Raw genomic sequence first — 144,179 nt, forward strand, 5'->3', positions numbered from 1 at the left:
GTCATGGGGGAGTAGGGGGGAGCAAACCTCAGAGAGGATCCTGATACTGTTTCTGTAACTGCTGCCTTGTTATCTTGTATAACCAGGACATTGGGGTCTTAGGACAGAAACTGGGAAGTGAGGGAAAGAGACAACTAACATTGCGTGGAAAGAAAAAGTAAATATACCAGTGTAGTTGGAGGGGGGTATTGGGAGGGTTACTCCCAGCTCTGCCACACTTGGGTGCGTGGCCTCTCACTTTATCCCTGTCTGGAGTTTCTTTTCTCACCTGTGAAGGAAAGGCTCTGACAAGATGGTCACACTGGCTGGCCCTCCCAAGACTGACTTTCTGGCTCTATAAGGCCATCTTACTCAGTAGTTACATCCAACGCCTTCTCTTGGTTTCTTGCGCAGTTACAGAGTAAGCTCTATGTAAGTAGCATAATACCCTGTGGATGTGACTGACACCCAGGAACTAAAAGCTATTTCAGAAAAGTGATTATGCATGAAGTACCTGAAAAAAGGAGGAATTCCTCATAGTCATTCACATTCTTGTACCTTTACTCAATACCCAGCAGTAGGTAATACTGTGAGGACTTAAAGGTGAACAAAGCTACCCTAGTTGGGGTGACAGGGGTCCCCAAGTTCAAGGGCAAGCTGTGGTGACCATAGGAAAAGCACCTGTTATCTCTAAGCTGAGAACAGGTGTGTGGGTGCGCTGGACAGAAAGTAAATTCCAGGCGGAGGTAGCAGCTCACATGGAAGCACAGTGAAGGGCAGGGTCAGTGTATCTGGGGGCCTGGACTGCTCAGAACAGCAGAGCACAGAGTGGACGGCCTGGCATCTCAGTTCCCTCCATGTGGCACCGAAACTGTGCCCGCAGAGTGCTCAACAGTGACCTCTAGGACATGGCCTTTCTGTCTTCAGGGTTGGTCTTTTGGCCATAGGTCTGTCCTGAATCAATGATGTTCCTTTGTCACACACACTCCTTTTGATCTTACACTGTGCCTCCAAACCATGGGGCTTCATTGACCCATCCCATTAGAAGTCACTATTTGCCAGAAGGGATTCTGAAATTCCTCCAGAAATGGAAGCGTTAAGCAAACATGTGAAAACTCAGGGTGGGAAATCACCAAAATATTTTAATGGCATCAGATTAACCTTAAGTAAATAGTTTTCTACTCCACTGTCAGGCTATCCCGTCTCAGAAAGGCTTTCTGGCCTGAACCTAGGGGGACTGACCCTCCAGGGTTGCTGGGACTGCCCTGTGATTGAACATCCCGTGTCCCAGGAGACCCCTCAGTCCCTAGAGCCCTCAGTTTGGTCACCGTACCTGTTCCATTTCACATTCTACCTTAGGCACATTCACCTTAGAGGGTGTTTTATGGATTAAGATGTTGAGCTCTGCAGAGAGGAAGCATCATAGCAACCAAAACCCTCCTACCACCGGGTATAACAAAGGATGTGAGGTCCCCTTTATAAAGCCTTCACAAATTGTCCTTGTGTCCTTGATCTAGCTTTTTTTTAAAAATATATTTTATTTATTTTTTACAGAAAGGAAGGGCGAGGGATAGAGAGTTAGAAACATCGATCAGCTGCCTCCTGCACACCCCCTACTGGGGATGTACCCGCAACTAAGGTACATGCCCTTGACTGGAATCAAACCTGGGACCCTTCAGTCCACAGGCCGACGCTCTAGCCACTGAGCCAAACCAGCTAAGGCCGATCTAGCTTTTAAAGCCCAGAATAGAATTTCTTTTCAGATGCTTTTTTGTAACAAACTGTTTATGAACATGCCCAGCTTGGATTTGGAACCCCTACCATTCCTACACAATAAACACACAGCCCAAGTAACTGCTTTGTTTTAGACAAAGATCCCAGTGGCGACTGCCACAGTCTCAGCGGCATACAGAACACCACCTTTGGCTTGGACATCCCTGTCACCATAAAGGTAATGGCATCCTCAGGGTGGCATGTGGCATCACCAAAAGGTCAAATCAACGGGGGAGGAAGGTTATTTTCAAGCTAAGAAGCTGTTATTTAGAATAAAAGGCAATTTTCCTGACAAAACTGTTGAAAAGCATTCCTCTTTCCCCATTTTCTAAAAAAAAGATTTAAAACATTTATCATTCTCAGAGTTTGAAAAGTTCAGCTCTGAAGTAGAACTCTGAAAAGCTGAGCTCTAACCATGTAATGAAAAGACAGTAACACCACATATTTTGCTCTTATGAGTCACTAAAGCTAAAGCCCCCTGAGCCCATTTTAAACTCCGTCCCTTCCTCACCCACACAGGCCCATCGAGGTTATGGGGACAGTGGTGTTGGATCCTGCTGCCTTGTTGGAGGTCACATTACAGCAGCTTCATTTGGGCTCAAGAACCCTGGTTCCAGGTATATATCCTCAGACAGCAAAATCACATAAACCACCATTTACCCTTTTCCATATGGTTCATAGGTCAACATCCAACCACTGAGCCACACCAGCTGGGCAAAAAGGTGCCTTTTGATTTATCTTGGACCTTCCTCTTGCTTTAAGGGAATGGCAGAAAAAGCCCTGCCCTTGATAAACCAAATGTCAGAACTGGCTTTGGATTACAGCCCTCTACCTGAGTTAGATTCAGCTTTGCTAGCAGAGGGCCCGTGTGGGATACTAACTGCAGGTGTATATGGAGGGAATGTGCAGGGTGAGGCCAGCAGTTTCAGGTTCCTCATTTATAACAGGTTCCTGGCACCTCCCTCATGGGGTTGCTGGGGTTGTTGGCACACAGAGACTTCCATAAATGTCAGTCTAATGGAGAAGAAGGGTTGAAAATATGTTGCTAAAAATCATAGTAACTATGATGATGAGATTCCCTATATCTCTCTCCCTTCCTCAAAAGATAAAGAACACATTAAAGGAAAAAAAAAAAAAAAGAAGAAGAAAAAAACAGAATCCAACAAAAGAATCCAAGCACATTTATTTCCACAGGTTGTTGATAAAAGACCGCAATCCAGGATAGAAGTACACTGCACTTAAAGGCAAAATTACACAGCAAGCAAGAGCTACCCCAACCCCTTTCACAGAGAAACTTCAGGAATGTTGGCCTCCTGAGGGTTTGATAACTACCCATTCTCCCATGCACTGGAAGCCCATGCTGTCCCAGATTTTCTGCAACTTCTCTGAGATGTGTGTTCACAAGCTGTATGTGTGTGTGCGTGTGTGTGGGTGTATGTGTGCGTGCACAAAAGGCTCATCTGACCTACTTAATGAAGGAGCTGAGACAATGGGTTGGAAAAAGGTACCTCAACATGATGGAGAAGCTCCCAGCCAAGGAGACTAGCTTTCTCCTCAAGAGTCTGTACATTCTAAAATGCCACCGAGGTTCCTGCAATTTGAAAGCCATTGACTGACCTTCTCCCAGTTCAGGTCTGGGTGAGACACAGGGAAGGAGAATGTGGAGACGGCCCCAGAGAGGAGAAGGGACCGAAGTCCCAGGACGTGCGGTTTGCCTCGGGTGGGGGGAAGAGAGACCATTCGAAAGCCTGTGCTTGAGACTGGAACCTGAACCCTGGCACCCCGTCAGGAGTGCCGAGGTAGCTGGTGGCTGCAGTCTGACTGCTTTCCTAGTTCCGCAGCCCCTGGAACTAAGAGTGGGCAGCCTGCACGGGCAGACACAAGGCCTCTGTCTGTAGAACATCTCGGCGTTCCTCGCACAGGTGGACGGCTTACAGGAGGAGAAGGCGGATGGAGGAGGCTGAGGCTGCCATCACGGTCACAGTGAACCCATGATGGGGCTGGTGAAGTCCCTGTGGTGGGGCTGGGCCGTGGGGCCCTGTTAGGCAGCTGCCTTTGCTGCTTGTCGAGCCAGGTACTCTTGCTTCGCCTTCTCCCTGAACTCCTGTTCCCTCTGAATCAAGTACAACAAATCCCGATGCCACTGCTGCAGCTTCTGCTCGTAGGTGGCGATGTCCTCTGCTTCACAGGCGGGCAGCTGGTCTTTGATGAGCTGGGTGGTTAGCGTCAAAAGGCTCTCTGACTCAACTTTGCCCAGAGCCTGAAGCTGGGAATGTAAGGCCTGTTGGAAAGAAAGGAAAAACGAGGAGAAGGGCGTGCATGTGGAGGATACAAGGAGGAGAAGAGGTAAGTCCCTTGCAAAGTCTCCACACATCCAGCTCGCAGGAAAAGGAATGCTGTCGGGAACCTGGCAGAGGCCTTCCCTCCAGGCACTGATAGCGTTTGCTCTGTTTCCCCGCAGCCCAGCCATTTGGCTAAGATGTACTACATGTCATTTCTTCCCCTTCACTTACAAACAGTAAATGAAACTCCATAAGCTGTGATTCCCTCTAGTTTCTGGTTTTAAGCCACAATGACAGCACGGGCATAACAAATCAACATTTCCACCCCGCCCTGCACTGAACCAAGCAGCCAACCCCAAGAACAAAGAACTCAAAGATGCAAAGGAAATGGCAGAAGTGGCTGATAAACTGGAGGAAGCCCCTCCACATCTTCTCGTTCAGAATCACCGAGAAAAATGTTGGCCTGATGCGCGTTCCTTTTAACAGATGGAAGCCATTCAAGGACTTCTTGCTAATGGCGCGCTAGCAGCTCCCGCGGGTGCTGCGCTCCATGGGCTCCACCTGCCACGCTCACAGGTCAGCCTGTAGTGCTGACTGCTCAGTCCATCGGAAATGGCAGCTGGGTTTGTTCGCACTGTGTTCCCGGGGAAGTAAAGTACGAAAAACACTAATCTACTTGAGTGCTTCACGATGTAGATCACTGGAGAGAGCCACTTATGGCCCAACTACAGCTTATACCACACGTCTCCATGTTCCATACAACTGCAGTTCACTGGCACAGGCGAGGGGTCTGCTCCCAGGGGGAGGGAATGTGAGCAGGTCTACAGGCTTCCGGTAGTGGCCAGAGGCGCAGTGTGATGGGTCTGTCATATAAAATTGGGCCCCAAACAAATTACCTGAGACTAATAAACATGAAGCAACAGAAAGACAAGGAAATATAAGATGAAAATCATTACTCATGGGGTTTGAGGCCAAGGAGACAGCTTGGGACATCAGAATAAGGACTCAACTCTGAGTCAGAAAACTTTTGTTCAAGTCTAAAGCCTATGGGCTGGTTTCTCCCAGCTGCGGTGTCCTGTAACATGGATGAGCCGCATCTGTCACCCAGGGCCACAGCGAAGACAGACGAAATGCAGTGGTGTCTGATGCACAGACAGTAGCCAATAAGTATTTGTCTCTTGTCTTTTTCTGATTTTTTTTTTAATGTTTTTGGAAGTGTGGGGACTAAGAATTTAATTTAGGCACTGATTTCTATTCTTTGAGGTTAAGTATATAAGAAACAATAGAAAGAGGTGGTAATTTTCAGTAACGGTGTGACAGCCTTGGTCAATATGAATATGATAAATGATAATCTATGGGGCTCAGAAGATTTTATTTTGTTTTGTTAGCCTTTCTAAATCTGCAAAATTAGGCAAAGTTAATTGGAAAAGAATTAAGCCAGCTCTACTGTTAATTCTGTGAACATGGATTAACCTTTCTTTCTCAGTTTTCAAATTATAAAAGGGGAAGTGGAGCAACGACCTCACAGAATACTGGAAGAAACAGTTGGTAAAAGTACAACAGAATCCCCCTTATAACACGGGGAAACAGGTATCTCACAGCTGGTTCATGATAATTACGGAAAAGGTGTAAAGGTGATAATCTGGCGAAATGTCCATCTCTCATCCCAAAGTGACATAATGGGTCAGCTGGCATGGATGGGAATGGTTTCTGCTTCATACAAAGAGTTCTCCTTTGGGTAGCACTTTTTTCTCTTTGCACAAAATAGATGAGAAAAAGCAAATAAGAGGCCAAGGGTTTAACCAGTGGTTCTCAACCATAAAATTATTTATTGCTACTTCATAACTGTAATGTTGCTACTGTTATGAATCGTAATGAAATATCTGACATGCAGGATGGTCTTAGGCGACCCCTGTGAAAGGGTCGTTCGACCGCCAAAGGGGTCGTGACCCACTGGTTGAGAACCGCTGGTTTAAACTCTGAACATGGCTCTTTTTTTCTGACGACCACAGAGGCTTTGGGGGTGTTAGCTGAGAGCTACCAAAGGCAGCTACAGTGCTCAGGGCTGCTGAAAGGGAGAGTGGCCTTGTTTCCATCTTCCACGCGGGACAAGAGAGCATTTCTAATGGCCTCACACACAACACAAAGCCGCCAAGAGGAACAGAGGAAGATGCCTGCATCTAACCTTCATCCTGCTCAAGTGTGGCTTGGTAATTCCTACCTGCATCTCTGGGTTGTCAAGCACGCTTAGCACAACATGGAGAAAGGACCAGATCCTTTCCTCTCAGGGTTGGAGTCAGGTGATGGCTAGAAGGAGGCAAGTTATTACGGACCCACCAGGCACATGTCAGGGATGAGGGGTAATGACATGCTGCCTTAGCAACCCATTAGCTCAAGTACAAAAAGGAGCCTAGATATTTACATTTGTTCCTTTTAAGACCACTTCCTGTGTGAAGCAATAAAAATGCAATTTTTGATGTCAGTTTTTAACGCCTTTGTGTGTGACATTAATGCATGAAAGGACTGCCTGTCTATCACTGAGGCAGAGAGCATGCTTAATGCACAGCTGAGTGCTGTGACTAACCTTAAATCGCTCCAGGTAGCGGGGAAGCTTGGACTGTTCGGTTTCTTCCACATCCAACTGCTCCACCAGCTCTTCTGGGCCCGGGCTGTCCTCCCCTCCTTGGGGCTGTTCCTCTGAGGACTCCTGGGCCGGAGCCGTCAGAGCCTGCAGCGCTCTGTCCAGCACGTCGAGCTGTGGGGCAGAAAGGGGCAGGGACTCATCAGCTCATGGCCCTGAGAGCACACTGAGAAGAGAGGCTGGAGAAGGGAAAAGAAGGAAATCCGGGATCTAAAAAGTGGTGAGAAGAGTTCTCTTATCAAATTATAGGAAACAGAAATGGTTATATGATTTCCATTAGAAACATCCTGTCGGACGGCATGGAAAACTTCGTACAAAACAATGGTACAAATAAGCAAGCACAGAGTTATTTGTATATGAATCAGCACAAGGGCATTTGATTTTACATTTAATCAACCAGGTAGGAATCCAAGAATTATGCTCAATGGGCACAAAAGAATGCCCTTCCCACCTCCAGGTCTTTCTTCTGTAGTCAGTTTGGAATTGGGAGAAAGGCAAAGAAAACCAGCACAGACCACGACCAACAAAGGCCTCCGCGAATGCCCGGCGAAGCTTCTGAGCCTCGGCGAGGGCCTCCTTCAGACGTTAGCTCGCAGAGTGTCTGTGAACTAGGGATCCCCGCAACCCACATTGCTGCTGGCAAAGACCAGGGGCACACACGAAATCCACTTTCACGAGGGTGTCTGTGACTTAGCAAGGAAGTAAATTACACAACAGAGGCTTTGTCCTGTCCCCTGTCCCTCACCACGTTCACCTTGGGGCACACCTCCTCGACCCAGAGGGACTACTCATCAGAGATGGCACAGAAACAACCTCACAGCCAGCCCTAGCACCTGTTTCAACACACATTAATTCTGTCCATGCCACGTTAGAGCAAAAATCCAGAAATACTCCAAGGCCTTTTAATGGCACTAATACATTGCACTCAAACCTGACACATGCCCCGTTCTTGCTGACATCTGAATCACATTCTTATTAAGTCAGAACACAAAGAATGCAAATCTGGCTCAGAGTAGAAGGACTATTTCCTCGGCAAAGTACTAATGTACAATTTTGTTTTCAATCACTAGCACTGACGATAGCAGGGCTAAGTAGGAATATATATTTAGAAGTGTGTATGCTGTTATAAACCTGGCAAAGAACATAATGGTTCGCTAGACATTAGCATGCCGAGCCACTACAGGAACCAGACTTGTACATCTCCCGACTGAAATGAAAGCCAAAAGGCGAGTCCTAGTGATCAGGGTCAAGGTAAAACAAATAAACAGCTCACAGTTAACTTTCACAGCCTAGAAGGAAACCACCACTCTGACACAAAAGCTGCTTGGATTGGAGTGGACACTGTGGCTTCCACTGTGGGGTGTAGGGTCATGTGGCTCTAAGATCCCTCATTTCCTGTAGCCTGAGCTAAGTCTCATTCGTAACTGGTGTCAAGAGTCCTCGGTGACTAAGAGAGATGAGCTTGGGACTGAAGGACAGCCTCCTGGTCCAGGCAGCACGAACGCCTTGACCTCTAAGGGACATCTGATCCGGGTCTCAGCACTGGGCATTCACCATGGAACTCATAAATGGAAGGGAAAGAAGGCTATGCCATCTCTAGTCCCCAGATTCATTTCTGTGGGCTCAGGAAAAGTTGCCATTTAGTCTCCCAGGGATCTAGGGTACAGAAAGGCCAACATTTTTAAGTGGAATCTTAACCTCTCCTGAGCTGCCACAGAGATTTTATTGGGGAGTGGGCAGTATTTTATTGAACTCAGGGGAGGGGAAGAGGTTCCCTCCTAGACAGTGGGCTATAAAGTCAACAGTAATCTTATTTTCTAGTACATTTGGTCAGTAACATTGAGAATGTTTGTGGCTTTTCATTCCTTTTCATCTGAATAAGTACATGATTCTACAGAAATAAAAAAAGAAGTAGGGGACCGGGGAAGACAAAAAAACAAATACAAAACACAACTTGAGAGGTAGCTAACTCCCACTGAATTAAGACGGAGGAACATACCGCTTCTCTACATAGCTTTCCATCTTCCGGGGAGGAGGCCACCTTCTCCATCACCTGAAGGGCTCTGTCCAGGTAGCCTGGTCGCCACAGCAGAGGCATGTCGTGGTACACAGCCCGCAGCCCTCGCTGCAGCTCCACCTTCCCTGCGGCCAAAGGAGCAAGGAGAAAGCTCAGCCACGCCTCCCCACTAGGCCTGAGACAGAGGCACCCGCGCACACCCACCGGGCAGCTCTAGAAACAGAGAAGGATCATTCCATATCTGTGCCGAGGGCCCAACCCCACCCAGCTACCTGTGACATTTAGATGGATGGTGCAGAATGTGGTAAGATTCACTGAATATGTTTTTTAATACACAATTTTATGAACTTGTTTCTCCTCTTTTTCACCTGGACTGGTGGGGATTATCATGAGGACGTCTGCAGCGTAGGCTGAGGGCAATTTAGAGAGGCCGATAAATCTGCCTCTAAGTGGAGCTGCCCTTATAAAATGAGTCAAACAACTGAAACACTACTTTTGTTTTAAGAACAAAATCTTCCTCAGAAAAAAATTCTACAACTTCCCTACACTGAAAATCTTGTCAACATTGGACAACTTGCCCGGCCAGGAAATGTGGGACAGTTTTTGAAATGCTCCCGAACGTCCCATTGACTGTCCTCATGAAAAAAAAAAAAATCCCATTTTGCTCTTTTGTCCTTTATTTGAGCGTTATCAGTGCTAAAGGCATAAAGTCCGCATCATCCTCTGGCTCTCAGGACATGAGTGTTCCTCCTGGTACCTCAAACCATCATCCCCCCCTGGAACTCAGGATGCCAGACAGCAGGGTCCTCTGGTGGGGGCACTGTCTGTACTCCTGGGGCCCAGAGCCCCCTCTGCACTAATGACCAAAGTCACCTTGAGCTGTCAGGTCTCAAATCCACCTTCACTTATCTTTCCTGGGAAGGAGGATTTGGAAAAGCTCTAGCAGGACATAAATAGACAAAGCTTATCAGGTGACAGCTAACTTTAGAGCTTTAAGATGCTTGGGGCCGGACTGTGGCCACATTCTGGGAAGCGGCTGCCATAGAGGTGAGAGGGGCTGTCCAGCACAGGACACACAAGAACAAATAGCGTCTAATGGGACAGCTGCCAGTCCCAATGCCCCAGGGCCTCTGCTCAGAAACAACAACAAAGTACATTTTCCTAGCCCTGACAACTTCCTGAATAATTCCTACAGTATAATAGACTTGAATGCACATCTGAAGGCAAAAACATGTAAATCAGAATTGAAAAGAGGTGGCAAATAAGGAGAATATGACTCCTTAAAAGTGTTCAACTCTTTTGTGAGTCTGACAGCCCGTCTGGTAAGCTCTGAAATTCCTCCCTGAGTCAATTTATATCAGGATCATCCTCCAAGGATGCCACATCACATTCTATTGAAGTGAACGTCAAAGGCAGCCAAACTGCTACAACAAAATAAGCAGCTCAAAGTTAACTTTTACACCCTACTAATGAAATAGCCAATGTTTTCAAACACAAAGGTCAGCAGAAGCAACGAATAATCACGAGAAGGTGCTTCCTCAAATGCCTATCAAGTAAGGCAAAGCCTGGAAGAATAATGACATAATATGCACTTAGTAAACCTCTGCAAACAGGGCACATTTAAGGCTGAATCTTACTTGCCCCGATTGCACAGAGCCCAGGTTCTGAGGCCACACTGCAGAGGCTTCTCTTCCTGACCCGGCTGGTCCAGGGCAGTCAGGGCCCTTCCCCGGCACAGCCACACTGTGCCAATGAGCCACTCACTGCTTTCCTGAAGTGCTACCAGTGGCGCTGAGTTTCTCTTCCCTCACCTGAAAACAATACCAAGGAGAGGACTTCAACCCTAACTCTCAATGTCTTACTCCCTGGACTTCAAATCTAAAGAGAGAGAAAGATGTTGTTAATACTGGAGAAGATTCTACTGGCTGGTTCTCCCAAAAGGGGGCCAGAACTTTCCTTTTGCGCTCTAGCCCTTCCTCACACTGATTACCACTAAATATAATCTGTGGCCACCAGCACTAGTTCTCAGCTTGCAAGTTGGCAAGGGTAAGGCCATCAAAGGTTATTTCTTTGTGCCTAAAAGTGAAAGTTGTATAGAAATTTACTAGCAAATCTAAATCAAACTATAATTTTATTGTGAAGGAGAAGAGTGCATTAGTTAACCTGATGAAACACAATATCTGTAAGGATCACTTAGCTTACCCAGAAGTGCAAAGCCATACAGCTGGGAACTCAAACCCACTGAGTTCTTTTGCTTGAGGCCTGGGAGTAATAGGGATGCACCGAAGTTCCTCTCCTCTTCCCACTGCAACAGAATATCCCAGGTCACTGTCCAGATAAGCAATGAATACTTTACGCAAAAATGTGATTTTTAATAACATGGAGGAAAAAGAACATGTCATAGCATTAAGTTAAAAAAGCAAAATAATAAAGCTATAGATACACTATAATCACAATTTTGTAAATAAAAGGTATTTATGTTTAATGAAAAACACAGAATGTTAACAGATTTCTGGGTAGTGAAATTATGAGTAATTTTGGTTTTCTTCTTTGTACTTTTCTTTATTTTCTAAAATTTTGGCAATGAATAAGAGCTCCTTTTACAATCAGAAAAGCAAAACCAAACTAAAATAAAGAGTATACTCTGGATCAACATTGCCTGGGGCAATCAACAAAAACTGACATGCTGCCAGCCCCATGTTCACTCCCATGGCTATGACATGATAGAGCAAGCTTTTGAATTTTAAACAATTCAGCAACGACAGGATTCCCATTTGACAGTGTTAAAATAAATACAACTATTAGGCTGCTTTTAGGTAGATCTGTGCCTATCAAAAATAAATTAGGCAATCAGAAACACTTAGTGATCATTTCTTTCAGCCCAGGGCGCAAAATTACACTTCAATAAAATTGGAGCCTTTGAGACATGAGCAAATGGGGCAACGCCACAGCAGTGCTAAGCTTGCAGCAGAACAGCAACAGCAGACAGGGATTCCCTGGAAAAGCGGGCCCGGAGGAGAGCCTCGGCAATGCCCCAGACACGAGAGCTGGGGCCATTCAGCGCCACTGAGTACACACTGGCCTGAGCCCGGCTCTCGCTTGGAAACAGTACACAAAGCTCAGGCTGCCCGGCGCTGGTGTCTGCACACAGAGGTCAGGGGGGAAGCAGGGAATGAATGCGGACTGCCCAACAACTGCAACTCCCTGTGAGTGAGGCACCCCAGGTGTTAATGGGCACGCAAAGCTTTTCCTGGGGATGGGCTTTGTGTGACAAAAGTGTAATTTCTTCAGGCCTGAAAAAAGAAAAGGCCTTGGGAGAGAAACAAAGCCTCCCCAGGCACTTCTGAGCACAGAGAAGTGAAATTGCTGGTGATTAAGGACCAGGTCTTTTCAGTTTCAAAAGCAAATCACTCACTATAGGTTTGATTTCCCCACATAAACTGCAAGAAAAGGGGCCAGTGAATAATAAATGAGCCTTAAACATTTTTTTTCTTTCTTTAAGGAAACCATGGTCTAAGTATCAGAATGCAATAGGGCGAAAAGCCAAGTGAGCGGTATCCTTGCTGTGCTGGGAGCCAAGCAACATGGTGATAGCGACAGGAATGGCCATATTCCCAAAGGACTTTTAAAAAGGTGAAAACAAACAGAAACAAAACGAGTGTCTTAGAAGTGTTTTTTAAAAAATGGTCTGAGAATAATGCAACCAAGGCTGAAATATTACTATAGTAGGTTATGGACTAAGTCAGGTGCTATTTCACCAATGCCCTCTAGGTTTTTCCATTTTATGCTTCTGCCTCTCCCATTAATACAAAGCAAACCCACATTCTCTCCCCTCCCCCTCACTTCAGTTAGACATCTCAGAACACCTGCCTACACTTGCTGTCTCCCTTCTGCACCTCTAACTCACTCCACAATCCACTCCAATTTGGTTTCCTGCTCCATTATTCTATGGAAACAAAGGTTATTATTTTGTGCCTTCATGCCACGGCATTTAATGAAGTTTAAAAAGGTCCTCATCTTACTCAGAAGCATGCTATACTGCAGACCACTCTCTTCCCGTGGGTTTTGTGGTCTGCACATTTCTATTTCCTTTTTGCTCTGTGGCTCATTTTCAGACATTTACACATGGATGTATAAATTTTATATCCAGATTTTTCCATTAAGCTCCTGATTTCCCTTGTGCAATCTCGACTGTCTCAAAATGCAAAATCTTCAGAGCCATACTTCAGAGCTAAATTAATGATTTTCTTCATAAAACCCAGTCTTTTTCCAGAGTTCCCTTTGCAAACACATGGCAACCCCTCTGTCCAGATACACAAGCCAGAAACTGAGATAAGATTTGACCCCAATTTTCCTGCCTCCACATCTAGTTCATCATCATGTTATCTGCCTCCCAAATATGTCCACTGGCTACGCTCTAACTCCACCACATCCTGGTCCCAAACTACCATTATCTCTTGCTCAGACAACCATAATCATCTCCTAAGTGCTCTGACCACAGCCATCCCGGTCCCACTCTGATCTTTTATGCACATTACAGCCAGAGGCACCTTTTTTAATACAAATCTGATCATGTCACACCTCTGCTAAAAACTTTTCAATGGTTTCTCACTATTTTAGGATGAAGACAAATAGCTTAGCATGATCTATATTTTCCTACCTTGTCTCATCCTACAGCTGCCTTCCATTCTCTCTGTTGCAGCTACACTGATTATCTTCCTATCTTCCTCCAGTCCCTTTCTGCTCATCATATTCTTTCTGCTTCTGCACATGTTTTGGATTTTCTTCCCCCTTTTCAGCCAGTTAATTTCTAGTCATCCTTCAAATATTAACCCAAGAACTATTTCCATAAGAAAGCCTTTCCTAACCTATCTAAGTTTAAAATACAAACAAAAATTCCTATAGCCTTTCATAGACCACATTTTTGTAGTACTCATTATAGTCATAATTTTATATTTGTTTGTGTTTCATTTTTAAGTTCCTGTAATCTTCTTAGATTGTTTGCTTACCTTTGTGCACAGGTATGAAATGTTATAATGAGATAATGAATATGGTGTTTGCCATAAGCTATTAACACTCATCTTAGAAAAGCAAACACACCATAACTTCTTTAAAATGTGGGCTGGACCAGATGACATTTTCAGTTCTTACCCAAATAAGAATTAAAAAAAAAATTTTCTTATTGGTTTCAGATAAGAAGGGACAAGGGAGAGAGAGATAGAAACATCAATGATTAGAGAGAATCATTGATCAGCAGCTGCCTCCTGCATGCCCCCTACTGGGGATTGAGCCCACAACCTGGACATGTGCTCTTGACCGGAATCAAACCCGGGACCCTTCAGTCCACAGGTCGACGTTCTAGCCACTGAGCAGAACTTGCTAGGGCCCAAATCAGAATTTTTTAATGTTATATTTAAGGTTAAGGGCAGATAATAGGATCAGACTTCCTGGCTTCATAAGGCAGTTTCATGCTATTAACTGACATCCCTGTGCCCCAGCCTTCTCATCTGTACAAAGTTGTGAGAACTGACTGCATTAATAAATTTCCTGGTATAAAGTGCTATTTAAATATTAGTTATTGTGTTATCGCTGTTGTTATTCTTAGGACAGCAATAAATAATGACTAAATACCTAACCTAATGGATAAAACCAAAACCTGACATTCTGGATTGACCCACTGTAACCTTAGGAAAGTACTGATAAAAATTAAATAATTGGTATTTAATACCTAGGGTTGTGGTCAAAGTCAGCAGCCTCATTTCTTCTTTGATATGCCAGGTCCAGCTCTCACTGACTATCTGTTACCCATTTCTGAAGAGCACTGGAACTAGATCGTTTCAAAACGTGCCTAAGCACTTTCACTTGCGATTCTCGTGAGTGGAGGACACCCAGTTCCACTTTGTTAGAAAGCACTAACTACAATGGAGCGCAAACACTCATTCCTCGTTGAACACAGCCACAGAGCTGCCCACAGACAGCTCTTTCCAGATCCGAGAGCCGGGGTTTCCTCTGGCTACCTCAGCCTGCCCAGTAGCCACTACCTGCTTTTTCTGAGATTCTGGGGAACTGCTTGAAGGTAGATCACTTACAGTGAAGTCTGTCTTCTTTGCTAGGCAGTGGTATAAAACATAGAGGGAGAGAAGCTGGGTGGAAGGTACTTCAAAGGCTTCTTGCAGCATGACCTCAAAAACCACGGATAAAGCATCTGGCAGGAAGATCAAAGTGAAAACGAGAGCAAATTAGCTGCAGGTAACATCACCAAATCTGTATTTAACTATCAATACTCTTATAAAAACATGGGGCACGATAGAAAAATAAACAGAAGTAAGAAGTAAAAAATGTGGCTCTGTTCCTAGTTCTTCCCAAACCTATAGCTTCTATTGTACATACTTGTATGCACTAAACCAGGTGCTACTGTACCACTCTCCTCAAGGACATTGAATAAACCACTTACTTTCTCCCAGCATCAAGTTCCTAATGATAAAATATCATTTGTCCCATCTACTTCAAAGGATTGTTGGACAGTCCAAGAGAATAATATATATGAAAATGCCTCATACATGTCTATCAGCTGGAAGAGCTCAGGCACACAGAAAGGAGGCAAATATATTTTCCAGATCACCCTGACAAGCAGAGTGGGGCCGGGATGACCGCTCCATTCTGTGTTCTGGCACCTTCTCCTTGTTAGGGCAAAAGAAGACAAATGCTAGAGGCAATCCTCAATCCCAGGTATTATTTCAAAGACAAAAAACTGATTAATATAAAGAGGACTACTGAACTCAGTTTAAAAGACTTGAACAGGGGAAAGGAAAATGCTCATTCATAAATTATAAGCACCTGAGTGTAATATACAACGTATTTGTTTCCACATGAACACTGGTCACAGGAGATCGGACATTGAGCAATTTTTATTTCCCCTCAATATTCCACAACATAGACAGAAGCCAAGAAAATCAAGTTCATACAATTTCCTCTTCTTAGTATTGTTAAATTAGAGAATGTTAATATTGATTTAAATTGTGGAACCTGCATTTAGCAGACACAAATATTTCTAACTGACTGAGTTGTTAAGTTAACCAATTTTTGCATACAGTCATAATTATAAGAGTTAGCACTGATTTGCAGCTGTTTCTAGCCAGCTGGTTTTGTACATGTTGTCATGGTTTGGAATGAGGCCACAAGCAAGAATTTCTATATTCTTTTTATAAATGGGGAAACTGAGATAGACAAGCAGACCAGGAAGTCATCTAGTCAGTAGCAAAGTAATGACCTGGAAGAGATTAAAAAAAAAAAAAGAAAGAAAGAAAAAATGAAAAAAACAACAACAACTGCAAATAAAACAATATTTTAAAAGCAAAATTAAAGCTAAAAGTCCAGTTTTTTAAAAAATGTAGTTTTGCCAGTATCTGTTCACAGAATCTAAAATTACACATGAAAAAGAAATCAAATTTACTTTATCTGTCATTATTTATATTCTATATTTCCATCAGCTTGAGAAGTAAAATTATATTGGCTATATAATTAATTTTAATTTTCCTCCATAATCACTTATGTTCTTTGATATTTCTTATCCTAACAACAAAAATACATATTTTTTTCTAATTTTTGCCATAAGTGATAATAATCTTAATCACAAATTTACTTTAAACATTTTCAATATTATTTACTCTGCATTTAGAAAAAGAACTCCATTGGAGACTGTCAGGGTCCCATCTGACCACTCTGTAGAGTCTGCTGCAATCACCATCTTTCCTTGGCTCCCCTATTGCGGCTGAGGTGAAAGAGCCACTTTAATGTCACGGGATCAGATAATTTGGGTTAAAGAGATCTCAGAGATCATTAATCCACTTATTTACAGATCTATATATATAAAAGGCTAATATACTAAGTGTCTGACTGTCCAACCGGTCGCTATGACGTGCACTGACCAACAGGGTGGCAGACGCTCAATGCAGGAGCTGCTGTAATGCACGCTGGCCATTTACAGAGAGACGGCACCGTGGACCTGGTGCCCACAAAGCAACACTCGGCTTCCTCCAAGTGGGACACAGGCCACACCACCACCTGGAGCGACACCCCACCAAATCGCAGCCGACGCTGCTGAGACCCCATGGCACAAAATGTGGCCCCCAGCCCAGCCCGGAAACTGTGGCTGTGGGTGCCAGGTAATGACATCACATAGCAACGCCCAGCTTCCTCTCCCTAGCGACTAGCATCCTTGGAGTTTCTTCAGCCCAGGAACACGACTTGCTTTATAGCTAGGTGGAAACATTTTACACTTTAACCAAATGTCTGTGAAGCATTTTCCCATGCCTCATCTCATTTGATCCTCACAAAAGTCCTGGAGTAGGTAGATAGGAGACTTGGTGGAATCCTATTTTCTTTTCATTAGCCAGAAAATGGAGATTTAGAAAGCTTAGAAACTTGACCCGACTGAAAAGAAGTAAGAAATGGTGGACATTGAAAATGGCTTCAGGTTTTCTCACTGTGCAGAATATAGTCAAACACTGCTACAGTTAAATATTTTACCCTTTGTTCTCCCTGTGTGATCTACAATAATAACCTGCTTCATGTTGATATTTACTGCTGTGTTGCTGACAATTACCTGAAAGAGAAGTTGGAGTGCTTCACTGGGCTGGGAAAAGTTTAGCTAAATCAGAAAGCAGGCCTAATTAAGCAAGTTTATTCTATATCTATAAAAGGCTAAGTTGACTCAGGCATGTGCAATACATATAAAGCTCTTGCTAGTGCCAATTGCACAGGTGTTTCGATATGTCATTTTCAATTGTGAATTTGGTCGACACTTCTAGTATAGAGAAAGGGCGAAGAGCGATATTAAAATATTTCTTCTAATTAATTTCCTTTCAATGTGCACAAATAGGTGCACCAGGCCATTAGTTCAGTAATTAAGTCCCAGGGAGAGGAAATGGCTTTCCTTCATAGTGACTGTACTGCTCTTTCCAGGATGAGTCAACTGGTTTTATAGTTTTATATTTTAAATAATACAATTGTACTTTAAATGAAACAAAATTAGCAAATGGTGCCCAGGAAAAGGGGCAAGCTATTAACAGCATCACTATAACCTTGACTAGCCATGGAAGCTCAGGCAGGGTTTTTTGCTTAATTAAAGTCACTGTCCTTTGCCTAAAGAGACATGAAGAAGAGAAATGTAAGAAACTCAGAGGGGAAAAAACCTGGACATGATTTCCTCTCTGGGCAAGTGGCATGTCAAATCAACTACAAATCTATCTCTGACTAAAAGAGTGATGTAAAGAGATATCATTAAGAAGAAAAGGGAAAGTGACTATATCTGCTTCTTTTTGGGAGCTGAAGCCCCATTATAAATGGGCTTGGTTTCTTACCTTGGTAATTTTCTTTCTTTATGAAATAATCTATCAGTAAATTGAATGTAAAGTTATCTGGGAAAATTCCATATTGGACCTGTAATGAAAATGAAAAGAAAAATAAGAGGAAAATATCCACTTTAATTGGATTTATAATATATGCCTATTATTATTCAGGATGAAACTTGCCACCATCAGCTTTAAAATATGTGACTATCATTTTACAGCCTCTGTGACAGGGAAAGAGAAGCTGTGACTCATGAGCTTTGGTAACTGGGACTGCTACTCGGGGTGAGAAAGTGGGAGGTGTTTGATGTAAGACAATTGATATGTGAAAAATAAAACTCAATTCTAATACCTCATCATAGGTAAACAAACCAAAAAACTGAAAACAAAACAAACAAACAAAAAAAAAACTTAAACCAACTCCCGCCACTCCCACATACTCCACTGATTCAGAGATTCTTTTTATAAAGTATGAATATCACACATTATCACCTTATGCAACATTTTCTGGCCCTTAGACTGTTTCCCCCCACCTTTATTGAAGTGTAATTGGCATATTATACTTGCTTAAGTTTAAGGTGTACAATATGATTAATACACATGATATTGAGAAATGATCACCACAATAAGATTAGTTAACACATCTTTCACCACACATTATACAATATGGCATTGTTAACCATAGTCACCATGTTGTACATCAGATCCTCAGAAGTTATCCATTTTATAGCTGGAAATGTGTACCCTTTGACCAATATCTTCCCATTTCCCACAACCCTCAGCCCCTGGCATCCACCATTCTACACTCCTTTTCTATGAGTTTGTTTTTTTTAGATTGCACATATAAGTGACATTATAGGGTATTTGTCTTTCTCTGATTGACTTATTTCACTTAGCATTATGCCCTTAACTTCCATCCATGTTCTCACAAATGGCAGGATCTCTTTTTTTTATAGTTTAACTAGAGGCCCAGTGTATAAATTCGTGCATGGGTGGGGTCCGGTTAGCCTGCCCTGATTGGGGCTGATTGGGCCAGGCAGGTCTGGAGGAGGGGCTGGGGGCAGTTGGCTGGCTGTCCCCACCCCTGATCAGGGTGGAGGGGGGCGATCGGGGTGGGGGTGGCCAGGGGGAGGGGCTGCGGGTGGTTGGCTGGCCACCCCCACCCCCTGGTCGAACTCCCAGTCAGGGGGACAATTTGCATATTAGCCTTTTATATAGGATAATATTCCATTGTGTATACAGACCATACTTTAAAAAAAATATTTTATTGATTTCAGAGAGGAAGGGAGAGGGAGAGAGAGTCAATGATGAGAGAGAATCATTGACTGGCTGCCTCCTGCACATCCCCCACCAGGGACCAAACCTGCAACCCGAGCATGTGCCCTTGACCAGAATCAACCAGGGACCCTTTGGTCCACAGGTAAATGCTCTATCCACTGCGCTAAACCAGCTAGGGCCAGACCATACTTTTTTATCCATTCATTTGTCAATAGACATGCTGTTTCCATGTTTTGGCTATTGTGAATAATGCTGCAATGAACATGAGAGTGCACATTACCCTTTGAGATAGTGATTTCATTTCCTTTGGATATATACCTAGAAGTGGGATTGCTGTATCATATCGTGGTTTTACTTTTAATTTCTGGAGGAATCATCATACTATTTCCCATAGTGATTGCACTAATTTACATTCCCACCATCAGTGCACAAGGGTTCCCTTTTTAAAGTCCATTAAAAAAATTTAGAAAGCCCATTAGAAAATTACCAATACCTGGGCTCCAGAAAGATCCTTGCCAGTACCTGTTATCTCTTTGTTGTCTTTGTCTGGTTTTTAAATCCCCAAGAAATATGTTAATGAAATAGTACTAATCAAGCTTCTCAGATATTCTGTTCATAAGCAGTTGAACATTTGAGAATCCACATTTCTCCAAATATGGACTGTTCAGGAATGCTTTTAATAGTGCACATTCATAAGCCTCAGACTTACAGAATCAGAATCTCCAGGAATGGGGCACAGAACCCTGAAGTTTTGTGTTGTTGTTTTTTCTTTTTAATATTTTTTGTTTTTATTGATTTCAGAGAGGAAGGGAGAGAGAGAGAGAGAGAGTGAGAGAGAGAGAGAAAGAGAGAGAAGAACATCAATGATGAGAGAGAATCATTGATCAGCTACCTCTTGCATGTCTCCCACTGGGGATTGAGCCTGCAACCCAGGCATGTGCCCTGCCCGGGAATCAGACTGTGACCTCCTGGTTCATAGGTCAATGCTCAACCACTGAGACATGCTGGGCTGGCCAGCACCCTGAAGTTTTAGTGGATAAATTATTTGCCTGAAGTTATAGGTAACTCGTGGAATTTTTGGGGTAATAGCCTGAGTGTTCTTTCCATAAAAGAGCAGGAACAGCAGAAAACCAGATAGACTTTTCAGCCTTTGAGATCCTTCTTGCTTAGTTTGCCTAGGAATTTCCTTCTTTTAGTATAATCTGTGTTACAAAACTATGAACTGAAGAGAGCAGGATTTAATCTACTCTTTCCCCTGGGGCCCAATATTAGATTTACCAGTGAATCTGCTTATCTGCCTTATCTATAATAATAAAAGAGTAATATGCTAATTAGACTGGATGTCCTTCTGGACGACCTTCTGGACAAAGCGGGGGTTGCGAGAGAAGCCCAGGTCCTGGGTGCCAGAGGGAAGCCAGTGCTGGCAGCCAGGGGAAGGAAGGCCTACTCTTGCACAAATTTTGTGCATTGGGCCTCTAGTTAAATTATAAGTTTCCTAAGTCAAGGGCAGGATATTAATCATTTTTATAGACAATGCCATACTCAATGCAATGTCTCACATACAAACTCTCTGCAATATATATTAAGTTTAATTGGGCCCAAGTCATGGAAGACAAAACTCCCAAAAACAAAATCAGTATTTCCTTTTGAGTTTTAACATACAATGTCCAATGATATTATAGAAATAATAATTTTCATAGAATTATTGTTAAAATATTTTTATAGTGTTGTAGCTTGAAACTCACATAACAACATTCTAAATTTTTGCTTATTTTGTACTTTATTCTTGAGTGACTTATTTCACTTAGCATTATGCCTTTGAGGGTAGGGGTCAGGGAACTGAGAAGACATGCTTATTTTGTTTGTTTGTTATTCCTCCCCAAGGATATTCCTCCTCCACCCCCCATTGATTTTTAGAAAGAGTGGAAGGGAAGGGGAGAGACAGAGAGAGACTGGGGAAGGGATCAAGACTGCAACTGAGGTACAGTGCCCTTGACCAGAATTAAACCTGCAATCCCTCAGTCTGCGGGCCGACGCTCTAACTAGCGAGCCAAACTGGCTAGGGCAGACATGCTTTGAGTAAACCTGGAATACATCTCTTTAAAATGTGTAAGATAGTATGAATACTATAGGGCCTTGACTTTCCCCCTCAACTTCACCAAAGGAAACCAGGTAAGAAATCCAAGGCTCAGGGATCAAGAATGAAAGGAGCACCAGTGCAGCATTCTTGTGAGTGGACTACCTTTGCTTCTACCTGCCCATTTCTGAGTCACTGTGCTGAGAAAGCAGCAGGTATAGGAATTTTATTTTCAATGTGTTGATTTATATCCAGGTCCCTTATAAAAAGGACATCTGAGAGGAAATAATTTTAAAAAGTTTTTTCTTGTATTATTTTTGCTGGTTCAAACACCACATCCTCTAAACTCAGAAGAACAAGTTGCCAACGCCAGGAGCGCCCTCACCTTATTTACAAGGGTGTATAAGGCCTTGTCTTGTGCACCATATTTTAGGCACTGCCTAATCCAGGTGTGGATAGTCCAGTCTCTCAGGTACCAGCAATTGGGGCTGTGCCGGAATCTAAACAGAGCATAAGGAGAGAGAAAACAGGTGTTAACTCTTAAATGTCAATGCCAAAATACATCTTCCACCAGCAGGTGCTTCTCTTAGGTATTTACAGATGTGTAGGCAATAGGACCAAAATCATAAAAGTCAACAGTCTACAAAAAGTCAGGCTAAAACTCACTAACCATAAAGTCTAAAATGGAAAAGAGAAGGCAAAAAAAAATAAAAAAAAATAAATAAATAAATAACAAAAAGATTGTAAAAATTGTATTCCTTATTTAATAACCCCTAAATCAATATCTTGTTTTAATATGAGACTTATGAAAGATGACTTGGTAGAAATACTAACCATGGTGTTATGTGAATACATAGTTCCTTAGAAGAGAGATGTGGAATTGAAGCTGACCCTAATAAATTCACAATAAAACAGATGAAGCAAAAAAAGAAAAATAGAAGAGCAGAGCAACTCTAGAGGGAATTAGCTTTGTATCATATTGATATTTCTTGTGGCACTTAGGAGAGATTGGCATACTCATCAATGAATCAAAAGAAAAAAAAGAAGAAAAAATAATGAAAAAATTAAGCAAAACTTAACATTCAGGTCCCCCAGGTCTTCGGAACCCACAGTACCGCTGCCTTCTTCACAGCTCTGCTCTAGCTCTTCAGTCTGCCTCCTCTTGCTTCCTACTGCTCCCCACTTAGCTTTAAAAGGCAATCCACGCTAAGGCGTATGTAGTGACAGTGTTGCCACAAAGAAAGGCATTCCGAACACTACCCTTGCGTTGTGTTTGTACACACTGGTAACACTTTGGGTCAGAGCGCTTCTTGCTCTTGGCGGGTCCAGGCCACAAGCCTCAGGGCAGAGACAATATAAGGGGCTTTTCAGTCCTCTTTTTGTGTATCTATTTTGATTGGGATGGATCTTCAAATATCATATCATGTCAGCTAAAGTCCCACCCTTTTTCTTTAACCTGATAGAAGCAGGTCAATCTCTGGGCTCTACAAAAATCAAAGTGTTTTCTTAAAAACAAAAAGGCAAGTCAAAAACTTGGAGTGCAAGGATTTTGTGCCAGATTGAGAGTTGGGCTACAGGCGTATCCCAGTGTTTTTCAGAGGCTGTTTATTCAATCTGCCACCTGCTCCTTCCTGCCATCTGCTACTGGGACAGTTTCATGCTAAACAAGTTCTCTGCCAAAGTAAAAGCCGAGAAAAGGGGAAAGTGAGAAGTAGTAGGCTATTTATTAGTGCTCCGATTAGAGAGATTAGGCAAAAATAAGATCTGAAGATGTTTTATGGATTTAGAGTCATCGAGCCCTCTCCAGTCTTTTGAATATCTTAGATTTGCCTAGAAAATGTCTCTATCTTTCTCTATAGAATTAAGCCCTTTAAAAGCATAAAGATAGAAACTGGTTAAATTGTGTTCAGGTTGAGAGTGATCTGGCCAAAGAAAGGCATCATATAGGTGCCAGAGATACTAGATCTAATGAGATCCTCTGCAGGTAAGTGAAACAAAATATGTCTTTTATTATTTCACTAGAGGCCCAGTGCACGACATTCATGTATTGGGTGTCCTCTCAGCCTGGCCTGTGCCCTCTTGCAGTCTGGGGTCTCTAGGGGGATGTCCGACTGCTGGCTTAGGCCCGTGGCAGAGGCAAGAGAGGCTCCCGCCACCCCCGCTACACTTGCCAGCCGTCAGCCCGGCTTCTGGCCGAGCGGCGCTCCCCCTATGGGAGTGCACTGACCACCAGAGGGCAGCTCCTGTGTTGAGCATCTGTCCCCTGGTAATCAATGTGCATCATAGAGACCAGTCATTCCACCATTTGGCCAATTGTTGAGCCACTTGAGCTCCTCTCCTGCTTCCTCTGAAAAATCTGAAATCTAAAGTATAATGGCCAATTAAAAGCTAATTTTACTTTTTAAACAAAAAAGTCATGACATAACAGGTGTATTCCCTAAATGATGGAGATGTTTCCTTGTTAGCCTGTAACCTCCCTGGGCAAGTAGGGGCAGCGACTGACTTGCTCAACCCTGGCTCCTCAGTGCCTGACACCGTTCGTGGCCCATGGCAGGTTTTCACCAATAAAACAAGAGCTTTATTCAACACGTATTAAAGGCTATCATGTGTTGATAATTTTGTTAACATCTGTGGTGTATATGAAGAACTGTAAACTACCTGTTTGGGGAATTTATAATCTCGTTCCAAAGCAAAGTATACAAAGCTGAACAATTACACCAGGTGGAACAGTAAGTGCTAAAAGGGCACTGCTAGTTGTCAGGAGGTGCTTTTGGTAGTAATGATGTTAGGATCAGTACATTTTTCCTTTTAAAAGCAAACAAAACAAAATAAAAAATGTCAATTACTTCCTTTACCCAGGATTATTTTAAACCTAATCCATATTTACAATCTAATCTTCCACTTTAGGATATCTCCAACAACCACTAAAGAGTTAGGACTTTTTAAAAAAATTAAATTATTTTTTTTCCCATCACCATTTATCCCCTCTATGTCTTCTTCCACCTCCAAAGAACTTTTCTTTCTTTTTTTTTTTTTTTGATGGACTTTAAAATAAGAGCACCACAACCATATCCAGCAAAACACCCTTTTCTCTGATTAGCTGATCATTGTTAGGCTTTAAGCGAGAATGACAACGATGATAAGACCTGGCTATACTAGTAAAAGCTTCAAAGCTCACATCAAAATTGGTTTTAAGCCACTTGCTAACCTTGTGAGGCTAACTTCACACAGAGAACAGAAAAGTCTTTTCTCTCACACTTTATTTCTTAGAAGCCTAAAGGGAAAGTTACAAGACTTCCCACCTCCAATATAATCAACTGTGCACTGCAGCCCTTAGATTGATTTGTCAGCAGACTCAAAGGGGTCTTTAATAAGTTTACTCTCTCCCTCCTGGGACAGGGCTGGTCAGTACGATCTCTCCTCTCTAAACCTAATACTCCAGATACACAACCATGGCGAGAACATTCTCAACTAAATGACATCAAATAAATTCAGGAATAAGAGGAAAACACTTCCTCATATACCATGACATATGCTGCCCAAAGTGCAATTCCTGCTTTTCCCAGCCAAGCAGGAAATAAACTCCCTTCCAAGCCCCCATCAATGATAAAAAAGAAATTAGCACACAACTTATTGGAGTAGCTATCTAGAAAATATACAACTCAAAATATTGACATAGTAAGGGCCCAGGTTTGGAGTGAGTTTGGAAAGAATTGCTCTGTCAATGATTTTTGAAGCAGTTCAGACAGATAAACTTGGGCCTTTTCAGAATTGCCAGGGGTAATATGATAGGCAGGTAAGTCTCCAGAGTGGGTACTTGCCTGGAATGAGTCTGCAGGCTGCTGGACCAGCATTCTCCCTGTCAGCCAGGAGAAAGGCAAAGAGACAAGAACACAACTAACACATTGATTTTCCAATTTGCTTGCAAACAGACTGGCCTTTGTTCTCGCCTGCTCTGACCACTGGCCTGGCAGATTACAGGCAGCCACTGTAGGAGTCCCCTCCGTGCCCCACACCATCAGCTGTTTGCTCACCTCAACAGAAGCGTTATTATTGTCCAGGCCAGCAGGCTGCCAAGCTAGGCAAACTGTGAGTGTGCAAAGGATAAACAAATGCAACCCAAGTAACCCCAACAATGTTTGTGCTCATGATGGCAGAGACATTCTGAGCTTCCAATTTATAAAATTTAAGTAAACTTACAACAATTTTAAAGACATGAGTATTTCTTGGAGGAAGGAGTGCTACGGAAAGGAGAGAATGAAGAAGCATGTTCTCAGGTTCTAGCTCTAGTTCTGAAAGCTGGTTTCCAGGGCTGCAGGATCTCTGTCCACGGTGCTAAGTGGGGTGGCCAGGTGAAGACAGAACTTGCCTAGGAAGCCAAATCATGACTAGTGAAATAGCAGGAATTGAGAGGCTATCTCTCCTCAAAAGTCAGGATATGTTCAGGATTCCGCAGGGCATTTGCCTGCACTGCTGCTCATTCAAGACCAATGTCACCAGGAAGGAAGGAGAGCAGAATTACAGGCTGCAAAACTGACAAGGGGGCAAAAGTCTGATGCCTCGGAGATATCTCGGAAGGGAAGAGTGGTTACACAAAAGTCAAGAGGGAAAAGAAAAGCACCAGAGACTCACTATGATTACACAGATCGTAAAAGTCACATGGGATTTCCTATTTGTGACCAATTTCATTAAAAAAAAAAAAAAGCAAAAACAGCGGCTCAGTTGGTTGAGTGTTATCCTGTGCATTGAAGAGTTGCTGGTTCGATTCCTGGTCAGGGCACATGTTTGAGTTGAGGTTTGATCTCCGGTTGGGGCATGTGCTGAGGGCAACCGATGGATGTTTCTCTTTCACATTGATGCTTCTCTCTTTCTGTTTCTCTTCCTCTCTCTAAGCATGTCCTTGGGTGAGGATTAAAAAAAAAAGGCGAGGGGGGAGAGACACAGCTTTTCTTCCATGGGATTCAAGTAAAGGCTACTGTTGAAGGTGAGTGGCAATGCCCATCAGCTCTCTCAGAGTCACAGATGACAGCGCTCCCGGCTGAGCAGGGCAGAGGCACAGACGCCAGAGCCTGGAGCTCATCTGCTCCACCATTTAGCGGCAGCACTGGCTCTTCCATATGACTGAGCAAGCTTTCCACAGCGTTTATCTGATCATGAGAGCCACCACCCTGAACTTGAATTCTGTATCCGGTGGCAACAGGCTTTCCAGATGGAGACCACAGTCCCTGAGCTGGGCGGACATGGAGATGGGTGACTGGGTAAAGGGAGGAAAGAAAGAATGCCAAAAAGAACACGTAGCTGGCTCCAGAGCCTGCAATGTGGACTGGGAATCTCATTAATGAAGCAAAGTGTGTATAATAATTAGTAAAAGGGTTGAGTGCATTCGTGAACTAGAACCAAGGAGCGTGTTCTGTGATTATTTGACCAGAATTGGATCCAATCACTGCCACCCATTCTCTCATTATAAAAGGATAATTAACTTTCTTTTGCATCCTGCTTGAAATTCTGCTTTCATCAATTCTTAGTTGCCCCCACCTACCTAAAATAAAATCATATTTTGGTGAGATAATTTTCTAATGCCTATTCTATTTTTGTCAAGTGTTTAAAAAGGGGGTCAGAGTCTAATATAGGAACCGGTAATGAAGACATTAGTAGGTTAAAATAGTTTTCCTGCTTGAGACCCTAGATTCTTACTCTTATAGGAAAACAGTTAATTTTAACTTTTAGCAAACATGTCCTGAGTGAGCACTAAGTGAAGTGGCAAGAGCAAGAATCCCTTCCCAAACATTCCCCAGATGGTCAGCCAGTCTGGGCTTAGCATTTCCAACAAATTCATTACTACCTCATGAAGCAGATAACAATGTCTTTTTTTTTCTTTCTTCTTCTTCTTTTGGTTAATCCTCATTGGAGGATATTTTTCCCATTGATTTTAGAGAAAGTGGAAGGGAGAGGGAGGAGAATGGGGGAGAAAGGAGAGAGGAGAGAGGAGAGAGAGAAACATGGATGTGAGAGAGTCACATCATTGGTTGCTTCCCACATGCTCCCCAACCAGGGCTGGAAACCTGCAACCCAGGTATGTGCCCTTGATCGGAATTGAACCAGTGACCCTTCTGTGGAGGGCTATGACACTCTAACCACTGAGCCATGCTGGGCTGGGCCTTTACAAAATTTTTAAGTTCTAATACATTTTTCTTTTCTTTTTTCTTTTTTTTAAAAGACAGGTTTACAGAGATATAAGATAAAAACAGTAACATTTATACTTTCAAAGTACAGGTCTATGAGTGTTGACAAATGTGAACAGTTGGCCAACCACAACAACAGTCAAGTTACAAGAACAGTTCTGTCATCCCTAACAATTCCTTACTGTCTCCTTTGTAGTCGACCCGTTCAGGACTCACTGGTCAATTTAAGCAAATTTTATTTAGATAACCTCCTGGGGTCTCTTTCTAACCCCACAGGTATTAATTTTGTAAGAGAAAAAGCAAATAAAGTAATAAAACTATAAGTTTTATGTTAGTTTATAATTTATATTCTTCCAATTTCCAGAAAGAAATTGAAAAAATTAAAACCCAGTTTGCAGATAGTTTTCGACATCCTATATACAGTCATTAGACCTGAATTCCCTGTTTGCCACTCTAAAAAAGGGTGGTAACTAAGTGGATTTGGGGTAGAGAATAACACAGGCACAGAATTTTGCAAATGTGAAGTGTTAATAAATGCAGCACAACGGCACAGTTTTTGAAGTGAAGATAGATAAGAGGGGCTTGTTAGATATCAAAGTGAAAGTCTAAATTGTCAGACCCAGGCTTAAAAATGAGGTCATTAGTGTCTCACCTGGAAATACTAATATGAAATATGAGAAACTACTCTAGGAGAGATACTCTATTTTTTTTCTTAAAAAAAAAATGTTTTATTGACTTTAGAAAGAGAGGAAGTGACGGGGGGTGGGGAGGGGGGGAGAGAAAGACAGAGATCCATTAGCTGCCTCCTACCTGGGATGGAGCCCGAAACCCGGGCAGGAATCGAACCAGTGACCTTTCGGTGCATGGGATGACGCTAAAACCAACAGAGCCACACCAGCCAGGGCATACTCTATTTTCTATGTCTTCTCATGGAACAGAAAGCAACCAATGACAAGGAGGATATTATGTCCCCCAAATTATCTCTTTCTCTTCTCTTTGATCTCGCTGTTGTTTTGTCAGACCTTTCTTCATCTAGGAGATGTATTTCTTTTTAAAAAAATATTTATTTATTAATTTGATTGGGATGACATCAGACAACATGAACATACAGGTTTCAGGTGTGGGTTTCTATGTTATAAGATCTGTATATTGCACCATGTGCCCACCACCCAAAGTCAAATCTTCTCTTGTCACCTTGGAGACATATTTCTTATTCACAAAGTAAGTATGTGTCAGGCACCATGATACCTATTCTATCCCTGTTGGTCTACCCAATTTCCTCTAACTCCAAACAGCCTTAAAGATGGCATCCCCCCTTTCTGATACAGAAAGAAAATGCCTATAGCTTGACCATTCTTGGTTGTTCTTTCACAGAACAGAAAAGTAAGGAGTCAGTCAGAATGAAGCCAACTGTTCTCTGTCTGAAGCCCAGGACGCGATTTTATCAGCTTTGATCAGGTGAACTATGTGGACAATAGGGGAGAATTACTTGCGGGGAGAATGGGGAAGAAGTGTTTACATGATTGCTGAGGTGCCCTCTTTGTGATGATGTAAAAGCGGAAATGGTTATCTTTGTGGCCATTCACTGACCTCAGTGAAACTGCTCCCAGAAGCACCTGGTGGGCCCCTCGCGCCACTTCAAAGCTGGACACACAGATTACATCATGCCTGAGGGACACTCTCTCCAGGGCAAGGTAAGGCGAAAGGGAGAGGGGCCGTTAGCTAGGAATAGCAGGAAGTTGAGAAAACTGGATCTTGGAACCAGTCCTATTTATAAAAGAACATAATATTGTGGGAACTGCGTGGTTTGGGCAGAGATAAGGGAAATATTTCTGGTTTTGAGTAGGAAATCTATGTGCAGTAAGCAAACCACTTTTAACAAGACACAAACATTTCCTGATGTCTTCTGAAATGTTGGCTAGGAACTTCAGAGAACATGTCTGCAAAATCAAGAGTAACATAGTGACTAAGACGGGAAAATCACATATATTAATTAATCACGGGTAGGCTGTGCATCTGAATAGTTCCGAGGAAAAGAAAGGTCAGCAAGAAAAAAGGAGGAAAACAAAGGAATAGAAATCAAAATTTCTGGAGTATTAGAGTTGCCAGGAGTAAGTCTGCCAGGAAAGAAATGAGCAGACGCCTGGCTGGGTGAAGTGCAGCAGTATAGAAGCAGGGAGAATTAAGCGGTGTTGAGCAGATTTATGTGCTTGTGTGTGAGATTATGGATTTCTTTAGAGGCATTTTTTCGGGTAGAGAAAGCTAAGCACTAATCTGGATTTCTTAAGAATCAGATTTTTTTTTTCTTTAATAAAGGAGAAAAGCATCTCAGTGTTTTAAACATTCTGATTCTCTAATTCATGGAAAAGCTGAGTTCCTAAGGATTCTTTGTTTACAGCAAAAGGTAAGACTGGACTTTCTTCTAGTTATACAGCCCAAGTTTATAGCTGTCTTCTATTTCTGTAACTCCATTAACCCTTCCATTAAGCCTTTAAGTCTTACAAGGCAGGGGACACGTTTTCTATCTTTTTGTGTTCTACAATAGTGGGTGCCTGGTGAATGGCAACAATGACTAGGCCTGCTGAGAATGTATGAATACCAGTAATGCACAGGGGTTGGCAAAAGTAGGTACACAGCTGTGAGTCCACGAGACACAGAATTTATTATTATACTAGTGGCCTGGTGCACAGATTCGTGCACATTTAAAGGAAATTAATTAGAAGGTGGCCAGTGGTGTGGGACTGGGTGAGACAGGCCGGAAACGCCCTGGAGCCAACCTCCTGTGGTCCTTCCCCAGGGTGGCTCAAAGGGCATCTTCGGAGTGAGCAGAGTCCCTCTGGCAGGGGGGTCCCTCAGCCTGGCCTGCAGGGATTGGGCTGAAATCGGCTCTCCAACATCCCCCGAGGGGTCCCGGAGTGCGAGGGCACTTTGTAAAGTTGCTGTTGTACAGGGTGTGGAATGCAAACTCAAGTGTGTAGTAAACCAGATTCGGGCCGACAGTGCCCCAGCAACAATATAACCCACGCCAGGAGGTGGAATCATGCACAGCCCTGCGAGGAATTGGGCTCCCTCTCTGGTTCCAGGGTGCATTACCCGAGAACCGCCGCTGCCAAGTCACCACAGCATGGCAGCTCCTGCATTGAGTGTCTGCCCCCTGGTGGTCAGTGTGCATCATACCTACCAGCCGGTAAGATGGTCGGACTGTCACTTAGCCTTTTATATATATAGATTACTATTTCTTTATTAATTATTGTATTATTTATTTGTATTATTTGTCTTATTATTATCACTTTGTATCATTACATATGACTTACATTTTAGGTAATGATAGCTGGTAATCTAACCTACTTTTGCCTACCTCTGCATGTCAAAATTCATGAGTATTATTTGTATTTGAAACAATAATCCATTTGGTTTTGAAGTATCATCCTGCCTAAATGGATGAAGCTAGTAGGAAATGCTGCCTTTGTACCAGGCAGGAGGAGGTCAGAGATGGCCGAGGATGTGACATAGTATGTGTTCATCCTGGAGGGCCACCTACTATCTCCTCCCCACTGCTATCTCCTTCCCACATGTACAAGGAGGCATGGATTCCGCAGGACAATAATAAGTTCAGGAAACAGACAAGCTGATAGGAGAGTGAAAACAAAGAGGACAGAGTACACAGGTTCAAAGAGCTCCCCCAACAAGTTCTATAAATCCAAACACTTAGACTTCTCTCAAGTTGGAAGAGACCTTGAGAGCCACCTATGTCAAGTAAATTGGGGACAGAGGAGGAAGAAAAGTTTACATAGAATTAGAGAATCTTTAATTTAGTGCTGGTAGGGACCTCCAATATCCACTGTTTATTGAGTGGATATTGAATAATATCCATGCAGTACCTAAGATAAACACAGCCACAGGACTTAAATTAGACCCTTTACTCTTACTACTCCACCACTGTCTCTCAATGCTTTTATTATATTTGTAAGGTATCTTTAAAAATCATTTCTGCAGTTTGACAAAGGTCTCTAACACACTGAAAAATAAATAACATCTTTTCTAAATGAAGAAGCAGAATTCAGAGAAAAATACTTAGGCTGTAAAATAATTCTCAACTGTCTTGAACTAGTTAACTTTGGAAATTCGCTCAGTCCTCCAGAAGTTCAGTTCCTGTAACTGTAAAATTACGAGGTAGGATTATCTGCATCACGAACTCAAATGTCTACAATGCTCAGTCAATTAATATAAATGCATGAAGAATCAGGTAAGACAATAGGTGCAAAGCTGCTTGTATTATGACCAAGCAAACTGGCTGTCTACTTATACTGGTTTGAAAAACATACTATATGGGCCAAACAAAATACACTGGAACTCTAGGCTAGACCAGACCACCCGAACTCCTTCCAGCTCCCAAGTTTAATGACCCTAAAGAATACTAAGCCTCATCCACACATTAAAACATCAGTTATTTACACATTTCTACTGAGACAGAAAAAAGGCAGTGATACAAATAAGTGAACAGAGACTCACAGATAAACAAGCTACCAGTCAGCCAACAGCTTACTCTCCTTTATTGCACTACCTCCATTCCCCGACCAGGTGAGTATCATTTTACCCAGTTTGGGCAGTGAACACAGATTATTGTAGGGTGAGCAGACCCTGCCAACTGGCATCTAAATTTCAAAATGAAATGATACAATCATTAAAGTTAAATTCAGGTCCCTAAAGTAAATTTAAATTGGAGATCAAGTTTTGTAGGAAATAAAATTTTCAGTAATTGATTCCTTCATCCATATTTTCTACTCAAATGAATAATACTTCATTGCATTAAACTTATATCTGAAAGTCATCCATCCAAATTAACTTTCTTATGCAACAGAAATTGTTTTATATGTTGCTACTTTCTTTTACTCCTTAAAAAATTATTGTAAGCAGTCATAATAACCCAAACAGTTCACCACCATACCTTACTATTTTTGGTATAAAACCCTCTGGTAACTCCTAAAGCAGAAATGGTTGAACTCTTTAAAAAAAAGAGGGAGTGAGATGGGGGTGATCATAGGGATATTAGGAAATTACTTGCCAGTTTCTGGAACCATAAAAGGACACAATCACTTTCTGTAGCTAAAAAGGAAAGAAGTTTAAAAGTTGAGATTTATATTTGTCAGTCCAATTGGTCTGCAGGAAGCTTTAATTTAGCATTTGCCAAAAAACCCTTATTTATATATGAAGGTAGAAAAATTAAAGTGACCTTTCTTTCTTGTGCTGTCAAATGGCAAAAATCAGAATAACAACATTTAATTAGCAGTTCCTCTATTCAGCTCAAGTCAGTGCCCCCCATACCAAAACCAAACTTATAAAAAACTGAACATCTAAAATTGTATAAACATAATATACTAAAAAATAGTCTTAAGAATGAACAAATGCAAATTTCATGCCATTGGAAGGCTAAGGGTCAGACATCATCCCTTTTAGTACGTTAACAATCATCAGAAAGAATGATTACAAATTTTAAACAGGAAAGAGCTGGTTCTTTAATAAAATACCAAATATAAAGGTCTGGGTTCATTTGTTCTGGCTGGCAAACCTTCCATGGAACTGCCATGCTAAAGCTAAACAAAAGCTATTAGGCTGGCCCAGAAGCACAGCACACACAATCTGAAAAACACCTTTCCTGGCATGAGAACATTCTTTTCAATGTCAGAAAGCGCCAGGAGAACTGCCTGTCTCGATGTGACTGCAGGCAGCCTTTCCAAGTCCCTCTGCTTCTCTAAGCATGAGTCATAGAGAGAGGAGAGCGCCCCCTGGCAAGGATACAGTCTTTCCTCTCTGGTTCCACACTCCCTCCCCTTTTATTTTATTATATATATAAAGCTTGATGGATAATAGTTAAGTAGATTCCAGATAAGCTTAACTGACGGCGTTTGAACACCAGGGATGCAATCTATCATTGCAGAAGTCTATTGTTCCATTGTGAGCCACAGACACAGGGAAGCATCTTCTGCATCCTAAAAAGGGCTGGGCCCATTGGTCATGTGTCAGATGATGGCTGCACTTTGTGGGAGAGGAGACAGAAACAAGCTATGAAAATACCTCCACTTCCCTAGCCTCCTAAACATCATTAGCTCATCTGCCGGACAATTGCAGCGAGCTGGACGGGGCAGCAACTCGTCCTTTATGTGTGCACATTAAGTGGAATTTCAACTGCAGTAGCCATAGGCTTTCCACAGGTACATGGCTGCTACGATGCATGAAGCCTTCAGCGAGCAGACACAATTTTCCCAGCACTAACTTTAGGCAAAAAAGCAAGGGAGCTAGTTAAAAACATTGTTTTTAAACACAGAATAACGTTAAGGAGTGTTACACGAGAGAGAAAACAGTTCCACTTCTGTGCCTACATGGAATCACTTGTTAGAACAGAATGGAGCATTTGGTGAGGGCAACGCTGCTCTATTCTGCATGTGAGCATTCATCCATCCACTATGAATCAAGATAATATGCCGGGCACCGAGTGATGTAGAGAAACAAACACACTCCTTGCCTTCAGTGAGGTTAGATGAGATTATTTAAAAACAAGTGTTTTGTGAGCAGACCCTAAAACAAGCTAAAAAGGCTAATTCAGAAACATCATATGCAAGCCCTCATTTATAGAATGACTAGAGGCCCGGTACACGAATTCGTGCACGTGTGGGGTCTGGTGGCCCGCCCCAATGGGGGCCCATTGGGCGGGGCCAGCTGTGGGGTCTAATGCTGGAAGCTACAGCTTTCCCTCAGCTGGATCTAATCATACTTTAAGGATGCCCAAAAGAAAACACATAATAAAAACTGTTTTGTATTTCACATGCCATGAAATGAAGTTGTTTATGTGTTGTGTGCAAATGTATATCAAGATGGATGATGGCCCTTTAATGATTTTTGCCCTCAGTTTCCCAATATGATCTTTATGTCTGTTTGTTTAAAAGTTTTTCTATTTTTGAACGTGCCTACCCTTCACTGTTGCTCCTGGGGCCTGTGGGTCCTCTTCGCCGCCCTTTTTAAAGAGAGATTGAAAGCTCACCTAATCTGCAAGGCACCACAATTTCACAAAATCCCCACCCAGCCTCTCTACATTCCTCAGCAAAAGGCCGCCATCCTGTTAATGCTTAGGCGCCTTTTTAGCTAACTTGGAAGGTCTCCTGGGGCTGCAGGCCGGGCCCGTGGAGGGAGAATTACACACCTTGGCTGCAGTATTAGCAGAGCCCTCTGGAGACTCTGGTTGGGGAAAGAAGGGGCTAATAATTATTTTCTTGTGCTTTCACTAAATGCACATGCACCAGGGAGCCAGGCAGTGATTTAGGGGTGTTGGGGGCGCTTGGGGGCAGGACCAACCAGTGCGAGGGGCCGTGGGAGGTTTGATGGCGGCCTCGCCCCTCGCTAGGGCTTTTATTATATAGGATTGTTTCATAATACCCTGGCATTACATTTTAAAAAATTGGCTCTCAATAGAAAAATGAATTCAACTTTTCTTTTCTCTTCCCGATAATCTGTCTTTTTGTTTGTTCTCTTCAGATATATTTAAAAAAATAAAATGTTGCAGATATAAATAAAACCGCACCTGCCTCCTCCCACTTTCCAGAGGAGAAAAGTTGGTGTCCCATCACTCTCATATATGGTTTTATTACCCAGAGATGTGTCCTGTGTTGAGTACTTTAAGGTACACATGCCTTTTAACTCTGCATCTGAGGGCTTGTCTGATAGAGACCTGCGCCAAACCACAGCAGTGTATGCTTCTGCAGGAGAAGAAACAAAATTAACTGCGATCTCAGGCATGAGGGTGGATCAGAGGCCACCTTTACCATGGAAATCAATCAGCACTGCCACCAGAGAAATCCCTGGTGAGGTGTTAGGCTAAGGCCTGTGGCATAATTGCCTTTGGTAGTAGAGAGTAGTTAAGATATAAGATTTGGCATCAGATAAGACATCATTCCTACTTTATAACCCCAGGAAACCAATGGTAAAACCTCAGGATCCTATTCTGTAAAATGGGAATAAAAGTTATATCCACTTCATCTGGCATGAGTCTGGGCTGATAGGAGGATGAGGCGATCAGACATGTGAACTGCTTGTACAATGGCTAGCACACAGCTCTTCAGACAACCTGGACAGAGCAGCCCACAGCAGCCACATGCGAAGGGTCATGGAGATCAATGTGAGGTGTTATGACTAACTAGAGGCCCGGTGCACGGATTCGTCCAGGGCGTGTCCTACCCGTCTTGCCCAGTCCCAATCACCCCGACCCCAGCAGCAAGCTAACCTACTTGTCAGAGAATCTGCCCCCTGGTGGTCAGTGTGCATTATAGCAACTGGTCAAAGGGTTGAACACTGAGCCTGTTAAGCTTTTATTATATAGGATTTACCTCCACATGGAACGTGACTTGCATAGTGTTGGGCACATATATGCAATAAATACCTGACTGCCATTGGCCAGCTGGGGTGGGATAGAGTAGGAAGGAGAGGGTCAGTAAAGGGGTAAGAGCCCTGTGCCCCTCATTCTAGATACAATCTCAAAAGAGGAGCTGGGAGGTGAAGCAGAGGGGAGAACAAAGAGACTTTTCACAATCACAAAGGCTCAGAGCCAAACAGTACAGGGTGTGCCAGTCATTCTGATGACTTGTAGCAGGGTTATTTGCGATAGAAAAAGGTCCAGATAGGAGAAGGGATTTGGGAGGTGACCTAATGAGGAGTTCATTTGCTTATTAGTGCTCTTCTGCCCTTGGACCGGTTTTCGTAAGTTTGGCAAGACGAGTTACAACACAATAGAGTTTATGCCTAGTCCTCTGTCTGTTTGGTGCCTACCAGCCTCTAGCTGGAGTCAACATGAAGGAGAATGGACACCTACTAAAGATAAACTGAACTACTCAAAAGAGAAGCTGCAATGGTCATGCTCATTCTCAGAAAATGTCCACCAGTTCTGCACTCTGCGCCTCTACGCTGACTCAGGCTGTGCTATCAGAGTGCAAGAATAAGATGAAAACATTATGAGACTCCTTAAAGAGTCTCATATATGGTCACTGAGGTGACAATGTCCTATGCCTGGGACAGAATCTCAGAGGACGGAAATAGGTATCTATGTAGGACATGTCACCTAAGCAAGCCCAGGAAAAAAAGGAAAAGAGCAGCAAAGACAATGCATTTGCTGCTAAGCAAGCAGCTGTCCCAGCCTGCAATCTCTGTCCCCCCTGAGCAGCCAACAACCCTCTTGTTTCACCACTTACCCAACACTGGTAACCCCAAAAGATTTAAGGCTCAGACCTCCCACTCCAGCCCCCACCCAAATGGAGTCATCAGACCTTCTTTCAGACAACCTGGAGGAAGCACCTGACAGCAGCCACATGACAGCAAAGGGCGACTGAGTTAATGAAATATCTATGAAAAATATATACCAGCTTTTCTCATGTTGAAAAAACACATGTGGATACAACTAACCAGTACTAACTGTGTTTTAGGATCCTGTGTTAAGATAGGGAGGGAGAGAGAGAGAGAGAACGCGCGCGCGCGAGAGAGAGAGAGAGAGAGAGAGAGAGAGAGAGAGAGCACTGTTGTTATAGTGACCACAGAATTTGATCATTTCTAAAATTTTCCATAATCCCATACAACCACAGGAAAGTCTAATTAATTAGCAATGCTTGTACTAACTATATTTCTATGAATAAATGAATGAATATTTATGAAAGGGCAACATACTAAAGAGCTTGCTTTTTTGAGTATTTAGAAATACTGCCAAGTGCAACAATAGGAATGGCTCTTGAGAGTATCATGCTAAGTGAAGTAATAAGTTAGACGGAAAAGAACAAGAATCTTATAATTTCACTCATGTGGAATGTATTTGGCTAGAAATCCTTGCATTTCAGAGGTTAGAGATAAACTCATTTGGTTTGAGTTGTCCTGTCTGAAAGCCACAGCCATTTCTCTCCTGATGCTGAAATACAATGTCCTTCCCACCCCTCACCCCTCTGAAATGGTTAGCAAGCACATGGCCCTGGAGTTTCTACTATTATCCACCAATGACATCAAATGTCACCATTTGCTATGACATCGCCTCAGTAACCATATGCATCTAATGACATCACAGACATGTGTATCTGTGTTTATCGATATATTTTCAATGATAGGATTATGTGTTTTATTTCCTTACAGGTTTATACATACATTTACATAGGAAAATGCTATCAAATGGACAATATGCACCTCATATTTAAGATGCAGAGCTACAACCATTCCAAAACTTAAATACCTAGAGGTATTTATAAAAGAATAAAAAAAAATTTAAGGGGAGGGGTAGGCAGGAGACAGGACGGGTGCTGACTTAGTGGCAAGGCATCCTATTATAAGAATATTGCAGAGCTGGAAAGAGGCTCTTCAAATTATCCATTCAACCCCATTCACTTTCGTCATTAAAAAGAAAGTGAGCTTAAAGTGATTATGCAAACTTGGCCAAGAGCTCTTTAACAATTTCATTATGTGAATTATATTATCTAGGCCTTAATGTACTGCCTTTTTTCTTTTCTTCCAGCTACCGAAAGCACTGCTGTGGGTGTGACTGCAGAAAGATATGGGAGAGGCGGAGTAGAGGCAGTTCAGAAAGAAGCCTCCCTGAGGAATGGCGATTATTCCATGTGCTCTCATTTTAGGCTTTTGCCTCAGTGGTCCTCAAATCAATAAGTCTGTTATCATGCTCATTCTCAGAAAATGTCTACCAGTTCTGCACTCTGCACCTCTACGCTGACTCAGGCTGTACTATCAGAGTGCAAGAATAAGATGAAAACATTATGAGACTCCTTAAAGCCTAATGCAGTCTTCCATCGATCGTCAGAGGCTATTACTATTCTTACAGGATGCTATGGTGTGCTCCTGTACAGAACAATTAGACATGCCATTCTTGGTAAGCTCAGGATCTAAGGCAGTCCCTAGGATGATTTCCTAAATACAAATGTAAGAGTAAGTACAATGGATATGCAATATGTCATTTACATACTACTGTATGCAGGAAGGAAAACCACCCATAAGGTATCCCGGGTACCTGAAGGTTCAGATTTGATTCCCCACCCCACTGCCAATTCTATTTAGAATTGTAATGATATTTGGTGGGAATTTTTATATAACTATACCCTATTACAAATAGCTATGTACCTTTGGGAAAGTCTTTTATTCCTTCTCAGATATAGTTTCCATCTCTATAAATAAGATTATTTTGAACAGCTCAAATAGACTATGAATCTATATAATCTGGCCTTTAGAGGTCCACAAATGCCTACCAGTGGTCAGCAAACTGTGGCTCGTGAGCCACTTGCGGCTCTTTGGCCCCTTGAGTGTGGCTCTTCCACAAAATACTGACTTCTGCGCGTGGGCCATGAAGTTGCAATTGCACTGTACATATTCAGAATTGAGCACATTATATCTACTCTACCTTCTACCCTCCTTCCCTCAACCATGGTTCTTAAACTTCCTGTATTCTTGATTTCCAATGGCCCAAGACCACTTCAGATCACTAAGTTCACCCAATCCAGAAAACTCTATGCTCTGGATTCTACTACCAGACCACTATAACTTCTGTTAGTCTTTATTCTACCCAGTTAAAAAATCTAATCCCCCCAGTAGCTTCTTTATAAGCTTCCTTTAAAAACCTATTTTAAATTGCAAAAAGCTATCTCTTCTGATATAAATGTAATTTTCCTGAAAATTTAACCATTATAGAGAAGTATAAAAAAGGAAAAATCACTTGAATACTCACCACCCAGAGCTGGTTTTCCATTGTTTATTTAGCTAATCTGCTAGTGATTTAACTAATTCCCTAATGGTGGGCACATTTCACTAGCATAAACAAACTACAGTTAGTTTTCTTGACCTATGTACTTAAGATCACTAAGATCACCCAATCCAGAAAACGTGATGCTCTGAATTCTTTTATTAACAGACCTTCTGAACATCCTTATTTCTCCTTAGAATCAATTCTTTCAAAAAAGTACCAATTTAAGTTCCTATCAGTTTGCTAAGAACGTCTGTTGCCCTGAGAATGGATATTGATTAACTTTTAATTTTCCTTAATATGACAGGCAAAAAGTATTTCATATGGTTATTTGCCTATTCTATTTAGTGGTAAGGCTAAACATCTTTTCATATGTTTACGGTCTATTTGACTTCCTTGTTTCTAGAATTGCCCTTTTTAATTTTTTCCTATTGAATGTTTATCTTTCTATTATTGACTAGAGGCCCAGTGCATGAAAATTCGTGCACTAGTGGCGTCCTTCAGCCCAGCCTGGGCCCTCTCGCAGTCCAGAAGCCCTCAGGGGATGTCCCTAGGGGGAGCTGGCCTAAGCTGCAGTCTAGCCTCCCTCTGTGGGAGGCGACCAGGTGGGCTGATCAGGGGATGGCACCAGCCTGCGAGTGGCTGCCCCCCCCCCCCATTGCCCCTCTGCCACCACTGGTTGCCACCATCTCCTCCCCACTGCTGTCCCCTCCCTCTGCCCACTGGCATACACCTTGGCTGGCCTGGCGCCGCCTGCTTGCCGGCCCTGCCCCCCACTGACCTGTCATTCCACCATTCGGTCGATTTGCATATTATGGTTTTATTATATAGGATAGTTTAGAACTCATTTTTAAGGCCCTTTGCTAATTATCAAATTATTTGAGATAAGGTTTACTCAAAATGCAGATCATCTCACAAACTGATAACAACACAAAGCTAGGCCACATAGGACCACTGTAACCTGAATCATGCAAACTAAGTGCTACCTGTGTGCAAGTCAGGGGGTTACTGCTGGCTGGAGGGATCTGAGATGGCATCGTGGATTCTGGGCACTTAGGATTTGGCAGATTTTTTATAGGAAAGAAATAAATCCTCAGGGCCAAGAGCAGGCCCCACTTTATAGAGGAAATACAATTAATATTCAGCAAAACTGAATGAGTCAGGAAAGATAACTGCATAAATGTAAGGTTTATGTTAGCAATTGATGATATCTGGCTGGAAAATTAGGCCGGACCCAAATTATATAAACAGTCTGGGCTATCCTTGAAATATGTGGCATGAAGAACAGGGTTGAGCCTTAGGGAATGCGGAGGTTGGATAATCATTTTATTGCTCCTCTAACTTCAAATCTAGTAAATGCTAGTGGACCTACTGATAACTGTCAGAACACATGAGTCACACAGCTTTTTCACCTCAATAAAGAAAGGTTAGTTGGACAGATGTCTCACAGAGTTATAAAACAAGTGGATGATGATATTCACATCTCTGTTTTACAACTGGGAATTGTAAATCCAATGAACCATAAATATAACATGTAAAACATAAGCAATATCTAGTGTCTTGATTGAAATAGGAGCCTGGGTATGTTATGAAAACCAAGACTATGATATGACTTCAAGTAGATCTACAACATTAAAATAAGACCAAGTACTTTAATTTAAACTAATGATTAGACTTTTGAAATAAAAGATGCTGATCTGAAATTTGTTAATGATATTTTCTCTTTTTTGAAGGTTTGCTATAAATAAAATTTGAATATGGATACAAAAAACAAAAATAGAAAACAGGTTAGAGCTTGACCTAGAAGAAGGGGAAGATATAACAATGTGGAGGGAGAAATAATAGGCCCTGGTGAATAGCTAAAAAATGAACCAAAGTTACTGGGATATTAAAAGTAAATCATGAAGAAAGAGGTGACAGTTTGGAAAAGTACAGATATCTACCTACGTATGCAGCAGTTCCTTTATTCTCATAGAATTGAAAGACACTGGGTCTAGAAAATCAGATATCCACACAGCCTCCTCCTACTTCTGAGACCCGCACCTTCTGTCTGATCCACTCCTAATGTGCCATGGAAGCGGGTGTCTGTATCAGCTTCCCTCAGCGATGGCTCCACGGAGGGCACACACCACTGCCCCAATTCAGTAAAGGAGTTCAGCAGCAACCTTCCCAAGGCACGAATGAAGGTGGCACTGTGTGCTTTTCATGCTCTACGCATCTGCTGTCGACTCAGTTCCTAACCACAGACAGAGAAATGACAAGGGGGATGCTACGGAACTATAGGAGAAGCAGAAATACAGAAGGACCAAATGTGCTATGTATTACCATTAGGCCCATGAACCTTTCCACAAAGTAGAACACATATTTACTTTTATGGCAACAGGGCCCTGAAGCCTCCCCAAAGTGGGGCTCAGGGTTTGAGGGAAAGCCTTCCGGAGAGCAGTGCCCTCTGGTAGGTATGGGATGCTTTAACTTTCCCAGAGCATTTCTACATGTAGGAGCTGAGTGGTTCTTACACAACTTCCATCTTGATTTTAAAGCTGAAGAAAACAGGTGAGCAAGGCTAGGTGACCTGACCAGCGTCAAACTATAATCCCTTTGGTGGAACCACATGCAATTTCCAATTCCAGTCCATGGCTTATGGCCAACCACACTTCCCTAGACTCATTTTCTGTTTTATTTGAAACTGCCTTAAAAAATAGTTTCCTATAATGTACGAGCAGAGGAAGACAATGTGTATGCACTAAGGATTTTATTGGTATTAATTTGCTTATAGATTTTTTTCTATCATTCATTCAACAAAGATTTATTGAGGCTCAGCTATGTTCCGGGCATGGCTAAGTGCTGGGAATACAAATCAAATAAGATATAATCATTATCCTTGAAAAGTTCACCTTAGATTGGTGGTTCTCCAGAAATACATTTTATCCAAAGTCAAATGCCTTCAGTCAAAATCAAATTTACTGCTGCCAAATATGTAGATATCAAAACAAGTGGAAAAGAATCTGTACTGTCATGCAGTAATAAGATCTTTAAAAAATAAAAATGTGTGCTGATATTACTTTCTAAATAGATATCCAGGTGAACTATGTGAATCACTACAAGATACTTCGCCAAAAAGATCTGACAGCACAGTCCAAATGATGACTATCTGCAAAGAAAGGTAATACTTAGAAATGAAAATAGGGAGAGAAAAAAATATCTAAAGGCATTAAAAACCACTTGCACAGTGACTCCCAACCTCAATAAACATGGGCACAAAAATCAGTCTCAGAAGTTTTCCTACTTGGTTTCAAATCTGTATTGTATCCAGAGTTGAAAACTAACTCTGTGTCTATGACAGGGAAAGATCACCCTAAAAAAATAATCTAAAAGTCAACTCCTTAAAATATAGTAAAAATTTGGAATCATACACATGACAGATTTAATTTACCATAGGACTATATCACAATATAACCTTACTTTCAAAATCACTGTCTTTCAATCTTCTAAAAGCCCAGAGGCTTATAGACCTCTACTAACAAATCAAAACAAATATTAGGCAACTTGTGCCTTTGTCCTTAAAAAGATATGATTCTCTTTGCAGCATGAGTGTTTCTGAACAGGAAGTACAGTATTTTGGCACCACTAAGGGAAGGTGACATGAACATGCCAGAAATATGAGCATATATTTTGAGGAGGATGAAACATATTACCACAATGTCATGATGACTTAAATGTAACCTACCTGGATGTTTGTGGAGCTGACAATAATGATTTTATGAGACTGGGTGATATGGAAAATGCATCCTTTCAGGCTATGATCAAGGCCCTCTGCTACACTAGCTGTTGGCCTTGAAAAGCTTCCTCTCTGGCTTACTTTCTTTATCTACGAAAGAGGGCAAAACAGTATCTGTTCTTTCAATTTTGCAGGATGGTTAACAAAAATGAGATGACAATGTACTTTTGTATAGATACAAGTAATTATCATTGTTTGACCTTTACCTTGATCACCCACAATGTCATTCCCATTGATGGGTGGCCAACTGGACTTTGAGAGCTTTATTCATTCTCATCCCCATCTGACTAAGCATTCCTGAAGGCAGGGAGTTAGTGTGAACAGCCATTTGTACTTCCACTTAAAGAAGCACATTACAGAAAGATGTAATTAGCCAGTTCTGGTGCTCGCAGCTCCAATGGGAAGTAGGGGGCAAAGGAAGGAATATACATCTGGCTTTCCGGGTAATTCTTTCATTGATACTATTATTTGTATGGTGCACTACAATTCAAAATCGTTACATAGGGATGTGACTAGGGATTAAAATCAGCCCCAGCAACTGTAAGTCTGCATCTTTCAGAAAATGCTACCTTTTCCTTAACTTATCTGTCTAGAAAAGGCAGTTCTTCTTATTTGTACATAGATGCCCTAAAGGCTGTTTGAGGTCCTATCACATATCTGAGACTTTCAACGGTCACTTAAGCTTCCCCATGAGAGAGAGTGAGGAGGGAATTCATAAATACGGTATTTGGAAAATATTTCTAATGATTAGTGAGGTAAATATAGAAGGGTGGTAATGGAGGTTGAGCAAAATGGTAGACAGAATTGTGGCCTTTTTCCTCTGCTAAAACATATTAGACAGCTGAAATAGTTAAAACAAGTGTGATGCTACTGGATGAAAAAGCAGATCAGTGGAACAGCACAAGAAGCTTAGAGATTGCTTTTCCGCGCTACCCAGGGAGGGCTCCATACGGCGTTGTTCTCGGTTCCCACGTAACTTAAAGGGAAACTTTTCACAATGTCCGGAGCCCTTGATGTCCTGCAAATGAAGGAGGAGGATGTCCTCAAGTTCCTTGCAGCAGGAACCCACTTAGGTGGCACCAACCCTGACTTCCAAATGGAACAGTACATCTACAAAAGGAAAAGTGATGGCATCTACATCATCAATCTGAAGAGAACCTGGGAGAAGCTTCTGCTGGCAGCTCGTGCCATTGTTGCCATCGAAAACCCAGCTGACGTCAGTGTCATATCGTCCAGGAATACTGGCCAGCGAGCTGTGCTGAAGTTTGCTGCTGCCACTGGAGCCACTCCCATTGCCGGCCGCTTCACTCCTGGAACCTTCACCAACCAGATCCAGGCAGCCTTCCGGGAGCCAAGACTTCTGGTGGTTACTGATCCCAGGGCTGACCACCAGCCTCTCACAGAGGCGTCTTACGTTAACCTGCCCACCATCGCTCTGTGTAACACGGACTCTCCGCTGCGCTATGTGGACATTGCCATCCCTTGCAACAACAAGGGGGCTCACTCAGTGGGTCTGATGTGGTGGATGCTGGCCCGGGAAGTACTCCGCATGCGTGGCACTATCTCCCGTGAACACCCGTGGGAAGTCATGCCTGATCTTTACTTCTACAGAGACCCTGAAGAGATTGAAAAGGAAGAGCAGGCTGCTGCTGAAAAGGCTGTGACCAAGGAGGAATTTCAGGGCGAATGGACTGCTCCTGCTCCCGAGTTCACTGCTGCTCAGCCTGAGGTTACAGACTGGTCTGAAGGCGTGCAGGTGCCCTCTGTACCCATTCAGCAGTTTCCTACTGAAGACTGGAGTGCTCAGCCTGCCACTGAAGACTGGTCTGCAGCTCCCACTGCTCAGGCTACTGAATGGGTAGGAACAACCACTGAGTGGTCCTAAGCTGTTCTTCCACAAATTCCTAACAGAACGGAAATAAGGTTGATGGAAAATAAACAGTTTCTAAAAAAAAAAAAAAAAAAAAAAAAAAAAGAAGCTTAGAGATTGCCCTAACCGGTTTGGCTCAGTGGATAGAGCGTCGGCCTGCGGACTGAAAGGTCCCGGGTTCGATTCCGGTCAAGGGCATGTACCTTGGTTGCGGGCACATCCCCAGTGGGAGGTGTGCAGGAGGCAGCTGATTGATGTTTCTCTCCTATCGATGTTTCTAATTCTCTATCTCTCTCCCTTCCTCTCTGTAAAAAATCAATAAAATATATTTTTTAAAAAAAAGAAGTTTAGAGATAGACCCCAACACAAATAAGTTAGCATGTGATAAGGTAGCATGTCATATCAATAGGCAAAAGATGGATTACTCATGGCATTAGAATAATTGAGTAGCCATTTGTTTTATGCATGTGTAGGAATGTGTGTATGTATGAATCTATACCTCACGTACTCAAAGCAAAATAAACTCTAGATGAATTATATATTTACATGTTAAAAACAAAAGCATATATTCACTGGAGGAAAATTTCTTGGGATGGAGAATGTCATTCTTAGTCTGATACAAAGTCATAAAAGAAGAGACTGATAAATGAGTTACACACACACACACACACACACACACACACACACAATGTTTATATAGCAAAAACTACCATAAGGCAAAGTAATCTTAAAAAAACAAATAGAAAAAATATTTATCAATTCAAGCCTATTTCCTAAAGATTAAGAAAGGTCCTACAACCAATAAGAGAAAGACCAACAATCCAGGAGAAAGGATATAAGATAAGAAAGTTCACGAAAATATGACTTCTAATCTCATCAATAATAAAATATACAAAATAGCCCTGGCTAGTGTGGCTCAGTTGGTTGAAGTGTCGTTCCATACACCAAAAGGTCTTGGGTTTGATTTCCAGTCAGGGCACATACCCAGGTGGTGGGTTTGATCCCCAGTCAGGGTGTGTATGGGAGGCAACAGGTCAATGTCTCTCTGGCTCTCTCTCCCCTTTCTCCCCACCCTTCTTTCTCCCTTCTCTCTAAAAGCAATAAAAACATATCCTTGGGTGAAGATTTTAAAAAAATTATATATACATATAATAAAACGACATGGAGAAGCCATATACCTGTTCTAAAATACTAATTTGTAATTTTAAAATCTTAAGAAGAAAACTCCAAGCCCAGATGACTTCACTGGTAAATGCTATCAAACACTGAAGTAATAGCCCCGTGTGGCTCAGTGGTTCAGCATTCATCTATGAACCAGGAAGTAACTGTTTGATTCCTGGTTAGGGCACATGTCTGGGTTGCCGGCTCGATCCCCAGTAGGGGGTGTGCAGGAGGCAGTTGATCAGTGATTCTCATCATTGATGTTTCTCTCTCTCTCCCCACTCCTTTCCCCTCTGAAATCAATACAAATATATTTTAAAAGACACTGAAGAAATAATACACCATCTTATACAAATTTCAGAAATAGAGGGAACAGTTCCCAATACATTTGGCATAACGTGATACTAATGCCAAAACCACACAAGGATGCTATAAGCAAAGAAATTTTGAGACCAGCATTACTGACAACATAGGCATAAATATCTCTAACAAATAATGGCAAATTAACTTTATGAATACATTAGATAATACATTGTTGGGACTTCATCCCAAGAATACAAGGCTGAATTAACATTTGAAAACCAATCAAAATAATTCAATAAAATAACAGAATAAAGGAGAGAAAACCTATATGGTCCCCTCTATATTTGTAGAAAAAGAATTTAACAAAATTCAGCACCCATTTATGATAAAAATTCTCAACAAACTAGAAATAAGAGGGAACTTCCTTCAACTGATAGAAATCATCTATGAAAACTATATTAAACATTTTCCCCCTAAGACTGGGAACAAAACAAGGATCCCTGCTCCCACTACTTCTATTCAACACTTTATTGGAGGTCCTAGCTAGTGCAATAAGGCAAGAAAAAGAAATTAAAAGGCCTAAAATTTGGAAAGGAAGATGTAAATGTATTTCTATCCACAGACAACATAATTAGATATGAAGAAAATACTAAGGAATCTACAAACAACTTCTAAAACTATCAAATGAGTTAATCAAAACCCTAGGATGCAGATGTAAAAATCAGTTGTATTTCTAGTAGCAACTGGAAAATGAAATTTAGAAAAATGACTTGTTACATCAAAAACCATAATATACTCAGTAATAAATTTAACAGAAGACTTGCAAGATGCCTACACTATAAAATAACCAAGTTTTATAGAACACTGCTGGAGGTAACGAAGACTTAAAAAAAATTAAACTATGTTCATGGGTTGGAAGACAGAATATTTTATGACATCATATTAAGACTTAATTAAGATGTCAACTCTTCTTCAACTAACCTGTATATTTAACAAAATTCCAATCAGAATTGGAGACAATTTTCTTAACAGAAATTGATGACCTGATTCTAAAACATATATGAAAAAGTAAAGCATCTATGATAGCCAAAACAATATTAAAAAAGAACAAAGTTGAATTACTTACAGATCTGGCTTCAAGACTTCCAGTAATTATGAGTGTAGTATTAACATTAGGATAGACAGATCAGTGGAAAAGAATAAAGAAAACATTAATATCCCATACAGAAAAAAATGAATGCCATCACTTATGCCATACACAAGAATTTTGGTTTGAAATGTAAAATTAAATTGAGACATCAAATATAAAATGACAAAGTTTAAAGAAAATAGAAGAATATCTATGACTAAGGGGTAGGCAATAATAACTACTTAGGACACAGAAAATAATTACCATAAAATAAAAAACAAATAAATTAGAATTCATCAAAATTTAAAACTTGTGCTCATCAAAACATGCCATTGAGAAACTATATTTAGTTTATATGGATAGCCATATATTAGGAGAAAATATTTGCAAAATAGATATATGACAAAGAATAGTAAAAATTAGGACAAAGAATAGTAAGAATTAGGTTTCTTACCATCAGAGAAAGGAATTACAAAATAAGGAAAAGATGAAACCTGAAATGTTAGACTAAAATAGGAGATACCTGACCAGCAAGATGCTTTAAAATATATATATAGGTGGATGAAAGGAAGGATTGATAGATTTCTAACTCTGTCCACTGAGGAAACCTGGTAGCAGTGACACCCCAATAGCAATGAGCACAGTGACATCCAGATTTTGGCTTCTGAATGCCATTCTCCTCTAAAAAGAATCAAGGCTCTTTAGAAAAATGGCTGATTCCAGGGCTAGGGCAGATAAAGTATAAGAAGAAACTAAAATATATATTTAAAAATAAGAAAACAGTTGGAAGAATGATGGGGATGTATCAAAACAATGCAAGGGACAGGGTCCCCTACTGACCAAATCTGGGACATTTTGAACATCAAAATAGTAATAGATTATAACTTACTGAAAATCAAATCATGAGTCCTTATGGTAGAAATAAATATATAAGTAAATAAATGAAGAGAAAGGACAAGTTCTTTCTTACAGTAGAATGTTAACCAAAATATAGAAGGAACTAGAGGCCCAGACTGCACCTCTCACAATCTGGGACCCCTCTCAGGGTCCAGACATCCCTTTTACAATCTGGGACTACTGGCTCCTAACTGCTTGCCTGCCTGCCTGCCTGATCGCCCCTAACCACTCGTCTGCCTGCCCAATCGCCCCTAACCCCTCGCCTGCCTGCCTGATCGCCCCTATCCACTCGCCTGCCTGCCCAATCGCCCCTAACCCCTCGCCTGCCTGCCTGATCGCCCCTATCCACTCGCCTGCCTGCCTGATCGCCCCTAACTGTTCACCTGCCTGCCTGATCGCCCCTAATTGCTGGCCTGCCTGCCTGATTGCCCCTAACTGCCTCTGCCTACCTGATTGCCCCTAACTGCTCACTGCCTGCCTTCCTGATCGCCCCTAACTGCTCACCTGCCTGCCTGATCACCCCTAACCGCTTGCCTGTCTGCCTGATCACCCTAACCACTCTGCCTGCTGCCTGATCACCCCTAACTGCCTCTGCTTTGGCCCCTGCTGTGGCAGCTTCATCTGGAAGGATGTCTGGAATGACATCCAGAAGGTCGTTCAGCTGTCCAGTCTAATTAGCACATTATGCTTTTATTATTATAGATGATGCAATAGACAATCATCAAAGGATCCCAATATTTGGGGGTAAAAGTTTGATAATAGGATATTTCATAATCTCAGAGTATCTCCCCACATTACTTACTAACTGCAAAGGGGGGAGAAGTAAATTTATAGTGGACAAATCTGATTGATACCACCTTAATAAGGCAACCAAAATTAACATAACTAATATATGCACCTTCTAATAATGATGCACTGGGAAGAACACAACATCAGTGCTGTGGTACTCCTGCCCACAGACGCCCTCCTTTCTAGGAAATATCTGAGAAACCTAAATTGAGAGGCATTACACAGAATAACTGGCCTATACTTTTAAAAAATGTCAATACACACACACACACACACACACACAGGCTGAGGAACTGTTTCCAAATTAAAGGAGACTAAAGAGATATGATAAATAAATATAATGTGTGATCCTTGTTTGGATTCTAGACCAGGAAAAACATTAATGCATAAAGAACATTAATGCATAAGAACAACTGACAAAATTTGAATATGGACTGTGTATTAGATTATTGTGTTATAGTTAAATGTTCTGACTTTAATCATTTTATAGTAGTTATGTAAGAGAGATGCCTAAATGAAAAGTCAAATTATCAGTATCAATAAAGAACATTCGTGTAAGTTAGGTGTCTATCAGTTAACAAGGCCATCATTCTCACTCTGGAACTGTTGTGAAGAGGGAACACATGCCAGCCATCTGCTGGTGCCCAGCATTTGTTACAAGGCCCATGATAATTATACTATGCTCATCCTGGGATACAAAATAGCCATCCAACTTATTGTTCCTCCTTAAGCTACAAGTTGCAAAATCAGATAGCTTAGGAGTTGAAGCTTCAGTCTTTGTTTTTTTCTTGAAACAAATCAGTAAGGATGAATGAAAAGATACACTGGGATTTTCCTTTCCAAAAATGTTAAGAAGAGAAAAGTAGGTGAGGATATAGATCAAGGGTTGACAAACCAGAGGTCTGATGGGCCATATCCAGCCCAAAGCCCGTTTTTGTGCAATCTATGAGCTAAGAATACTTTTTACTGTGTAAATGGTGGCATATAGAAAGCAGTCCTATTAGGCCTGCGACTTTGAAAGGGGCAGTTATCTGGCCCAACCTTGCCCAAACACACTACCCTAGCTTTCCTGCCAAGGTGAACTTTGACTGAAGCCAGGCCAGTCCTACCTTAGGTTTTTCAAGGAGGAAGTGAGAAGGAATTAACTTCAAATCTGTTCAAATAAGTACGTTAACAATTGCAAAAATGGATATTTTTTCTGTGTCATGGGAAAAGAGATGAAAACATTATAAAGAATTTAAACATTCAGGAAAGTACCCAACTACCTACCTTCATCAAATTCTAATGTGTCATACATACTTCAGACTTTCTTTTTAAACAAAACAAAACATTATAGATACAGTTGAAGCTTATATATATATACACATACATATACATATGCCGTTAACCTATTCCTACTCTCACTGCTTTCCACAGGCAAATAATATACTGAATTTTTTGTTTATCATTCTTGGGCATGTTTCTACACGTTACACATGTATCCCTATAAACATAAGCTTTACATATTTTCAAACTATATAAACGGTAACATATTGTACAATGATTCTTCTCCATGCTTTTTTTTACTCATTATGTTTTTGAAATAACCATGCTGGTATGTATAGCTTTAGTTCGTTCATTCTTTCTCGCTGCTGTATGGTATTCCATTGTATGAGTCCGTCACACTGCCTATTTGCCTGTTGCACATTTTTCAGGTACTTCTAGTTTTTACTATTATGAACAATGCTACAATGAGTATTCTTACAACTTAATCCTTGCACATGCCAGGGGTTTTTTAAGTATCTATCTAGGAGTAGAATACTGAGTAGAACACGAGGCCCATCCTCACTTTCACTTCATGTGTCAGTCTGTTCTTTAAGGTGGCAATACAACTTTCAACTCCCACTAGTAGTATATCCAGGTTCTTGCGGCTTCTCTTCTTTGCCATAATTATAAGACTTTTTTTTTTTAATCCTCACCGAGGATATGTTTGTACTGATTTTTGAGAGGGAGAGGAAGGGAGAGAGAGAAAAATCAATTGGTTGCCTCCCATACATGCCCTGTCAGGGGATCGAACATGTAATCTCTTTTTTTTCAGGGCGAACAGGATGACGATTCAACCAATTGAGCCACTGGCCAGGGCTTATAACTGTCAAAACTTTTCATTTTTGTATCTGATAAATGTGAAAACATGTAGCTTTTTGTTGTTGTTAATCCTCACTCAAGGATATTTTTCCATTGATTTTTAGAGAGAGCGAGAGGGAGAGAGACACACAGAGAGAAACACTGATGTGACAGAGACACATGGATTGGTTGCTTCCCACATGCACCCCAGGGGCTTGGGGTGCTAGGGATCAAGCCTGCAACCAACATATGTGCCCAGAATCAAACCCGTGACCTTCAGTCTGAGGGCCGATGCTCTATCCACTGAGCCAAATTGGCTAGGGCCACGTAGCATTTTCTACTGCAACTTATCTGATCACTAGTGAGACAGATCACCTTTTCATACGTTTCTGGCCATTCTGTTTTTTATTCTGTGGGTTGTTGATTCATATCTTCTATCCATTTTTCTATTGGATTATCCTCTTACCCTACCGATCTACAGATGTATTCTAGATATTAATAGCTCACATCTCATCTTACCTAATAATAGACAAACATGCAAACTGACCGTACCTTCGCTACACCTTAAGCCACGCCCACCAGCCAATCAGAGCAACTATATGCAAATTAACCCAACCAAGATGGCGGCTGGCAGCCACGGAGCTGGAGCAAGCAGGAGGCTTGGTTGCCGCAATGATGGAAGAAGCCAAGCTTCCTGGCTGGCTGCTGCCTCCTCTCAAGGCAACAAAGTCTCAATTATAAAAGGTAAATAAACTCAGACACCTGCTTCCAGCCGCCATGGCCATGGAGCTGGAGCAAATAAAAAAAAATAAAAAAAAAAAGGAAAGGCTGGGAGCTTTGGTCTTCAGGGGGCTTGGTCAGTCTGAAAACAGCCATCAGCCCCTCACCCAGTCTGGCCAGGCACCCCAATGGGGACCCCACCCTGAAGGGGGTTTGGGAAGCCTGAAAACAGCCATCAGCCCTTCACCCAGGCTGGCCAGCCACCCCAGCGGGACCCCCACCCTGATCCAGGACACCCTTTAGGGCAAACCAGTAGGCCCCCACCTGTGCACCAGGCCTCTATCCTATATAATAAAAGGTTAATATGCAAATTGACCCTAACAGCAGAATGACTGGGAATGACTGGTCACTATGACACACACTGACCACCAGGGGGCAGATGCTCAAGGCAGGAGCCGCCCTCTGGTGGTCAGTGTGTTCCCACAGGGGGAGCTCTGCTCAGCCACAAGCCAGGCTGACGGTAGCCAGCACAGTGGTGGTGGCGGGAGCCTCTCCTGCCTCCTCAGCACACTAAGGATGTCCGACTGTAGCTTAGGTCTGCTCCTGCTGGCAAGTGGACATCCCCGAGGGCTGCCGGGCTTGATTCCCCAGGGAGCGGGCCTAAGCCAGCAGGTGGACATCCTCCGAGGGGCCCCAGACTGCAAGAGGGCATAGGCCGGGCTGAGGGACCCCCCCGAGTGCACACATTTTTGTGCACTGGGCCTCTAGTCTATATATATATATATATATATATATATATATATATATATATATATATATATATAAAGCCAAGTGACTGGAATGCCGGAATGACCGGTTGCTATGAGGCACACTGTGGTGGCCAACCGGCCTGATCCGGGCCCCAATCACCCCCCTCCTCCCCACAACTGCCCGCGGCCCCTCCCCCGCTGGTCCCCCCAATCGGGGGGGTGGGGGGCAGCCAACCTCCCATGGCCCCTCTCTCTCCCATTGGGGCAGGCTGGCCAGACCCCACCTGTACATGAATTCGTGCACCAGGCCTCTAGTATAACTTTAAATATTCTCCTATATTTCTTTCTAAAAGTTTTAGGCTTTACTTTTTCCAAGTTTTTAATCTACTTTTAAAAATGCGCAAATGCATGTGTGTTTTGAAGTAGGAATTAATTTTTTTCCATACATATAATCAATTTCCCATGTACCATTTATTAACTAATCTATTCTTTCCTCCTTTGTAACTATGTAAAACATCTAAGTTTCCATATGTGTATAGATTCATTTCTGGGCTCTCTCTGTTCTATTCCACTAGTCTGTTTGTCTAAGCCAACATCTCATTTTATTTATTGTAGCTTTCTAAGTCTTATTATCTATCTGGTAAACCAATCACTTTATCTTAGTCTTCTTAAAATCGACTTAGTTATTCTTGGCCATTTACTCTTTCATTTGAATTTCAAAGATCCCACAAAAAGTTCTGCTGAGATTTGGGTTGGAATTGCATTGAATTTATAGATGAAATCTGAGAGGTAGTGTCAAATAGTTTAAAACAAACAAAATGGAAATATGTAGTAAAAAAGCTGGCAGGAAAACACTAAAAAGTGAGCGATGTTTCCTTTATAAGTTGGGGGGGAAAAGCATGTAGTTAACTTTTTCATAAGCAAAAATAATTTTTATTCTTTTCTAATTTTTATACATATATTTTTGTTGATTTCAGACAGGAAAGGAGAGGGAGCGATAGAAACATCAATGATGAGAGAGATCATTGATCGGCTGCACACCCCCTCCTATGGATCCCAGGCATGTGCCCTGACCAGGAATCAAACTGTGACCTCTTAGGTTGATGCTCAACCACTGAGTAACACTGGCTGAGCAAAAAAATAATTTTTAAAATACGGGGAAATTTGTATTATTTTAACCTATCCTGCAGGGCCATAAAACAATGGGATACATAAATAGAAACTCTTATTCAATTTCTACAGTTGGGAATAAACCAATAAAATAAAATAAACAATGGGGAATGGTGACAACATTAAACATCTTTAGCCATTCTGACTGTTCTCGTGCACTTTAGATATCACAGCTAAAAACCACTAGAAGCAGTCCCTCAATTTCTATTTCAACTGTTTAAATGTTTTCCTGTCATTCTCCCACTCCTCAGAACAGATCTCTCTTTTTGTGTCTAATCTATGTTTTCATTACTGATTCAATAACATCTTACCAGAGATCAGTTTAGGGGGGAAAAACTGTGTCTAAAGTCCATCAGTGTTAACTCCTTGTGACAGGGATGAAGGAAAATAACTTTAATAGTTCAAAAAATAATAATGCTGAAAGCTCTCTACGAAAGACTGAATGTAAAAGTAAAAAGTGTACATAGTTGTAAAAAAGAGTTTTTAAACATGCTTATTTTCTATGCACTTTTTAAAATTTACGTGATAGTTTAATTAATGAACATGTCAAGTTTTGTTTTGTGTTTTTTTTTTAAAGAGAGATCAGTTTAGGTGTAGGTTTTCCTAACTGGGAAGCACCTTCTTTCCGTTTCTTCTTGTCTCCATAGATGGGAAGCAGATGACTTGCTGCTGCCCCCTGCTGGATTTTGGCTGCTGCAAGTTTAGGAATATGAGTATACATGAGAACTTCAATTAGTTATCTTTTAGGGCAAGACAGCTTCCTCCAAACTGTGATATCCTTTTCATCTGGGAGTTGACCTATTAGTGCTCATAAACATCTATTTTTCCCCATCTCTGAGTCCCGATAATCTTTGTACCTTGATACCCTTGGGGTGAGGGTGGTGGAGACAATTGGGGACTATTAGTCTTAGAAACCAAAACTGGAGCTTAAAGTACATTCTCCGTAAAGAGAGAAATATGGGAAAGGGATAGTCCTTGTTCTTCAAGATGTTACATCTATTACAGCCAACATTAAAGCTAAAATTTCTTGAGCATTGACCATCTTTGACCAAAGGCTATTCTAAGGGCCTTATTAAGTATTAATTTTTTTAAGTTGCATAACTATCCTAAAGCATAGGCACGACTTTAATTTCCAATTTATAAATGAGGAAACTGAGGGACAGAGAATATAAGTAAATAAACCATACAGCTAATAGATGGCAAATCTAGGATTCAAATCTAGGTAGACTGGCTCCATTGCCCATGCTTTTATCTACTATAATATACTCCTTATCAAGTAAAAATAAAAACGCCAGCAACTTTTTAGTCAAAAAACAAAACAAACTAAGCAATCCTGAACAGATTAAAGAAAATTCTATAGAAGGGGGTCAGAGAGCATATCCAAATAGTGAAAATCAGGTCAAGTTTATGGATGTGGCAGAATTTGGGACAGGCCTTACAAGACAGGTTGCACTCTATTAGAAGATTAGAGGGTGGGGAGGAAAGAGCATGGGCAAAGAAAGGATGGGCACATTCAGTGAACAGCAGTCCATTCTGGCTGGAGCTGAAGGCACTGTGTAAGTGTGCCATACATGTTAACTGTTGTTACCTGCTATTAAGTCAGTAAATGGAGAACTATAATAATCTATACATACGAAACCCACTAAGTTATTATTTTAACAAATAATTTCCGTGTTCTTCCTCTTAAAATTCTTCCTAGGCTTTTATTAATGAAGACTAATGAACAATTTGAATTTCACCTCTTGGTAGCATCTGTCACTGAGCTGTGTAACAGCCAGTGGGTGATAAACAAGTGCTGTAACGGCTTGGAGTTGAAAGACCTGGTTTTAAGCCTCAGCCTTGCTCATTACTAGCTATGTAACTGGCGATCCCATTTGTCTTAAAACCAGCATTACTATGAAAAAGAACAGAATAGAGCTCAAAAATATCAAATCTGTCTGGTAAAAACAAACATATCTGAAAATCTATCTTGGAAATGATAGCTGCCAGGACCACTATGGAGAATTCACATCAAATACTTCTAGCTCCTCAACTGTCCTCTTGCCTAGACACACAGCATCTGGAAATACTCTGGAATTTATTTGCCAGTGGCCTCAAAACTGATGATGCAAACAACGGAAACTTCTGTTCCCACAAATCTCTTCTTGAAGCTTCTGTTTATCTACTCAACTCTCCCTTAAATGTTGCACAGCTCCTGAAAAGATCTCTTAATTATCTTCAAATCCGACAGCCTTACATGCAAAACCCTACTGAAGTCTCCTTCATAAATATAAAGCAATATATTCAGTCAGGCATTTCTCTCTGTCCTATGGCTTTAATTCCTGGCACCTTTATTATGATTTCACAGGTAGAGAAACAGCCAGTAATAGGAATTTTGAATCAAAGGAGTTTATACTGTGGAAAAAACAACTTGGGATATATCTTTTTATATGAAACTGGAGGAGTTTTTTTTTTTTTTTTTTAGCTTTAATCCACAAAGGGTTCTGCAGTTATTAAAATGGGTCTATTTAAGCTCTCAAATCTTCTTAAGTCCCAAGACTGGTAACATCTATTAGTTTTTCTTTTGATATTCATAGTTAATGTGGCTGAAACTTCAATTCTACTGTTTATGTCCATAAAGTTCTTAGTGAGAAACTAAACAAAGTCCAGAATCTCATGCTTTCAAAGTTGAGGCTTCTGGTGATAAAGTCTAGCTTCTGTATCAGAGAATGAGAAACACAGTATTATAGATACTTAAGGCGCCTTGGGAGGCATCCAAGATCATTGGCTCATCTAAGGAGACTGGTGTCCAGAGAGTTTATTAACTGGTTCCAAGTTACAGATCAAAGTGGAAACTCACATGGTCCCAAAATCCAGGTTACCCAATTCTTGTCTACCATCCAAATTTGAGTGATTATGTATTTTAATGCTGAATCTCTGTGTAGGCGAGGTTTTTTCTAGGTTTAATTAATTTTATGTCACTTTGTTATAGGTATTTCGGTCTCCACTGGGTCTACATCTTCTGGTTTATTAACTAGACGGCCTTAGGGAACGGGTTGGCAGAGTGATACACGGGTCTAGATGATAAGCCTCTGAACTCGAAGCCAGGCCTTCATCCTGATGAAACTTGGACTTGTCCCAAGGCTCTAAGAAAACTGCTTAGTCTTCTCAAGTCTCAGTTTCACAGATTCTGAAAGTCAGTAGAACTTCAGAGACCACCTAGTCTAAAATTTCCCAGACAGGGTAAGACAGCAGGAAGACTCTAATACAGCCATGTTTTGGCAGCTATTCTTTCTCCGAAGGTCTGGGGCCAGTTCCTCTCAAACAGTTCAAATGTGGTCAACAGGCATGAGACGTGCTGCAGCAAACTTAGGACTAAACCTGTACGTTGATAATAGCCATTCTAACAGGTGTGAGGTGGTAGTTTGATTATTATGCTGAGCAAAATAAGTCAGTCAGAAAAATCTACGAACCATAGGATTTCACTCATATGTGGGATATAAAACTGAAGCTCATCAGTGGTTACCAGCAGGAAGGTGGTGGGGGCATAGTAAAAGGGGCCAAATATATGGCAATGAAAGATGATTTGACTTTGGGTGGTGAGCACATAATACAATATACAGATCAGGTATAGAAATGGATATTTGAAACCCATGTGATCTTATTAACCAATGTCACCCCAATGAATTTAATAAAAAAAAGAAAAAATAAATAAAAACAAAAAGAAATAACCCTGTATATGTATAATGAAAAGAAAAAGAAAGAAAAACCACCCTCTTGCTGTCTTCTAAATCTACTTCCAATTCACTACTTCTATCAATGGACTAGCCATTTTCTCATTAACTGAGGTTCAATTTTCAGTTCATTTTTTTTCTTTTTAATATTTTATTGATTTTTTACAGAGAGGAAGGGAGAGGGATAGAGAGTTAGAAACATCGATGAGAGAGAAACATTGATCAGCTGCCTCCTGCACGCCCCCTACTGGGGATGTGCCCGCAGCCAAGGTACATGACCTTGACCGGAATCGAACCCGGGACCCTTGAGTTCACAGGCCGACGCTCTATCCACTGAGCCAAACCAGTCAGGGCTTCAGTTCATTTTTGACCCTCCTGTTTTCTATCTTTATTTTATATTCAACCCACCATTAATCCTGTTGATGCTAGTTTGAACTGTGAAACCTAAAACTATGACACCTCTAAAACAAAACACAGGAAAAAAATCCTTGTGGTGCTGGATTAGGCAAAAACTTCTTTGTTGACATCACAATCCATTAAAAAAAATTGACAAATTGTACTTCCATAAAAAATAAAAACTGCTTTGAAAAACACTGTTAACTGAATAAAAAGACATGACTATAAGAAAAAGAATTACCAAAACTCAGTAAGAAAACAAGCACTCAACAATTAAAAAAAGGCAAAAGATTTATATGGATACTCCATCAATGGAGGTATATGGATGGCAGACAAGCACATGAAAAAAATGCTCAACATTATTAGTCATTAGGCAAATGAAATTAAAATCACAAGGAGATACCACTAAACTCTATTAGCATGGCTAAATGTGTTGGCGAAAATGTGGAGGAATTGGAATTGTTGTTGGGACTGTAAAGTAGTACAATCACTCCAGCCATTCCACTCCTAGATATTTACCCTCCACCCCAATAAAAACATATGTCCCTACTTGTACATAGATGTTTCTAGCAGCATGGACTGCTATGGACTCCTAGAAGAAGAACCTTCAGGGACTCATTCATCACACTGGAGGAATAAAAGAGAGTAACTATCTAAGGCGTGAGGCCACTCTGGGAAAGGTAGGTGGAATGTGAGAACTAAAGCCAGAAGAAAACCCTTGAAGGTTACTCCTACTCCCCTTCATGTCTTCCATGGCCAGGCTCCAGGATGAAATGAGACCAGTGGGGAGAGAAGTACAAAGTCTAAAAGCTTAGAGGCTGAGGGTTCTCATCCTAACTCTCATCACAAAGCTCCAAGGAGTCTTTGACAAGGCGTGGATAATACCCGACATTCAGCTATTCTCTAATGCACATTAACAATAAGAACCTCTCCCAGGCCCCAGGTAAGATCAGCAACTAAGTACTAAATAAAGCACTTGGCAATATTAAACTTTCCAAAAAATGCTCTAAGAGTCATTTACCTCCCCTAGGCTCTTATGCTTTTCTTAATAATGTTCAAACATAATGAGCCCTGGCAATATGCTAATAGAAAAAAATTTCATTACCTCTTATTGCTATAACACACAATCTCTGTCCTCAAAGGAAAATTACTACTGCTTAAACTCATGAATGTTGTTCCGTCCTAATAAATCCCTTCTTCCTATCTTTCTAGTTAGACATGAGTTCTTAAAACATAGGCCCGGTGTGGTACACTTGCCTTCTAAGGAAGCATCAGAATGTTTTTGCTTATTGAAAAATGAAGCTATTTTGGTCCTTCCTTTTTAGGCTGGCTGCCAACCAGGACCTGGAGACATGCAGGCTGCCATCTGCCTCACCCCAGCTGTTCCTGACCTGCCATCCGTCCCCAACCAGGGATGCCTCATATCTGCCAGGTCAGTTAAGCAACTGATGAAAGATGCCTGAGGCCCAAGTACAGTGTAGATGAATGTACTGGCAGCACACATTCTGCAATGCAACCTTGACTTCCTCTCATTAATGGGTGGCATGCTACTCTCCATGACAACACAGAGCTGTATTCTGAGAAAAACAGACCTCATGGAGCTCAGCAACCATCTTTTCTTATTGCATGACAATTAATTCAGCTAAAAACCAAAAGGTTACTCAAAAAAAAGTTACATTTTTAAAAATATATTTTGATTTTTTACAGAGAGGAAGGGAGAGAGATAGAGAGTTAGAAACATCGATGAGAGAGAAATATCGATCAGCTGCCTCCTGCACATCTCCTACTGGGGATGTGCCCGCAACCCAGGTACATGCCCTTGACCGGAATCGAACCTGGGACCTTTCAGTCCGCAAGCTGACGCTCTATCCACTGAGCCAAACCGGTTTCGGCAAAAAGTTACATTTTTAAAATAGAATGTTATATCTGTTTCTATCACTGATCCTTCAGGAATGGCCATTATATTGCAGATAAAATTATGGGTCCTGATTACTGATGCTCTGATAGTAAGATGAACACATTTAATTTCATGCATCTCTAAACTGCCATAGTCCCAAAATGATTTGAAAGTATAAATAAGCCTTTAAAATGTAATTTGCAAGCATTCTCGGTGAAGAGAAGGATACCACAAGAAAAGAAGGAATTTTTATGGCTTGAGTTTGCATTCTCTTGGTGCAATAATCAAATACTCTTATAGGATTTGTTAAAGCTTGTTATAACCATAAACATAATGGCTTTTCTTGATGCTACATTTTACTGATGACATGCAGTTTTATCTCCTGAAAAGGGAGACACAGAGCCTGCCTTAGGGCTCACCTGCCTGCACGTGGGCAGCACACATGGACTTGGGATGTGCTGAGCTCTGAACTACTGACTAGTAGCTCTGAACATGGACTTCAAGTTGACAGATCCCAAAAGGGGATTTTTGTGGAGAAAAAGCTAAAATCATGGTTCTTAGAAAACAAACAAGAAATGTATAGGATTTCCTCTTATCTCTTAATTTTGATTTTCTTCTGCTCTATCATGCTCTATACTCTGGTCTCCATGAAATCCCTTGCCTCAGTTTCCTTACTTTTTATTATTTATCTATGCAGAAACATGCCTTGTTTATTTCCCACCCTCTTAGTCATATCTATACATATTTTATGAAGTTCCTGGATCAGGTCCTTCTTATCTTGTTTTATTTATTTATTATATTTTTATTCTCTTATTTTAATCATGTTTTCTTTATTTTGTTACAGCCCAACAGTTCTTAGCATGCCTTGTTTTATTTTGTAGCTTTAACATTTTGTTTATTTTACTTTAATTTAGACTTTTTACTGTTTTTAACCATCTTTACTCTTGGTTTATTTTCCCTTTAGATTGTATAGAGTATTATCAGGTGTTTTTTTTTTAAATCGTCAACCTGTATAGTTTCTGGTATTAACTGCCTTAATAATCTTTAGTTCATATTATTCTTTTGTTTAAAGGATCATTTCCCTTTTCTTGGTGTCTGTTTCCATGCTTTATTTGTAAGTGGCAGGACAGAAGTTGATCATAGATTTGTGGGTCCCTCAGAGAACAGCACAGCCAAAACAGGGATGATTAGATATTTATTCTCCCTCCTGCTATCTAGTGAGCGGCCTTTCTAACTCTTCTTAGAAAATCCCTGGGACTCTTACATGTTGAAGCCCCTAACCTTTGAAACCTGTGTACGTCAGGAGATTCAAAGGCTGGTCGTCTGTCTTGGGGTGACAGGATAACAAGCTGGCATCTGCCAGCAGTATCCTGAATTGTTGAAACTTGGAGCTGCTTACCTGTGCACCTGATATACAATGGCAGAGGCTCAATCAGCTCTCCATGGATCCCTCGAGGTTTCCAAACCTCTTTGGCTCTAATGCTCTTTACATAACCATTGTGGATATTTGATCACTGGAAGGTGAGATGATGCAGCAGTTACACTCTGCATGCAGTGCCTGTCTCTACAGGCTGAGGCAGGGAAAGAGTTGCGCTAATGATAGAGGTAGCAGCCAAAAGTCCTGCTGTGGGCCTTCCCTTCAAGATGGTTCTGCCTACGGAATGAGAAATCCTTAAGGCAGATCAGCAAAAAGCTATTAGTTGTAGGATTAGGAAAGTGCTTTTATATTTCCTCACCCTAGTCCTGTGATTTTACGTTGACTCTGAGGTGTATAAAGTCATCTCGTGTAGGGATGGATGTTGGTATCACAACGATTCATGCTGAAAACCCAACAGGTAAAAATACTACAGGCCCTTGGTGTCTTCAGGATTAACACTCCTAATTTCAATCAATGGAGATAAACCCCAAGAATTCATAACGGTAACTTTATCTACATTTGGATACAACTTTATAGAGTTACACTTAGTCATATATATATATATATATATATATATATATATATATATATACACACACACACACACACACACACACACAAACAGTCATTTTAACACATTGCGTACCGCATAGAAATCTCTAAGACATACGCCAGGGACCGCACATTTTTGGGCAAACTGCATGTTATTTAAATCATCATAATGCACTTTAGGTGTTGTTTTTCACTAATTATAACATTTTTATTGACAAAAACAATTAAACAATTAAAGTTCCTGGTACTTTTTAAATGTATGGTACTGCGTAAAACATTTTCCTCTATGAAGAGGGACCAAACAAAATTTACATAAGTATCTAGACTCTCTCCTTTTTCCATGGGCATGAAAAACGAGAACACTCGTGAGCGGTCCTTAACAGACGGCGTGCGAAGCATGCGAAAACTCCTGAGCGGTACGAAATGTGTTAAGAAGTCATAAAAATGTTTCTTTCTTAAAAAAATAAGCTTAAAAAGAGAGGGAATTTTCTTAGTAATGGAAGGGAAGAGAAAGAACAGAAATGAAAAAGTGATGTCATAGTTAGAACATTGTTTTAATTAAGCAAAGGAAAGGATGACAAACATCTCAGATTTAAGATAGGCAAAAGTCTTCTGTATGACTTATATGAAACGAGGAAATAGAGATTTTATGAAACTTTTAGTAATACTCCAGACCACATAAAACTGGGCATCATGTGAAGACGTAATCATGGAAGATCTTAAAAGTAGGACAGATTTCTCAGTTAAACTTCAATGTATAAGGACGGGAACAAGGTCACATTTATTCATCACTGCATGTATGTCCAGCACTTTGGACAGAGACTGGGCACCCACTAAGACAGTGATGGCGAACCTTTTGAGCTTGGCGTGTCAGCATTTTGAAAAACCCTAACTTAACTCTGGTGCCGTGTCACATATAAAAATTTTTTGATATTTGCAACCATAGTAAAACAAAGACTTATATTTTTGATATTTATTTTACATATTTAAATGCCATTTAACAAAGAAAAATCAACCAAAAAAATGAGTTCGCGTGTCACCTCTGACATACGTGTCATAGGTTCGCCATCACTGCACTAAGACGTGCTCAGTAAATACTTCTTGAATGATGAATCACTGAAATCAGTTATATGTTACAGACATACTTTGGGAGAGAAGAAAATTTGAGACATATTTCTTTTAAGACTATGGCACTGTGTCCTATGGGATGAATTTCTAATTTTTTCTATTTAGAAGTTGAAACTATTTTCTACATTTTGTCATAAGCAAAGCAAAGGGATGAGAACTGGGCAGATGCCAGCCCAAATACACCTTTCACCACAGGCAAAAATAACTATCAAAGGAGCCCCCCAGGCCAAGAACCACTAAAGGAAGACAGAACTTGCTGTTCTCACAGCATTCATTTATGTTTATCTTTTTTCTTTTTAAATATATTTTTATTGATTTCGGAGAGGAAGGGAGAGGGGGAGAGGGATAGAGAGAGAGAAACATCAATGATGAGAGAGAGTCATTGATCAGCTGCCTCCTGCACATCCCCTACTGGGGATCAAGCCCATAACCCAGGCATGTGCCCTGACCAGGAATCAAACTGGTGACCTACTGTTTCATAGATTGACTCTCAATCACTGAGCCACGCCAGCCAGGCTATTTATATTTATCTTAATGAAGGGTAGGAAGGCACTTGCAATTATGATTTCAGGACCTATAATTTAAACTCAGGACACAGTTAAAGGCAATCTTAGATTTAAAATAAAGGTTTTTATAGTGTAGAATCTAACCCACATGAGATTTACATTTAAACTGAAAATACCAAAAAGGTGGTAGAATTCACCCAATTCAGAAAGAAAAAAAAGAAGCCTCATTACTATTTTTAAAAGCAAGTAAAAGAAAATTGAATACATGTTCATGAAAGCTTTTAAAAATGCACCCAGATAAAAATAACTGAAACTTTCTTAATCAAAACAAAGTAAGATCAAATGGGAATTCTAATGTAATACTTACTGGAAACACTTTAAATTTCAATCTGAGGCTATTTTTGAAACCCAGGAATTGGAACAAATCATAAATCAGATTTTTGAAACCACAACAAGAAAAAAGTATAAAAAGTTAGTTGTAAGGTACCATTCTGACTGATGTTTGATAGGTGGAACATCAACTATAAGGATAAGTCATAATTTATTTGGCCAATTATTTAGGTCACTGCGGTCTTCTGCTGCCGTAGATGGTGCTGCACTGAACAAGCTTCTTTGTACACATGCGTGAGTATATCTGTATACAGCTCACAGTGCAGTTGCTTACCACTAAGAAAAAGAATGAAGTTAACTGTGGTGATGTAGAAAAATTTTTTAAAATATGGTATTAATTAATAGTAGAGGCCAAATAGTGCATAGAGTATATTTTGCAGTGAATAAAAAAAGAGAAGAGATAAATATATAATTTTTCATCTCTCAGATTAAGAAAAAAAATCCCAAAGTGTGAAAATACTCCTATTGGCCAAGTTGTAAAACAAGCCTCTCTCATACACTGCTGGTGAGAATGTAAACTGATAAAACCTCCAAAGGAAACAATTTGGAAACAGCTATTGAAATTACAAATGTAAACACTTATGAGAATTATGTGCAAAATTACGTATGTATAAGGTTATTTTTACATTATATATAATATAAAAAGAGAGAGAGTGCTCAATCTAAAGATCCATCAATAGGGAAGTGGTTTAAATGAAATAATCATAGTATGGAATATCATACAGATATAAAAAATGAAAAAGCTCTCTATATACTGATAGGAAAAGATCTCCAAAACAGAAATAGAAACAGCAAGGTGTTGAACAGTGTATATAATACATACCACCTTTTGTGTCAAAAAAAGGTGTGAAATAGGAAAGTATATAGCCAATGAAATGGAAAACTTACTTGTAAAGGTAATATTCTGCATGATCTATCTCTTCTCGAGATGAAATGTTGTCCACAAACTAAGACAAAAATAGAAACCTTTGAATGAATACAAACTATGTCATATATTGGGCTTAATTCACACACTGACCTTAAAAAAGATAAAACATTCATTTTATTGAAACCCCTCTGTGCTAATGCAATAAAAAAATACATCATGTCTTCTCTTTTTCTTTGTATAGAACTACCTTGATCAGAAAAACTGGAAATCAAACATGAACCTTGCTCAGAACAAGAGAGCACTCCTCTTTATACTATACTATACTATACTATACTATACTATACTATACTATACTATACTATTTTATAATTAGTCATTGATATTCCCCTTTATCTTTAAACTCTAATATTTTCTATGTTCTGAGCACCAAATACATGGGAACACATATCTGAAAGGTTAAAGACTCTAATGGCTAAAAAAATATGCTCAAGAGATGAAAATCTAAATTTAGAGAACTCAATCTTGGAACCATTTTTCTTACTCTGACTTAAGTTCTGCTATGGAACAGCCAACCAACAAAGTCTCCTTTTGAACCATAAAAATCTATGAGTATGCTCCTTAATTCTAAACTAAATAAGGAAACAGAAAGAGCTATTCCAAGGATAGATTCTACCCTAAAGTAGAGACTCAAAGGCAAAAGAGATGGAGTAGAAGACATGTTGTGAATACAATTAAAACCTCAGAATGAGGGAGAGGAGAATAAGAAGGGGGAGAGTTTCTCAAAATGCCTCTGACTTATGGATTTGATTTAGGAATCTCATTAAGGGGCGGATAAACTGGTGCAAACACAGGACTGCAGTTGAGAGCTAGCTCTCCTGACTGCTTGCTGTATGGCATAAACAGATGGCACAGCCCCTCTGGAACTCAGGTGCTCCATCTGCATAAATAGAATGAAGGCACCTGCTTCCAATGGTCTGCAGATCCAATAAGAAAATGTATGTGGAAGTTTTTAAAATTCTGCAGTGCTGCCTAAACAAATACCAGGTATTATGGCAACAGAGATTTTATCCTTCATGAACCAATGACCTCTCTATTACCCTTCAATCTGAACATTATGAGTCTATAAAATTTGTTACGACCTAGTTAAGCTCTTCCCCTACTAAAAGGAGAATATCAAGAGACAAAAAGAAAGAACCCAGACTAAAAATAATGATAGTTTCTTTCTTTTTCCTCTTCTAGATTTAACAGTAACCTTGAATTTTATGGTGCTATTAATTTCTACAAAGAGCTTTCACAACTAAAAGCTCATTTTGCATCACATCAGCCCTGCAAGGAAAATACTATTGTCCTCAGATTGGAAATGAGGAAAATGAGAGGGGCCCAATTGCCCAATGTCACAAAGTTAATTCACGATAAAGACAAAATCAGTTATTATTTGAAGGAAAAGAACTTTGGTGTCACAGAGAACTGGGTTTGAAGCCCAATTTTTCCACTTATGACCTGTGTGAACTTGAGAAATTTATCAACTTGAGTCTTGCATGTAAAATAGAGATAATAATGCTTCTTTCTTATGGCCACTGTAAGAATTAATATATAAGATAATATATGTGAAGAAACTAGTACAATAGATGGCATAGAAAGTGTTCAGTAATGGTTACTATCAATTACTATTCCTGGTTCCTAGCCTAATATTATTCTCTCCTCCACTGCCTGCAGCAGTTTAACATGGACATTAATATACATTCTTTTACAGACTTTCTCAGCTACCAAAAATACTTCCAATACTAACAAGTAAATACTATTCCTCTGATGGGTGTATCAACTAAAAAAAAAAATCATGATATTATACAACAGAATACCATATCCTGGAAAAATAAAATAAATCAGATACATAACAATGACCACTAACATCAGAGCCTGATACATTTATTAGCTTTTATTTCAGTCAAAGAAATTTGCTACTTCACCATAAAATATCTATTAGTAACCACAAAAACATACCATACTCTGGAAAAATATTTCCTATGAAAGATCTTCTTTATTTACACAGCCTCATCCATATAAAAAGCCTTTCTTGATTTCTTCTACTTTTTTCTTTGAAAATATATATATTTAAGTTTTCTTACCCGTGATATTGTTAAAGAACTAACAGGCAACTTTTTCTCGTATGTTTTATCCATTAAAGATGCCAGATCAGCTGTGAAGACAAAGAAGAAAAAAGAACCTGTTAAATATACATATTTCTTATGGAAAACCTAACAGATACAACTCCTGCTTCATAGCTGCCATCGTTATGAAACCAAGATTAAAACAGATGCACTTTCTTGCTATTTTTAGAAATTAAAGAGGATAACAAATATTAGAAATATTTAAAAATGATTTATGTAGACACAAAGGACACGCTCTCCCCCCCCACAAAAGAAAAAAATAAATAAATAAAAATGATTTATGTAATTGCAGCAGAGTTATTTTTAAAATGATGGCATATATTTAGTTTTTTAAAAATGCATCAATAAAGTTGCTCTGAAAGGAGGCACAAGAAAGTATTATTATTGACAAACTCCAGGGAAAGGAATTAGATGGTAAGAGGCCAAGGGAAGAAGACTCTTCACTGTTTACATTTATTCCTTTTGCATTTTGAACCAGGTAAATATATTAGCTATTAAAATTTTTTAAATTGGAATTTATCAAATAACTTTTATACATTCCCTGAACAAATCAGAGAAGGTACCCCGGCTATCCTTAATGATTTTCAGCCTGAATTACTCCTGTTCCGGTTTCTTTTAGCAGAACATCCACAGGGCTACTTGGTATTCCTGAGATTACACTGTTATTTCAGAGTCTAAAATATCTGAAATCCTAGGCGACATAAATCTCCAAATTCATTATTTCATGTCTTCTCATATGTATAGTATGGGTCTTATTTTTGTGAGTATAAAACAGAAGCAATCAAAAGAGAACCTCATCCTCCTACCATCAAGTCACCAGGCTATCAGCATCTGTGCCCATTTACTCTGCATCCCCCCTCCCCCCCCCTTTTTTTTTACAAAGGCCAAACTTTATTAAACAACCAACCAAACAAAAAAATCCACACATCTCCCTCATCTCTCCTTCCTGCTACTTGTTTGCTCTGCTCCTCTCAGCAGCAAGACAACCGAAGAGTCACACCTAGTACAACTGTGACTACTTCCTTAATTCTACTCTCACTTGATCTCTCTCAAATCAGATTTTGGTTTCCATCATTCCACTAACACCAATGACAACCTCCACATAGTTAAACCCAGTGGTTAATTCTTCATTCTCATCTTCTTACCTGACTGCTCATGAGCACAATATAGTTGACCTTCATGAAAATACTCTTTTCTCTCTCTCTTGGGTTCCTTTGCAGGTTCTCTGCCTCTTCTTGACTCCTAAATGTCTAAACAGTAGACTCTTCTCTTCACCACACACTCTCTGACAGCCCTAATCATCATCTACAGATTACTGACTCCACACTTGTATGTTTACCTGATTCCTGTCTGTAACTCCAGACTTGTATTTCCAACTTCAAAGGTGACATCTCCATTTGAGTGTCTAATAGGTATCTAAACATTACATGTCCTCTTTATTCTGCAGCCTTCCACTCCAAACCTGCTTTTCCCCCAAGTCTTTCCCATCTCAGTAAATGACCACTACATTCACTGGCTTTCTCAGGCCAAAAATCCAGGTGTCATTCTTGACCTCACTGTTTTAACCAACTGTCAGCAACTCTTATAGGCTCTAGATTTTTGAAATATCCTATCTAATAAAAGAGAAACATGGTAATTAGCGTACAACCGCTACCCTTCCCATTGGCTAATCAGGGCGATATGCAAATTAACTGCCAGCCAAGATGGCGGCCGGCAGCCAGGCAGCTTGAAACTAACATGAGGCTTGCTTGCTTCAGTGACGGAGGAAACCAACGTTCCCCGCCTGCCTTGCCGGCCTCTGAGCCTGCAGTTTGAAACATTGTAACAAATATAGAAGCTAAACAAAACCCCAAAAACCTGCTTTCAGTGAGCTGGGATCTCAGAGCTGGAGTTAAACATTGTTTCGATTATAGAACCCAAACAAACCAGATACCTGCTTTCAGCAGCAGAGGCCTCAGAGCTGGAGCCAGAGCTAAAGCTGGCCCAGAATTAAAAAAGAAAAGAAAAAAAGGACAGGTTGGGAGCTTCAGTCACTCGCCAGCCTGAAAACAGCCCTCAGCCCCTCACCCAGTCTGGCCAGGCACCCCAGTGGGGACCCCCACCCTGATCCAGGACACACTTCAGGGCAAACCAGCCAGCCCCACCCATGCACCAGGCCTCTATCCTATATAGTAAAAGGGTAATATGCCTCCCAGCACCAGGATCAGCGTGACGGGGCAGCGCCCAAACCCCCTGATCGCCCTGCGGCTCTGTGTGTGACAGGGGGCGGGGCCACAATCTCCCTATCCGCCCTGCTCTGTTTGTGACAGGGGAAGGCGCCCCAACCTCCTGATCAGCCCTGCTCTGTGCCTGATACAGGGGAGCTCCCCAGCCCCCTGATCGCCCTGCGGCTCTGTGTGTGACAGAGTGCGGCGCCCCAACCCCCTGATCGGCCCTGCTCTGTGTGTGACAGGGTGCAGTGCCCCCCCCCCCCCCCCCACGGGCCCTGCTCTGTGTGTGATGGGGTAGACCAGCTGTGGGCAAACTACAGCCCGCGGGCCGGATCCGGCCCGTTTGAAATGAATAAAACTAAAAAAAAAAAAAGACCATACCCTTTTATGTAATGATGTTTACTTTGAATTTATATTAGTTCATACAAACACTCCATCCATGCTTTTGTTCCGGCCCTCCGGTCCAGTTTAAGAACCCATTGTGGCCCTCGAGTCAAAAAGATTGCCCACCCCTGGGGTAGAGCCATAACCGCCCCATCGGCCCTGCCCTGAGTGTGAGAGTGGCGGCACCCCAACCCTCTGATCGGCCCTCTCTGTGGGTGATAGAGGGCGGCGCTCCAACCCCCGCCCCCCCCCCCATGGGCCCTGCTCTGTGTGTGACGGGGTAGAGCCATAACCGCCCCATCGGCCCTGCCCTGAGTGTGACAGTGGTGGCGCCTCAACCCCCTGATCGGCCCTGCTCTGTGGGTGATAGAGGGCGGCACCCCAACCCCCTGATCCGCCCTGCTCTGTGTGTGACAGGGGGGAGCTCCTCAAACCCCTGATGGGCCCGCTCTGTGCGTGACAGGGGGGAGCTCCCCAACCCCCTGATGGGACCTGCTCTGTGCGTGACGGGGTGGCGCCGCAACCTCCCCATCAACCCTGCCTTGAGTGTGACAGGGGTCGGTGCCCCAACCCCCCAATTGGCCCTACCCTGAGCGTGACTGAGGGTGGCATCGCAACCTCCCAATCCGCCCTGCTCTGTGCATGACAGGGGGCGGCGCCCCAACTCCCCAATTGGCCCTGCTCTGAGCCCGACCAGGGGCTGCACCTAGGGATTGGGCCTGCCCTCTGCCACCCGGAAGCAGGCCTAAGCCAGCAGGTCATTATCTCCCGAGGGGTCCCAGGCTGCGAGAGGGCACAGGCCAGGCTGAGGGACCCCCCCTTCCCCACCCCCCCGAGTGCACAAATTTTTGTGCACCGGGCCTCTAGTAAATATATATATTTCTTACCACTACCACTGCTAAGCCACCAATATCTCTCATCTCCCGACTACTCACCTTAACCCCCACACTTACAATTTAATCTCTACACAGCCTTTTAAAAGATAAATCACATCCTGTCATTCTCTTCCCTCAACCAACAGCATTCTATCACACTTAGAATAAAATCCAAAATATTTCCTATGACTTGCAAATGCCTACATAGCTGGTCTGTGTTTCTATCTATTTATTTTTCCCCTTTTTTACATTTATAAGTAAAATCCATGAAGGCAAGGCTTTAACTCATGACAAATTCTCAGTCTCTAGAACATTTCCTTAAAAGGTACTCAATAAATACCTAAAGAAATGGGTAAAAGGAAGGGGGTGACAGAGGGAAGGAGGGAGAAAAGAATGGAGAGGAGAGAGGAAAGGAGAAAAAATAACTGGGTTCCCAAGGGTATTTTTTATTTTTATTTTTCTCCCTAGTGGAAGAAATCAGTATCAAGTAATAAGGAGACAGAGGTAAACAACTGACAAGTATTTGTTTAAGACCTAATGCAGTGCATTTAACCAATTTTTGGTTCTTTCCTGGAGGTAATGGTCTCAATGATTCAGTAGCTGCTGGGGAAAGCAACTTTGCAAATCCCCTAAACCTAATATGATGTAAAAGTAATTAGCTTTTCTCACAACTGTCTTGAAAGGATTGACACCAGGTGACTCAAGAATGGTATAGAGAGCCCCCTACACACATACATAAGGATATCCCTAAAACCTCTTCACACTAAGGCAAACTAACATTGTTAAATCTACCTGCTCACAGAGTGATATTAAACAACACCCATGATACCAAATCTTTATAATCTCTTCATAATAGAGGCCCTTGTGTTGAGATGACAGGCATTAAAACCAATTACCTCAAATTTAAACTTTAAAAAAGCAGGGTCAGGGTCTCCTGGCCTAATTACAATGGCCTCCATTTCCTCGTGGGTTTCACAGAGCGCACAATGTAGAACTGAACATTGGATTAGGTTGGCTTCTGTAGTGTGGTAACTCAAGATTCTATCCTAATCCTTCACATCCAGACATCTTCGGCCAAGTGAAATCAGGGCTGGGGCCTCCAAAAGGGCAACAGCTGCTGGCCCAGCATCTGATGAATAACATTTGCATACTGCAAGTCAGAGAGAGGTTTGCTGCTAAATATAATGTGTGACCAATCACCTCCTATGATAGTGCTGGCGTGATGAATGAGGCAGAAAACTGCATAGAGCAGGGATGGCCAGGAAAGCTGGGCAGCTGAGGCCTGCAGAGGGCCAGCACCACAGGTTCCTGGACTATGGGCTTCAATAGCCAAAATCACACTTCACGTGTCACTGAGGGGCCAGCAGATGCTCAGATTTTGTTCAAAGGGATGTGCTAAAAAAAGATGCTTTCTTGCCTGTCACTCAGGGTCTCAGGAAATACATAACAAAGACTATATGGAAAATGGATCTGAAAAATACTTTATTTAACAAAACTGTACAGATAATGTGAAAGTATGCCCAGAAAATGACATGTAAACTCGTATTAAAATAGCCTTCTTGTTTGAAGAAAACAATACCCTTGATGATCTGAGTACATACACATCGAGGACCCTACACTACTCCAAATATAGGCTTGTACTGGTTCATAAACCCGGTTGAGGACATGAATCATCTGAGGGGCTTTAAAACTTCAGATTCCTAACCTCACACCTAGAGGGTAATTCTAATTCTGTAGGTTTGAGGTGACATCAGAGGAATTCAATTTTTTAAACAAAGCCCCAGGAGATTGTGATGCAGCTTCTTGGGACTAAAGTGGGTTATATTTGAAAATTACCATGGGGGGGGGGGGATATAAAATAAGTCTTGATTGCTCCTCCTAAGCTTGAAGAATATATTAAACTAAATCTTGTTTCTGGAATAAGGTGGACTAAATATACCTTAAAATATTCCTCCTACTATAAAAGCAAAATATTTTGAAAAATTTTCAAACATGACTGAGCTTGGTTGTACAATACTGTACATGTTAAAGGGTTTTTCTTTATGGTATGTGAACACATCTCAATAAAGCTGTTATTAAAATATATATGACTGAGCTTTCAAGAAGGTAGATGTAATTGTCAGAGGCCTAAACTAGTCTGCCCTCACACCTTTGAGGCCCTAATTTGCACACTTATGTTATACAAGATATACCAACCTGAGAACTTTGTTTAAAGTGGTCTAAAGAGTTGGTTTTATTGCATAAAATTCTAGAAAATGCAAACTAATCTGTAATGACAGAAAGCATATCAGCGGTTACCTGGGAATTTAGGAAGGTGGGCAGAAGAGGCAGGAAAGAAGGATTGCAAAGGTATAGAGAAAACTTGGTGGTGGTTGGTAGGGGAACACAATGCTCATTATTTAGATTGTGGTGATGAGTTCATCAACATATACAAATGTACATATGCCAAAACTTAACAACTTGTACACTTTAAGTATGTGCAGTTTATTTGTGTAAAGAATACCTCAACAAAGGTGTAAAAACCCTGCAATATGATGAGTAAATGAGAGCAGGTTAGACATAGGTCAGGTCAGAATTAGTGAACTGGAAGATCTAAAAGAAATTACACAGAATGCACAAAGACAGGTAAAGATGAAAAGTATAAAAGAGAAATAGGAAATAAAACAAGGCCTAAACTACATTTAATTGAATTTCTAAAAGAAGTTCAATAAAGAGAATGGGGAGAGGTAATACATGACCAGATAATAGCTAAATAAATTTTAGAACTGATAAAAGAACTGTTTTCAGATCCAAGAAACATGAAATTTCAAATCAATTAAGTAAAATTCCACCCACACCATAATACATTATAGGAAAACTGAAGAATAAGGGGATTTTAAAAGTAGCCAGAAGAAAAAGATAAGTTATTTACAAAGGAAAAACTACACCAAAGTGTATTTTCTTAGTAGAAAGGCAGAATAATATGCTAGGTGTAAATACTCTCAACAGAGACTCACAAATCTAGTAATTTTATCTTTTAAAATTAAGAGAAAAATAAGATGTTTTTAGACAAACAAAAACTGAGATAATTCATTAGCAGCAAACACTGACAAAAGGAACTTCTTAGAAGTTGTATTTTTTTAGAAGATAGAAAATGATCCTCTAAAGAAGACTTGAGATGCTAGAATGGTAAGTAAATAAAACTGTTTCAATCTGAGGGAAAACTGACTATGCAAAATAATAATGTCTTGCGTGTGTTTTAAAGGATAAAACTTTAATATTAGACAATAACGTTTGGGGTGTGTGTGTGTGTGTGTGTGTGTGTGCAAATGAGACTGAAAGAGGAGGATGCACACAAATCAGGCCACCTCTAGAACAGCCCAGCCAGCAGATGGTAAATACAGAACTTGGTAAATGAATAGATGTCACAGAGATGCAAATATGGAACTGACAAAGTTAAGAAAGCAGGCTTCACAAAATCTCCATCAGGCTTCAAGAGCAGGATTTGAAAAATTACTGCAATAAGCCAAAGGTCTCCACAGCTGAAATGAAATAGCAGAACTAAAGCTCAGCTAATGGAAGAAATGTCAGTAAGAGATTACCACAGTGCTCGGTTTTGAACTGAATGCAAGTGTGTCAGTGGTATAATTCACTTCGGATTTGGAAAGGGAGTTCCTAAAACAAATTAATTCATAAAAAAACATAAAAAAGGTGCCTTACTTTATGATTACTTATAAACTGGAAAATCAGAAATAAAATATTAAAGTTAGTAGGGCTCAGGAATCCAATTCAGTTTGCTTGACAAGAAATCCAGTGCTTCAATACAAAGGAAGACTCGATGGTACAACTGCAGGCACTACAGCAATCACTAAGAGCGGAAAGGCAAGAGAATATTGTATGGCTCTAAGCAATGCAGTAATATGGCCTGTTTCTTCATCTCTGAAGGGGAGTAACAGCAGCTGCCTTAGGTGGCTGTGAGCATTAAATGGGAGGATGCCTATGAAATGCCTTGCACAGAACCCGGCACACAGCTGGCAGTGAACAGAGATTGTCTTCAGATTTTTATCTGAGGGCCTGCACTGCATCATGGCCTGCTTGCCCCCTATACTGCAGGACAGATACACTACACTAAACAGAACTGGTGCGAATCAACACCCCCACGGTAATCAACAACCCTCGTACTGGGCTGCGCAGATCTCCACAGCTCTCCCTCCGGGCTAACAGAAAACCACGAACGGGACCGAAGGCAGAGGCACCATAGCTGCATGCCTTTCCGAGGGAACCCAGAACGTCTCCTGCACAGCATTCGGCAGGAAGACGAAACCTTTTAACACAGATCGCAGACGCAGACCCACACCTCTTCCCTCTCCCCCACTCCACTCCTCCCCACGACCTCCAATGGGGACTCGCGGAGTATGCGGTCCTCCTCGCTCCCCCAATCAGCGAGTCCGCACCATATCCCCGCGCCCAATCACAGCACTCCACATGCTGGAGGGCAGGCCTCCCACACGCGCACGGAGGCTTCCGGAGGGGCTGCGGGCTGCAGAAAAGCTGCACAGGCTGCGCGGCATCTCCGAAGAGCCCGCACTGCCACCTACCGCCCGATCTTCCCAGGCCGCCGCAATCATCAGTCACCCGCCCTGCCCGACCACAGCGCGCCCTCACTTCTCAGGGCCAAGTACTAACCCAAACACTCAAATACAAAGCATGTAGTAATAGCACATAGACGCGAAAGCTCGTTTTAATCACATTCTATTAAACAGTAAAGAAAAACATACTGTCTCAAATGCCTCTTTTCCTTCCAGGCCATTTGAGTTTCAGAATCTCCCACCTTTTACACAGAGGTAAAATCAAGGGGCCTAGGGACCTGTTCATTCCACATATTTCTGGAGCACCTGCTGCATGTCAGGGTCTTAGCTGGGGCAGCCATTACCATCCTCCCTAATTTACAAGTACAGGAACCGAGGTGAAGTGACAGTTTTGGAAAGCTGGAAGATCTGGGGGTCACACCTAGATGTCTGTCTGCCAAACGCAGGCTCTTCACCACATCACACTGCATAACCAGGTGCTGTAAGAAGATAGGGTGAGGGAAATTCTATTCTGACTGGGTAGGATTCAGGATGTACAAAGGGTATTCTAGGCTAGGTGGTATTCAGTAAATGGTAGCTGGTACTGCGTTCCCAAGTACACTATCTTAACAGACAAGGAGACAATTACCCCCATATACTTATTTGTTGCAGATTACTGTGTTCATTTTTTGGCAAAAAATGAACACAGTTTTTACTTATTCAGGAATCCATGAAAACGTTCCCCTAGATTTGTCTCAGATTAACAGACAGCTGACTATACCCCATACCTAGGTGCCAAATATAGTAGACTCATTTACTAACCTCCCTTCATACCTAAGAAAGTGTTAGTAATAGCTTTCCTGAAATTCTTCATTCTCTTCTCTTTACTTCCATAGCCCTTTTCTTTTAATTCACATACAGTACATCAGAACAAGCTTTGCAATATAATTGAGTCCATGTCAAGTTTCATCACTAAAATAGTGGTTTCCAAAAGGAGTATTATTAGCCCTAGAGGACATTTTAGAATATATTGGGGGGGGGGGGGTTCTGTCAGAATGACAGCCAGGCATTACTGGCACTTAATGGGCAGAATAACAGAAAATTAGGTAACCTACAATGCTGAGACTGTCCAATACATCAAAACATCATCCTTTTTGGGAGCCAGAGTTTTCAGTATGGGAAGGAGATACAAATATGGACTAGACTCGCAGTGGTTCTCAACCTTCTGGCCCTTTAAATACAGTTCCTCATGTTGTGACCCAACCATAAAATTATTTTCATTGCTACTTCATAACTGTAACGTTGCTACTGTTATGAATAGTAAAGTAAATATCTGATATGCAGGATGGTCTTAGGCGACCCCTGTGAAAGGGTAGTTCGACCGCCAAAGGGGTCGCGACCCACAGGTTGAGAACCGCTGGACTAGAGGAAGGCAAGGAAGAACCCTGTGGGAATATACTAGAATTGGAAGTATTAGTATGAATGGTGCATGATATTTATGCGGTCGGGGGGGTGAGGGGCGTCCCTCAGCCGGGCCTGGACCCTCTCATAGTCTAGGAGTCCTTGGTGGATGTCCGACTGCCACAGAGGCAGGAGAGGCTCCAGCCACTGCCACTGCGCTCACCAGCCATGAGCCCAGCTTCTGGCTGAACGGTGCTCCCCCTATAGGAGCACACTGACCACCAGGGCGCAGCTCCTGCACGCTGAGCGGGATGGGGCCGAAACCGGCTCTCCAACATCCCCTGAGGGGTCCCAGATTGTGAGAGGGTGCAGGCCAGGCCGAGGGACCCCACTGGTGCACGATTGGGGCTGGGGAGGCACACGGGGAGGGATGCAGGAAGTTGGCCAGCTGGGGAGTGACCGTGGGAGGGCTCCAGGGTGTGTCTGGTCCATCTGGCTCAGTCCCAATCAGCCAGACCCCAGCAGCAAGCTAACCTATGATCAGAGCATCTGCCCCCTGGTGGTCAGTGCATGTCATAATGAGCGGTTGAGCGGCCTTAGCATATCATTAGCATATTATGCTTTGATTGGTTGAACAGATGACTGGACACTCAGCATATCTGGCTTTTATTATAAAGGATGTATACATATTTTCCACTGAATGGGCCAAGAAGCAAAAATTCCACAATGACAAGAGGACATCTAGTATGCAGATCTTGGCTTCTAATACCATTCCCTTTAAAAGAAACCAGGACTCCTTGGAGAAAGAGTTGATTCCCGAGCCAGAGCAGGAAAGGTACAAGATGAGCTTAGAACATTGAGAGTCAGCTTGAAAGGGCTCCTACTAGCCAAATCTAAGACAGAATGGTAATGAATCATTAAAAAGAAAAACAAGAGAAATCCATAATCCAGAAGACCATATTGATAATGAACAGATAAATATAATTCAAAGGAAGAAATGGGAAAGTAAGAAGGGCTCATGCTCACAGTAGAATACTGAGTACGAACTAGTAAATGTGGAAGTATTATTGGAGTTGGAAAACCATCATTTTTCAATTGTTGTAAAGACTGATTCAGGCAAGATGCCCCAATAGATTCTAAATCTGGGGGAAAACTTTTGCTCAACATGATATTTGCATATTAAAATATCTCTCCACAGATTGCCTATTAGTCATAATGGAGAAAAATAGTAACTCTCCAGTGGGGAAATCAGACACACTTGACTAGGTGATCAAAATTAACATTGCCAGTGAAGGCAGATCGACAACAGGTATCTCTAGATGTGCCCTGAGAAGGACAAAATAACACTGACAATATTCTGACTGAGAAAGCATATCTTGAATCTAATCATAAGGAAACCTCAGACAAACCCAAAAAGAAGAATATCCTATTAAAAAAAGGGACTGGCTTCTTTAAAAATGTCAGGTCATATACACTAAAGCATTCGGCATAAAGAGCTATAATAAACGCAAAAAACTCTTCAAAAAGTAAAAAAAAAAAAAAGTGCATACAGAGTATAAGAAAGCAAAAACAAATGGGTCAAAATGGTGAAAATATGTAAATCTGGGCTAAGGGTCAGATGCTCTTTGTATTATTCTTATGAATTTTTTGGAAATTTCTAATTATTTCCATATAAAAAGTTAAAAATATTTGGTCCACATATCATGTATGACATGGCAGACATCCACACTATTAAAAATACCTGTCTATAATTAACAAAACTCCATTTTACATATAAAAACAAAGCACTTTGGGGGGCATAATTTGAAAATAAGCTGAATTTTCCATAAATGCAACTACTAGGTAAACTGAGGAAAGATAGCACTTTGATTCATTCAGAACTTTACCAAGAATTGTTCACCATTTTGTGAATAAAGCTGTCAGCACCTACGATAATGGTATTTGACTTTGCTAGCACACCACATCTGTATCCATCTGCATTTCTGTCTGTTGTTCACAGTGATTCTACATTTCAGTGCAAACATGTAGTTACTAATCTTCAGATTCTCCACAGCTCTGTTTTGGCTGGCTCCTGCCCATACATCCAATGCCAGGTCTCACAAACCAACTCTGCTCTCCAAGGTAGACGTTATAGATAGCTATAAAACAATCCTGCCTGCTCAAATTATGGGAAGAACCCATAAACACAGAGAGACTTTCTTCTTATTTAACATAAGCCAAAAAAAAAAAAAAAAAAGCAGAGAAAGAAATCTTGGGGAAAATATTAGATCAGCACTAGAACTGATCCAAAAATTACATCATTCACCATAAAACTATCACCAATCATCTGATGTTATCACAATGATGTTATATATAAAATATATTATGTAGCATGTACATGCCTATAAAATGATCATAGGGTCAGTGATTTTTTTAGGCTTTGTTATTTTATAAAAGAAGGGCTGCTATCAGTGTAATATAACATAGGGAACAGGAGCCTGTAATGAGGAGCCTACTGCCTGAGAAGTGTTACCCAACTATTTTCCTTAAATGGTTTATATGAGATTATAACACTGCTTTCAAATCAATCTGTCATCTGGCAATGAAATAGAGGAGAGTCAAAAAGCTATTTGAAGACCACAAGTTAAGAAATGACAATAATAAAAGATGAAAGAGTACTAGCAGGTTTGCCTCAGTGGATAGAGTATTGGCCTGTGGACTGAAGGATCCCGCGTCTGATTCTGGTCAAGGGCATATGCCAGGGTTGCAGGCTCGATCCCCAGTGTGGGGCATGCAGGAGGCAGCCAATCAATAATTCTCTCTCACTATTGATGTTTTTATCTCTCTTTCCCTCTCCCTTGCTCTCTGAAATCAATAAAAATATATTTTAAAAAAGAATATAAAACAAATTTCTCTTTGCAGATAACATAAAACAGAGGCTGCAGAGCAACTAACTAACTATACAATAAAAATGGACAAAAAAAAGAATTGTTTACATAACTTAGGAAGACCACTCATCAAGGCAAAAAAGAAATAGGATAACAAAAATGACTTTTCCATGTGTGAAACAAAAGTCTAATTCCTTTTAAGAGCTAAAATGTACTTCTCTGAATTGGGTTATCATAAAAGCATCATTTCATACTACATCATCTATATATATAAAGCCTAAACGACGGAATGACCGGCCAGTTGCTATGACATGCACTGACCACCAGGGGGCAGGCGCTCAACGCAGGAGTTGCCCCCTGGTCATCAGTGTACTCCCACAGTGGGAGCGCCACTCAGCTGACTGATGGGCACCAAACTCCTGAGCTCACCAGTGGCGAGCACAGTTGCAGCGCTTGAGCCTCTCCCACAGACACTCCCCCTACATGCCCGAGCGGTGGCAGCAGCAGGTGTGCAGCGGGGGCAGGATGAGCAGGAACGGCACAGTGCCCAGCCCGGGCTCGGGCTCGGGCTCCTCCCTGGCCACCTGCCACTTGACGCACTACTTTGTGCTGTGCAGGATCAAGGTGGACAGTGGGCTGGAGCCCAACGAGCTGGTAGGTAAGGCTGGGCTGTGGCGACGCGAAGGTCCACTGAGCCCCAGAGGCCAGGCCGAGGGACCCCACTGGTGCACAAATCTGTGCACTGGGCCTCTAGTATGAATATATTATCATAAACACATGGAGTGACTGCGAATGACACACAGGTACCTACCGAGGTGACAATCTTCTTTTTCTCTTGCTTCCCATTTCTGGCTGTCCACGTATGCTGCAGAAAGCAGACACCTTTTACCTGAGGAAAAAAGACAATTATCTCAACATTCATGGTTTCACAACAGGTTTAGTTTATATGACTGTTTCATTAAACATATCTTTGTAATATGTTCAATTTACTAGATTTAAAGATTGTAACATGATACTGTAACCAATATTGCAGTTAACAATTCAGTTCCCGACTAACGCTCAACCTCTAACAAGTATAAGATAGAGAAAACAAACAAACAAAAAAAAACAAAACCAAAACAAAACAAAAAAAAGGTACAGAGAGCTGAAAATTTATACAATAAAAATGTTATGGGTAGAAATGCTGGTAATTTTGTTCCTATAACTTTAGGACCAGGAACCATTTGTTTCCATTAAATTATATGCACACACACAAACATATATACATACATGCAAATGGCTAGCAAGTACATGAAAAGATGTTTAGTATTGCTATTAGGGAAAGGCAAAATACATTGAAATTCCACTTCACACCCACTAGAGTGACTATAATAAAAAAGACAGATAGTAACAGTTGTTGATATAAATATAGAAAAACTGGAACCTTTTACAATTCAGGTACAAATGTAAAGTAGTGCAGCCACTTTGGAAAAGTTTGTCAGTTCCTTAAAACATAAACATGAAGTTACCATACGACCCAGCAATTCCACTCCTAGGTATATACCCAAGAAAAATGAAAGTATGTTTCCACACAAAAATTTGTATAAAATGTTCACAGCAATATTATTCATAACAGCCCCAAAGTGGAAACAATGCAAATATGATGAATAGGTACATAAAATGGTGGTATATTCTTATAATGGGATATTATTTGGCAATAAAAAAAGAAATGAAGTAGATACATGCCTACACCATGGATGTATCTCTACAACATAATGCTAAGTGAAAAAGAAGCCAGTCACAAAAGACCAAATTTTATATAATTACATTTATAGGAAAAGTCCATAATAGACAAATCTATAGAAACAGAAAGCAGATTAGTGATTGCCTAGAATTGGAGGGTTAGGGGTCAGGAAAACTTCAGGGAAGTTGAGGAGTAATTTACTGTTTGCTTTTGTTTTGTTTTGTATTTTGAGGTAGTGAAAATGTCCTAAATTGATTGTGACGATGGCTAGAAGAGGGTGTCAGGTCCTTAGAGTGATGTGTAAAGGATATAAAGAGTGACATAAGGACTTGACTTGCCATCACTCACTTTGAAGATATTTGAGAAAGGGACCATCAGCCAAGGAATGCAGATGGTTCTTAAAAGATACAAAAGGGATGGAAGCAGATTCTACATCACTTTCAATGCCGGAGGCCGGTCCATCCTTGTAGCTTGTCGCTTCAGGGAAGAAACATCTGCACAGCATATGTTTCAAGGCACCTGGCATATACGGCATACTGTTCTTAATATGTTTGCTCCCCCTTTTTTAGCGCTATGTGTTATAACCGGAACCACCTCCCTGAGAAAGGTTGTTTCCCCAGGTGGGGATTTTCCCCTGCCGTTAGGGATTAACAGGACTAAGGAAGAGAATAAATCAGTGAAACCCCCTAGTGTTACAGAAATACCGTGTACTACGTATGAAGAACTTGGACTAAGACTGCTGGCAATAAATTTGGGACTTGTTGGGCCCACATCCCCAGGGGTCTGCCCACCAGGGAAAGCACCAAAGCCTATACCCCTGGAGACCCACCGACACAGGGCAGTCCCAGGGAAGGCAAGCAGCGGGGCTGGGAGGACATAACCTTTACTGGGTAGGATAATCTCCTTCAGTCACTTCCCTGTAGCTTATCAGTAGAGCAGTAGAATAGTGATCTTGGAATAGCCCTTATAATGGAACACAGAGATTAACTTAGACAAAATTAAAATCAACAGAACTAGATAGAGACAGGATTTCTGGCAAAGGTCAGATAAGAAACTATGGAAATGAAACAAGGAACTGTAGGTTACCAAAAACATACTATGATGTGATTATAGAGGCGTGCTTATAGGATCAAATGGTATAAATACAGATGTAACAGGACAATAAAAAAAAGAACCTGGCTATGCTGATCAACTGAACGTTGTCTCCGTGTCATTCCTTCTTCGCTGACTCCGTCCACACCTTTGGGAACCCCTGGACCTGCTGGGGCTGGACCCCAACATTTCAACACTTTGATTTTAGCACAGCAAGACCCCGTGTCAGACTTTTGACCTACAGAACTGTAATATAATAAATCTGCATTGTTCTAAGCCACCAAATTTGTGGTAATTTGGTAACCTGCTTATCCTTCAGCCAGTCAATTTTTAACACAACCATTCTCTCACTTAACTATCCACTAAAGGAAATATTTTTCCATTTAATTCTGAAAAAAATACCTCCAAGGACCAGAATTTCAAAGTTTAGAGAACACAGATGGGCTCTATCCCACACCTTAAGAAAGAGAGACATTCCATTTTCTGTAAGCCTTTAAAAGCAGGATGTTCATCTTTCTGAGATGCTTTATAAATGACACCATTTAAAGTTCTTTCCATCTCTGTATAGTAGTTGGAAGGTCTATATATTAACACTGGAATCAGAGAATTTCTATAAAGTTGGACAGAACAATACATTTGCTGTGAGTTTGTACAAAGTAGACTATTTTTCCTCTCTTATCCTGTAATGGTTCAAGATGTTTTGATGACTTCAAGTCAGGCTCCTTATCAGCATTTTCAAATCTGGAATGGTCTATAATGCACTATCCTACTTATTTATATTACTTGCCTATAGCCTCCATTTCCTCATTTCAAGACTCCTTTCATCTATGGCAGCGGTTCTCAACCTGTGAGTCGAGACCCCTTTGGGGGTCGAAGGAACCTTTCACAGGGGTCGCCTAAGACCATCGGAAAACACATATATAATTACATATTGTTTTTGTGATTAATCACTATGCTTTAATTATGTTCAATTTGTAACAATGAAAATACATCCTTCATATCAGATATTTACATTACAATTCATAACAGTAGCAAAATTACATTTATGAAGTAGCAACGAAAATAATTTTATGGTTGGGGGTCACCACAACATGAGGAACTGTATTAAAGGGTCGCGGCATTAGGAAGATTGAGAACCACTGATCTATGGCCTAACCCAGTGCTTGTTTAATATAACTTTCTGTAATGATGGAAATGTTCAACTCTCAGCTGTCCCCATACAGTAGTCACTGGCCACAGGTGTCTAGTGAACCCCTAAACTATAGCTGGTGTGACTAAGAAACTGAATTTTAAATTTTATTTAATTTTCAATAATTTAAATAGCCATAGGCAGCTAGTAGCTACTACCATGGAATAGCACAGGTGTATAACCTACCGCAAGTTCACCAGTTCAAATAAAGACCAAAATGCTAACTACAAATTCTCTCCCTTATCTAATCACCATTCCCTTGTTAGAATGAATGGTTGTCCCCAGACATTCTAAGCAACCACAATACCCTCCCTAATAGACCATCTAAAGTCTTGTTGACATTGAAACATAGACAAGCATCACTAAATATGCTTGTAAATAGCTACAACCGCTTGAGATGCCAGGCACTATGCATACCACTGTACATTAAATATTAAATATTTTTACCAGCTAGGCCAACCAGTTCATCCTCAGAAAACTTCGGGCGGCCAACTTGTGACCTCACGTTGATATTTAATGGCTGCTCCCGAAGAAGTGTGAGCAGGAGTGTATGTGCTGCCTTTCTATAGGGGCTACAGGAGGAAAGTTGGAAAGAGGAGATAACAGGCACTGAAACATCGACTGGGCTTATTTTAACCACTTAATCATGTACACTTATCAGGATTTAGCTTCTGAAAATGTTAAAAAATATTTTTCCCCATGTCTTTATCCACGAAACAGGTTTTGGGTGGGCTGCCATCCACTCATATCGAAGTGCTTTAGAAGTAACTATCAGCATTCATTGCCTACAGGTAGAAGACCAGCTAAGGAAGGTCAATCGAAAATTGTGCCCAAGGTCATCAGGTAGAGTGAGCTGAGTACACTGAGAACTCCCACCAGCCGAACCCGGGGCTCTGGCCCCTGTGCGCGGTGAAGGGGCCGCTAGGACGCCCCTCCGAGGAAACCTGCAGGGAGACCATGTTCAGAGCCCGGGGGGGGGGGGACACATCGGGGCTTTTCAGGTTCAGCAGAAGGCAGTCACCCTGACACAGACCCAGCCAGTCATACGCAAAAGCGCTCAGGCTACACGTTCTCTGCTCGTTACCCCTGTGGATGGGAGACACTATTATCACTTTACAAACGGAGACGGGTCGGAGACGCTGCCTCCCCGTGCTGTACTACCGAACACCCCCCAGGACTTCTCCAGCAACGAGACCCCAGAGGCATTCCCTCTCCTCTTCCAAGCCCATCGCTGCTTTCACTCAAGGAACAGGGTTCTCAGGGATCTAACGGAGCAGCCACACGAAGGCAGCAGCCACCAACCTGCTAGGGAGAGGTGAGGCAGAGGCACTCTCCGCGCCAGGAGGACCCCGTGCCGCACCATGGGGGCCGCCATCTTGGACTCTACCAAGGCGGCCGTCGACCGGGGGGTGGCAGGCGGAGGAAGGGGTGGGGCCAGGCGCGCCGACGCTCCGCCCCCCCCGGCTCCCGCAGTTGGTGCGGCCCGGGACGGCATGGCTGTCGCACTCCGGCCTCGGAAGCAAGCCGTCCTGCGGGCGCTGCGGGCCTTGGTGTGTGCTGGGGTGGGAGGCTCTGGCTCCGCCGGCTGCCGCTGCCCCCTCGGAGGTATCCGCGGGCTCGCGCCGTGAAGGCGGGGAGGGATGGGGCCGAAGGGACCTTTACACCTCAGCGGGCATCACGTTGGAGAAGTATCAGCGCCACGGCCACTTACTGGCCTGGAGCAGACGAGCGTGGCTTCGCGCGTGTGTGCCACGAGGACCCCTGGGTGTCGTGGACACCCACGTGCCTGGGAACCAAAGGACAACCGGGCCGGGGTCTTGACCTTGGCGCTGCGGCATCCCCTCAGAGGGGGCGACGTTGCTCACCCCTCTGGGGGGCGGGGCCTGGCAGAGTTGGGGGGCCGCTAAGGATCGATCGATCGGAAAGACCTTGAACAGGTTCCTTCATCCCTACAATTAGTTATCCCTTCATCTCTTCGTGAAAATGAACTTGAAAATGCCGATGAGGGATACAGTATGGAACCCTTTGTATCGGGCATTATTCTAATGTATTTACAGACATTCCTTTTCTCCTTACAACACCCAGTGACCGGGTACCATTCTTTTCTCCATTGACAGGGGAGGAAGCAGCAAGAATAATAGCTCATGTGCCCGAGGTTAGAGGGAACTGGTAGGGGAGGGATTTGAACACAGGCAGCCCACAGTAGAGTTCTGCTGCCACCCTTCATGTGGACTGGCTCTCCATACAGCATCGTTTTTGTTACCTTTTCAGTGCAGTGCCCAGAGCTTCTTTTGGTGGTTGATTCTTTGGCCACAGCCTGGCATCCTAAAGAAGTGATGTTTCCCAAACTCATCGTTTCTGCTGAGCTGTGGCTAGTGGTTTCTGATCTATCCTGAGGTTACTGAGAGTCCACATGAGAGAGGCCATACTCCTCATTTCACAAATGACAGGCCTGGGGATTCCAGTGGTCACGCTATAGCTTTTTCCACTGCACTGCATGCTTCTACCTACATAAACCAAAACGAGACATTCCTGTTTTGCATTTAAACAATAGCCTTAAGTTTGTTTGTTTTAAAATCCCCTTGTTGTCCCTTAACCAGATGGTGAAAGTCTATTTGTCTTTCAGATCCCAGATCCCTGCATCCCATCCCCATACACAATTAATCATTAGCTCCTTTTGCACACATAAACATAACGTGTCTTGCTGAGGATTTGCATTATCTGGTATTTGGAGATGCTTTTTCCCCCACCAGGGTGACTGTTATATTTGTACCTATCTAGATGAATTATTTACACTAAGTGAATTAGTTATTAGAGACGGTCCTGTTATTTGCCAAGTATAAAACAGTCAAAATGATACTAGTCTTTTCTTTCTCTATTTTTTAGCTAAAAGATATCTACTTACAGATAATGTTGTGAAATTGAAACAATTTCAGCAAAAGAAGGTGGCTATTGCGTACAGTCTTCCTGGTACCAGAGGTAATTGAATCTGTTTTGTTAATTCTTACGTTGTTCTGTCATTCAAGTTTTCTCTATTTCTGTCCCTGTTCAGTCTCTCCTTCGGTGTCTCAGAAAAATTGATTTGTTCTTAGTTTCCTAGTCTACCCTGACATGCACCTTTCATCTCATTCTCTACTACTGCAGAGTCTGCAGCTCCCCTTTTATTCCGTCACCCAGAATCCCAGAGAAACACTAAAACCAGTCCTCCTGACCCATGCCACTCAAAGGTTCGTGGATCAGCAGCCACTGGGAGGTTGATTGGAATGCCAAACCTCAGGCCCTAGATGACTTGTATGCACAATGAAGTCCAAGAAGAACTGCTCCAGATGACTGGTGTTCAAACTTTTTGATGAAACCCTTAGTAAAAAAATACACTTTATGTTACATCTCCAGTCCCCACATACATAACTATATATAAATGCAATAAAATGAAACAAAACAGTGCTGGATGTGATGATGCATGTTCATATTTTCTACCCTGTGCTGGAAAAGTCAATAGGCTAAAACAAAGATTTATTTTAAACCTTAGCAAAATATTGACAATTATTGAGGCTGGGTGATGGGCACATGGGAGGTCAAACTACTTTTAGGTAGTTTGAAAACTTTTATTATAAAAAGCTAAAAATGCAACACCACCACGTAAGTCCTATTCCTTTTCAGCATCTGAGAAATCTTGTTGCATTCTTTCCCCCTCTCCTGCACACTGAGTTTTTTCCCAGTCCTTTAAATCCCTTCATAAACACAGCAAGACTCTCCTCTCTCCTCTCTTTTAGTTACTCTTTTATTTTCTTTATTCATTTTTTTAGCTCTTCTTCCTTTACTGTCAACTGTTTAAGAGCACCTATTTAACACTTCTTGCTTCTCTTCACTCACAGTCCAGCCCTCTGGAAATCAGTCTTCCTTCTCTGCTAATCATCTATATATATCAAAGCCTAATATGCAAATTGTCCCCATGGGAGTTTGACGGGGAGACCAGTTGCTCGCTATGATGTGGGCTGGCCACCAGGGGACAGTGTGGAATGAAGGAAGGCCCTGGCCGGCAGCCAGGGAAGGGAGGCCCTAAGCCAGCAGGTGGACATCCCTCTCGCAGTCCAGGACCCCTCGCTCCTTACCACCTGCCTGCTCACTGCTCCTTAGCACTGCCACTGCACTCACCAGCCGTGAGCCTGCTTCTGGTTGAGCGGAGCTCCCTCTGTGGGAACACACTGACCACCAGGGGCAGCTCCTGCATTGAGCATCTGCCCCTTGGTGTTCAGTGCACATCATAGCGACCTGTCATTCTGGCCGTTCAGCCGTAATGGTTGCTTAGGCTTTTATTATGTAGAATACATAGTCAGTCATGTGTTACCAAATCCATCACTGTTTTAGGTAACTTTTTATAAATATATTTTGTCCCCTTGACTAGACTTTGCTCTTTCAGGGTAGGAACCATACCTTTTGTGCATAAGAATTATCAGATATTAAAAAACTAGAGGCTCAGTGCACGAAATTCATGCACTGGTAGGGTCCCTAGCAGCTGCTGGCTGCCAGCCAGGGCCTCCCTCCCTTCCCCCGGCCAGCCCCGCCCCCTGGTCGAACTCCTGGACAAACTCCCAGTTGAGGGGACAATTTGCATACTATGCTTTTATTATATAGAATACATATTCTTGTGCTCCTGTTCCCAGAGATTCTGTGTTGGACAGTCTTGAGTGGGGCCTGGGCTTTGCCCCTGTGACCCAGATACTTTGTGTCACACACCATCTCTGACACTGCCAGGGTCCAGCCCCAGCGGTCCAGGGGTTCCCAAAGGTGTGGACGGAGTCGGCGAAGAATGAAGGACAGGGAGACAGCGTTCTCTCTTTATTCTAGGTGGATCCTCCTGTGCCTGGCTGAGGCCACAGAGAGAGATCCAGAGGCAAGCTGAGCCTTTATTTTATAGTCAGAGGTAAACAAGGTAGTGGTTACCATAGTTACACTGTTCTTGTGAGTTTCACTTGTTTTGGCAGCTCTTGGTGCACCTCCCTCAGCCAATTAGCTTCCCAGATAAGATCTAGGGAGCATCATAAGGTCAAGCCTAATTATGCTAAGAGGACTGTGCCCTCTAAGCTGGGACTTGTTTGTGACTTTGCCAACAGGTCAGTCCGAGGCTTAACCCTATAGCCGCGCCCCACATGACACTACTCAAGGGGACCGGCCCATGATGGGAGCTGCGAGGCTGTGAGCCCCTCTCGGTGCCCCTTTTTGGTGTGCCAGGTTCTGGCTTCCCCTTCTCCCAGTCAACCTCAGGGATGGTCACCCTACTGTGCTTTCTTCCAGAAACCTATTTGAGCAGCTTGGAGGAGAAATTGACCCAGAACAAGCTCATCTTAAAGGAGGAGCTGAGAACCTTACTTCATTTATGTGAGTCCCGCGATGATGTGGAACTGGCTAAACATGTCATTTACAGGTGAGGCATTCCCTTAGAATTCTGCCAGTCTTTGTCTCTTCTTACTGTGTTCTGTTTCCTGAGCAATTTCATCCACTTCCAAGGTTTAGGCGTCACCGATGACTGCCAAATCTCTTGTCCAGATGCCTGCCCTGGGCTCTAGACATTTATATTCATTCTTCTAGCAAACACTTACTGGGTTCCTACTACATGCCAGGTGCTGGGATAGAAAAACAGGTAATACATGCCCCAAGAAACCAGCAGTATACTCACTAACTCCACTTGGACGTCCCTTAGGTCTTCACATTCAACTTACGCAAATTTCTTCCTTTTGCTGTGTTTTCTATTGCACTGACCAGTCACTCAGGGCAGATATCTGTGAGCCTCTTTCCCCTAATCTCATTTGTTTCCCTCCCTGACAGGATAAGAACTCCGACTGCTTCCACATTCCTGGTGTCTCTCATCTCTAGCCTTGCTCTCTCTGTCCCTGTTCCCAGTATCTTAGTTCAGGCCTCAGTGTCTCTCGCATGGATGACCAGTGGATTCCTAACTAGTCTCCCTTTTCCAGGCGTATGCCTATTCTGTGGCGTCTGATCCCTTGTCAGAGTTTCCCATGTCAGAAGGAGCTCACACAAAATCATAGTCTGCTGTTAAGAAATCCAGCAAAGGTTTTGCTCCCTTGGGAGAAAATATGGGCTTCATTTCAGAAATTAAGTTCATTGCTTCTTTTCACCATTCTTTAAAGATATATTTCCATACATGGGCCTGCATTTATATTATACATTTATAGGGATAAAGATAAGGTATTCATATATAGAATACTGGAAGAATATATACCGAAAGTCAACTGTGGTTCTCTGGGAATTACACATTTTACATTTTTTGTTTGTCTAAATGTGTACTTTCTGATTTCTCCAACTTGTCTATAGTGAACATTAGCAATTTTATAATGTGAAAAAATTAATGTTATTTTTAAAAAGGACAATTAAAAACTAAGTACAGAAAAACACCAAAAAAGTAGGAAGAACAATATATTCCAAGTTCTGTTTCAGGTGTCTCTAGCTGCATAACAAACCACTCCGTGGTTTAAACAGCCATTATTTATTATTTCCCAGAGCTCTGTGGGTCAGGAATTGAGGCCCGTCTCAGCTGGACGGTTCTTTGTTGGTGTAGTAGACTAAAGTCACTTGCTCATCTGCAGGTCACTGGGCTGAGCTGGGAGGTCCAGGAAGGCTTCACCTGCATTCCCGATGCCTCAGTGCTCCTCCACCTGGCCCTCTCCTTGTAGTGTCTCACCATTCGTGAGGCTAGCTTGAGCTGCACTAGCCCATGGTCAAGTGGGAGCTGCAGGCCTTGTAGAGCTGCCCAGTAGTGGCACAGCTTCATTTCTGATGCATTCTCTTGGTCAAAGCAAGTGTCCAGCCAGCTCAGATTCACAGGGAGGGGAAAGGATTCCACCTCTAGATGGATGGGTGGAGCAGCTTGCTCATGCAGGGAGAGGAGGAATTAATGGTGGCCCTCTTTGGGCCTATCTACCACTTCTAAGAAACTACTGTTAATATCTTGATATACTCTTCACCCTTGAACAACACAGGACTTGGGGCGCCAAAAATTCACATAGACTTAAGTTGTAAATTAACATCGTGGATTTACAACTGCAGATAGAAAATACATCCCTACCAATTATTTTCATACAAAGATATTATGATTTTGATAGGATCTATTTTACATAGTTGTAATTATTACTGTGAAAAAAATATATATATATTTTTGTTTTCTAGTTAGTATTATAGCATAAGTGTTTTTGCTTGTTAATCATATGCTTAGGAACCACATTTTAAAGCATATACCATATTGCATCGTATGTTTGGTATTTTAATTAACTGTGCCCCTGTTGTTGAATGTCTAAATGATTTCTAACTTTTCATCAGTATGAATAGTGCCATGATTTATACTGGTGAAACTGTATGCATAAAACTTGTTCTTTATTTCTTTTTTGGGTTCAGAGGGAGTGAACCTTTTAAAGGTTGTCAGGATAAGCTGCCAGGTTATTTTCTGAAATTTATTGTGGTTTATAATCACACTATACCAGCAAACCTAATTCTGTTATTTGTAATGATTAAGTTAAAATCATTAAAAATAACAGTTGTAGGCTAAGTAAAGAAAATAATCTTATGTAGTTGAATCATTTAAGACCCTCTGGATAGCTTTACTACCCAAAGCTATCAGATGTTTAAAAGAGAAATAAAGCAGGATAAAAATTTGAACACTCTTTCCACTCTGTTTTTCTTGTGAACATTCAAAGTATGACTCATCCTTCCTTTATTGATGCTAATACTCTCTGCTCAGTTGCTGCCCTTCACTCTACTTGTGGACAGCTGGGCAAGTGGGAAGATGGGTGGGCCAGGGCCTAACCAACCCATCTCCTCTCTTCTGAGACAGGCGGCCCACGGCTGGGAAGAAGTATAGGGAGCTGAAATAGAAGGCCTTTATTGGGCCAAAAGTGATGAACAACCCAATCCCATCCTAATATTGACCATATTGGTTTACAGAGGGATTTTTAGATCCTCTAACTGGAACCAGAAGGTGATACATTATCTCTGTGACTTTCTAGGACTTTTAATTAGAACGAATGTCATTAAAATTGAGAAAACTTTTCTTTTTGTTTTGTTTTGAATCAGGCATAAGTTTCTCATGAGACTATTTACTGAGATATATTGAGTTTTAAAGATGTTTTCCTCAGCGTGTCTTATATTTTATATGGAAGACTAGCTATGTGCCAGGCATATTGCCTCATTTAATCCTCACAAAAACTCCGAGTTCTCTTCTTAGCTCCATTTTACAGATAAGGAAACTGGAGCCCACAGTGATTAATCTGCTCATGGTTACAGAGCTGGGATTTGAACTGATATTTTGCAATGAGAGTTTAAAAATCCTTATTTATTACACTATCTTGCCTTTTAATAACTTATTTTTCCAGTTTTATTGAAGTATGATTGACAAAAAATGATATATATTTAAGATGTAACAACTTGATACTTTGATATAACTTAATTCTTAACTTTGTAATGAAGCAATGAATATTTTTGTAGCTTCTGTAATTGGAATTTGAAATGTACCTTTAAAAGTACACATTGCCATTCTATTTGGCAGTATATAAGCTTAGGATGGACTGTGACCTTCCTCAGTGATTTCAGCAGGTTAAAGAATATTCTGTTATTTGTTTTTTAAATCTTTGTTGTTGAAAGTATTACATATGTCCCCCTTTTGTTCCCCATTGACCCCTTCTAGCCTGCCCCTGCCCCAGGCCTTCACCACCCTGTTGTCTGTGTCCATGGGTTATGCTTATATGCATACAAGTTCTTGGGTTGATGAGTATTCTGTTTTTTAAAGTCAGAGCTGTCCCTGTGGTATTTGGGATTTATTCACATAGTGAATGAATCTTTCTAAAATCTGATTTACATGTAATCATGAGGTACTTGTTCTGTTACCAGATTGTCTTCTTAGTGTCTAAAGCACAAAGAGTTGGCTATTGAAAGTGAAGTGGTGCTAGCAGTTTGCAGAGCTGTGGTTCTAACTGGCAGGCTGGCCTCCGGAAGAAATCTCAAGCCACTCTCTTTGAAATTTGCCTTTTCCTAAACCTGAATTTTTAGCTCACATATGTCTTTCCCAAGGTGAGGATTATCTGCCATCCTAGATGTAGATGAAGCAGCCTTGACAGGGACAGAGCAGCACCCCACCCCTTTCCCTTGCACCTCTCTAGTTGGGCCTGTACAGAGACAGTGCATTCTGATGGGCTCACAGATGCAAGACCCCTGCTCTTCTCTGACATATGCTCCCACTCAGGCAGTCCTATTGGGTTGTTGGTAAAGTGAGAAGATGATTACAATGTACATTTTCCTCTCTTTTATTTCACAGAGTAAGTGGGCCTCCAACACACCTTGTTTATTTATTTGTTTACTTAAGTACCTAAGGTATTTCTGCACTCCAGGATTCCTCTGATTATCTTCAGTCTGCAAGCTTCCCCTCCAGACTGTGAGAGTACCTCATTTTGTGTGTGTCCCCAACACCTAGCCAAGTGCATGTCTCGGCCTGTCAGTTCCTTTCCCTGCGTCCCACCATTTGGCTCATTGAATCATTTTTATTAACAGGTACTATGTAGAGAACAGAAATGTCACACTGGGAGAGTATAAGTTTGGACCACTTTTCATGAGGTTGTGCTACGAGTTGGATCTTGAGGAGTCTGCAGTGGAGCTCATCAAAGACCAGGTTATTGTCTTCTGATTGCCTTCCCTGCCAAAGTGATTTCCTTGTGCTGAGGATAAGGTGTTTTTCATGTTAGGAAAGGCATCTATTTATCTCCCATATACACATTTTTGTTAGAAAAAGGCTGCTGGGCTGAATGAATGAGCTGTTCCCCGCATTTTTAAGGTTTCTTTGGAGCCAGTTCCTATGAAGAGGTAAAGGTCTCTTTATACAGATGTGGAAGAGGTGTAAGTACAGATTGCAAGGTATCTACCTACCTTGGATGTGTGTCCACCTGGGACTGACATCCTCCTCCTTTTGAGGAGCTTTTGCTGGGGACAGTTTAAGACAGGTTGCCATTTAAAGCTTGTCTTTCCTGTCCTTCACCTGTGCTTCTCTCCTCTTCTTGTACTTTACTTCTGGTTGAAAGCCACATTGTAAAGGGACTTTCCATTTTTAAAATGCTTTCACATATTCCAATTTTCTTTTCCTAAAAACAGTAATAGCAATAATTATTTTTAAATTATTTATTGAATATTTACTATGTCCTCGGCTTAAGCGCTTTATATGTTTCATCTGTTTCCCACAATAGCCCTGGTGAGCGAGATACTATTATTATTTATATTTTACAGAAGAAGAAACTGGGACTCTGAGACAGTATAAACTTATCTATTGTCAGAAGCATTGGTTAAATTTTGGGGCTGGGCTGGCCACCTGGGACATGTTAGTATTTTTAGGGACCACCATAACTAAGTTGTCCTTGTGCCTCTTACTGTTTTTCCTATAAAGGGTTCTGTCTGTGGTGGAGCTGTTAACTCTCGGCTTGCCCCTCCTTTAAGAATACCCATGCATTAGAAAGATGACCATAGTATATTAGTAAGCAGAGAAAAGGTGGTTTCAGAACAGTATGGAGTAGTTTGAGCCCATTTTTTTCTAAAAGAAGAAATATTCATACATATTTACATTTCAGTGTATATGTATTAAAAATATGGAAGGATAGACACTGAACTGCTGCTTATCTTTAGGGGATAAAAGTGTAGGAAATTCTCATTTTTTACTTTAAACAGTTCTGTATTGTTTGACTATTTTACAATAAGCAGGTCTTAATGTTGTAATTTAAAGAAAACAAAAGTTTTACTATAATAAATCATAGCCATGAGTATAGTGATAAAAACAAATAGAAAGTGAATGTAAAGTTTTGTTACAGTTTTTAGTTACCTATGTGTGAAACATTCATGAATGGGTGAGCTTCCTGGAGTGGGATAAACTGGATTCCAGTCAAATGACATAAAACCTAATCCTGCTTCCTCCTAACTTGTTATGTCCCTTCCCAGAATCCTGTGGTGTGGCCAGTGCGGTAGCCACTAGCCACATGTATCTCTGGAGCCCTTGGACTGTGACTATATGTATAAAAGTAGGTTTACAGTTGCTCATTTGAAAAATAATAATAAGTAATGATACAGGAATAAACTGTGTTTTGCGTACTTACAACTGTAAAACTACTTTTGCCCCACCCTGTACATGGTGTATTTTAGATATTTGATATAAAAAGGAAAATGAAAAGTACTTTTTAATGATTTTTTTAGTATTGATTACATGTTGAAATTATATTTTGGATTTAGTGCATTAAGTAACTTTATTAAAACTGATTTTACATATTTTTTACTTTTTTAAATGAGGCTACTTGAAAATTTAGAATAGCATACATAGCTTGCCCTTGTGGCTTGCAGTATTTTTCTATGGACGGGGGTGCTCTGATGGCTTCCCATCCCACTTAGAATAGAACTCAGACCCCTCATCATTATCTAATGGGCCCTTTATGTTGTCTCATCTCCTGCCACCACCTGGCTCACTTCATTCTGGGCCTTGTTCTTTCTCAGACGTGCCAAGCTCCTGGCCTGAGACTGGAATGCTCTACACCTGCATCACTGAGCCTTTCTCCTTTACTGCATGAAGGTCTCTTCTCAGAGAGCCTTCCCTGTTCCCTTCCCATCACGTTCTCCACCCATCTGTCCTGTTCCATTCTTCTTCATGGCTCCTATTGAGACTTTAGTTAAGCTCCACAGGTGACCAGCCCACTGGTGTTCAGGGCAGGCTCTGTGTCTTGTGTGTCACTTTTTGCTCTCAGCACCGAGACAGGAGCCGCATAGTGGGCTCTCAGAAAGGACAAACGGAGCAAGGCTTCCAGCGGCACATTTGATAGCATGGCATTCGAGGTGCTGAGGAAAACATGTTGAGAACATTTAAAAATGTTTTAGTGAATAATTATTCACTAGATAATAATTATGATGATTAAAGTGAATTATTTTAAAAAGTGAACAATCAGCTCTGTTTTGTTTGCCAAAAGAAGGTACTTTACCAGTGTTCGACAACCTCATTAGTCAACAGAGCCAAATATCAACAGTACAACGATTGAAATTTCTTTTGAGAGCCAAATTTTTTAAACTTAAACTATATATGTAGGTACATTGTTATTAACTGAATTAGGGTACTCCTAAGGCTTAGGAAGAGCCACGCTCAAGGGGCCAAAGAGCCGCATGTGGCTCGTGAGCCGCAGTTTGCCGACCACGACTTTAGACATTCCTGCCTTAGCCCTCAACCGTACTTCTAGCGGCCATTTCATGTTGTTATGCTGCCACCCAAGTCCCAGGCCCACCCCACCAGTGTTGATTGGCTTGTTTCTTTTCTCCTAAACATGGCAGAATCACCGTTCATGAATATGTTTTTCACCGTATTTCTGAAGAGATTTCTTACCAGACCTCCTGCCTCTTGTTAAATATACCTATTGCCAAAGGCACGGCACCCAATAGAGTGGGCAGCATTTAAATTTTTTTGTAAAAGAAATCCTTGGTGTATCAGAAACTTATTAGAGAATTCAGGAGGCCCAGTGAATAAGGTGTGCACAAAAATAAGTCCTGGACAGATAAGGATATTAATTCCTTAATAGTTTTAACTTTTAAACAAACTGTATTGTTTTTCTTCATTAGCAATTACGAGGTTTCTTCTCAGACTCTACGTCATTCAATATTTTGATGGACATGTTATTTATCAAAGGAAAATATCAAAGTAAGTATTGTAATTTATGTTTACTGAAAAATTCTGCTCTCTTTGCCTGTGTACCTGTTAGAAAAAGCAATGGCCCATACAAACGTGACCTTAACATTCCTGAAGAGTACCTGAATCAGGGAGACCTCATTCTTTATGTGTGAAAACATTGTTGCATCTTATGTCATGCCTTAAACTAAACACCCCGGATTTTACTTATGCTGACATTATAATAGGTTTTTAAATATTAGTTCTTCCTGTGTCGTTAATTTTGAAATGTAGCTCATTGCTAAATGACTTTGATAAATAGCTTTTATTGTGCTAAATACACCTTTTAGTAGATGGTGCTGATTAGAACTCTGTGGATCAGCAGTAGAGGACTCTGAATTCACTTGACTGTATTTAAGAGCCGGCCCTCTCCTGACTTTCGGCAGGTGCTTTGGAAGTATTGATCGAGATGAAAAACCAAGATGTGAAGTTCAGCAAAGATACCTATGTCCTTGCTTTTGCGATTTGCTACAAACTGGTGAGCCTATCTCCTGTTAACCTTTAGAACATTGTGGATAGTGTTTGAAAAAGGATTTGGTTTTTTTTTTCTCTGCAGTAAAATTCAGTTCCTCGGAAATCAGTTTTCCATCTGGTGCAGATATTTCCATTTTAAATGTGTTCATTTTTAGAAAACTTAAGTTAGCCATGTCAGACAGTTTTATTATGGGAAAAGCAATTTCATTACTGTCACCCTTCCCTGACAATTGTATAGATAGTGAAACAAGAAACAGTATGCTGGGCTCAAGCTCTGCTTTCGAGTGGTCTTGTTACAAGGCTCTTGCTGGACTCGGCTAGGCCAGTCTTCTCTGTGGCCCTCTCCATGGAAACCTTACGTCCTTCATTGGCAAACTCAAGGGCTGCTTTGTCCTCATCTGTGAATTTATCTGTAATCACCTAAGTTGGAATCTCCTCCAACATCCCTAATGCTACGCTGTTTGTCATGTATGTGACACTTGTAACACTGCCCACTGTTACACCACTAGAGTGTAAGCTCCTTGAGGCCTCTTGGTATGCCAGCACCTAACACCGTGCCTGATACACAACCAGTCTTTAATAAATGTATGTGACATTAAAATGAACTCTCTGAGGAAAGCATGACTTATAAGTCCATATGTCATTGCTGTGTCAGGATTGTTTCTTACACAGAGAAACTCTCTTCATTATTTAATGAATGAATGAATGATAACTGAAATGGTGCATTGACTTAAGATTCAATGACTATGCTTAACTATAGTCATTCATGCCACTGAAACTCTGGAAACTTAGCAAAACCTTCTTATGTGAAAACAAAGGAACACCAGGCAAGGGAGAAGAGCATGGGCCTTTGGGCTTCCCTGAAAGGTGAAGCAGTATCAGTTTTCCCAAGCAAGAGAGGTAGTTGGGTTGCCGTGGAAAGCAAACTAACGTGGAAATGGAGAAACTTGGAGTCTAGTCTCAATTTTAGCATCAACTGGCTTTAACCTGGTCGCTTTCCTCATTTGTGAAATGAGGGGCTTGGACTCAGGGGTCAGCCAACTTACTCTGCGAAAGGCCAGATAATAAGTATTTTAGGCCACATGCAGTCTCTGTCGCATATTTTTTGTGTTTTTATAAACTTAAAAGGGTAAAAAACATGTTAGTCATAGGCTGGATTTGGCCTGAGGGTCGTAGTTTGCTGGCCCCTGGGCTTTTAGATGCTCCTTTCCAAGCACACCTTTCTGAGATCCTGTGAAACAGAAGCCAGCAGAACTCACAGCACTTGAGCGTCAGCTATTCAGCACGGTGACACCCAGTCTTCTGACCTACTTAGAGAGGCCTCCCTGAGTGTATACTGAAGTGGGGAGAATTTACTTCTACCACTGACGGAGGGCCAGAGGACTTTTGTTTCACTCAGAGGAATCTGGAGGTGAAAATCGAACTGCTCAGCCATTCCAAGTTCCAAGCCAGTTCTGCGAACTGTCCTCTCTTCTCGTCAAGTTCAGGATTTACTGTAGGATTTGAGTTGTGAGTTATGTCATGTCAGTTGTACATAGATGCAAAGCTGATGCCACTCTCATAGCCTAGTCCACCTATTGCATGAACTAAGGAGAGGATTCAGCTTTCCCACTGCTGTCTGCTGGCTTGTGCTTCAGTCACATTCTTGGAGGGGTTTTTGTTTGTTTGTTTGTTTTTAAGTTTTCTGATTATCTGGGATTCTATCATGATTAATGTTCAAATTGGTGTTCATGTTTTCAGATATTTGACTTATGTGGATATTTTCAGATTGGAAATCCCCTCAGGAAAAGTTGTCCTGTGTTGCTGAGCTTTCCTCTATTACGTGATATGGTAGCAGGCCAAATCTTTATACTTTCATGTTATGGGACTGATGTCTAAAAACCCATCCACCCAGATACAAAGAGACCTGTATGTTTGCTGGTGAAACTGCCCCAAGTCAGAAAATTGACAAAGAGCTTTAAAAATAAAGTTAGTTTAGATTTGAGCTACTAACATATAGATAACCTGGTCTATTTGCAAATAGTCTCTATATGGATCTTAATCATTTAATAGGCTTGAGGTAGGCTCTGGGATATTCTTGCAAAAGGAAATCTGAAATACTGAGCACTGTTAATCATTTTATTCAACTTAAAACTTCATGGCATTTATTGATTGAGCAATCCCATCTCCTTCTAGAATAGCCCTGAGTCTTTTAAAGTCTGCACCACATTAAGGGAAGAAGCCCTAATCAAAGGAGAAGTCCTTGCCAGGAGAGCATGCTATTTTGCTGTGGCACTAGCTCTGAATCAGGTAAGGCTTCGGGGTGCCCATACCTGAATTGGGAATGGGAAGGATGTTACCGCTTTCATTTCTTTTATTTATTTTTCCCTTCTGGCCGTATCAAAGAAAATAAAGAGACCAGTGCCTTTGGTGCCATGGCAACCTGCATCTATACCTATGCCTCCGAAGAGTGTTTCCGTTTACAGTTAAGGGCATGACATGCATTGCTATTTTGAAGGGACTGGCTAAGATCCTGTGAAGAATCAATGGGGGAAGCTGGCCTCTGAGAGAAATTTCTCAAGTAATGAAAATGAAAATTTTAAGTAATCTATTTACTATATGATGTTCTTAGAGAAAGTGTAATTTAATGTTCTCCAAAGCTGAAACACCTCAGATGATTGAGGACTCCCACAATGAGCCCATTGTAGAATTGGGGTCCATCATATACTAGTAGTTCATAGTTAGCCCCAAATACTCTTATTTGGAAGAGACTTGAGTGATCTTTTAGCCTCCCCCTCTCACCGGACAAATGGAAACAGCTGAGGCCCAGAGAGAAGACAGGACCTCCCTATCTTCACACCTCAGTGAAGGACAGTTAAAGCTGGAACCCTGGAACACCTCCCTTGAAGAGCCCCTCCCAAGATGTCCTACTCCAAAGCCTAAGAAAATGTGAACTACTTTATGCTACAAATGTGCACAGGCTTTATTCTCCCTCGCCATTGGGAATGGGCATGGAATTGTTTTTAAATGAAAAGTCTCTTTGCTGCTGCCATAGTGACATACTGCTTCCTGCAAATATGGCTTATCTACGTAAGTCCTTGATTAGCTTCATCTTTGCCACCAAAAGGATCCAGAGAACTTGTCATTACTAGTCCTAAACTCTGTTACATCATTGTAAATGGGAATTTAGGTTTTGTACTTCAGGTTGTGCCCCTCACCTCTGAGAATTACTCTGTGGGCTCCTTCTGAGAAAGGCAGCAGTGGTCTCCTCTCACTCCTTTAGACAACCTATGCTCCATCTCCAGGATTCCCACCTCTTCTCTGGTCTGAGGTTTCTGCTATGTTCTGATTATGTCAGAGACTGTCAAAGATGGGTGTGTTGTTGTTTTTAAAGCTCATTCCAGTGGGAGAAGGGGAAATGTAAACTTTATGCCTCCCTCTTAAAAATTGGAACTTTGGTAGGGTGTTAAAACATTTAGTAACATGACACTGTTGGACACATTTTATAGAATGTGCATTCTTGATTACCAAAAATCTCTTTTACTTTGTGAATCTCAAAACCCTGGTGCACCACGAATAGGAATATCCCGACATCTTTAAATGATCTTTATGATAGCAATGTAACGTTCATGTGACTTAGGGTATAATTTGTTTTTCTTCTTTCTAGAACCAAGTGGAAAAAGCTACATCCATTTTTTCTCAAATCATGAAGCCAGAAAGCATAATCTGCGCTAATTTAAATGTAAGTGACTTCTTTACGGTTTAAAGAAAGGCTAGAAATGTACTAAAATGATGTTTAGAGTTTTTCTCTGTGTATAATGACTTGATCTCCCAAGGGCTTCATTCAATTTATTCATTTATTGAGCTTTGTGAAAGTTACAGTATGGCCTCTGTGAGAGGAGTCAACACAGCCTTTGCTTCTGGGAGTTTGTTAATAGGTGGGAAATGTAGATATGCTTAGATATTAGACATGGCTAAATGCTACAGGTATTAACAGACTACAGAAAGTGGTAGATGTAGAGAGAAGGGAAATAGACCCTCCAGTCTCTTTACCAAGACTTGAGAGAAACCTGTGTGCAAATTGTATCCTATCCATGTACGTAACTCATGGAGTATATCTGTACTGCATAAAATAGTGCTCACTCAATAAAGGTTGTCTGTGTTCATTCTCATGCTGCTAGCTAGCCATGGCCCATCTGCCCTGGTGAATAGAGTCACCTATCCCTTCCTTTCCCAAGACTGGGTGTCTAAGCAGACAGGTCAGAGTGGGTGGGTAAGCCTGAAAAGCTCATAGGCTCAAGCAGGTCTGGGAGGCCAAGGTGGCAAAGGTCCCAAGTCCAGAAGTCAGGCTATTTGAGCAGCCAGTAAGCCAAACAGACTTGGGGGCCTCCTCTGCCAGCAGGTGCCATATGTATTTTACCTTCTCTGCTTACTACTGGATATGGACAGCTCTGGTGATCCCAAGTATGTAACTGCTTCTGAGAGAGAGAGTGGCCTGCAGATACCCTCATTTCATGATTGGACAGGAGTAGAATTGCTAGGATTCCAAGTGGTTCATAGCATCATAGGAAGGAAATACAGGCGAGTGTGGTGAGTGGAGTTTTATGTGGACTGTTAGAGTTGATGTGAGTTTGTGGGGATCAGTGATTGGTGGTGAGACGTTGAAGGGAGTGAGATTGGCAGGATTTTAATATAATTTAGCTAAGGTACCATCCTATATACTTTATATTTGTTGGTTCACTTTATACAACATTGTCAGGACTATATGTCTCCATATTATACATGTGAAAATGACGATTCAAAGGATAAGTAAATTACCCAAGTTCTCACAGTTAATTACATAGCAGAGTCAGAGTTTTAACACCAACAAATCTGTTTGACTGCAAATCCCAGGGTCCCCCCGCTCCAGACCTGCAGGGATAAGGGCGTGTCTCTTCTCCGGGACTGCTCTCTCAGCTCCTCCTGAATAATGAAAAGAATATAGGACTGGAAGTCAAAAATGGAATCTGCTTTCGTGCACATATTCCGTGCCCATGCCTTTAGAGTTCAGGCCTTGACTATCTCTCTCAGTTGTTATGAAAATGTAGTGTGTTTTTTTTCCAAATGAGAAAGTGCTTTGGTGGAAGTAAAACATGAGCCTGTTGAAAGTGAAGCTGTCCACTCACAACAGGAGGAGAAATCTGAGCGAGGTGGGAAGCGCACTCAAGAGCCAGGCGCTGGACCAGCCCCTTTTCTCTGAGAGCTGGAAGGAAAGGGCAGCTGGTAAATGTGGTGGAATGGGCATGATTCAGGCAAGGACGATATGAGGAACCTTGAGCTGATCTTGACTATGAATCATCTTGATTGGGTCACAGATTTATCTGTTGTCAGGAAATTTAAAGATAGTTTTATTGTTTAAAAATTTTCACTTGGGAAATTTTTCCAAATGTCCAATCTAAATTTCTCATATTTCAATATAAGCCTATTTCATCTTCCTCAGGACTGATGAAAAAAGAGATGGTTGACATTCTCAGATTTAATAATCTTTCAGATTCTGGGTATCTGTTATTAGAACAGGTTTTTTGAAAAAAATGATTTAATGGGCCTAGCTTCTCCAAGACTGAGTCATCTACTTGGAATCCTTAAGGGAAATTTGTTAATTTTTAAGAAATGGAAACCTGACAAGTTGGCTGAGTAGAGAGTCTGTTCAATCAGTAATAGCAGGAATAAATGAAGTTTTTTCCTGATCTACTTTAAAAATTATGCCTTATACTAAAATCTTTCTCTGCTGCCAATTGGAATTTGCATTTACCCAATTATTCCCCCTCAATTTCTTTTTATTGAAATTGCTCCTGCTGCCAATATGACCCAGAGGATCTGGTTTCCCATTTGCCCAGCTATATGTGTTATATATTGAACTAATTTAGCAGATAAAATCAAAGCACATCTATGTTGACTTTGCCCTTTTAGTCTAAATTTAAACCCATGCATCTCAAAAGAACTATGGCCCCATCTTTAGCAACACTGTTCAGTATCAAAGGATTAATTTATACTTGCAAATATGTCTGAAAGTATCAGATACCAACACAGGGTAACTTTCCACTGATTCTATTTTATTTCTGATCATTTCTCTAGAAATCTGGTAGTCTCCAGATGGAGACTAATTTTGGAATTGAATTACCTTGCAAGGGAATTGACGAGTGGTTAGTTTTGCTGCTTTTATCATTTATTTATTGACACAGGTGAATGCTTTAATGCCCTTTTCTACTACTGACCAAGGTCACCCTAAAGTTCTGGCTCATGCGGGGAAGTCCTTTAGGCTGCACAGGTAGGAAAGGAGACAGGACTCACTGCTCATAAAGCCTGTTGTGGCAGCACCTCACCTGTACGCATAAAGAATTGCTTTTGGGTGGGAGCAATGTAGACTCTAAAAACACAAGCGTCTGTACAAATGAGAGGTTTTCTCTTTCTCTCAGGTAGAAAGCCAGAGGTGGTCAGTCTAGGTCTGGTGTGACATTCCGTGATATCCTCAGGGACCCAGCCTCTCTCTGTATTTCCACACCACCATCCTAAGCACGGGACTTCCATCCATTGTGTTGCTATTCCAGCAAGAAGTAGGGAGACTGGAGAGGACAAAGAAGTTACCACCTTTTAAGGGTGCTTTCCTAGTTGTCTCAACCAAAAATTGGTATTTATAAGTTATTGTCCAGAACTTAATTCCATGACCTCACCTAGTTGCAAAGAAACCTGAGAAGTAGAGCCTTTGAGTTCCATACGTCATAGCATCAGTTAAAATTAGGGGGTTCTGTCATCAAAAAAAGAAGGGCGAATAGATATTGTTTATAGCAGTCTCTACCATGCTATGATATTCTACTTCAAATATAGCAAACTTTAAAAAAAGAGAGAGAGAGAATAAAGAAATGCAAATTTCTGGATGTCTAGGGCTTCTTTTTGGTCAAAGGTATCTGATGATTTGTCAGCATTTCCCACAGCCTCAGAAAATCAGAAGTATGTGTTCTTTTAATAGTTTTTCTTACTCAAGTTTCCCTTACTCCTTGCTAATTCAATTTTCCTAGCCTTTTGTTTGACATCTGTAAGATTAAAGCAATGTGCTGTGCCCTGCTTTAGCTTTTCTTAATTGCACCCTGAGACCTCAGTTTGAAACAAGCTCCTAGCTTCAAATTTTCTCTTTGTCTTTCATCAGTAACTGCCTCATCCATATTGCCCTTCATCAGTATATTCATAAGGTATTGAACCTTACTCTTGAAATCCCTACTGAATCAGAGATAGTTGTTGGAGACAAGGAGAGAAATTAGGAAAAAAGAGGAAGAAAAGTTGAAATCTTACAGGAGCACATCATTAAAAGTTTGTAGTATGGAGCTCAAGGAGGTTTATCATTGAAAATGGCTGTGCTCCCCTTCTCCTTCATTAGTTTGAGGGTCTACCAGGTGCCAGGCACTGGAGATGTTGCATTTAATAAAAGTAGATTTGTCTTTGATTTCAATAGAACAGTCCACTGCCAACCAATTTCAGTTTTTATTAACAAGGGTGTTAAGAACTATTAAGAGTGGCGGTTTTATCCTCCTTCCAAATTATGAGTTATCTTGCTACAGTTTTGGGTGCTGGTAGAGTATATGAGATGTCAGGAAGTGAGGATGTTGTTTACACACAGCAATAGGAATAGCAAGAATATTAGCATTTTTGCATCAGTTCCCTGAGCCTCAGTTACATGGGGTGATGTGAAGAGGTCTACAGTATATGCCTCTTGTACACACTGGGTCTTACATTTTAAGAGAGGAACCCTGAATTTGGGGAACCCAAATCTGTTATAATGGGCAGTAAGCATCCCTGCCCTTTGCTCTGGGTGAGACACTGTGTCTGTTGGTTATGCAAACATCCTTGAGAAGATAGTTTGGAAAAAAGGCTATCATGCTTCTGCTCAAATGTGAGAGACCCTGGAGGGTTGTCTCCCAAGAGAGGGTATGCTCATGATTTTGCCTGTGCTTTGGGACACTGAACTTAGATCAGGGCCTTGGGATTTAGTCTACTTAGGATCATTCCATGCTGTTCTGCAGGACCAAAGGTAACCCCATATCCTATTCAATTGCTCAACAAACATAAAATGTTAGAAATGGACTATTGAGAGAACTTAGCTGGTTTGGTATATAAAAGGAATATCTCTTCCAAAAAAATTACCTTTCCTAAGGATCAAGAGCCTTAAAAATGTTTATAGCTTTTGACTTTGTAATTTCATTTCTGGGAATTAAGTCTGAGAAATTAAGTTTATTTTTTAAAAATGCATGCACATTTATCAATATGATAAAGCATGGCGCTAATTTGTTTGGTGCATTATTTTATTTATATGATGAATTGCTATACATGCACATTCATCATTATAAAAGAGGTGTTCTTTTGTTCTAAAATGTCTTTTTAATGTTGTAAGATAATGTTCTTTGTGTGATAATTGATAAAAAGAAGAATCAAAATCTGGGGAAAATTAATATATTTGGAAGATATTGCATGAAATTACAAACAATGGTTAACATTAGTTGGTAAATTCTGAGTTATTCTCATTTTATTTAAACTTTTCTATATTTTTCCAATTGTTCTAATAAATATTGGTGATAAGGGGGGAATGTGTTGCTTTTCTCTTATGTTGTTTCTGTCTGATGGAAGGCAGTTAGTAATATCATTTTGAAAGCCAGGTGCAGTACCCAGTTTTGAAAGTTCCTAAATAGAGGTGCCTCACTAGGATTTTAACCAGCTCCCACTGTTACCTGCAACAGCCTATTCTCCTGGAATTTCTCAACCAAAAATTAATAAATGGAAAAAGGTAAAGGTATCATTTACCCGAGAGCCGAGATTGTCTGATTGTCAGAGCCTCCGAATCTAGAGGCTATAGGAAGAAAGTGATAGTAATGTCACTTGGGTAAACCTTCTGTGTGCTAGCATTTTATTTAATGTTCACAATAACTAAAAATGTGAGATGTAAAGTTTCCCCCCCTCATTTTACAAATAAAGAAATTGAAAGAGAGATTAAGTACCAGCCAGTGTCACACAGCTAATAATTGCCAGCGCTGGGAATCCAGCCCCAAATCTGTGTTCTCTCCATTTCTGTCCTTAGGCAAGTGTTGCATTTGTGGCATTTTGATTTGTCCCTGGAAAACAAGTTTTTGCTGGCGGACATGCATTTGAAGGATTTTTTTTGAACTTGTGCAAGCAAATGGTTAGGAAATAGCATGAAAACGGGGTAGATGCCTATAAATATAGGCTTCTGTAACTGGCTCAGTTTTGTTTTACTTGTCTTTTTTTTTATTCAGCTTATGATCCATATTCAGTCAAATATGTTGAAAACCCTGATAGAGATACTAAAGGATGCCACAGAGAAAAATGTATCAAAATTTGTGAAAAAACTTAAGTTCTCAGAAGAAGTGGTGAGTATGTGGTTGCTGCAGAAATCATTAAAAGGTGAAGGGCACACTTTAAAAAGACCCCTCCTTGTCCTGGCTGGTGTGGCTCAGTTGGTTGGGTATTGTCCTGTGCACTGAAGGGTTGCCAGTTGGATTCCCAGTCAGGGCATATACTTGGGTTGTGGGCTTGATCCCCAGTAGTGGGTGTGCAAAAGGCAGCCAATCTATGTTTTGATCTCACATCAATGTTTCTCTCTCTCTCTCTCTCTCTCTCTCTCTCTCTCTCTCTCTCTCTCTTTCTCTCTTTCTCTCTCTCTTTCTCTCTCGCTCTCTCTCCTTCTCCCTTCCTCTCTCTCTAGAAAAATCAATAAAAATCTTCGCTGAAACCGGTTTGGCTCAGTGGATAGAGCGTCGGCCTGCGGACTGAAAGGTCCCAGGTTCGATTCCAGTCAAGGGCATGTACCTGGGTTGCGGGCATATCCCCAGTAGGAGATGTGCAGGAGGCAGCTGATCGATGTTTCTCTCTCATCGATGTTTCTAACTCTCTATCTCTCTCCCTTCCTCTCTGTAAAAAATCAATAAAATATATTTTTAAAAAAATCTTTAAAAAACAAAACCCAGGGAAGGCCACCTCCTTAGAGAGATGGTCACATAGGGCAACCTCTCTGTTGTTCCTATTGTCAGGCTTCTCTTTGTGGGTACAAAGATTTTTTCCTTCAAGCATAATATATCCTCTAAAATGCTAGGAAAACTTTTCCCTTTACATTATTCTTCCCCCACACTGTTTTCATGGGTCCCAGCCCTCTTATTCCTCTCTCCTCAAGCCTCCAATACCTTCTCCCCACTCTTCACTCTCAGTTGATGAGCTTGTTTCCTGCCTCATGGAGGAAACAGGAGCAATCAGAGGAGAAGTGCTGCCCATCGACAGCCTTCTTATGCTCTCCCTGTCTGCTCAGCTTCCCCCCCCCCCCCCCCCCCAAGCCGTAGCGGCCGCTCCCAGTTGTGCCCTGGAGCTCATCCCCTGTGACCCACTCCAGGGCACCAGTTCTTTTTAAGAACATTAGGAAGTGCTTAAACTTCTTATCTGACAGTTCAGTGGGGAGACCTTGTTGAAAGGAAGGTGTGCAGGGTTATGATATATTTAGAAGATGACCAAAGGATACTAGTATGGTAGGGACCTTGATTACAATTAAATTTTCATCAAGAAATATTGTTAGGTTATATTGTTAATAAGTATTGAACTAAACAAAATGTTAATTTGTTCAGAAAGTAGCTTCACATTCTAATTTAGAGCTCACCCATTTTTGTAGAATTAAATATTATTCATATACTTATGACTCTAATATTTATACCTGTGGTCTAGACCTATCCTCCATGCTTCATTCTTACATATCCAACAACCTCTTGACATTTCCACCTACATGTTTAGAGGCATCCAAGTCATGCCCCAAACAGAACTCTTGATTTTCCCTCTGCAGATCTGTCCTCCCATCTTCCCATCTCAGCTAATGACATCACCCATCACCAAGTAATAGAGCCCAAGTTGGGAAGATGTCTTTGATTCCTCCCTTTCCTTCACCCCCTCAACAATAAATTTTTAAAAGTTTAAATCTAAAATGTATCTCACATACATCTACTCCATCTCTGCTATACGTTTCCCAGTACATCATCCTCTCATCTGGGCTAATGTGGGGGCCTCCAGATCAGTCTCCATATTCTCATACCCGCCAGTTCTCCACACAGCTTTATTATAAACTGAAATCAGATCATGACCCAGTTTGGACCCTCTGATGGCTTTTAAAATAAATTCCAAAGAACTTACCATGGGCAACACCAAAGCCAACATTCAAGTGATGATTGCAGGAAGTGGGAGGAGGAAAACCAGGCCAGAGGGGAGAGGGTGCAAAGGAAAAGCGAGCGGCCTGTAGAGCTGCATGTACTCCGCGGTACAGAAGTCCCTCATACTTGTTTTCTGCCATTAACCTTGGCCAGCAGGACACTGAGTAACAGGGACATGGCCTCACCTCTTCTTGTGAGAATCCGCACATTCAGTCTGTCTCCCAAGACTGAAGGTGTCTTCATTCTCACCTCAAACACACTCTGAAAAACGCCAGAATGGAAAGTGTTCCTATCCTAACACAAAATGTGTTGTTGTTGTTGTTTTAAAGATTTTCAATCTCTGAAAAAACGCAGACACAAAAAACAAACTTACCACGCACTATCAAGCCCTATGTAATTTGGCCCTGCTTCCTGTTCCGGTCATTAAATTGGGTAAACTTGTTCCATCTGTACCATTTAACCCTCTCCCCCCACTTTTAAAAGACATTGGGCATGATTTTCAAGCACCAATTCTGCATTTTGTGTGTAGCTTGTGGAGTCCCTGAAGCTAGTCATTCCTCTGTGTGTCCCAGTACCCTGGTTTTTACCTCTTTAGGTCCACGCTTACATTTCTGTCCCTGCCTCTTGGAGGACAGAAAGAACCAGGGAAGAATTTTCCGTAGATGTAATGGTTGGCTTTCTTGTGTTTTTCCAGCTGGCTAAAGTGAGGGGAAAAGTGAAGGATGTGCCTGCCCTTCTGGCCACCTTTGACGAGCTCTATGGGAAACTGCACATAAACGGCCAGGTCACCACTCACAGTTTGGATGCTCTGCTCTGCCACACCCCCAAACAACTGAAGTCCCACATGGTACTCATAAACAAGAGGACAGTTAGCCGCCGGACCTTCCAGCCACTCAGCCAGTCCTTGTGGGCTGAGTAACCTTTAGTCCATCCCGCCGTGGGGTGGGTCTGAGGTGGAGGGGACTTGCTTGTAGTGAGTTATTGGCATCCTAAGAAATCAGGCACCAAACTCCAGTGGACTCTGTACTAGCATCTGGTCTCCTTAATGTCCGGGTTCATTGAGTGCTGGCTTGCTGACCTGGGAAGTTAATCCGTTTGAGGTCTAGATACAAGGGTCAGAAAGCTGAGCTCCCTCAGAAAGAGGCTTGTTCTGGTCAACTGCTGAGGATCCTTGAAGGAATATGGTCAGAGCCTGCAGTCCAGCTTCCAGCACCCATGCACCTGATAAGCAAAAGTGGAGGGAATTTCACTGTACACGGTCAGTTCTGACTAACTGAGGAGATGGTTACTTGCTGAATTCAGACATTCTGAACCCCAAGGCCACCATGCTGGGAAGTAGCTCAGGATTTTCTCACTGCTTCTGTCATCATTTACCCGTGACCCCAAACAAGGTCCGTGGGCCCTCATTTGCCATCTGTAAAATAAGAGTGCCTGTAGGCATCGTGTATTGATTGGAATTTTTCATTCAAGTTTCAGTAGGGTCAAATTTTCTCAAAAATTAAAAAAAATAAAAACGGTTCCAAAAACTTCTTAGGATTATGTTTTGTTTTCTGAGCAGTACAAACAGCCAGAATGTAGCTCTCGGAACTAGTCGGTAAGCCAGAATTCAAATGATTACGGCTTTGGTCATGGGCAAGCCATGTGCTTTTCAAAGTAAGTACCAGTGAAAACCACAGGATGCTCTCTGGATTGCTTGGTTTTCTGTGTGGGTCATAAGTACTGTATTTGTTTCTGTAGTTCATCTAGTCTGTTAGTGGGTTTCTCTTTCCTCTTTATGGATTTTTATTTTTGGTAACAAATAAATGCATCACAACAGCAGGTCAGCACTTCCTCGCACGGACCCGTTACTCACTGTCTGAAACGCAGCACCTGGTGGTTGGGCCTGGTGTCCCGAAGGCCGAGGTGATGTTCGAGCCTCCGCCGCCTTCCTCGAGGGCCGCAGGCTCCTCGGTGCTGGCCAGAACTTTATCAATATTCCGAGGCAAGAATTGTTCACAGAATCAGACATTTTAGAGAAGGAGGAATCTTCTGAGCCTCATCTTTCAGGCTGAGGAAATGACTTGCCAAATTGGGATAGTTAGTTTGCGTTGGAGCTGAAGTTCAAATCCAGATTCCTAGTCTCATACCCTCCCTCTTGTACCACATTATGTCTCTTCAGAGAAGAAAAGGGAGAATCTCTTCAGAGACGGCTCACTGTGGGGCATGGGCTCACCTCAGCTTCCTTACTTGTGGGACCAGAGATAGCATAGTGCCCACCTCCCAGGCTTGCTGTGAAGATGGAATGAGACAGATGACATTGCAGGACAGTGCCTGGTACAAAGTACATGCTATGTGAACAGTAACTATGTTACTGTCGGTAGCATTGCCAATATTTGCACCTAGTTGAAGAATTATATAAACACATTAATTCTTCCTCCTGCTCAGAAATACCGAAAGAATTTCTTTGCTTATGCTCTGTGAAACATTGGTAGCCCCCTTTAAAGAAAATTCTCTGCCTTCACAGAATCTTTTTTTTTTTTAAATCCTCACCTGAGGATATTTTTTTATAAATTTTTAGAGACAGTGGAAGAGACAGGGAAAGAGAGAAATATCAATGTGAGAGAAACACATTGATTGATTGCCTACTGCAGGGGCCTTGGCAGGGAGGAGTCTGCAACTGAGGTACGTCCCCTTGACCAGAATCAAAGCTGGGACCCTTCGATCTGCAAGCCAGTGTTCTATTCACTGAGCCAAACCATCCAGGGTGTCGACAAACTCTTAATTGCATCTTATGTGTCTTGTGTTTGGCAAACACACACACACACACACACACACACACACACACACACCCATTTGGACTTCTCTACCTTCAAAGTCCTAGGGAATAACAGGGTATGTTTCCTGTCCCCCACCTTATCATTTACCTTCTCCAGCATGCACAAAGAGCATTCAAATGACCCTGGGTGGTGTGGCCCTGGTTGTTAGAGTTAACAGCCATTCATTAGCAAAAAACAACAAAAAAGAATTTTGTGAGTAATGAATAGCAGCAGTGACCTGCCCAGCCTGGCTGCTCTGTGCAGCGGGCAGCTAGTGCTCTGTCCACCATGAGAACTGGGCTATGTGACCTGTCACCAGAAGCCTTACTGAGGGGGCAGCTTAGCACAGAGGTAACCAATATGCCTAACATTCACCCCAAAATAGTAATGATTCTGAAGGCTAAAAAAAGTCAGAGAAAAAGCATGTTCAGTTTATAGTGAGCATTTTATTCTTTGATTTCTTTGTAAAGTGGTGTTTCTTTGCATTCAATAGCTTGCCTAAAGCACCTACCTACTCTTCAGCAATTTGCCTGAAGCATGTTCTTATTCTTTAAATGAGACTATTTCACTGGACAGGACATCTTATTCCCTAATTCTGTATGTGCCTTTGTAGAGTGTTTTCACTTATTGTAAATGTCTATTGCTCCTGAATCCAAAACTCATCCTGGTGAGTACACAGTATGAGAAAGAGACGAAAGGATATCTCTTTAATTAGGTCATGTCAGGACAGTGTTGGTTATCTGCTGCTGTGTCAAAAGCACTCCAGAATTTAGTGGCTTAAAACAACAACAGTCATTTTATCATTTCTCATTCTCCTTGAATTTGGCTGGGCTCCACCAGGCAGTCCTTACAAAGGATCTCGTGGTTGTAGTCAGATGAGGGCTGGAACTGTAGACTTCCTCACTTAATATTTCTGGCCATTGATGGTAGAACCTCAGCCAGGGCCCCATCATCCACACACACACACACACACACACACACACACACACACACACGTAAACGAAGGCAAACTGCACAGGGCTTGAAAAAAATAACCCAAGATTCAAATTTAAAGCATTTTAAAATCTACAGATTTGAGAAAATTAAACTCAATACATAAAATATCCATTTAAAAAAATCACAATGGCAGAAGCTGTGATCAATCACATTTGCTATGCATTATGCATAAAAAAATACGTGGTGAACCAAATCATTGTGAATTGATTTCAATGGAAATATTTCAGAAAAAATGAAACAAAAAAATTTAAAGGAAATGGCTTGAATATATTACATTTAAAATGGATCAAGGAATTAAGTTGGCTTTAATGGCATTACTTTAAAAATATAAATGAACAAAAATTGATATTGTAATTCTGATTGAAATATTTTTTATTTGCTAACATGGAATCAAAACAACGGGATTAAAAAGTGCTCTGTTCTTATGGAGCTTTCATTCTGCAAGAGGAGCAGAGATTAAACAGATAAGTGAGCCAATGACCACATGATCACAATTGGGATAAATAATAAGTCCCGGGCAATACTCACATCATCTTGTGGCAAAGATAGCGGAGGACCTTTCCTCGCCTTTCACAGCACCAATTGTGTATGTCACTGATTTTGACACGTAAAGTCCATTGCCTGGTGTTGTCACAGAAGTTTTCTCTCTAAGTATCTATGGTGTCTCCTGAAGGCCACAGTAGTCTACATTTGTTTTAAATGATCCCAAAGTGCCTATGTAGCATATTATACATATCATGGGGCCTTAGTATTTGTTGTAAGAGTGAATGAATTAACAGCAGACTTTAGTTAAAAGGTATAGTCTGCCATGATACGCTTTTAAGTACTTCACACGTTTTTCATAAACTGGTCATTCTTTTTTTATCTCAGTCTTACATACGACAGAGTCAAGTCCAGATAAATGGAATGCCTGAGAAGGGGGCGTGGGCTGCTAGTGCATTAACATACTGGCCCCACTCCCTCTCTTCCAGGTCTGCCTCTGGCATTGCCCCCCACTATTTCCAAGCACTCAGTTAATCTGAGTCGGAAGTGACTGGGGGAGGAAGCAATGTAGGGGCAGAGCACAAGGGATCCAGGTAAAATGTCCACGCTGTTCATGAAAGATGAAAATGGTGCTGCAGTGCACACTCCGCCTACTTGCCAGCTTTGCTCCACGACCCTTCTGAGATCTCTGACCTCCAAGGGCCTCAGAGGCAGCATTGCCACAGGGATTAAAGGTGGGGTTGGGGAAGGGAGGCCCAGAGGGAAATAAAGAACCCCAAACTTGGCTGCTAATCACGGTGGTACAGCTGGAACACTGCCAGGCTGGCTGCTCCGGGAGAGGAGGCCCCATTTAATCAGGCTCCAGAGGAACATGCCCGGGAGTCCCTGAGTCGGCCAGAGGGCTGCAGGGCAGCTTGGTCTCTCATCTGCAGGCTGCCTGGGAAATGCATTGCAGGATCAGTGATGCTTACCTTCCTCATCTTCCCCGATTCCTTTCCTCAAAGGGACCTCTGAGCAAAAAAGGTTAAAATATACATGTACACATATACATACATATATATAAATGCATAAATGTGTGTATATGTTTGTTTGTTTTCAATAATTCTTGCCCGGCTTCCTGCTTTGCTGTCACTAGTATACAGCTGAAGAACTTAGAGTACCAGCAGAGGGCACCCAGAGTCACTATTTTGAAAAGGTGCAAGTTTTCAAAAGCATCTTCCATTTCTGGATTTCAGAGAGAACAGAGGTCCCCGGGAAAGGCAGCTGTAGATGGACGTTAGGGAGGATATAGAATATTTCCTTCATTTGGATGAAGGATTATCCAGTTTCGAAAGGATGTTTCTGGAAGAGAGAAAGCGGTGAGGATGGTCCTCTGCAGACAGTACACCAGGGCGAGTGTGTGGGCACAGCTACCTGTTTCACGAGAAAACATCCAGTGCAGGTCCTTACGGAAGGAAAAGGAGGTCCCTGCTCTCACCTGAGGAAGTTTCCTTCTAAAGTAAGAAGAAATCCCACAATGAATGGTTTGTCTTCATTTTCTAAAATCACGTTGGCATGTGAGAAGTGAAAAGGAATTGGGCTTCTCATTACTTCTGTTGTTTTCCCATCCTACTCAAATCCATCAAATGACCGCAGCCTGACCAGTCCTGCCATCATCAGGAAGGCTCTCAGTTTTAGAATTTTCTCCACTTAAGCGAGGGAGTGCATTGCAGCCCATTTCTAGGAATAGGTCAACGGTCACGTTCCCATGATCACAAATGTTTAATGTCCTTTGATGCTTCACAAGCTACGATTATTGTAAAGGGTTTGGGTTGGGATTCTGGTGAAAGACATCTCTGGTGAGACCCAAGCCCTGGAGGAGGACGATGGCAGATGCCCTTGTTCAAGACAACTTGCTCACAGAATTCAAGAGATACCTCTTCACAATCACCAAAAATGCCTACCGAAGATTCTGTGTGGCTGGACATCCTACAACAAATGAGGGTAAAGGAAACAGACTGTTAATTACTCTAAATGTGGCCCAGTGAGTTGGTATGTCTTGGGCACAGCAGCTCAGAGATAAAGCTACTAAAAAGAAAAGAAAAAAAAAAGGTCTGGGGGAAAATCCTATAGTAGATGCTATTCCCCTCATATTTTCTTTGATTTATCTCACTTAAATGAAAAAAAAAAACACAAAAAAACATGGACTTCCCCAAATACCTGGCTGGTGGCCATATGGTCAAATTCTTCTAGGAGTCTGGAGTTGAGTGGCCAGAACTAAGTAAGTCTCTTTCTCCAACAGGTTAGCAGGCTTTCATCCCATTAAGCTGTGAAGAGGTGGAGGGGGTCATATGAAGGTCATGTTCTACTACACTGCATGAAGGAGATGATCTCACTATAACATGATGCCTACACTGCAAGTAAGAGTTAGTAGCAGGTAGCTCACTCACACCGGATCTGTCTTGATGAAGTAGGGAAATGAGCAGTTCACCAAGGCACCAGTTGGACTGAATGGTGGCTCTGGATTCCTACACCCCTGGCCTTCCACAGCCTTTGTTACTCCACTAGAGTCAGAGTAGGGAGCTCAGTGGACCATGGGTCTGGCCCAAAAGTGTAATAAATCTTTTTATTCATGTGGACTATTTGGGTCTTTTTTTTTTTTTTAATCTCTTTTTCTCCTGGCAATTTCACTTTGCCAGTGTAGACATGGCATAAATTATTATTATTTTATTATTGATTTCAGAGAGGAAGGGAGAGGGAGAGATAGAAACATCAATGATGAGAGAGAATCATTGATCAGCTGCCTCCTGCATGCCCCCATGGGGATCGAGCCCACAACCCGGGCATGTGCCCTGACCGGGAATCGAACCATGACTCCTGGTTCATAGGTTGACGCTCAACCACTGAGCCATGCCAGCCAGGCTGACATAAATTACTGATTATTTCACTCTGTTGAAATCCTTTTATGTGCAAGACACCTGGATAGATACAGAGCAGGAAACAGATAACCAGCACACCATTGCTGCTGCTAACCAGCAAACCTCCTGCCTTTGTTTTGAAAATTCTGAGACAGATAGGTGATATGAGTCCCATGTCTGAGTTATAATTTTGGCAAGTATGATGGACTAGAGTAGGTTGGGTGTAATTGCCTTCTGTTTACATTTCAATAAATTAATGTCTTATTTTTATTTCCCTCGGTGAATTCTACTTCCTCTTTCTTCTTTCTCTGTTCTTCTATTTTGTGTCTTCCCCATCATTTTGTTAATGCTTCTCCCTTGAAAAAAAAATCTTTTAGGTCCCCTTTTTGGGCTCTTTGGTGACGGAGTTTGGCTTCCTGTGTTCTCACTCTCTCACTCACTGAGTAAGAGTGGAGGCTGCTTTACTGGAACTTGGGAGAATCGAGGTTTGCTTTCAGTCCTGTTTCCCCTAGCACAGTGGTCGCGAGCCACATGCGTCTCTTTGGCCCCTTGAGTGTGGCCACAAAGTTTCAATCGTACTGTACGTGCACGCCCGCACGTGGTATTTTGTGGAAGAGCCACACTCAAGGGGCCGCAGTTTGCCAACCACTGCCCTAGCATAACATCTTATTTCCAAGGAGGAGGTCTGAATAAGCCAAGTGGAGAAAAGCAAATAACAAGCCTAAAAGCCCGGTTTCTTCACCACCTGCCCTGGGGCTATATTCTGTAGCCTTTGAGACAGTAGCTTGGAGCTGCCCATTTACTCCCCAAATAGATCTTCAGGCCCAGCATCAGGACATGAGTTAAGTCTCCCCGAGTACGGCATGGCGAGATTAACCATCAAAAACTCTCTTGTACTGCAACCCAAGCTATATTTCTACTTGCCCTGTTTGTTCAACAGAGAATATTTAGCAAGTACCCATTTTGCCTAGAAAACAGAGAGGACAGATGAAAAATAACATGTGTTTGGCAGTTCGATATTTTCAGACCTGTTAGTCAGATAGCTCCTATCAACTATGAATGTCAGATCTAGGTGTAAAGCCCAACAATGGGGTTACATCTCTCATCCTCTATGAGAGCTTGGAAGATGCTAATTATCACAAAATAATGACATTATCCCATCACTTTCATCTTTATTGTTCTAAATTGAGGCAACCAAATTGTGTTTGTCCCTAGCGACCAGCATAGGAATATTTATGTTTAAGTTGATCTCATTTTCTCATCTTTAGAATATGCTACAGTAGATGCTACACGATCCTTAGTCAAACCTTGGAGTAAAAAGTCAAAGATTGTGTGCATGTGAGATTAGGGAAAATTGCACGCCTAATTAAGACAACAATGGGAAAAGAATGAACCACAGTTTTCCTCATGACTCAGCTGACAACACTTTTAGGTAAAATCCACTCTGTTTGGAAAGCACTGCTTCATTCCTGGTGTGAAAACCTCCAAAAGTTCATAGGAAAGTAAAAGATATTGGTCCATGATGAGTTTGTCTAGAGCAGTGATTTTCAATCTTTTTTCATCTCATGACATAATATAATTACTAAAATTCTGTGGCACACCAAGAAGTATATATTTTTTGTTCATCTGACAAAAAATAGGTATAATTTTGATTCATTCACACTGGGCAGCTGTTGTTGTGTTGGCTGTTGCCATTTTCTTTATATATGACAACCTAAGGGAAAAGAGGTCAGTGCCCCTGACTAAGTAGCCAGGTACTGCATGTTTTAAAAATTCTTGCAGATCATTGGTTGAAAATCCCTGGTTTGGAATTATTTTGGAAGCCCAAGAGTCACCTATCATTGGTATTTAAAGATGACGATGAAAATGCCTTTCATTCCTTCACCTTTTCTATTAGATTTCCTGTCCAAGTAATAAGAAAAAGGGAAGACCAACTAACAAATTGTGAGTCCACGACTGGACTTGTTCCATTCAGATCAAAAGCCCAACAGGGAAGCTCCAGCCTTTGTTCCATATTGCTCGCAGGCTGTTGTGGCTCAGATTTTTGAGAAATTTGACCTGCATGCAAATGTGTGACAGGCTTTCCCAGCACCTGTAGTTCACAAAGACTAGGAAAAGAAAACCATCATTATCACCACAAGGTTCCTTTTACACAGTTTCCTGACTTCGAGAGGTACCTTTGCTACGTACTCCCTGCTCTGTTTCTTCATCTATACTGCCCTGCATCACCCCAAAATGAGGAAGTGCTTGTCCCAGTGGTGATAGGTCTCAGGAATTGGCTGCAACTCCTTTCATGGGAAAAGAAAGATCACCCTTAGGATTCGACACCCCTTATTTGAACAGCTGAGCTGGAGCCCCAAAACCATGGCCTTAGTGACAATAATTTGCATACCAACATGCCAAAGTCTAGAAAGTCTCAAGAATGCCATTTGAATGGGAATTTCTTAAGTAACCTCAGTAGCACCAGAGACGACGATGCACAGCTCCGTGGGCTGGCTGTACACCAACCAGGGACATTTGGAAGAGGCTGAAAGCAAGGCTGCTTCCTTTTAAAGGAAGCACTTTTTCCTAATACACCCAAACCCAACCGCTATGTGGACCAGTGGGGGCTGTGAAGTCACCCAACGCCTTCTGCTCAATGGTAGAAACTTGGAACATGTCATTCCCTCAAAACCTCCAAGGGCTTCCTGTCACATGAAGAATGGACTCCCAAGTCCACAGAGTAATGTAATCTGACCCCCGTGACCTCCAACCTCAGCTCTCACACCCTTCCCCTACTTGCACTATTCCTGCCATACCAGCCTTGTCACCATTTCCTGAAGACCCCCAGCACATTCCTGCTTCAGCCTTGGCCCTGTCTGCCCTCTGGCTTGCTCCCTCACTCATGCAGATATCCATCAAAGGCCATCTCCTCACAGAGGCCTTCCCTGACCATCTGATCTAAATTGCACCTCCCCTCCTCTCTAGCCTTTTAGTTTTTAAACAAAAAGTTACTTTAAACTTACTACTTGAGTTTTATATTTATGTATTACTTGTCTTCTCTAGAACAAGGATTGGCAATCTACAGCTCAAGGGACAAATCACGCTTGCTGCCTGTTTTGTAAATAAAATGTTATTGGGGTACATATTGTCTTTGGCTGTTTTCACATGACAACTGAAGAGCTGAGTAGTTGCAGTAGAGACTGTGCGGTCAACAAAGCCCAAAATATTTCTTATCTGGCCCTTTACAGAAAGAGCTTGCTGACCCTGTTCTAGAATGTAAGTCCTATGAGCACAGGGGCTATGCCTGTTTGCTCATTCCTGTATCTCTAGCACTCAGAAATTTGCTGAGCATGTAGCGACTTGGTAACTATTTACTAAATGATTGAACACATAGATGAATGAATACCTACATGTATATAGAAAAGGGTTTTTTTTTTAAAACTCAACTATAATTGAGAACCAACTTGTGCCAGGCATTGGTCTCTGCTGATGACACCCTAAAGATGAGAGAGCAATAATCAAAGGACTATGAAGAATGTCTCATTACAGGTAAGTGCCAGGTGTTGTGGGAGCCATAAGGAAGAATACCTGGGCAAGGAATCGGTGGCCTCTAAGGATGAATTCTCCAAGGAAAGAGTTGAGTGAAGGGCCCTACAGGCAGAGAGTGGACCAGGCCTTGGTCAGAGGTAGATGACCAAGGGGGTTTGAATAATTTCTTCATGGGTTTGAATAATCACTTTCCTCATCTTTATGATTCTTACTCCCTTGGTTGGCATTTAAAATTTGGAGGAAACTAATGATTTTTCACAAAAAGGTTGTCCCTTTTCTACTGATGTCTTTGGCTCGATTCTGGAATATGTTACATCAAGGTTTGACCTCACACTCTTGACATTTAGTTCCAGACAATTCTTTGTAGTGGGACTGTCCAGTGCACTTTAGGGTGTTCAATAGCATCCCTGGCCTCCACCCACTATCACTCCCAGCATCACTCTCCCAGTGTGGCACCAAAAATGTCTCCAGACATCACCAGATGTCTCGGGAGGGGCACTGTCATCCCCTTGTAAACCACTGTGTTAGTGCCAGTAAAACACACTGAGCAACTTGAAGATAAAATATGTTAGCAACCTGCAAATGATGGGTTACAGGTGCCTTTTGGAAGCCTATGTACCTGGGCCACTGGGAATAAAAACCGCCTATTTCGTTTCATCTCTTGATCACCCAACATGATTATGACAAGTAACCATAGAATTTAAAGAGTAAACCTTAACTGCTTCTTCACTTGGTTACCCAAGTGCCATTTTTTTTTTTCTGGGACTCATGGTGTCTATGCCATACTCAAGAATGCAAAGTTAAATATGTACTAGGACCATAGAATCCTACTGAGCCATAAAAGAGAATAAGCTATTGATAAATGCAACAATGCGAATGAATATCAAAGGTATGAGGATGCTGAGGGAATGAAGACAATTTTAAAAAGTTACATATTATATATTCCATTTACATGACTTTCTGAAAAAGTAAAAACTATAGTGAAAAGAGAGTAGTGGCTACAAGGGTTTAGAGTGGGGGAGAGTATGACTACAAAGGGACAATGGGAGAGTTTTTTGGGATGATAAAACTGTTATGTATCCAGATTGTGGTGGTGGTTTCATGAATCTATATATGCATTAAAGCTCACAAAACTACACTAAAAAACTATATGTTAATTTTTTAAAAGTTGCTCCTGAAGAGTATGATGGGATTTTGATACTTACATGTCTTCTTCTAACCACAATGAAGTATTTAAAACCATATTTTAAAGAAGACACCAGGAAATGAGGCTTTGACCACTCATGGAGATAAGAAAAAGTAGATATTCTGAAACTACCTGAAGGGTTTTAGCTTCTTTGCTTCAATTCCTCTTTCACTTTCCACAGAACAAGGTGATCTTAATTTCCCAATCCAGGGTTACCGAATTTCACCCCAGAATTGGTTGAGCCTCCTTGGAAAGAAGAGAGAAAATGTTTTCAGAACTGATATAAATCGGAGCAGATTTGCCCACATCCTTGGAGGTGTGTACCATCATTCCCTTGCATCAATGTGATGTTCTTGTGTAGGTGAAAAAGGCCCATCTAGGAGAGTGTTAAGCTAGCTTTTCAAGGCTCCAGGCAAGAGAAGAAACAGAGAGCAAAATGCATGAAAGTGACTTGATTCTAAAAGAGACAAATATCATATGAATAATACTATGGATTCATGTATATATGGAATAATCAGTATTTCTGGGGGATTTTTTTATTCACCTGAAATACCTCATCTGTTTATCTATGATGGTGATGGGGCCCAGGTATGTATGGGAAGGTAGTGGTGACTTCTATCTAGAAACCTACCAATAAGCATCCCATTCAGGGTATTCCACATGCCTCCCTTTTTTTAGGGGAACTGCAGGCTGTGGTTTACATATACATGAAAGAGCCCTTCACAGGAAAATATTGCTCACTTGCTTGTGCAATAATAATAATAAACCACAGGATGACCACATCATGAAAGAAGCTTGGCTTCTCAAAGAATGAAATGCATGCCAACAGTGAAAATCATAGTGTCGTGTGCTCGACATTCATCCTGCAAGAGCTGCACAAAGCGCAAACTGTGTCCTAATCACACATATGATACGTCTTTGTCTTTTTTTTATTGATTTTTGGAGACAGAGGGAGAGAGAGAGAGACATTGATGTGCTAGCAAAACATCAATCCTTTGCTTCTCGAACGCCTCCTACTGGAGATTGAACCCAGAAATGTGCCCCAACCGGGAAATCAAACAGGCAACCTCTTCATGCACCCAACCAACTGAGTCAAGGCTCAGGGCTATACTTCTTTCTCTTTGTCCCCATCATCCACCTTTCTCAGCAACATAACTCCAGGTGGACAATTGGAGCATCTCTGAACTTATTCAGAGGTAGCTTTGTATACCAAACATCCTCAGGAACTGTTCATTCTTCTTCCCCTAGGCCAGTGGTTGGCAAACTGTGGCTCGCAAGCCACATGCAGCTCTTTGTCCCCTTGAGTGTGGCTCTTCCACAAAATACCACGTGTGGGCATGCATGTACAGTGCGATTGAAACTTTGTGACCCATGCGCAGAAGTCGGTATTTTGTGGAAGAGCCACACTCAAGGGGACAAAGAGCCGCAGTTTGCTAATCACTGCTAGACTAAATGTAAATTGTGAAAATGAGGTGACAATTCAGCCCTCAGTGTCTGTAGAGTGGGAGAGGGAGGGTAGCAGAGGTAACATATGGGTGCAAAAGAAGGAGCTCGGATCTTTTTGAAAGTAGAGCTTTGAACTTTTTATTTGTTTGTTTGTTTGTTTGTTTGTTTGTTTTTGAGCTTTGAACTTTTTAATAGCATCTACCTTTTTGGTGTGTACACCCTCTCTCCTTTATGATGTATAGAAAGATTGCTTTTTCCCATTTAACAGAAACCAGAACCAAGGAACATGTGCATTAAAAGTTTGCCTAAGGTCTCATGGGGGATGGGGTTTAAGTGGAAAAACAAGGTGTAAACCTGAGTCTCCTGATTTCAGACCCCACTCAGGGGACCATATTGTAAAGTGCCAAATGGCTTATCAAACAAAGCCCAATCTAGGGGCAATCACTCTCTGCAGCAATCAGCTGAACTCCCACTCCTATCCCCAGGCCTGAAGGTGGTGATATACTAACAACTGAGAATGTGCCTGATCTCTTTTAACACTTACCTCAAGCATCACACCTACTAGAAGGCTTCATTGACTCATCTACCCACAATGAACTGATTGTTCCCTTGGTTGAGTCCCACCATATCTTCAAAGCAGTGCTATCTTTGTGCCTGTCATTCCTTCACCATCTCAGGGCCTGGGTCCTGCTGTTCTTGGATTCCCAGATCCTAGCACAGTGTCTGTCTCATAGTGTAGTAAGTACTCTATGCCTGTGTGCTGAGTGGCAGGAACTTTATTCCTTTAGAGGTACAAATCAAGGGCAAGCTTGGCACAGGAAAACCTTGGGAAAGTCATTTACTCTCTCAAAGTCTCCGTGTCCTCATCTTTAAAATGAGGATAAAAGAACCATAATCTTTAAGGCTTATCATATGCAAAGAGCTTGGAAGGCGCCTGTCTCATAGAAAGCTCTCAATAGATGGTAGCTCTTTATGGTAGCCAGCCTCCAAGATGGCCCCCAATGACTCTCTCCTCTTGGTATTTATACCCTTGGTGTAGTCCCCTATCCCACTGGATAGAGATGACTATGTGACCAAAGGATATGAGAGAAATTACAGAAAGTGACTTCTGAGACTAGGTCATAAAAATTATTGAAGTTTCTGGCTTCCTCTCTCTTGAATCAGTTGTTCTGGGGGAGCTAGACACCATGTCATGAGGACACAGAAGTCGCTCTATGGAGGTGTCCATGTGGTAAGGAACAAGGCTTCCTACCAACAGCCAACATCAGGTCATCATCCACGTGAGAACGCCATCTGAGAAACTGATCTTCCAGCCTCGGTTAAGCCCTCAGATGGCTGCAACCTCATCAGAGATCTTAAGCTAGAAACAGCCAGTTAAGCCACTCTTAGATTCCTGATCTGCAGAAACTGTGTGAGAGAAATGCTTATTGTTGTTTTAAGCTGCTAAGTTTGGGTGTAATTAATTACAGAGTGATAAATCAATAATATGCTGTTATTATAAGTAATGGTATAAATATCAACAAAGAGGTACCTCCCACTCGGTCAATTCTTGTTCTTGACTGATCTCAGTTCACAGGAGCTATGAGGCAGGAAGGCTGGTTTTGCCCAAATTTGGACTTGCCCTTTCTCAAAAACTGAGAAGGTAACTAAGGTAGACATTTTCAGCAACTGACTTGAGGAAAGTGAGAAGGTTCTCTTGGTGCTATTTGTCACATCAGACAAACTTTCAGAGAATGTCAAAGTTTAATATCACTTAACTGTGGCAGACATGTAAGTCATCTCTCTGAATAGCTGGACAATTCTAACCTCAAGAGCTAATCTTGCACTCCCCTCTGTCTCTGACCCCTACCTAGCACTAGCATACCACCCAGACCAATGCCTTGTTTGTGTTCATCATCCCAACCCTTTCACACCACAAAATGTTGATGAAAATGATGACATTTTCAAAGTTGACAACATCTGACCAAGTATTGAGAGAAACCTTTGTTTTTTCCCGCTACACCGACCTTGGCAATAGTTGAAGCTTGGATGATGGACATGGATGTATTTGGCTTTGAGCTCCCACATGGCTATGTTATTGTAACTCTAAACCCCGAAGGCCCCTCCTTCCTCAGTGATGCCTGGCACCTCCCTAGACTGTTTGCCACTGCTTCTGGAGTGTTCCATTTCTCAGAAAATACTTTCACTCTTTACTGCCATGCCCAATTCTCCTGAAGTCCCTGCTTTGCTTGCTTTTTATCAAAACTAGAAGGTGTCCCCCAGGCTCCATCCCAAGCAAATACAATTCTTTCCAATAACCTTGAATTGTCTAACCCTTAAGTGACCACAGACTTTTAAGGCCCCCTGAGGTGTCCTCTATATAGGACTTTACTAGTGCCCTAGGCAGGAAGATACAGCTCTTAATTGTACTCAGAAAGATTCATTGACTAGGAAAAATGTGTGCCTTAAGATGGGGAATCTGAGCTTTGTCCACCCTTCCAATCACAGAGTTATCTGCCCATTGGAGGCCTTTCCTCTCCTTGCTGAGAGATTGATACAGACACGATCTCCTCTCTTTGGTCAAGAATCTCAAAGTTCCTGTTCTTTTCCAAGGAGCTTAACCACCTATAGGCATTAGTCCTAGTGTGACCAGTCTGCCCTGGGTCCCAGAATTCCAAGATATAAATGTATATAGAGGAGACCACCAAGACCCACCCCTCGATTAGAACTAGATGACAAGTCTGTGCACAAAGCTTTCACTGACCAATTCTGCTGGATATACACTAGTTCTCATAATTCCCAGCTAAAACTTTATTAACCCACTCGTTCCAGCTGTGTTGGGATCAAGAGGAGGACACGATAATCCTAGCTGCCAGACCTTTCTAAGGCTTTGGTTTAAGAATCACCCAGAATCTGGCCTTCATCCATGCCCGAAAGCAAAGCCCCATGTCCTGATAGCCAGGGCCTGCTTCCCTGAACAAATTGCCCTTTTAGGAATTGATAGGTGTTTTATTCTCCTGAACAAGTGGCCCTTTTAGGAATTCATGGGTGTCCTATTCTCTGAAACACCTAATGGCCTCTGCTTTAAGCACTGGGGAATGCAGTGAGTTGATTGTTGCACACTGCAGAGAAACTAATGAGTAAAGAGTGTGCCTGAAGAATATTAAACGAAATTTGATATTTTAACAACCGCACAGCTCTCCTTCATTGCTGACTGTGACTGTGACAGTATGCAGATTCTCTGTCCCTAAACTTAAGGAAAAATAATTCAGTGTTCACGTCTGGCACGGTAGGTTACACATTAAAGACATCCAATTAAGGTTTTTTATTTCATTGGGTGGGTGGAAATACAAGTGTAATGTTTGTACAAAGGACTTCTTCCTCTGTTTTCTCGAGGTTGTAAGTTTGTTTATGACTTCAGCTATATCAAAAAAGAGAGGCTCCAAGTTTAGCCTAGGGCAAAAGAAATGGCAGGTCAACCTGTCACCATTTTTATCCACTGGGTTCTTACTTATATTATTATTGAATCCCTCAAGGTTTAGGGGTAAAACTCTCCCCTCTTCAGTTTCTCACCAATAAATCTGACTAACTCACCTCCAAACTTGATATTCAATATCAAGTGACAAAAATACATGTTTCAGTGCCAACATTACTTATGTTATTGACATGCCTGAGTTATAAAAATAACCTCAATAGCTAAAAAATACAGGGGAGAAAATAAAATTTACTCTTCCCATGATAAATCCACAGGTACCTTAGCCAAATTGCCTGCAACTTCTTATAAGTAATTTCATGGTGATTTTACTATGGAAGAGAAAAAGGAGAAATAGAAAGCAAAGTCCTAGGAACTTCTCCTTTATCTCAATCGTCTATCTCTTCTCACATTTGGAGTGACAGGAACAGAGACTGAGGATGGAAATGGTATGATTGATACATACACAAAATCTCACCAGTGGTTAAGACTTTCAGGGGAAATTTAGACCACAGTCGCAGCTTCCCCGTGCTCACTACCTCTTGGAGTAGTTCTGTTTTTAAAAACTAAAAAAGGCAACATTTGGAAGCTTCAAATAGGATCTATAATAATAATAATAATAATAATAATAATAATAATAATAAAAGCATAATATGCTAATTAGACCAGCCGACCTTCCAAATGAAGCCGGGGCTGCGAGGGAAGCTGGGTCCCGGGTGCCTGCCGGCAGCCAGAGGAAGGCCTACTCTTGCACAAATTTCATGCATCGGGCCTCTAGTATATTATAAGAGGCGAATTTCTTCCCATCAAAGGTGATACTCTATAGCAGAGTTCAGCTCCTAGAGGACTGACAATCCCAAGCTTCTGATTGTCACAGAGAAGGTGAGGAGGGAGAGCACTTGAAAGGGGTCCCTGTCTGAGATGATGAGGCCAGCTGTGAAACATTCCCTAAGATTATAGGGGTCCCCACTATGCGTGCCCAAGTCACCCAGAATCTTTTCCTATTGCCAATCCTTCTGACTCCTGTCTCCAGACTAATCCTTCTAATCTAAACAGCTGTGTTGGTCAGGCCATGCCTGTTTCTAGCGACTCCTCAAGGCCTCAAAAAATGTCAGATACACCCTAGGCTGGCTTTTATATTGTTCAAGAATCTGGCTGCCTCTGACATGTACTTGGCCTCTATCTCCACCAGGAATCTGTCACTGCAGTCAACAATCTGTGCACTGCTTTCTTTTCGCCATCTCTAGACCTTCACCTGGGATGTCTCAATTCTCTTCATCCACAATATTCTCCTCCTCCCACTTTTCTTCTCAACCACCAACTCCAATCCTGTATGATACAGAGGGTAATTTGAAATTAGGTGGATCTGGTTTAAAGTCTAGCACTATTACCTGCTTGCTTGTCATTGGGCTAACGTCTTACCTTCTCTGAACCTCAGCTTCCTCGTCTATAAAATGAGAATGTTCACATCAAGTTCATGGTAGATGCTCAATAATGATGAATTTCTTTTTTCTGCATATCTGCCCAACCACAGTGCACCTTCCAAAGCTTCTAAATCAATTAATTTTCATCAAATTTGCCATAAAATAGGTCAGGAATGTAAAGATCTTAAGACCCTCTCAGAACAAAGCTCAGAGGCTAAGGTGCCTGGGTTCATTCTCGGCTAGTGACACACTGACATTTCAATTTCAAGGGAGTGGGATCCAATATGAGTACTTGGAAAAGAGCCAACCTGTTCACAGATGGGAAATTACAGTATTGCTGTGAGTCATTGATAAATAAAGAGTTCCACAGTAACATATTTTTATAATTCCCCTCAAATTTATAAAAGATGTCAATGAACAGACTCAGTCCATGATATTTGAATCTTAATTAAAAATAAAAGATGCCTTAAATGTGTTTATGATGCCTAAGCCCCTATGAAAGACATTAGCCCACCAACAGCCCCTTAATTTGGCAGGTAACCATGTCATGGAGCCCTTCTATGTGCACCTCTTCTTTCCTGACCAATGGGCAGCTAATCAAATAGGCTGGAGAGTAGCTATGTCTCATGTCCTAGTGCAAAAAGAGGAGCTGAGCTGATGGGATACCCTGTCTTTCAAGAACTGGAACTAGGGGACACAGAAGGAATGAGACCATAGCAACAAGAGCAGAGACTGTAAGGATTCCCTAAGGGAAAGTCAGGGACATTGCAAGCAAAAGCCATGAGCAAGTCAGAGTTAAGAAAGTTCAGAAACCTCTAATAAGCAGAATCAGCCAGTTAGTAGAGAGAGGAGAACAGAAGTGAGCAGAAGCACAAGGAGAAGCAAGAAGCATTGAGAAGGAGATGGAGAGAGCTGTGGGTCCCTGGGGTTGACCAGTTCAGGCCACCTCAGTCTTTGGAGCTATCTCAGTTCCTACAATAAAACCCCCTTGTCTCCAGCTAACTTACATCAGTATTCCTAATAATCAAAGAACCTGACTTAAATAGTAGAAAAGCAGTGAAATACATCACTACTAGGAAAATATAAATACACCCACTCTGAATACACACACTGTTCCACAAGTCACAAAACCAATAGGACCATGAGGGTTATTTTTAAGTAAGACACAGGTGAAAATTAGACTACCTTAAAGGACAGACTAAGACTAATTTTCCCAGAGCATTGGCAGGAGGAGCCTCTTATTGTTTCATTTCTGAGGGCAGCCACCATAGTTGGGCCTTTCAAAAATATGTCTACCTTCTTTGAGGATTCAGACTGTGCTGGTGAAGGATGCCATGGTGACCTGGCAGAGAGAGCCCTCTTTGGCAATGAAAAAACATGCCACCTGTGTCCTGTGATAGACGTACAGCCACTAGTCCTGGGACCCCAACCAAGTCACTTCATCCCTCTGAGACTCAGTTTCCTCTCTTGTGATAGATGATCACTTCTGGAATTGATAATATATTAATCTTTTTAGTGAATTTCTTCTTCCCATTAGACGAGAAAGGAGGCAGCCTAGAAGGAAAAGAAAGACTCTGGACCAGGAATCAGGACACAAGCATTTCAGTGCTGCCCCTTGATGGCTGGGCAAAGTTGAGCAGCTCATGTGACCTACCAGGGTCTCACCCATGAAACAAAGGAGTTTCTCACCAAAAGGGCATTTTCATTCCAAAGTTCATGATTCTAAGATCTCTAAACATCCTCAATTTATTATTCCAATGCCCCCTTACACCTGTATTTAATATTTTTTCTCCCCTTGGCCCCCTCCTCCCCCGCCCCCCGCCCGATGATCCAGAAAGCAATCTGTGCAACCATTCCTAGGAGAACTTGCTTCTTTCAGTTTGTCCAGCTACTGACTAAGCATAAAGAATGCTGGGGAAAACCTGTTGTGTCTCAATCCAGTGCCAGTTACAACAGGCATGTGGACCAATTGGGTTCCCAGTGGCACAAGTTCTACTGGTTGCTGATGGAGAAATGCGAAGTCTAAATGTGGGAAACTGTTTATTGCCTCCAGATGTGGGAAACTGTTTGTTGCCTTCACTATCTGATAAGCATAGACAGAGAAACCGCCCCCCCCCCCCAAGGCTGGGTGCCTTTGAAGCCCTCCCAAAGGTTGGAGCTAGGCGCCACCTCTGTTTGTCCAGACAGTGGTAGCTGAAACTACTCCCCCATTTATTATTATGTAAATCCTTGCTGATGGGCTAGTCTGCCTGTTGCAGGGGGTCACCTGCCTAAGGGCTATGCTATAAGGGCGACTCCAGATCAATAAAAGATTGGAGCAGCCTGAGCATGGGTGGAAGTCCCTCTCCTTGAGTTGGACTTGCCCGCCTGGACCTCCGATATTGCAAAATTATCTCGTGTCTTTTCTCTCATTTGTTGTGCGGCTCTTCTTTCAGGTACCGAACCCTACTCCACGCGGGTCGTGGAAGGAAACACACTCAACATCTAAAGAAGAAGACAGACTATATCCAAAAAAAAAAAGTGTCTTCTTCCTAGAAAACCATAAATCCGTAAGGAAAAAATGAAGGGGTGGAGCCCAAATCATTCCTCAAGGTCATTTTAAAGTCTCCTCTTAACAAGATTTAGTTGATTGGTGAAAATTAGGAGTTTTGGGGTCCACAGATCAAGGAAGTACAGGTCAACAGAAAATGGCCAGGAACAAATATGACTAGTAATAAAGAATAATGAGTGCCCTGCAATTTCAATAAAAACCAAACGTCATCAATGACTCTAAGATACTGAGGGTCATTGACTGTCATTGTTTCACCAACACAATAAATGCTCTAGTTGTGAATGATGGCACAAAACTCTGCAGTAACATTTGTATTGGCCCAGAAAGGGGGTTGACCAAAAGTAATCAGATATAAAGGGTGTGAACTGGTAATTCACAGAATAAATACCTATAAGCAAGAAAGAGATGAAAAGGTGTTCAAAGTCAATAATAATTAAAATAGAATATAAAAATAATTTTGTTGTTGAAAACTACAGACATTTAAACTCTGGTTCTTTTAATACGTTCATTGTGTGAAAACATAAAAGAAAATAATAGTGATTATGCACACAAATGGAAGGAGGTATTGACACAGAGACTTTTGAAAGGAGGTTAAAATATTTTCTTTATTGTTTTTGAGCACACAAAAACAATTTCCTTATTGTTTTGAGTGCCAATGATCCTAGAATTCTTATTGTTTCAAATAAAATAATGAGGTCATTGTGAAAGGATTTGATTTGGGAGAGTTGAGTCACTCTTCTATATCCTATCCTATCAAACAGCTCTCTGATCTTTGCTCCATAATAAGAATAGGCTATGGGTACCCCTGAAACTGATGGGAAGTGAACCTAAGAAATACTCTTGTCTCAAATCTGCCTGTTTTCTATATCCTATTTCCTTGACGTTAACTTAAAAACTTTACTTAAAGATTTTAACCAGAGAAGAGTTAACAGATTTAAAGTAATATTGACAAATTGTTCAATAAAATGAACTTGATGATGTTAACAAGAACTTTAAGTAAGTTTTGCTGGTGATAACTCATACCAGTGGGGTATGGTAGGAGTTTATAACCTGGGCTCTATTGAAGAAAAATATATTCTATGACACTTGTAAAGGATGGTAAGGCAGACTTTATTCAGTACCATTTCGTTAGGTACAGGGACAACTGCAATGGGATTTTGCAGTGAGGAAGAGAGACTGAGCTCAGCTCTGACAGAATATAACATGGTGGGGGGCAGTGGATGAAAAATTACTAAGAGGAAATAGCAGGGGCAAGGGAGGATTCTGGTTAAACTGACCTAAACAGGATCTTTGCTGAAGACAGGTCAGGGAGATCAAACATCCCCCAGGGGATAGTGGAGAATGAGGAACCTGATCAGATATTAAGGGTGTGAGTTTCTGGTTAAATTGATTTAGCTGGGGTCTTGCTAAAACTGGATTTTACAGGGAAGTACACAGATGGGCCCAGGAAAAGGCTCAGGAACCTGACTGAAGTCTGGTCAAGCAAAGAATCTTTGTCAGGTCCCCAAACCTCTAGGGACTTTGGTGGGTCCCTGAACTGAGCTCACAATGCAAGCTCTACTGACTGGTCCATCCCACAGTCAACAGCGGGAGGAAGACAATAAACAAGTAATGATAGAGTATAATGAGTATCAAAGGAACACAAATAGGAAGCTGGAAAGGAGTATAAGGAGGGGCAACGTTGGAAAGTGCATCATAGGAGGCACCTTGAGGAGACTGAGTTGCAGAAAGAGAAGTCAAGGGAAGAAGTGGAGGATGTGGGGTCCAGGGCAGAAGCGCTGAGGCAGGACCAGCTCGCTGTGGTTTCAGAAGCGTGGGAAAGCCAGCATGGCTGCAGTGCAGGGAGGACGCCCAACACCAAGGTCAAGAGGGAGCCGAGGTCCAGAGCATGCAAAGAAGTTTGGCTTTATTCCATGTAGGGTGGTGAGCCAATGAAAGGTGTTTAATTAACCCAGCTGGGATTGGACCTGCTTTGCATTTTTAAGTGATTATTGTATGGAGAGACCAGGTTGTAGTGGGGCCAGAGCAGAAGCAGGAAGACCAGCGAGGGGGCATTGCAGCAGCCCAATGAGAGGGGGGCTTCTCTAAGGCTGGTGGCAGGGGTGCCCTCAGGGAGAAAGGTGGTGTAGACCTGAAAATGTGTAAGTAAAGACATCTCATAGTTAAATAAATGCTTTTAGAAATAATGAAAATTGAGTGTTGTAATGCTGATGTGGTCCCCCAGAAAGTCACTAACATTATGGAACAAATAATGTCCAAGTCCCACATAATTGCATAGGACTGACATGTACTTTTCATTCAGTCCTCACGCCTGGGCAGAAGAGAACACCTACACCAGAAGCGTGTGATGGTTGCTGATTCTCCTGCCGACAAACTCCCGCTTTCCATGATTAGCAGAGGCTGAGTCATGCAGGCAGCAGGTCTGTTTATGTACAGCCGTCTTAAAATAGGCTGGGCGGTAGAAGGAGGGAAGAAGGAGGAAATCACTCCCAAGTTGTTCTTACTAACTTCCTCGTTGGGGCACTGGATTCAGGGGGGCTATGGTACTAAAGACGTGTCAGGCTATCGTTGGAAGACACAGTGAATGAAGCCTGAGCACGCATTTGAATGTATCTGGCTGCTTTGCTAGTCCAGGCACCAGCCTAACTAGCTGTAAACAAGTTCATAGAATTTCCATGAGTGAGCAGACTCAGAATGAAACAGCTTCATTTGATGACATAAGCAGTAAAAACCCACCATAGTACGTTTCATGTGACCTCTAAATTGCTTGGCAGCCAATGCAACAGATCTGAAATAAATAACTTGGTAAAATCAGTCTACAGTCTGTGAGGCAGAATTTGGGCCTAATTTCTGGGTAATAAATTGGTCGCAGAAAACAGCATTCTTTGATTTGAACCTAATTAAGGAAAGGACAGCTGACTACCTCCGCTTCTCCTTGGCCTTTAACCCTGTGTCTCTCGAAGGCCCTTGGTCTGGTTTCCTAGGATGGCTGAGATGTTTGGGTGGGGAGAAGCCAGAATATGAAGGGGGGGCTGCTACCTGAGGGCAGAACCAAAACTGGGCTCAGCTCAGCTCTCACTTACCCACAGGGCAGAGCAGTCAAATCATCACTTTAATTTTTTTTTTTTTTTTTTTTTTTAGCACAAAGGGAATTTTGTGAATGGGGACCAAAGGAAAATACTTATTTTATAATAATTTATTTTGTAAGATGTTATACCTATCAATAAAGTTCTATTCCAGGCTATACAATATGTTTTCCAAAATTTATTTAAAATTGGTGCCATTTAATTATTGAAGAAATACGGGTAAAGAAAAAAAATTGAAACAGTTCAGAAGCATAGAAATCAAAAGTAAATATTCCCACTCTGGTGTTTACCTATGCCGCCATCTTGGTTTCTCCTTCCCTTCCCCATTTCTACACCTCCTCTTCTATCCAAAGCAACCACTATTATGTGGTCTTTATCCCTCCAGATCTTTTCCTAGCCACACACAGCTTATGTGTGATAGATAACACAATACTAACCAAAGCACCGGGCAGATAAAGTTTTAAAACCAGGGATGGTGCTAGTATGGTATTCTGCAAGTTGTTTTCTTTGCCCTCCAGACACTGTATTTAAAAAGCCACCTCATGCTTCTTAATGAATGCAGCGTTATTTTACCAGTTTCCTGTTGGTGAACATTAAAAATCTACTTTCAAATAAGAAAAAAAAATCTTTTTCAAATAAGAAAGTTTTTATAGGGGGTGGTGTTGGGCAAAAAGGTGAAGGGGATTAAGAGGTACAGAATTCCAGCTATAAAATAAGTCATGGGGAGCAGTGTACCTCACAGGGAATATCATCAGTAGTAACATAACTTCGTATGATGACTGAGGGTGCCAGACTAATGTGGCAATCACTTCATAAGGTATATAAATGTTGACTCACTATATTGTACACCTGAAACTAATATAATATTATACATCAACAGTACTTTAAAAAATAAAATAAAACAACTTTTCTATGTAATGGAAGGATTCTTTGTATGTAAGGGTAGAATGCACCTATGCTGGGGTAGGATTTTTATCCAAATGCTTTTAAACCAACTATGGGTATGAACTGATAACTATTTTAATTTATAAAAAACTGAGGTATTAAGAGATATTAAGGAACCTGTCCAGGGAGTAGGGCACTGAGCCAAGTGCCTGCTTCTCAGCCTGGGATCCAGGGACCGCCATTGTCCCTTGGGGATTGGAGGGCGCTGAGCGGGGGGAGAAGATTTGGGTGGAGAAAATAATGCAAGGAAGGAGGCAGGGAAGTGACACAACGGGCAAGGGAAGAAGGAAGGACAGAGGGAGGTGGTGGCCTTGCGGACTCCCACCCCCACCCCACAGTGCAGAGGGAGGCCACAGGAGAGACCAAGGAACTGGGGCGAGGAGATCATTGGAATGCCAGAGATCCTGGAGCCATTTTTCCAAAAGGCTATTCTGTCGCCAAAATAAAATTTCAGGGAGAAGCCAGAAAGTATGCACGAAGGAAGGACATTGTAAAACTTTGATTAAGTCCTGGCAGAAGACTCAGAGAACATTGCCATGACTCAGATTGGAATAAAAAGGCATGATGCAAGCTTTGGGAGGGGAGTGCTTTCTCATGCAGTTATTTTGGAGGTTAGGCAAGCCAACAATGAAGCTTCCAGAAATGGTGTGTGTTGCCTCCAGGCAAAATGACAAAAGAGGTCCAACCTTGTCTGGGACCCCATGTCCCCATTCTCAACCTTCCCCCTCCTTGGAGGCAGCCTCCACTTTCTAACGCCCCAAACCACAGTGGAAGCTCCAGAATTAATATAGTGGAGGGTTTAGGGACAGCAATTTTTTTTTAAATATATTTTTATTGATTTTTTACAGAGAGGAAGGGAGAGAGATAGAGAGTCAGAAACATCGATGAGAGAGAAACATCGACCAGCCGCCTCCTGCACATCCCCCATCGGGGATGTGCCCGCAACCCAGGTACATGCCCCCGACCGGAATCGAACCTGGGACCCTTCAGTCCACAGGCTGACGCTCTATCCACTGAGCCAAACCGGTCTCGGCAAGGGACAGCAATTTGAGTGGAAGGAGGGGCTATAGGTCTAATCTTGAAATTGCATCTGTAGAGCAAGCAACTCATTTTTTGCTTAGACTATTTATAAAGCAAGTCAAATAGTAAAGTTTCCACAAGATGTTTTTATTTACACTCTACATAATAGTATTAAAAGAAAGTTAATTATTCACCTCAAACTATATTTCTCTTACTTTATTATATGGCTTGCTTTGAGGAAATGGAGGAAGAGAGGCCTCCCCAGGCCACACACTCATTCCCTGTACTGCTGGCCAGTCCTCATGTTCTCTCTGCTGCCTCCTCATCTAACCCTGCTCTGAGGATAGGTTAGGGTGAACTCGGAGGAGGCACATCTGGATCATAGGTTTGCCTGTCATAATGGTCGAGCTATCTGCATTTTGTCAGGGAGCAAGACCCAAGCGAAAGAACCATCTCCTTGGGTGTGATGTTAGTTGGTGGAGTGAGTATCTGAAGGAGAAGTTGCTCTTCTTAGATTCCTGATGTTCGTCCTCCTCTCTGCCTGCTCCCGAGGCTAAGCCATGTCAGAGTCAAGGGATTTGGTCAATGCTTTAAAGTTGAAAAAATGACACTGTCATTAGTCAAGTAAATGAAATACTGGATAGATTCTTGAGTGTGTAAATATATAAAAATGAAGATGTTGTCTTCATTGTGAGGGAAGTGAGTTATCTTAAACACATGGGTCCTTTCCATCGGACCAGGGCAGGCTCTCTGGAGAAGGGCTCTGCAAGGGATGGACATAGGGGCTGGCCTCAGGGAGTTTACAAAGGATGTTAAAATGGAAGCTTCAGACTAGTTGTTGATGTGCCAGTGAATTTCATTTCCCACTCCCTTTCCTACGGGGAAGTGTATCAGTCAGGGATCACTTGCAGGAAACAGTAAGCCACTCTAGATATTTTCACCAGAATGAAGTTTGCTTCAAGGAATTTGGTGTTTAGAAAATTTTAGAAAGGTGGGAGGAATAGAGTTCAGGCCTGGCCTACAGAAATGACTTTCAGAACAGGACTGCTGAAGGAGCTCCCAGGGGAGTTGCTGCTCTGGCCACCATGCAGAGGTGAGGAGCCCAGAGACCATCACTAGACCTCCAGCACTGTTGATGTCAAGATCCATACCACCAGCCTTAGCCGGTTTGGCCCAGTAGACAGAGCATCGGCCTGCAGACTGAAAGGTGCCAGGTTCGATTCTGGTCAAGGGCACATGTCCAGGTTGCGGTCTCTATCCCCAGTAGGGGACGTGCAGGAGGTAGCCAATCAATGATTCTCTCTCATCATTGATGTTTCTATCTTTCCCTCTCTCTTCCTCTCTGAAATCAATAACACCAGAGCTGTGAGCCAGAGATAGGGGGACCCCTGTCATCATTCATGCAAATACTTCTTAGTGTCCATGAAAATAATGGTTGGACACTGGATCATGGATGCAGAAAAGTCCTTGTCCATATTCATGGCCTTGAATGCAGGGAGACTAGCCCTCTCCTCATCCTTCATTCTGCTTTTCAAATCTTGTTCAAGTGTCATAAACTGGCAGAACATAATTTGCATCCAAAACCCTAACTGCAAGAGAATCTAAAAGTGATTATTTTCAATTTTATAGTATAGGGGTTCAGAACAAGTCCCCCCACCCCCAAGATGTGCCTCTGTAGTATGAGCATTATTTTGAGTTAAAGGTAACAAAGACCCTGCAGGCTCAAGAAAAACTTCTCTCCTCCCCCCTCTAACTACCTAGAAGAATTTAAATTAGGGGCCTTGTCTATAATAAGAGTTACCACCAGCAATAACTCTTTATGACCTATCTATATGGCAGGGAAAACATCTAATTACTGCACATCTGCTCTTCTTATCATCCTGCAATGACCTTCCTCTCCTCTGAAGCCCCAAGGCACCTTCCCTCCTCCTTAGCTCAGAATGTCATATATACTTCATTTTAACTTTGCCCTTGAACCACTCATGTATGTGAGATCTCATGTATGTGGGTTCTCATATGTATGAATGTAATTAAATCTGGTTATTTTCTCTTGTTAATGTCTCACATAGATTTTATCATTAGACCAGCCCAAGAAGAAGAGAGTCTTTTCCTCCCTCACAGTGGTACAGGAAAGTACACACACAAAACAGACTGGAACAGATGCTAAGGACCAATTCTTCATATGGGCTATAGAAGGGAGGACTGTAGAGGGACAAGGGGGTGATTTTCTCTTCCCTCAGGTCAAAAGAGAAGGGCTTCAGAGATACTATTCAGAAAGCTAGAAATGTGTCCTCTGTAGTTTGGGAGAGAGGAGGAGGGAGGCATTCTGACTCCTGCCTGGGGAATATAAAAATGAGAGATGTTCTGACTATAGGAGCAAAGATGATTTGGGTGCTGCATTGTGACTGACCTGTTATCCCAGAGTTTGGGATTCAAAAGGAAGAAAGTAAAAGGAAGTGTGAGGGTTGCTAATGGATAAAATGGCCCACACTCTAGAGAGAGCTGGTGTGGAACTCACTCCTGTCTGTACAAGCAGGTAGCTAAAGGGGAGAAGGGGCCTCAGCAGGAAGTGACTGGAGGTTAGCCCTAGAATCTTGGAGTTGAGGGAAGAGCCATAAACAGGGAGCAGGAGGAGAGTATAGCAACCTTATCAAGAATGTCCCCCAAGAGTTGACAGACATTCCTCCTAAGAGAGGAATCAAGTTTACATTCTGCCCCGCCTGGGGAGTGTGCTGAAGGCTCACACCAGCTTCAGACAAATATAAATGGTCCTGCTTCATTAAATCTCCTGCCCCCTTTTCATGGGTCGAACACTAAGAGGGGAAGGATGAGGAGATACAAGTTGCCGACAGTGAATGCTATGGACTGAATTGTGTCCCCTTGAATTCGTATATTGAAGCCCTAACCTTCACTGTAGCTGAAGGAGGTAATGAAGGTCACATGAGGTTCTAAGGCTGAGTCCTGATCCAAAAGGATTAGTGTCCCTTTCAGAAGAGACACCAGAGAGATATCTTTCTACCTTGTGTGGACTCAGCGAGAAGGTAACTGTCTGCAAGTCAGGAAGTGAGTCTTTACTAGGAACTGAACTGACCAGCACCTTGATTTTAGACTTCCCAGCCTACAGAACTGTGAGAAATAAATTCCTGTTGTTTAGACTACCCAGTCAGTGGTATTTTGTTACGACAGCCTGAGCTGTGTGTATTTGACACACACAGTGAGAAACCAATTAAGCCCCTCTTCTGTCTGATTGTCACAAGTTGGAGGGAGGGACGACTCTCAATTTTAAATCACGCTTAGAGTTTCAATGCCTATGTAAAGCTGGACATTTTGCTTACTGCATTGAGGCCATAACTTGTTTTTTATTTCCAAATAGTGAACAGAAAAATCATAGGTTTGTTCAAGACTTCTTCCAGGGGCTGCAGAAGAACTAGCCCAGAGTGCATTTAAGGAGACGGTGGACACAGAAGAGGAAGCTGCTTGATGAGTATATCCTAAGAATTGTTCTTGTTCAACATATCAATTATAAATTATCCTCCAAAATCAATACATCATGTTACATAATAGACATAACCCACATATCCTTAAGAGGTGGAGTGACTCCAGGCCCCTTTGAAATGACTGAACCTGGTTGAGTGTGCCAGTCAGAGGTGGATGGCTCACCATGGAAACAAAAAAGGAGAGTGGTTGTCAAGGGCAGGGGGGAAAAAAGGAGACATATGTAATACTCTTTGTAATACTTAAAGCAATAAAACAATAAAAAAATTAAATTAAATTAAAAAAAAAAAAAGGAGAGTGGGAGAGCAGGCTGAAATGTTTCCGGTTCCATGGCAAACTGTCCCTCTGGTGGGTGAAAGGGCATCCTTCTCTCTGAGTGGAGAGATACTTCTTAGGATTAATTAATTGCCAGTGTTATGATGATATCCTCATCTTTGGGTAAGTTGGCTGCCCCTGGCTGGGAGTGAGAGGGGGACATACCTATTTGCTAATACAAACAAGTCTTCTAGTCTTCCCGATGGCTTGATGATTCACAGAAAATTCATGGGTTTGCCTTCTGGTTTGTGTATATCAATCCCTGTGAGCTTGGTTAATGTGAGTTTGTCCTTGAGGCGCGGTGTCCATTCTCAGTGTCTGTTAAATATCAAGAAATTATCAAACAATGGATTGATAAGATTTCTAGTTTTAAGACTGATACCCAAGTCCTAGTAAATGATCAAGGTAAATACTTTATGGTGAGTCTTTTGGCAACTGGCTGGCTATGGTCCTGGAGACATGCATTATCAGAGTCTTGGCATTTCCATATAGACATAGGGAAGATTCAAGTTTGTGAGCACTCAGAGAATCCACCCAAATTATAGCATTTAAATTGGAGTTATTTAATGAATCGCAACCTAATATCCTCTACTGTTCATGGTTATTTTATTGTTGCAACGGGTCATAAAACTTCTTACCTTAATAGGTTACAGCATATTTGGTATCTGATGGGTAAACTGTCACAGGTGTGCAGCCAGAGCCCAATTATAACTTATATAAAAACAATTGTGTAAGTAATCTAACAAGGAAATGTAATTTTATTCCAGTTACTGAAAATCAAAACAGGGAGGTTCTGTCCATTAGCCACTTCTGGTCAGGTTTCTTCAGCTACTCTGGCTCTTTTCCCAAGCGGATAATTCTCATGACTAAAATAGCATAGCTCTAAAGCAGGCCTTGTGATGTTTGAGTGGGTGAGGACATATGGCACCATTCTTGACCTTCTACCAACATGAAACCAGAATAGGTTAATGCTCCCTTTGTAGGAAGAAGCCCAATCTGGTAGGTAACAGAGGACCCAGATTTTGATTTTAAAAAATTGATCTTGATAAAGGAAAAATATATGGCTTCTATTCACCACTTGTCTTTAAATCTTTTAATTGACTGAACAAAATGAAACCATTCTTTCAGGTTTAAGAGCCAGCATTTCAAATGTGTATGTTTATTCAATGTTAGATTTGGAAGACATTGACTAATATTGTCAAAATTTGATATAGCCACAAAAGGAAATCAACATACACTTTAAAGTCTATTTGTAGCTCACTGTTGCTCAGTTGCCCAGCAAGGGTAAATGGCACCAAGGGGACAAGGTAATGTGTTTGTAATCTCTCCTATGTGATGCTAGAATTTTCCCAGAAATGAATAAATGCATGACAAAATAGGGTGGGCTTATTAATTTAAATGTCAATAAAGCTAAAGATAAAAATTAACAAAGTTGAAACAAACAGAAAAACCCCCACAATCCTTTTAATTTACATACCATAAAATTTACCCATTGTAAGCATTCAAGTATTTTTAACCAATTGGCAGTTGTGCAACCATCACCACACTCAGTTTTAGAACTTTTCCGTTGTCTCGAAAGTTTCCTTAAGCTCTTTTGCAGTAAATCTCCCTACTACCCTCAGCATCAGGCACCAATCTAATTTCTGTCTCTATAGATTTCATATCAGTGGAATATAATATGTACTCTGTTGTACAGCTGGTTTCTTTCAATTGGCATAATGTTTGGCTATTATGAATAATATTGCAATGAAAATTCTGTGCAAGTCTGTGTAAACATTTGGCTTTATTTGTCTTAGGTAGATACTTCAGAGCAGAATTGCTGGGCTGTATGATGAGTTTATGCTTAACTTTTTAAGAAACTACCAAACCATTTTCCAAAGTGGCTCTCCCACTTTACATCTCCATCAGCGATGTATAAAGGTTCCCATTTCTCCCCATCCCCTCCAACACTTGTTATTGTCTGTCTTGATTCTAGTTAGTGTGAAAAGATAACTCACTGTTTGCATTTCTCTAATGCAGGGGTCCTCAAACTTTTTAAACAGGAGGCCAGTTCACTGTCCCTCAGACTATAGTTAAAAAAAAAAAAAACTATGAACAAATTCCTATGCACACTGCACATATCTTATTTTGAAGTAAAAGAACAAAACGGGAACAAATACAATATTTGTATTTGCATGTGGCCCACGGGCCGTAGTTTGAGGACCCCTGCAATGGGTAATGACATGAAACATCTTTTCATATTCTTATTAAATATTTCTATACCTTTGATGAAAAATCTATTTAAATCATTTGCTCATTTTTAAATTGAATTATTTGTCTTATTATTGAATTGTGAAACATTTTTTAATAAAAAAACTGGATATAAGTCCTTTTTTAGATACATGATTTACAAATATTTTTTTCCTAGTCTGTAATTTGCTTTTCATTGTCTTAATGGGGTCCTTTGAAGCACAAATGGTTTCAATTTTGATAAAGTCCTTTTATTTTATGGATGGTGTTTTGGTGTGACTGGCTTTTTTGTTGTTGTTCGTGGGAACATGTATTCTCCTCTGTCCCATTTGCTATATTCCTAAAACTGCCCCAAAGTATTATACTGAAGCAAAATAGTGATTAGGAAAAGTTTTCAGACAGGCATAGTCTCTAACATATTGTTTCAAGAATGGAGGAAAAAGCTGCATTAAGAGGGGAAAGTCCTAAAACACAGCAGGAAATTTACTACTAGAGACATGTTATAATAAGTCTAATGTTAAATTAATATTAAGAAGAGGGTGCGGGGGGGGGGAAAGCAGGAGGGAAGAAGTGGTTAAAAACTAATGCATTGATGCTTTCCAGGGATAATAAAACAAAAGCAGAGACCTTTCTGGTGACCTTGCCTCTAGGTGAGTCAGGGGAGGGACCGGTGGTGTTTTCTTCTCCATCATTCTCTTGTCTCTCTTCTGGTGACATGGGATTGAGCAGGTTAGTAGAGTGTAAAAGGGAGGAAGAGAAACCAAGCACTTGGTACTGTAGAAGGAAAATAATAATGTGCAGAAGTTGGAGCCAGAAACCTCAAGCTAATATCTCAGCTCTGTCCCCAGCTAGCTAAGTTGCCTGCAGACACTTGTTCTCAAAGTCTTTGTTTCTTCCCCTTTAATATGGGAACAATAATCCCGCTTCACAAGGGGTTGTGAGGATCAGGTATGTGTGAGTGTGTGTGTGTATGCGTGTGTGTGTGTGTGTGTTGGGGGGGGGGGGGATGCTCATGAATGTGCCTGCTGTATATGCACTAGACTAGACTCTACCACTACGACCCAGAAAAGTTCTGGGGAAAGTGTAGGTGTGGCAAGAGTGTGCAATGCCTGGCAAAATTCTACATTCCTGCTGTAAATCTATCCAGACTCTACAAGACAGAATCCCAATGTCATCAGTAATTGGATTTGGGAGGTGGAATGAAGGAAAGTCTCTCTGGGAGAAAGCAACCCCACATTTTTTTTTTTGTATTTATCTTGAGTTATTAGAGGTGTGGGAGATCTTAGACTCCAGTTGAAAGATAAATGATATGGGAGAACAAATGGGAGAGGAAGAGATTAGTTGAAATCTAAGTACTGTCATTAACAAAGAAAAAAGCAGGAAGAATTTTTCTCATCAGTCAAATGAAGGGATCGGCATAGATAACCTCTGAGACTATTTTTTGTGAGGAAAAGCTTTTCATAGAAATAAGACTGTACTTGCCAGAAGAGTTTTCCAAGGAGATTTTAAGGTGGTTGATAAGATAAAGCTGTCAAAAAAATTCCTTAAGAGCAATGGTATTTTGAATGTAGTAAGAAAGCAGAAATAAATAATTCCTACCTTAAGACACATGCCAGCTCTTAAAAACGAATGTGTGGGAAACCCTGAGGACAAGTTCAATTCTGTAAATAGAGCCTCCTTTACATGGGGAATCCAGGAGAAGTCGCTATTCTGGAATGCGATGCTGGAGATGAGTAACTTTCAGATCACAATGTGAGACATAGCAGTTAGGTTTGGAAAGGCCTGGAGATCTGCGAAAAGGTTATGAGAAACAGGAAGGCAACTGAGAGGCAGACCATTAAATGGCCTGGACCTGGGCTTGGAAAAATACCTTGACCCACGTGTGTCACAGTTAAACAGGTTGTCATTGGAAAGAGCATTCCTGAGACTGGCAATTTCCCCCCAATTCTCTAGTCTAGGCCTGCGAACCCGGCTGTGAGCACCTCGCAGCTGAGGCCCACCAGGCAGATTTATTTATGGCAAATATAATGGCTGTGACTCAGTTTTAAAATATGTGCTTCGACACTTGATTATGATGTTCTATAAACATAGCCTCTAAAATAACTTAGTCTTCACACCTGTGCTGAGTATTTCCTGTTCTTCCCTCTGATTCTTTTCTCTACTCTTGATGCCTCTGCTCTTGGCCCAGGAAGGCTGACCTCCAGCTGGGCCTTTGCCCTCTAGACCCCTGCTGGGATCTGGCAAATCCCAGACCTTAGTGTTGGGCATTCAGAAGGAAACCTGATTAAACTGATCAACCACAGCAGAATGAGAGCTGTGTGTGTGTGTGTGTGTGTGTGTGTGTGTGTGATTGATTACAATTGCAACAGGTGCTGATTTTGAAAGATTTCTGATATATCAAATTGTATAGAGGAAAAATTGAGAGCCACCTTTTTCTTCTGAATCAGAAGTTCTTAAAGGGACATCAACATAACTTACCTAGTTTATTTCATACTTACCTCAACTCTCTCATGTGCAGCCTTCCTGGCATGGTGCTCACAGAACTCAGTTAATGCTCACGGCTGAATCACAGGTAAAGGATTGCTGACTTTGAATGATACTGTCTCTCTGAGGTTCACAGTTTCTCACTATCTCTGTTCCCCTCATTTTTTCAATGAGTAACTAGTTATGAAAATGTTAATAATCATCATCTCAGTGTTTAGAAAACATGAGGTGGGAATCCTTTCCCTTCTGAACAATGTAAAAATATTTTTAAATAAAAGAAATATTTTTCATTACAAAACAGTATATTATTATCATAAAAACTTTAAGTAAAACTATGTAAAATAAAATATAAAGGTGCCCTACTCTCCTCTCAATCCTTATGCCCAAACCACCACAATTCCACACTCAAGGGTAACCAGTACTTAATCATATTTTAAAAAGGATTGACTAAGAACAAATTTCTTCAGTTGTTTTTAAGATATGAAGAAAAAGAGTCGGAGAAAGAGAATTCACTTATATCTTGCCCCTTAGATGGGCAAAAAGAGAAAACACTGATATAGAATGGATTCAAGGGTAGAAAGAATCTTATAAAGGAGGTAGCAAAAAAAAAAAAATGAGACAAGATGAAAAAAATTCTGAGAGAAAAGTGTATCTCCTAGAGAAGAATTCAATTTCTTGGGAGGAAATTAAGAAAAGATTCAGTATTAGCACATTTTAAGAATTGAAACTTTCAGAGAGAAGTAGATAGAGTGTGGTTCACACACCATGGGAAATGGCTCACTCAAGGGAATGTGGAGGGCACCCGCAGAATGGTGACAGGCCCCCATGGCTGCCAGGGAAATAAAGAAGACAGCTGGTGACATTTGATTGCTGCTTGCTCAATATTAAGCCCTCAGGCACAACCCCTTCTGCATAGAGGCTAAGGAAAGATTGGATGGACTAAAAATGGTTGGTAATAAGAAAATATTAAGCAGACTATAGAAAGCAGGACGTGAGAAGAGGGATATTAATGACCCCAATAGTGCATTTCTTTTTTAATAACTGAAGATGATGATTATAACTGAAAAGTGTGGCTAAGCAAATAAAGACATTGATGTTTACCAAGCAGGAAATATGAGAAAAAAAATCTTTTCTTTTGTTTATGGCTACAACTGTTTGCAAAGCCTATTACTGATTTGTAACTAGGCTTCTTAGAATTTCTTTTTCTCTCGCTCAAAAATAGACAGCATATTTTTGGAGATCATTATGTTAGGATTAGAGCCCTCAAGACATTTTGTATGTGAAAATGTTTGAAAATAAAATCCTGTACAAGCTTTCACAGGACTAATTATGGGCTTGAGCCCATTCAGGAAAGAGAGAAAAATTCTCCTTAAGGGGAAGTGAGAAGAAAAATGAGGAACAAAACTATAAGAAAGAGGTAGGCTAGAGATGTTTATGTTCAGTAACTTTGTTTTATCGGTTTCTGACTTTATCGGTTTGGTGTGAGAAAATTACTGGTAATAGATGATGATTGAATAGGAAGTGGCAAAGTGAGGAGAAGAGGATAACTTTTTCAAAATAAGGTTAAAACTCTTTTTGTTCTTATTCTTGTTAAGCAGTTATTCATTGAACTGGTTTTTTTTTTAAGTATAGGAATTATGAAGATAAAAGAATTGATATGTAGGAAAACTTGTTTTGCTATTTATGTTTTTTAACTTATTTTGCAGCCTTCTTTCCTACTCAAGTATGCCATATCATTAGCTTTGAAAAGTCAGCAGCCAGTATTTCCTCTAGTTATTCCATGGAGGGCTGCCCAATGGTTGAGCCTGAAGACAAGAAAGGAGAGTTCAGAGTAAGCATTTCTTCAGGTGGGTGGGAAGCCTGCAGGAGCAGGGAGTGTTGAACAGAAAAGGGCAAAACTAGATGTTCCCCCTCCAGTCCTCAGTAGCTGTTTCAATCCAGGCAATGGGTTCTAATCTAAACTGGCCATTTACTTGAACAACTCTTTGTAAGCCACATGCTAATCAGCTGCATGTTTAAAAAATACCCGACTTGCATTTCAGTCTGTGGAGGATCAGGAGCCCCTGCTACTCTTGATTGTAAGG

General features: G+C 41.5%; 3 protein-coding genes across 7 annotated transcripts; 2 read left to right on the plus strand and 1 right to left on the minus strand.

The window, feature by feature from the left end:
- Positions 1-2,910: 2,910 nt before the first annotated feature.
- On the minus strand, positions 2,911-85,186 carry MRPS27 (mitochondrial ribosomal protein S27). Of its 2 annotated transcripts, XM_081089721.1 has the most exons (12): positions 84,641-84,725; positions 83,786-83,910; positions 80,146-80,223; positions 67,009-67,079; positions 64,903-64,961; positions 21,783-21,897; positions 18,055-18,133; positions 14,782-14,897; positions 10,895-10,997; positions 8,675-8,817; positions 6,619-6,789; positions 2,911-4,033 (listed from the first exon to the last, which is right to left on the minus strand). In XM_081089721.1, exons 4-12 carry the CDS (start codon positions 67,060-67,062, stop codon positions 3,794-3,796), a joined length of 1,080 nt encoding a protein of 359 aa, XP_080945847.1. In that variant the 5' UTR covers positions 67,063-67,079; positions 80,146-80,223; positions 83,786-83,910; positions 84,641-84,725; the 3' UTR covers positions 2,911-3,793. The 2 variants fall into 2 exon arrangements, with proteins under 2 accessions (XP_080945847.1, XP_080945846.1); XM_081089720.1 differs by lacking the exon at positions 83,786-83,910 and having other exon boundaries at positions 84,641-85,186.
- LOC308518258 (small ribosomal subunit protein uS2-like) lies at positions 44,063-45,078 on the plus strand. The gene has a single exon (XM_081089906.1). The coding sequence runs from the start codon at positions 44,122-44,124 to the stop codon at positions 45,007-45,009; it is 888 nt and encodes a 295-aa protein (XP_080946032.1). The 5' UTR covers positions 44,063-44,121; the 3' UTR covers positions 45,010-45,078.
- On the plus strand, positions 84,810-109,290 carry PTCD2 (pentatricopeptide repeat domain 2). Of its 4 annotated transcripts, none has more exons than XM_081089723.1 (10): positions 84,810-84,888; positions 86,225-86,317; positions 88,634-88,763; positions 92,894-93,011; positions 95,975-96,053; positions 96,467-96,558; positions 98,730-98,843; positions 100,201-100,275; positions 105,833-105,946; positions 108,456-109,290. In XM_081089723.1, the coding sequence occupies exons 4-10, from the start codon at positions 92,952-92,954 to the stop codon at positions 108,678-108,680; spliced, it is 759 nt and encodes a 252-aa protein (XP_080945849.1). In that variant the 5' UTR covers positions 84,810-84,888; positions 86,225-86,317; positions 88,634-88,763; positions 92,894-92,951; the 3' UTR covers positions 108,681-109,290. The 4 variants fall into 4 exon arrangements, with proteins under 4 accessions (XP_080945849.1, XP_080945851.1, XP_080945850.1 ...); XM_081089722.1 differs by having other exon boundaries at positions 84,820-84,943; XM_081089725.1 differs by lacking the exon at positions 88,634-88,763 and having other exon boundaries at positions 84,814-84,943.
- Positions 109,291-144,179: the final 34,889 nt, after the last annotated feature.

Source organism: Myotis nattereri (genome assembly GCF_964212035.1).
Source record: "Myotis nattereri genome assembly, chromosome: 4".
Taxonomy (NCBI): Eukaryota; Metazoa; Chordata; class Mammalia; order Chiroptera; family Vespertilionidae; genus Myotis; species Myotis nattereri.

Excerpts from the sequence above, each read along its gene's own strand:
- LOC308518258 (XM_081089906.1), top strand. The coding sequence starts at position 44,122 with ATGTCCGGAGCCCTTGATGTCCTGCAAATGAAGGAGGAGGATGTCCTC.
- PTCD2 (XM_081089722.1), top strand. The coding sequence starts at position 84,832 with ATGGCTGTCGCACTCCGGCCTCGGAAGCAAGCCGTCCTGCGGGCGCTG. Across the intron at positions 86,318-88,633 it reads CAGTCTTCCTGGTACCAGAG|AAACCTATTTGAGCAGCTTG; the intron begins GTAATTGAATCT and ends GCTTTCTTCCAG. Across the intron at positions 98,844-100,200 it reads TGGCACTAGCTCTGAATCAG|AACCAAGTGGAAAAAGCTAC; the intron begins GTAAGGCTTCGG and ends TCTTCTTTCTAG.
- MRPS27 (XM_081089720.1), bottom strand. The coding sequence starts at position 84,833 with ATGCCGTCCCGGGCCGCACCAACTGCGGGAGCCGGGGGGGGCGGAGCG. Across the intron at positions 10,998-14,781 it reads CAAAGAAGACAGACTTCACT|TGGGAAGAGGAGAGGAACTT; the intron begins GTAAGTGATCTA and ends ATTCTGTTGCAG. Across the intron at positions 4,034-6,618 it reads GCTACCTGGAGCGATTTAAG|GCCTTACATTCCCAGCTTCA; the intron begins GTTAGTCACAGC and ends TCTTTCCAACAG.